The sequence below is a fragment of the Halichoerus grypus genome, chromosome 2, assembly GCF_964656455.1.
Source record: "Halichoerus grypus chromosome 2, mHalGry1.hap1.1, whole genome shotgun sequence".
NCBI lineage: Eukaryota > Metazoa > Chordata > Mammalia > Carnivora > Phocidae > Halichoerus > Halichoerus grypus.
Genome location: NC_135713.1, coordinates 6,496 through 122,645, shown reverse-complemented (window position 1 = coordinate 122,645; position 116,150 = coordinate 6,496). Strand labels below are relative to the sequence as shown.

Genomic DNA, 116,150 nt, shown 5'->3' with positions numbered 1-116,150 from the left:
GCTCTGCTCTCAGCGGAGAGTCTTCTTTCCTCTGCCTCTGCGCCTCCCTCTGCTCATGCTCACTTGCTCATTCTCGCAAATAAATAAGGAAAATCTTTAAAAAAAAAAAATCAGAGGAAAAGGCACGTGGGGGCAAGTGAGGAGCCTGTGCGGCTTCCAGAGTCTTCTCCCCGGGGAGTCATGGGAGTGCTCCCTCCCACCCACCCCCACCAGCAAGGAGCGTGAACTGTCGCCAACCTGGGACCCCCAGAGACAGCCCAGCGCTGATGTTGATGGCTGGTCACGTGGGTATCCTCTGCTTGGCACGCACCCAGATTGCAGAATCCCAGAAGGAAAGCCGGTATCCTCTCAAACTACAAAATTTAGACACAGTGGGCTGCCCTTCCTGGTCGGTGGCAGGGAGGTCCTCTCGCCATCCAGGGGCCAGCCTTGCAGCAGGCTTTTGGAAGGCCCACAGTCTCCTTGTGCAGGTGAGGCAGCTGGACCTGTCGCCAGGAGAAGCTGTCTGGGCAGTGCGGCCCCAGAAGTGCTGGAAACTTAGATGCAGTTCCTCGGTAGCAAGTGGCCCAGCAACGGCTGCACTGAGGTCCGCCTGCTTTGGAGCCCCGTTTCCACCCGGCCTGCCTGCCTGTCTGTGGCAGGGAGACAAACTTAGGAATACTAAGCTGACAAAAAACTTCACGTCTAATTATAGGGGAATGTCATTAGAGCTGGGTTTGGTCTGGGGACCAAAATGCTGAGGACTTATGGCCCAGTGGATCTGCATGGTTTATGCTCACATGTGGTTTTTAATCTTCACAGCAATTTCAGAGATGAAGCGGCTCAGACCGAAAGGTCCCCCATGGGGCTGGGGTCCTCGCCCCAGGCTCTGCTCTTTGCTGCTGTGCTCGGCACAAGATGGTTTCATGCTTTTCTTCTCCAGCGGCTCCTCCCGTCATCTTTTTCCTCAACTGTCACTGCTTGACCCAAACAAAAATAACTTAGGTAAATCTGAACTAAAAAGTTTCTATGGTTATTTGTATCACCTAGAGTGCTGTCCATTCAGTTTCTGTTACTCCACTGACTCTCCAGGTACCCTTGGATAAACCACCTAATGCTTTCCCCTTGGTTTTGTCTTTAAAAGGAGGGAAATTCACGGGGCACCTGGGTGGTGCAGTGGGTTAAGCGGCCGACTCCTGGTTTCGGCTCAGGTCAGGATCTCAGGGTCTTGGGCTTGAGCCCCGTGTCAGGGATTCTCTCTCTGTCCTCCCCCCCCGCCCCCACCGTGTCTCTCTCTCTAAAAAGTAAATAAGTAAATCTTTAAAAAAAATGAGGAAAATTCAGCCAGCCATTTAGTAGGTAAATTTCAAGGTGAATTGTTAATCCTCATCCTATTTTCTAATGTCCAGCATGCTGTGAGCCTAGTCTTCAATAGCTCGATAACTATGTTCAGATAATTCAAATCAGTTTAGACACTGGTTTGATACTGCAAAATCAGAAACTTGCTACAGAAAATTATGTTGGGCCATGTTTGTATTTGCATAGCATAGCTGCCTTCTACTAGCAAGTTTATTTGAGGGTTAATTTGATGCCATCCATTTTTTTAACATTGATTTTGTTAGGTTGGAAATTTGATGACTTCACAGGTGTATCAAAGGAGGTCTGGACTAAGTGACACTAGAGTGGAACATTATTGAACTAAAAGGGTTTAAAATTGAGAAAGAGAGTAGGAGCCAGGAGCTGTTTGATATGTGTGCAGGATTTGTGGGGACTTGGGAGTCAAACATCATTCGTCCAGGCTGCTTTCCAGAAGGTCTCAGTAACTGAAACCTTGAGCCAGCAAGGCAAGGAGGATGCTCCAGGATAAAAGGGCCAGGGTTGAGAAAGGACCTGTCTCTAGAGGGAGCCTGTCTGTGCTGTAGTCAAGAGGACGGGGCGGTGGTTGCGGTGGGGGGCTTTGTGGGGGGGTTCAACCTCTGCTTTCTAATTGTACTTACTGTGAAAGTACCTATTTCAGCGTGTTTTACTTTGGAATAAAGTTGGAAGGCTCAAGGATTGACCAGGATGTTCCAAAAATAAAAAAAGAAGCAGGCGGTGATTCTGTAAATTAATCCCACTCAATTTATTTGTTAAATATGCTTTTCCTCCTTGTAAAAGTTCATAGAGACAGATACAGAATTCTCATATGTATTTCTTGTGTGTGTGTCTATAATGCATATGTGGACTGACAGATGAAGTGGTTGATTTCATGATGACAAAGTAATCCTGCAAACATCGCACCAATGATGCGATGTTATGACAGGGAAGAGACTTCACCAAAGAGCCTGTGTGTTTTTGAAAAGGGAAGTTAGGGGCGCCTGGGTGGCTCAGTCGGTGCAGCATCTGCCTTCAGCTCAGGTCATGGTCTCAGGGTCCTGGGATCGAGCCCCGCGTCGGGCTCCTTCTCCCTCTCCCTCTGCCCCTCCCCTTGCTTGTGTGCTCTCTCTCTCTCTGTCAACAAAATAAAATCTTAAGAAAAAGTGGAAAGGGAAGTTATATCTAATTAAACTATATAACAGAGTATTTCTATATGGGATTGTTCAACAGTCTGATTGCTAAACAGTTTACCCAGATCATCTCTCAGGAGAAGGAGGAAAAGTCTTTGTCATCACTTTCACTGTCTCAGTACTCTGTGAAAGCCATCTGCAGTGAATACACAGGGGCTGGTGAAGGTTCCTGTGCTCACTCGGTATCTCGTGACAGAGCATAGGGGACCCCACCCACACAGAGGACATCCTGAGCCCTGCAGAGAGAGTGCCGGACTGTGGAGGCCAGAGGGATGCCACTGGGCCTCCTGGGGGCATCCTGAGCCATGCTCGTTGGATCTGCCCTGCCCCATGTGAGCAAGATGCTCCTCTCCTCCAGCAGTGACAGAGACAGCTGCTCGGTTTCTCTCTGCGTCAGGACTCCGGCTGTAAGCAGCAGAAAGCGATTCAAGCTACCTGAGACAGTTTTGAGGGGGCTTTATTCAAGGACATGTCATGGGACCTCAGGGCAGGAATGGAGACTGCAGGCCATTTCCTCAGAGAGGAACCAGAAATGGCCAACAGCGGTCAGGAACCTCGGAGCAGTGGTCTCCCTGCCTCGTAGCTGCTTTAATCTTTCTCCCTCTGGGTCTTCTGAATCTGCGTCTTACCTGTTTGGTTCCCACGTGTGGCAGTTTGGGGACTACTGGGTTACAGGGTGCTGTGGCCTTTGAATGGAGAGGGTGCAGGGAAATCAGGCGTGTGGCTTTTGCTAACCTCACAGGAGATCTTGAAAAAAGAAATTGCGGCTTATTGGCTGCCTCTGTGGCAGCTCTGAAGGAAGTCCGTCTCCGGCAGGCCCTGCGACAAGTCAGGGTCTTGTCAGGGAGCAGACAGACCGCAGGGGAGCGTTGAGATCTGAGGCACGGCGCCCCAGCCGCCCGCTGCGCCGGGAAGCAAGCGCAGGCCTGGCCTGCTGTGCTGCGTGGATCTAAGGGAGACGTGCAGCACCCTGCTGTGCGCGCTCACGTGTGTCCCTGCATAGTGTCCGGGCACGGACACTGGCTCTCTGTGGGTGGCCTGCAGTGGGTGGGCGCTGGGAGCCCGGCTGCCTGGAGCCAGGGCACAGAAGCTCATGGAGGGGTGGACGGGGCTGTTGGCAGGATTTGTCACATGAGGGCAGATGCTGCAGCCCCCGCCGAGGTGCTGAGATGTACCCTGCTCAAAAGGGGCTCTACCCACAGCCAGGGCTGACTGTTGTAGGGGATGCCGTGGTTTTGGGCCCCAGGCTGATGGGGCTCGGGAGTGCCAGCGGCAGGTGGGTAGAGTCCCTGCGATGGGCATCAAGACCCAGGCGAAAGCTACAGCACTTGCACCCATAGGGAGCTGCCGCAGTGGCCAGCCATAGAGCGTGGGGTCCTGCGGTCTAGTGGGTGACAGCTCATCAGGGGGTTGCTCAAGCCACATAGTGAGAAGGAAGAGGAGAGCACCAGTGATGGTAAGAGCCCCAGGCTCATGTGCCCCGCACAGAAAGTCCCCTGAGTCTGTGGATCTCTCCTAGTCTGGGGCGTAGAACTGGAAAGAACCATCTGGAACAAAAGTGGAGTAGGAGGCCCCTGAATCTGTACTCCCTCTTTGCCAGGATGGGCAACAGGAAGCAGGGCAGACTTCCTGGAGGAAGTGCCATGATGAATCCACCACAAAGGACTTGGGGAAGGTAAAGCCCATGTCCTTGATGTCCCGGAAGGTGGTTTCCCAGTGTCCATCATGATCCTCACCCTGTCCCCATTCAATTCAGCAGTCTGGCCCCTGGGAAGACAAGGTGGATTTGGGCACTGAGAGGCCTTTAAGCTTCACCAGGAGGAGCCGCAGCACAGCTGCCCCCGTGGTACCCTCCCACCCTCTTGACCCTTGGCCCTCTGCCCCTCTCTCTGCCTAGGTGGTGGGTTTTCTTGTCCCTACAGTTTGCCTTTGTGTTGGATCCATGCCTTCGCAGAATGAAAAGCACAGGGATGCGCCTGGGTCCTGGCAGATCCCTGGGACTGACGTCACATGGACATCGTCAGAGAGCCTCTGAATCCCAGGCTGTGCAGGTGCGGCGAAAACCCATCATGGCTGGAGACAGTACTTCCAGGGTTGGGGCCTAGCAGGTGCGCAGGAACAAGTAAATGACAGGCACCAGGATGGCATAAGTTATGCCCTAAGTTATGGGAGGCCTAAGTTCTGCTTGGGCTGCTCCACGTGCTTCGGAATTGCTCCAAATGTGCCTTCCCAGCCTCTTTGACTTTTATGGGGGGTTGTTCCTCAGAAGCCCCAAGGGCAGGGGCTGTTGGCAACATTCACCACCAGCAGACACCTGCGTGCCCACCTCCTGCCCCAGTCACTGCAGCATCCCTGGGCCCTTCTCCACCACGGCTGCCTGACTCAGCCACGTACTTGCTGGGGTCCTCTCCTGCTGGCCACAGACATAAACAGTTGGAATTCCTCCACTCTTTAGAGTTAGATTCAAAGCATCGCAAAATTTTGACCTGTGCCCGCCCTACTCTCTTCTCAGGGCTTCTTGCAACAGCAAACTCCATGTGCCTGAAATAGGGTTCAGAGACGTTGCCAGCAGGACAGAAGAGGGTGGGTGGCCCAGAAAGCAGATCTGAGGGGCACAAAGAGTTAGAAGTCACCTCTTCCCTCCTGCCCACTTTTTGGACATCCTCCTTTCCTGAAAGACTCAGGAGGAACATTATTGCCTTCCCCAGCAGGTAGACTCCTGAGACAGCTATCACTCCGGGGGCCTATACCTTAGGCAGCCCCACTTGGTTGTTGGGGAGAAAGGCATGAGACATACCGGGGGGGGGCAGCATGGGATTACCTGGATGGGGACTTACCCGGGGAGGGGGGAGCATGTAGGGTGTAGACATACCTGTGGGGGGCAGCATGGGATTACCTGGATGGGGACTTACCCGGGGAGGCGGGGAGCATGTAGGGTGTAGACATACCTGGGGGGGACAGCATGGGATTACCTGGATGGGGACTTAGCTGGGGGAAAGAGGAGCCCCAGAACTGGACAGAGGGTGGAGCCTGCTCACACAGTGACTCAAACCCCCAACCAGAACTTGGGTGCTCTAGTGTGAGAAGATTGGGCCCATCAAGCACTAGCCTCTATCTTGAGAAAATATTTCATTTTCATACTCTTAGATATTTTAAAAAATTCTGAATTGCATTGAAATTAAAGCCACGTCTGAGGAAGGCACACTACTGTTTTATTAGTATCTAATCATCCTAACACTTGGCCCTTTGCAGGAATCAGATCTTGGTAGAAACCAAGTCCAAGTACTTGTGGGTGAGGCGAGCAGAGCCAGATTCGAGAGCAGAGGCCAAACTCGGGATCTGACAAGATGGCCGGGCTGCCCCCCAGCATTATCAAGGTAACCCAGCGTTTGCTGGCAGAACCAGTTCCTGGCATTAAAGCAGAACCAGATGAGACCAACGCCCATTATTTTCATGTGGTCATTGCTGACCCCCAGGATTCCCCCTTCGAGAGAGGGACTTTTAAGCTTGAACTATTCCTACCAGAAGAATACCCAATGGCAGGCCCTAGAGTACGTTTCATGACCAAAATTTATCATCCGAATGTAGACAAGTTGGGAAGAATATGTTTAGATATTTTGAAAGATAAGTGGTCCCCAGCACTGCAGATCCACACAGTCCTGCTATTGATCCAGGCTTTGTTAAGTGCTTGCAATCCAGATGATCCATTAGCAAATGATGTAGCGCAGCGGTGGAAGACCAACAAAGCCCAAGCCATAGAAACAGCTGGAGCATGGACTAGGCTATATGCCCTTAAAATCGATCTGATCATCAAGTGTGCATCACTTCTCCTGTTCTGCCAAGACTTCTTCCTTTTTTGTTTGCATTTAATGGACACAGTCTTAGAAACATTACAGAATAAAAGCCCAGACATCTTCAGTCCTTTGGTGATAAAATGCACATTAGCAAATCTATGTCTTGTCCTGATTCACTGTCGTAAAGCATGAGCAGAGGCTAGAAGTACCATCTGGATTGTTGTGAAACGTTTAAAAGCAGTGGCCCTTCTCTGCTTTTATTCATTCCCCCCATCATGGTTTGAGTATAAAGCACTGTGAATGAAGGTACTTGTCAGGGTTAGCTGCAGGGCTGTGGGTGTTTTTCTTTATTTCTTTTTTTGAGGGGGAGAGGTAGTTTTATTTTAATTTTATGTGTTCCTTTCCCCCTTTTTATGGTGATCTAATTGCATTGGTTAAAAGCAGCTAACCAGTTCTTTAGAATATGCTCTCTAGCCAAGTCTAACTTTATTTAGACGCTGTAGATGGACAGGCTTGATTGTTTGAACCAAAATGGGAACATTAAATAAACATCACAGCCCTCACTAATAACATTGTGACTTTGCTGTCAAGTGTAGAATCCTTCCTTCAAGAAAAAACTTGTGACCATTTTGCATGGCTTGTCTGGAAACTTCTGTAAATCTTATGTTTTAGTAAAATATTTTTTGTTATTCCACTTTGCCTTAGTACAGTTTGTTTTACTGTGTTTATGTCATTTTCCCAATGTGACATTCGTATTTAAAAATTAAAACTGATGGAACATTCTCTTTTAGTCTTTACCACCTGACAAGGTGATCTGGCAAGAGGTAGATTTTGCCAGTTTCTTTTCACTGATGCAAACTTGTATAAAGATATCACTGAATGCAGTATTTACAAGCTGGCCCTGAGCATGCATAAAGCATCAGTATTTGATATTTTTTTACCTCCTAGAAATTTGAATACATGTGTTTGTGTTGTCTGATTAGTGAGAGGCTCACTGGTGTCTGCCGAGGTGTTTGGGACTTACTGTACGGGAGAGTCACCGCAGAGCAGAGCTGTGACTGTGTGTCGGACTCACGTGTTCTGCCACATTTGTTTGTGTCTGGCACTTGGGATATGACCTATTTCTTAGTCCTTGTCTGGAAACTTCACGTGTAACCACTGGTGTGTGCTATTAGGAAACACCAATCTGATAATCATGTGGGGTTGCTGAGGCTTTTATGAGTCTTCCTTATAGACCTGATGAGCAGATCTCAAGCAGCGAGCCTGCGTAAGTGTCTTCTGGAAGGTTTCTTCCTTTGAGAGTATCAGATCCTCAGTTAATGACTCTTTCATATTTGCTATGGGAGCTCCTATTGTTTGATATTCAGTGATTTTTTTTCTGCATTGACAGAGTTCCTCCCCTCAAAAAAACGGTTCTTTCCCACCCTTCTCCGTATCAAATTCCCTATCCTTGTTCTTTGTAAGTCATCAGGATAGCCAGTCCTAAGTACGTAAATGTTAACCCGTGGGTTGGAACCTTTAAGGTAATGGATATTGTAGCCCATCTGAATGTCCCCCACTCTTGATTCTCATAACTTCTGGAGTTTCTTCAGCATGTGGTATATTTTATTGTGCTCCTTTGTAAGATGAAGAATTATCTATTAAAATTACATTTTCAACAACAACAACAACAAAAAAGTCACCAAGTCCAAATGTTGTAATTAAACATTTACACGCCAGGACTCAACCGCACAGAGGAGCTCCCCACACAGAGGAGCTCCCCTCGGTCTGAGCAGAGGGTCCTCTGAGGTCAGCGTCCAAAGGGAGGTAGGAAACAGGGGCAGCGACGGTGCTTTCACTGGCAGGGCTTTCTTGCAGTGACAGAGGCCCTCCGGGAAGCCATTCTGCATCCTCAGGGCTGAAGCCATTAACAACAAGTCGCATGTGCCATGCTGGGCAGGAGTTTGTAAATATGAAAACCCATGTCAGCACTGCAGACGCCCCAGATGTGGCACAGGGAGTACTGAGTTCTGGGACAGTTCTCACGTTCTCTCCACCCCCGCTGGACATCTGGGCTCCCCTCCTTGCTCCTATCCAGCCCAGCACCATTCTACCATCTGCCACCGATGTGGCCTCGAGTCACCTCTCCCAAAGCAGGGCTTCCTCTCGTGCAGTGCTTAACTGATGCCATGTACGAGTCTCACTAAGAGATGCGTTAACTGGTGGTGGCTGGGGGAGTGGACGCCCAAGCCTGCTGACTCAGGATGTCCAGGCTGCTGCACAGTTGAACTGCAAGACCCCCCTTGGTCTGCTCAGGGGCCTACTCCGTCTGTTCCAGTGCTCTGGAAAAGTTTTCTAGAGCAGCTTTGAAGGCTCGCAGTAAGAAAGTTCCAAGTTCATTGCTTGTTTCTTGGATATCTGGGTCAAAACTTCCAAAGAGGGGCGTGTAGACTTGGATGTCTCCCCGGCCAGCCCGAAGCAGCACTGCACGGAGATCCTCGGCAATTACATCATATTTCTGCTGGTCGAATTTGGACATGGCCAGCTCGTCCTGGGGGTAGGCGGCGCCTTCAGGGTAGCAGTCCTTGGGCACTGGGAACTCGACATACCGCAGCTTGGGCAGCTCGCAGAGAGCCATGAAGAGGCGCCTCAGGGCCTGGGCCGGCAGCGGGTTCCCCAGGAAGCGGAGCTCAGAGAGTTCGTGGCAAGGGCTCAGGGCCAAGATCAGCATGCTCACGTGGCCATCCTCGATGCTGCACTCCTCCATGGTGAGGACCCTCAGTGTCTGGGCAGCCCGGCTCAGCAGCCTGAAGAAGGTGGAAGGAAACAGGCCGAACAGGCTGTGTCCACTGAGGTCCAGCACCTCCAGGTGTGTGGCATGGCTGCAGTCTGCCAAGAAGGCCATGTCTGCGTGGTTCAGGGAGCAGTTGGCCAGGTCCAGGGTCCTCAGTGGCGTCCGTAGGGGGCTAGGGCAGGATGGAAAACAGCACAGGTGAGGGCGGTCCCAGAGAGGACCTCTGGGAGGAATTCAGATGAATTCTATCTCATAGGTCAGCAGACTGCAGCCCGAAGGCCAAACCCACTGCTGCCTGATCTTACTCAGCCTGACAGTAAGATGGTTTGTACATCTTTAAATGGTAGAACAAATCAAAAAAGAATGATACTCTGTGACATGTGGAAATAACACAAAATTCCATTTTTAGTGTCCATAAATAAAGTGCCAATTAGAACTAGGGTCACTCATTTGTCTGTGGCTGCTTTGGGGCTGTGACGCCAGAGCTGAGTCCTTGAGCCCCGGTGTGGCCGAGTATGGTGCAGAATTAACTTTACTGAGACAGGCCTGGCCTCTGTCCTCAGCTCCTCAAATGTTAGATCTGCTTTGCCGACCACCCACCGTGTCTGCTCCTGTGCTTGCTCTAGCACCGCGGTGCACGTGAACTGGTATGAAACAATTTTACGGTGGGAAAGGGCCATGGGGCCATCCAGTCCAGTTTTCATATGACCTGGGACCTAAAGACCCTCCCGTGTTCTGCGGTGAGTGGGGTAGATGGCCCGGCATCAGCAAATGCACGGCTCTGCCGGCAGTTCTCAAAGTGAGGGACTGCACCTGCCCCCGGGACTTGTGAAAAATGCACATGCTCAGCCCACCCCGCCCTGGGGACGCTGGGCCTGGGTCTGGTGCTACCAAGCTGAGCACTCAGTGCAGGAGAGTATATGCGGTCTAGTTCTCTGCCCACCCCCTCGCCTGGGTCCCCCACGCCTATACTCCCTGCGTGCTGAGAGCCTGGTGTCTACCCACCACACTGTCCTTTTCCCGGCCCCTCCATCCAGGTCTGTTGTGTGGGCTAAAGAAGCCAGAGTGGCCCTTGTGAATAAGGAGGCGATCACGTCATCCTCCTGCTCAGAACCTCCAGGGGCTTTGCTTGCTCAAGAAAAGCTGAAGCCCTTCCCTCCTTCCTCCCGCCGCCCCCACACTGCCCTGCCTATTGACCCCACCTTCTCCCTGCTGACCCTTGACCCCTCCACATCACCAGCTTGGGCCTTTTGCTCCTCTCACCAGGCTGCTGCAGTCTGCAGGCTCAGTGCTCCGAGTCTCTGCTCACAGGTCACCTCAGGGACTCAACCTTCCCTGACCACCCACCGTTCTCCGGACCCCTGGCCCTGCTGGTGCTCCCATCCTTGTGCATCGTCCTCCCCTCACACAGGTGGACCTGCTGACTGGCTCCAAACCAACACGGTACACAGAAGCAGTGACAAGTCAGTCTCAAGAGCAGGTTGGGACTGTGGCTTCTACCTGGGTGATCTCTGGTTCTCGGATCAGCCGCCCTGTTGTGAGAACTCCCAGCAGCCAAGACTCAGAGGCTGCCCGCCAACAGCCACACGCAGAGCTTGGAAACTGATTGCCTCACCCTCCCAGCCCTCCAAGCCCTTCAGAGGAGACCACAGCCCAGTAGACCCTAGCTGAGCCGGGTTCTTGACGGAGCTTGTTGCCATATGCCCAGTGTTGGGATAATTTGTTACAAGACAGGTGAGTAATACAATATAATATAGTCACTTCTATGTTGTTTGTTTCACTAATTAGCAAATTTCCTGTCTGCTCACTGACAGAAAACAATAGTCCTCCCTGAGTTCTCTGTGCTGCCAGGCTACACACAACCCAACCCCGCTGGGTCACCCCCCTCTGTCTGTGCCCTCCTGCCACTCTGGGCCCTCCTGGAGTAAAGGCAGAGGGAGCTGGGAACCTCGTGGCCTTGTAAGCAGCCAGGTGCCATCTGGTGGTCCCTCGTACATCTTCAGCCTGGCTCCCCAGAGGGCACCCTGTCGCCAGATCTGCGCTGAGGAGCTGTGAGCAGAGACCCCGCTCACCCGGCCCGGCCCTCTGTGCTATCACCCGACTCACCCGAGCAGTTTCGGAATCTTCCCTGTCAGCGTGGAGAAGGCCACACTCAGCTCAGTGAGCTGGCTCATCTGGCTGAGCTCCCAGGCAATGGAGGTGAGGAGGGGGTCCTCGCCATCAGGGGTTGAGGCGCTGGTGGGGGGCGCATCGAAGGCCTTGGCAGGCAGGGTGAGCGAGGCCAGCTGGGGGAAGCCCACCTGGGCCAGCAGCTGCTGCACGTGGCCAGCATGCAGCCGCACATTGTGCACCACCTCCAGCCTGCGCAGCTCACCTGGCCCGGCCAGACGCAGCACCTGCAAGAGTTGGCTGGGGCCCAGACTGTCTGCCCGGAAGGAAAGGCAGTGCACACGCAGTGGGGCAGGGCCTGCCGGCCCCAGGGCCTGCACCACCACCTTGAAGTTTCCCTCTGTGACAAAGAGATCAGCGAGGACCCAGACGGGGCGCCGGGCCCCTGGGGACTCTGCCTGCAGCCGGCAGCATGTCTTGGCCAGCAGCTCGGTGCGGCCCCACCTGCCCAGCGCCCTCCCACAGGGGCACTGCTGCACCTGCACGTCTCGGACGCCTGTGAGGTCAGCCACACGCAGCCGCCGTGGGCCCCCAGCCCGGAGCACGTGGTCTGCAAGGCCCTGCACACAGGCCTCCAGGCAGGCCCTGCAGGTGCGGTCTCGCAGGTCCTCTGGGGGTTCTGAGCGCGGTCCCAGCAGCGCACTCAGCCGGAACTCCTCCAGTGGCCAGTGTTCCAACAGGACACGGATCACCTCCGCCTGCTCCAGCAAGTAGCTAGCTTTGAACAGGAGTGGGTAGAGGTTGTGGGCCACACTGTCCAGGCTCTGTTGGGCCACCTGGGGGTGAGACACCAGGGCCTCAGCAGAAATGAAGCGTAGCGATCTCATTGTGCCCGCCTGTGGTGGCCCAAAAGCAAGACCGAGCTCTCCCCTTGAGATTCTCCCAAAGATGTATGCCCTTCTTGTTTATTTTTAGCTGCAGCTGCTGTGAGCAGTTCGCCTTTGCCAGAAAGTAGTGAGCAGCCCCTTTGGTCACCTGACGGCTATTCTGGTCGTGGAGGCGTCTGGCAGTGGTCAGCCTGTCCTTGTGGTGCTCAGCTGGTGAAAGCAGAGCTGTCTGAGTGCTTGGCTCAGGGACACTAGGCCCCTGAAAAGTGCCGCTCCTGCCCACCGCAGGGGTGGCCTGTGCTTGGGAGCTGCAGTGGGCTGCATGGCCCTGGGCGTGGACCAGGGAGACCCCAGATGAAGGCCCTGCTGCCCAGGGCCACGTCCCCTCAACGTCACGGGAGCCAGCCTCCCGGGGTGAGGCCTTCAGGTGACGTCCCTGGGTACAACAGAACCAAGGAAGAGAACCGTGACCACGTCTTAGAAAAACACGTCTCATTTATTTATATTCCTAAAGTTGGGAACAAGTCAGCATCGAAACAAAGTAACAAAGAAAACAGCTTACAGCAGCTGGAAATCGCCAAGTCACTGTGCTGTGGAACCAGCCTGTGCACCTGGCTGCCACCTGGAGGATGGGGGTCTTGTGGGGAAGACACCCCACAGCAGGAAGCTCATTCAAGGTCTGGCATCTACCCAGGCTTTCCCTGCTTATTATTATTCTGCTCCTCCATTTGGTGAGGGGTGGTCCTCTCGGGACACTGTCCACACCCCAGACCTCAGGCCCAGCTGCTGTGCGCTCACCCCAACCTGGGTCCCAGGCCCATAGGTGGTGGTGGTGGTGACTGGTGGCCCCACTATCTACACATGCCTTGTTAAAAACGAAAGAAAACCGAGATTCCAAATATACTCAGAGCACCCCCTGCACCTGGGATACACCTCAGTGGGTTCTGCTCTTGGGGACCATTGCCCATGGGCCTGCGTTGCCTGGAGGGCCAGTGAAACATGGCCCCAGAGGGCTCGCCCTGCTCTGAGACACCCCAAGTCTGCCTGGACCTCCCCATGGGAACCAGGGTTCCCCGTGCTCCCACCCCAACCTCGCTGCAGCCTCCAGAGCATTGGGGGAGTTCAGAGCAGTGCGCACATGGAGGTCTGGGCCACCTGGCCCTCTGAGCCCCTGAACTGGGGTGGAGAAGCTGTGCAGGTGGGATGTAAGAAGGCCAGACGATGTCCAGGCAGGCAGGACCCATGGCGTGCTGACTGCGTGGCCGGCGCTGGAGCGAGGGTGTGTTAGGAGCCCAAGCACGAGTGCCTCATTCCCAGACCTCCAGCCCAGGTCTGGGTGGAGGCCCCTCTGCTCCCTCTGACGGGGACTCTCCCCGGAGGGGCTGAGCCTCTTGCAAATACATCACAGCTGTGAAAGAAAGGAGGTCGTTACTCGCGGCCACCGGGTGCCCAGGGCGTGCACAGCACAGAGTCCTTGTCTGGGAGGTACTGCCCAGGCCTTGCACCCTGCAAGGCCCTGTCAGACTCATGGACACACAAGCTTTGGAAGCAGCACTTGGGGCCAGCACGGACCAGGTCAGGGCAACAGAGACAAGAGCGTTCTCTGCAAGGCCGGCTGCCCTCATGGTGCGTTCCGCGCCTGGGTCTAGGCCCAGATGGAGCCTGCCGGGTGGCCACCTTGCCTGGCATCACCATGCATCTGGGGGTAAAAAGGTTCTGGCCCTGAAACATGTCAGTTCTGTGTTTGCCGTTCTGATCCCAGAACACGAGTGCATGTGTGCACCCCAGAGCATCCTCTGTCAGGGCTCCAGGGCATGGGCTATGAGTGGATGTCGGGGAGGCCCCTGTTCTCAGGACAGGGTGCTGGGTCCCCCAGGAGCCACTCCCAACAGAGGGGTGCCCTGGAGGTTGGGGCAGGTGGAGGTAGTCCCCACTGGCTTCCGTGGCTAGGCCTCTGGGGAGTGACGGCACCAGGGGCCAAGGGCCCCCTCCTGTTGCAGGAATTCCTGAGGTCTCGGAAGTAACTCCACACCACTCTCTTGGGTATGCAGTTTCCAGGGGGTTTAGACAGCAAGGTCCTGGGGAGGTTGGTCAGGGGGCAGGGGTAACGGGAACAACCTTGCTGGCCAGGGTGCCCCTCCTGGGGGGGCTGTATCACGTCTGTGACTGTGCTTGGGAGCATCTGGAACAAGGCGGAGACATGGCCAGGCAGTCTGGCTGCTGGTGGCACGCTCAGTGCCTTAGGGTGGACAAGAGCATCCTCCCGTTACCTCAGGGTAGCTGGCACAGCCTACTAGTCAAACCACTGTCCAGAAACCTTTGTTCTGGCAGAAGGAGAGGAAATCACTGATCAGAGCCCACGTCACTGGTCATCGTCAGTGATGTGGGGCGTGTGGACTAAAGACCCGTCCCCCACACCCTACGCTCAGCATACCCTCAGACTCGGCCCTTCCCTCTGATGCTGCCCAGAAGCTGGACGGGAGTGTCTCCCCAGAACTGGGGGGATGGGGGTGCCTCCGCAGAACGAGGACCGTGCTTGCCAAAGTGGATACATGTGTGACCTGAGGCTGGACGAAGGTCAGTTGAGAAGATCTCTGTGAAAGAGACTTCCTCTCTGAGTGTTCCCCTCCCCTGGTCACCCCATCCCTCCCTCTCAGGGGTGACGTGTCTGTGTGTACGTGCAGGGCTGTGTTTGGGCTCTCCCCTGCTGGCAGTGGACAGGGAACGGCCAGTTCACAGGCAGAAAGACCCACCAGGATCCCTGGGCGGGTCCCGAGCCTCTCACGCCGGGGGGGGGGGGGGGGGGGGGGGATGGTCTCAGGAGAGGGGACTCACCGTTGTGGTGTACTGGCTGGGCATCTGCAGCCGTGAGCCCCTCCTGGGGACAGCAGGGCAGGCGCTCTGGGGGCCCCCCTCAGAGAACAGCCCTGGGAGCCCAAGGCCACTGTCCCCCGATGACGTGTACTCCGTCACTGCAAAGAGGGGCTGGGTCAGGGCTGGCTGCCCCTCTCACCTCTGTGCTCAGCACTCAAGGCCCCCTGAAGCGTGTAAACAGAGAATGAGGCGTGTCCTGTGCGTGCAGACTTATCCCAGGACAACCGTGAGGCTGGGTCAGAGCAGACCGGACGGCGCTGCTGGAGGCCACACACCCCTATGAGCAAGTGTCTCCGACCCTGCTTTCCCGAAATCAGCCGACTGGGAGGGGGTGGTCAGGTGGCCTCTCCAAGCAGGGAGCCTCCGGCTCACACCAGGCAACTCAAAGGGGAAACACAGAAAATGAGACCAAAGAAAGGCCACATGGCTTAAATAAAGAGCTGGAACAGGTCGGACGAGGTCTCCGCCCCAGAGGGCCGTCGGGGCCTGTTCTATCACTGCAGATGAAGCTGCGGCCTCGGCCCTGCCCGCCGCGTAGGCACAGACTCCCGTCGGCTGGCTTCTGTGCAGGGGTCACGGTGCTGTTTCTGCCCGGAGCTGAGGGGGGCTGAGCAGGACCCTCCTGCACAGACCCTGCACGTCCACGGGAGAAGAGAAAGCCCCACCTCCAGACTCGGGCTTCAGTGGGGTGTGCCAGCCCACGGGGGAGCTGGGGAGGACGCCAGCAGGAAGGTGCCGTGGCTCTGGGCTGGCAGTGCGGGCCCGCCCAGGACACAAGCTCGACCAAGGTGGCCGCTGTTCTGAGTAGGTGTGCAGCCCCTGGAGCACCTGGGCACCCCCGCAGGTTTCAGGCCCAACGCCTCCATCTGGGCAGAGACGGGTTTGGGGTTGGTGGTGCCCTCCGAGTGCTGTCACGGTGGCAAAGTCACGCTGGGGGCTTGGAAGGACGTGTGTCCCAAGCAATGTTGCCCTGAGGAGGGGCCTCACCAGGGCTGTGGTACTGTGGGATGGATTTTTCTGGGAAACCAGATACCCGTGACCCTCCACGTCACACTTGTGGTGATTCCGCACACGCAGGAGGCTGAGGAAAGCAGCCAGGTGGGCCCTGCCAACACGTCCGCTCCCTCCACGTGGGGCTGAGGGCAGGCCGGCGCTCACAGACCACAGCGCTACTGCGTATCCGGGGCGCGGTTGAACAGGTGGATGTACGAGCCCGGCCGTGCGGCCCTACAGCACGGACACAGTCCACAAAGCACATGCGTGTCGCTCACAAAAGGGTGTCTGTGCTCCATTCCCACTCCCTGCGGTCACGGATATGCTCAGCCTTCATCTCTATTTTCCCATTAGTCCTTCTGTTCTCTGTTCTCTTCTTCTCTTTCTACTACGTTCTTTGGGATTGAGCTACTCTTACAATTCCATTTTATCTCCCTGTAGGTGTACTAGCTGTCAGTCTTTGTTTTGTTATTTTAGGGGTCATTTGGGGTTTAAAATGTCTATCTAACAAATTAGGTGCCTCCCGTGATATTGTACATCTCGGCCACGATACAGAACCGCCACATCTCCATACGTTCTGTGCACACACATCCCACCGGCCTCAAGGACAGTAATGTGGTGACCCCTTTCCACCGTGCTTGTTCAGACAGCCCACTGTCTCTTACAGAGCTTTCAACAGAAGAGTCTTCCTTTCTGCTGCCTCTGTTCCACCTACTGTCACTGTCCTTCTCCCTGGAGAACATCCTTTAACATTTCACGTGTGCTGCTGAGGAACGGTTTCAGCTTTCATGTGCATGAAAATGTCCTTGTGTCACCATTTCTGAAAGACATATTTGTCACGCTGAACTCCAGTTTGATGGTTTTTCCTTTCAGATCATTCTAACTGTCCCTCCCCCACCCCGTCATCTGCGATGAGAAATGTGCTGCCCCCCACCCTGTCCCTGTGCGCAGAACACGCCGACTCTCTCTGGCTGCTTTCAAGATGTTCTTTCTGTTTGTCACTGGGTTTCCAGTTTGTGATGTGCATTCATGTGTGCTTGGGGCTCATTGGTCTTTGGGCCTGTAGGTTTACACCCTTCACCAAATCAGGGAAATATTCAGCCACTGTTCCTTCAAAGTTTTGTTATCCCTCCATTTTGGGGCTCTATTATGTGTTTATGAAGTCACTCGGAGTTGTCCCACGGCTCACCGATCTTCTTCCTTGATTCTCGGTGTGTCACTTTGGACAATTTCTATCGATACATCTCCACTAAGTCATGCTTTATGTTAACCCTACCCAGTGACACGTTCACCTTAAGTATTGTGTCCTTTTATCGTGCTTAGTCCGTCCTATCTTCCCTGTTGTGACTGAACATTTTGGACATCAGGGACAGAGAATGATAGTGTGAATGCCAGGACTGGTAATTCTAACAACCACAACAGTTCCAGCTGGTTTTGCCTGATTATTGCTCTTGTTATGGTCCGTTTCCTACTTCCTTGCATGCCTAGCACCAGACAGTGTGTATCTACCCTGTCGGCTGCTGGATATTTTTGTAATCCTATAAATCTCCTTAGGCTCTGCTCTGGGATGCAGTTAGATTACCTGCAAACGCCCTGTATTTATGACATGGTGGCAGGTCAGCAGGAATGTTCAGTCCAACACCCCTCCTGAGCAAGCCCTCCTGAAGACTTATCACCGCCCTGGGGATGGGGCTTTTGCCTGTCTGCTACTAGGAAGAGGTGTGTGTGTGTGTGTGGGGGGGTACTCTCTAGTCCTCCACAGGTTCCGGCCTGGACAGCCTCCTCAGGTGCGGTGCTGACCAGCATTCTGCTGGACCCAGACCTTGGAGGCCTGTCACCGTGCGGGGCTCCCCCGGCCTGTCCTTCACTGAGGGTCTGCAGGCTCTCCGTACTGCACCTGGGGGCTTTCAAGGAAGAAATCAGAGCAATTACAGGGCTCACATCACAGTCCTGTCTCTCAGGTCACTACCTTTGGTGTCAGATGTCCTATGTCTTAAAATCTTGTTTCATATACTTTGTTCATGTTTTGTTTTATCTGGTTTTCGTTTGCTTGGTTGTTTTAAATCTATTCCCCGTTACCTTGTTTTAGGTGGAAGTGAAAGTTTTTGTCGTTTTTTTAATTAAAGAAAAATTATAATGTGTTTGAAGACTTTTGGAAGTATATAAGAGCAAGCGAGTTAAATGACCAGGTGAACTGCCGCCCACCCCTGGACCCAGCTGTTGGAGGCTGGGGCGTGTGCTGCTAGGCGCACTCACGCATGGAAGGCTGGCTCCCCGTCTCCTGCTCCAACTCATCCTCTTCCTCGAGGCAGGTGCGCGTGTCGTAAGGCCAGGGGCAGGAGGCGGAGCTCGGCAGGGCTGGGCTGGCAGATGCTTGCAGGCTCAGTGGCCCCAGGGCGGAGGGCGACTGGCTGCCAGAGGAGGAGTTACTGCTGTCAGAGATGGTGGAGTGTGGCCTCTTAAAGGTGGCGGCGTGGTCACAGCGGGGCACAACCATCGTTGCTCGGGTCCGTGACTCTGGAAGGGGACAGAAAGGAGGTGGTTTGGCTTTTGCTCCCCAAGTGCAGCCCAGATCCGAAAATGAAGTAGCCATCTGGGAAACTGACCAGGTCCCTCCCACTGCAGTCACGTCAGGCATGATGTGGCCACCACCCATCCAGCCTGCTCTGCTGGCTCTTGAGGCCCACAGTGAACACCAGGGCCTGAGTCTGAGTCAGTGGGACAGAGTGAGGGGGAGGGCTGAAGCCACGTTACCTGCTCCCTTCTTGACAGCCCAGTCACTTATGGCTGCCTTGCTGGGCTGGATGTCCATGAACGGTTTGTTGCCTATCCCCATTGACACCATTTCTTGCATTCTGAGTTCTAAAACAGAATAACGTAGGACAACTTTCCAAGCAACTGTCTGGCTTTAGTACCACTCCTGATGATGCTCTGTACCCAACACCATCCATCCAGACCAGGAGCATGTCAGGGCCTGGCCCAGCACCCTCCTTGAGTGTTGCTGGGGGGCCAGAGGTGCTAGGGCTTCCTGTTCCGGTACATGCATCTGGTCTGACCTCACAGTGGCCTTTCTCAGGGACCTCAAGGAGCAAACAAGGAAAAGAGGACATGGGGCTCAGGAACTGGGTGTCCAACTAGGGAGAGAAGGGAAGGGTCCCCTGTCAGCATGAAGGACAGTGAGACACTCAACAAGCCCAGCCTGCAGGGGTCACATGTCTACAAGAAAGACAAACTGACAGATATTTACATGTCTTTGAATACTGAGCACAGGGTGAGGGTCTGAGAATGCGTAACTCCTTGGTAAAACCAAGCAAAGAAAACCAAAGATGATGGTCATAGTTGGGGGGGGGCAGTTGGGAGGGAGGGGCAGGAACAGAGGAGACTGGGGAGGGCAATGGGGAACAGGCCAGGGGCACTTCCTGCTCCTTGTAAGGGCTGGGTCCACTCTAAGGGGACTGAGGAGCCAGCGAGTGTCTGAGCAAAGTTGCAGTGCACACGTATGCACACGTATGCACATGCATGTGTGCGTGCGTGCGTGCACATGTGTGCGTGGGGAGGCCTACCCTCTGAAGGAAGCTGCTGTGGGGAGGCTGTACTGCATCTCTGATGACAGGTCAAGACGCTGGCCAGGGTGGCAGCTGCAAAGGGGTCAGGTGGTCGTGTTTCGACATTTGGACATTGGAGCCCTTTGGGTTTCTCAGGCTTGGGGACTCAGAGCTGACAGAGGGTCAGCTTGGAGGGGCCGCTATGCAGACGGCATCCGTAGCAGCCAGACTGGATGAGATGCCATCCTGTGGGTGCGAACAGGGGGTGCCCCAGTGATGAAACTGGGGGGTGGAGGGGAAGAGCAACCAAGGGGGCTGGCTTCTAGGAGCAGGAAACCTAGGTGGGGTCCTGGCACATGGGGCATGGCGCCTGACAGAGGAGGGTCCTCACCTCTAGGGAGGTCACAGGCGGGCCATCAGCCCAGCGTCCAGGAGGGCAGGGAGCTTCGACAACAGGGTGATGCAGAAAGCAGTGGGCCTAAGGTGTCATGGAACGTATTATGGCAACATCTCTGGGAACAGGTGTCTTGTTTATATACAAGTAAAGGAGAAGTGTGTTTGTGTGCTGATTGACGTATCCATCCATTTCCACATGGATGGAGGGGGCTCTCCAAGGGCCACCTGCCCCAAACTGGCCCCAAACACCTACCCACGTCCAAGCCACTAACCCCTGGACTCAAACCCCTGCCTGAACCCGGTCCCCAACCCCTGACCCCACCCCCCTGCCCTGAACCCAGCCCCTAACCCCTGGCCCCAAACCTCTACCCCAAGGCCGACCCCCTAAACATAGAGTTGGCCCTGGGTGGCCCTCTTCTGCCCACCTCTGTTCCGCAGAGCCTGCCGCCACAGGATCTGCCCTATCATGTGGGTCCAGGCCGTCTTGACCTCTGCAGAGCTGGCCTGGAGAATGTAGGTGTCCTGGGACTTCCGCCGCCTGCGGAACCAGATCTCAAACCTCAAGCCGCTGTCTCCGACGTTCTCCGTCATCCCAATCTCTGCTGTCTGCACCATAAGCAAGTGGCAGCAGAGTCAGCAACCGCCGATCCTCACTTGAGCAACTGACGTCTCTCTGGCTGGCCATCTGATCCCAGCACCTCAGTGCTGGAGTTCCTTTATCCAGACACCAAATGGTGGGGAATGAACTCGGTTCCCACCCGTGTGCACTGGCTCCATCTTGGAGCCTCAGTTTCCCCACTGGAGAAAGGGAGGCTGGACTGGAAGGTTCTGTGGTGCCCTGGGGCTGTTGCCCTGGACGGGGCCACAGGACCCCTTCTGGTGTACCCCTCTGCTTTGGCAGGCAAGGGGTTCCAGGTGTGGGCTCCTCCTGGGAGCTCAGGAGCTCAGAACCTCCGTAGGGTGAGGGCCAAACTGGGAGACTGGCTCAGGGGAAGGCCACCTCCAGTGTTGGCCTTCACCAAAATCTGAGATGAAGTTACCAGTTGAGGAGACTCAATTTTCCAGCCACTGAACCAGTACACAGAACTATAAAGGACAAGTGTCTCCTTGCAGCATGTGAAGCTCAGACACAAAACCCCAGGAAACAACAAGTATCACACGCCCCTGCTCGTACCCAGCAGACCAGGACCTGACTCCCCGTGGCATCAGGTGCGAGGCAGATGTGTTACCTTGAAGGACTGTTTGTACGTGTAGGTGTCATAACCCCCGTCCACCTTCCTGGTCTTGCTAAACAGGATGAGCTCTTCAAAGAGGAACACGCGCCTCAAGTACTTTTTCCTTCCACAGCACACGATAAACTCGTCCTGGCATCTCAACTGCCCCTGCTCCTTCAGATCCACCTGCAGACGGAGCAAGCCTCCTCAGGGACCCTTGGACCTGCCCTGACCCCATCCTGACCCCTGGGGAGAGGAGAGGGGCTGGAGGTGGAACTGCTCTCCAATGGCCAGTGACTCACTCAATGACGCCTGCATAAGGAAGCCTCCGAAAAACCCAAAGGACAGGGCTCAAGAGCTTCTGGGGTGAATGTGTGTGGTGCCCCAGGGAGGGCATGCCCCTCTCCACATACCTGGCCCTGGGCCTCTCTTCCATCTGCTTGTTCCTGAGTATCACCCCTTACAATAAACTGGTGGTGTCGTAAGTGAACTTTCTCTGGGTTCTGATCGTCACGACTGACGTGTGTAGTGTGTGTCGGGGGGCCGTCTGGTAGGACAGGGAGCCCTTCACCTGTGGGATCTTACCCTATGTCCAGGCGGATGGTACAGGATTGAGTTGAGTTATAGGACACCCAGCTGGTGCCTGAGAATTGCTCAGAGGTATGGGGAAAACCCACACACTGGAACTGGTACAGAACCCTTAGGGCCAGGTAGGGCTCCTGCTCGTCTGCATGGAGGTTACAGCTCTTCAATTTTATTTAACTTTCCACTTGAAAGTCCTTGTGTTCATTTTAATGGAAGCCCCCTTGTTGATGTGGAGCTAGTCTCACTCATTACTGTATATAAACACCCAATGGGGCCAACAGGGAGTCAAGTTATGAATTCTGCAGCTGAGCTGCTCCCTTACCCCCAGAAATCCCTCCAAGCTGCAGTCTGGGCTGAGGTCTACATGGGAGGATGTGGCCTGCATGCACTGGCCAGGCTACAGCTCCCATTGTGGCGTGTACCCCAAACCACAGACACCACTGCTAAATCTCTCTCATGACCTTCCAGCCCATGGACAGCCCTGTCCTGGGGGCTGCCTGAGAATGGCTGGTTCAATCCCAAATGACTTGGCTGGGCCTGCTGAATGGAGGGCTTCTGGGGGTGACCACACTTGGGGTGCCCTGGGTCCTCTACGGCTGTCCACGGATTGCTAATACTCCACGCCAGACTCCATCTCTGGTGCTGGCCACAGCCACGGGTCTGCCTTTTCTAGCTGATGCCAGAGGTCCCACCTTCAAGCCCAGGTGGGGTCAAAGGACAGGGCGTCAGCACATCTCCAGCCGTGCCCACACATAGGCCAGTTCACCTTGCAAGGCACCCAGGGTCGGTCATGGGAGGACAATCCCTGTGGGGTGGTGGCCTGGGAGCCGTGCCGCATCATGGCGGCCAGAAGGGCTCATGCTCGGATTGCTGCTCATGAAACTCTTAACGCTGATTTTAGCAGAGCATGCACATTTCCATTTTGTACTGGGAATTCTGTGGCTGTCCCTCCAGCTGTCAGAGACAAGGGGTTCTGCTGGAGAAAGGGCTCCTCTTCTGTCTATGCTGGTCCCATCATGCCACCGTGTGGGGGGCATGCACGCCAGCAGAGAGCCAACGGTGGTCTGCCCCAAGCCTGACAGCCACGCTCAAGTTTTCATGCATCCAGTTGTTTTAAAGTAGCCCCAATAAGCAGATGGTTAGCCATTCAGAGCCTGGCGCAGTTGCCTGGACATGAAGCCCCTCTCTGCTGCCCTCACCTGCTGGCCCCTCGGGAGGTCTCAAGCTTCAGGAGACTTCCCCAAAGGAAAGCTCATGCAGTCTGACCCCAGGCCTCATCTTTCCCGAGCTCAGGAGAGCCCATCAGGGCCTCGGGGCACTTACGTCACAGCCTCGGACGGCATCCATCGCCAGCAGGTCATTGCCGTGACGCAGCTGGAAGCGGACCACGTCTTGGGCAGCCCGAAGCTCGCCCAGCTCCTGCTCCCAGGCGGGGCAGCTGCCAGCCTCCCTGACCAGGTCCTGCAGCAGCAGCGCATACTTGCCCATGCGCTGCACGGGCTTCAGCAAGTAGGAGGCCAAGTCCATCTTGTCGCCCAGCTCCCGCTGCTTGTCCTGCAAGAGCCGGGGTGAGAGGGTCAGCCCGGGCCAGGAGGGGGGCAGCGCGGCTCGCAGGGTGGGGGGGTGACCTTGAAGAAGGTGTTGCCGTGGCTGCAGAGTAGGGCGTCCGACTGGGGCTTGTTCTTGCTGTAGAGTGCATACATGCCAAACTGCTCCTCCTGCAAAAGGGGAGGGCACCGTGCACCTGAGTTGGGGGCCCAGGTCAGAGTCTCTGCCTCTGCCCCCACTCTCTCTGTGCAGTTCCCCACGGGCATGAGACAAGGAGGCTCCACGCTGCATTAAGACCATCTGGGCTTCCCAGCACGTGGGGGCAACTCGGGCCGATGCCAGAGTTCTAGAATTGATCTTTACAGTACAGGGTTTGGGGGAAGAGACAGAGGTCAGTCTGGGAACGGGCATGGGGAGTGTTTGCTCACTAACAGTCAAGAACCAAAGTTGTGTCAACATTTAAAATTCTCACCATTGTTGTCAATATAAAACAACACAGAGTTCACCTTATGGCTAAAAGCACCTTCTTAGAAATAGCTGGAAAGATGCAACATGGGATTTCTTTCCTCCTTGGGCATTTCTGTTGTGGTAATCTACATTTAATGATGCTGGGGCCAATGTCTCATCTTCCCACAGCCCAGATGCCATGCGTCCCCACTGCCTGGAACACTGCTTGGGAACTACTTGGTGAAAGCATTTTCTTTTCAGACTGAAATCAGAATTTTATTAAGACCCAGACAGGGAGATGTTCATATTCACAGCTGAGAAGACACTCATCAAGGAGAGAGCAGCCCTCCTTGAGTCAATGTGCACACTCCATGGGCCTCTGTCGAGACCCTGATGGGGCTGGCTGCAGGTGGGACTGTGAAGGGGACCAGGTGGGCTGGTGCAGGAAGCAAACTGATTTGGGGAGTTGCTTTGGGCCAATTACCCCGAGTGGTAAGGAGAGGGATGTGTGTGTGACCATGCAGGTAAACCGCCAGTGTCATGTGGCTCTGGGGAGGTGGCACTGAGCCAAACGTCCAGTGTGATCAGACCCACAGACTTCTTGTCTACTTTGGCGTCTGTTTGTTGACGGGTCTTATGTACTGTTAGGGACACGTTTCCTAGGCCTGGTCTGCGGTGATCCAAATAACCTGATACGTGGCACTGCCAGACCCAGGGCACCCTGGGCTGATGTCACCTCTGCCTACCGCACGGGGCTCTGCCATGTGGACCCAGCACCTGGGAAGGAGGGACTCACGTGTCTCAGGAACCCGCGGCCCGCCGCCAAGGGACTGTGCTGGCAGTGCTCCAGCTCTACAAGGAAATGCTGGTGGTGGAAGTCGTAGAGCTTCTCCAGGTTCCCAAAAACAATGCTGCGCTTCCCTCGAAGGTCCTGGGGCAGGTCCGTTCTTTCCATTTCTGGAAAGTAGTTGTCGATGACATACCCTAAGGACCTAACATACTCCCTCTCCGTGGAAACCATCTCGGCCATTATGTGCTGCAGTCGGCTGCTGGAAGACAGAGAGGTGGGTGGACACTCAGGCCGGTGCAGCCCATGGCCTCACTCCGGGCCTCAGGAGACCCTCGGTCAGCGTTGTTCCTGCTTCACACAGAGACAAGATGCTCTGCAAGCCCAGAGGCATACACACGATTAGACGCAGGCAGGAGATGCACAGTAAACAAGAACTTTCTGATTAAGTGTTCTGTTCAGCAACGAATCCTGTCACGTGTGCTCTGTTACCTGAAGTTGCTCCTTTGATGTAAACGAGTAAGATGAGAAATACGGGGGAGGGATGCATATTAGAAAGAAACCGGTTGCATGAAACTTCTCTATACTATTGGTCACAGCCTTTTAGGATAAAAGATGCTTCTGGAAAGTAAAAAAGAGAGACTCCCAGGACCCCTGACTTCAACCCGGAGTCCTGAGGTCTCTCATCACCAGATGGCTTGATTCTGGCACCCTCCGCAGGGAGGGTTCTGGCAGTAGGAAGATTTCAACACTGCGAAGAAGGCTGTGCTGGGGATTTACAAGGAGATGGTTTCCGATGAGCACAGACTGCTAGCCTACAGAAGGTACTTCTGAAAACTTAGCTTTACGTGGCCTAGACGTCTGACCCAGAGGAGAAGCAGCTGGAGCTGAAGAGGCAGAACAGAGATGGGCAGCAGGGGGGCAGACACCTCTTCCCTGCCAGGCAGAGGGCTCCCTGGGCTCCTGCTGGTGTGACGTCCAAGCCTGGGACGTATCTCTGCCGCACAAGGCTCCCCCAGGGGCACCAAGCAGAGCCTGACCTGCTAGTAATGAGGCACATCACCCTTCCCGTTTGCAGCACTCTGCCAGCAACGTTCCTAAATTACTCAATCCGGAGGATACTAATGGGGGCTCGTAGACTTTTTTCTGCCATTACTTGTATTTACTTGTTTGTTTGTTTTTTAAAACTGAAACACAATTAAAAGCAAGCAATGGTAGGAAATACACCTGTGGTCAGAAAGGCTGCTGAATGCATCCCATTTGCAGCTGGAGACCTTGTTCCTTTCCATACTCACATAACGGACTTTACAAATACCTATGGTTTCTGTGGAGGCAGCACCTTCTGGCTAGTCGGGAGCCTGCAGCCCTCGTGGCTGGTACAGGTGGCCTGGAGGTCCCCCCAATAAATCCGAGGCCCCAGGACACACAGCACCCCTCCTGTCAACATTTGCTGAAAACAGGCATCCTTAAATATTCAAAAACAAAACTACTGTGGTCTGGGGATTTGGAAATTGACACATGAGGACGTAATGGCTAGAAATGTCTGGGGAAATGACTGCTGGCCAAGTGACAGGGACTCCCTCTGGATAACAGGCAGAAGGCCTGGGTTTTCATGGAAGACCGGGTTAGTCTGATGCTCTCTCCTCTGGGCCCTGGCCTGAGGAGGATGTGCTCCCTCTCCGACGTGCTGTGGAGTCCTGCTACCACACCCTGGGTTGGTGGGTCCATGGCCTGTGAAAGGTGGAAGGGGGGACTTGTCTCCAGGGGCAAAGGCAGGACGGCTTCCCGAACCTTCTCCCTCCAGACCGAGGATGCCCACTGTGGAGGACTGGGGGCTCCTGGCAAGCAGAGGGCCCCCATCCCTGCAGTCTGTGTCTCTGAAACTTTTAAGATGAGCTCAGGGGAGTGGGAGAGTGGTTCTTCCTGGAGCCTTCCCAGGGATTCCAATTCCCGGGGAGACCCACACAGGTGCTCCCAAATGAAACCTTCCTGTTCCACCTAAAGTTTCGCCCTGAACAAGCTACACCGTAACCGCCTAGAACCTGAAACATAAAGGTGTGTTTCAGGAGAGTATTTGGTGACCATCTCAGTTCAGAGATGGTCTCTGTATGAGGAGGAAACGTGTCCACCAACCAAATGAGGAAAGAAAACGAGGATGACGCCCCACCTGCAGCCCACCCCAGTCACTATAAAGATGGACTAACAGCCCAAGGGGCGGGCTGTGATACCAGGTGAGTGGACTACCTGTCATTAGGGTTGGGCACCGTTCCTGCCCACTTTTTAATCCTAACAGTTAATAAAATATATCTTTTTACACATATCTTCTTTTTTTTTTTTTTTTTTTTTTTTTTTTTTTTTTTTAAGGTTTTACTTATTTGCGAGAGAGAGAATGAGAGACAGAGAGCATGAGAGGGAGGAGGGTCAGAGGGAGAAGCAGACTCCCCGCCGAGCAGGGAGCCCGATGCGGGACCCGATCCCGGGACTTCAGGATCATGACCTGAGCTGAAGGCAGTCGCCTAACCAACTGAGCCACCCAGGCGCCCTTTACACATATCTTCTTAAGGATTAAACAAATTCATAGGGACATCTCCATTCAGGCAATGGATAAACACACATACTTCTCACCTCAGTGCTGAGAGCCTTTTTTTGAAAGTAATTTTTAAGTAACTTCTTCATATTCCAGGTGTGATTTGCTTATTGTGATTTTCCATAAATGGGCCTCAAATGATGAGAGCTAGTTGTTCAACCATCAGAGCGGGTGAGCTAGGTGCCCACAAGCCACGAGAAAGGAAGCAGTTTTCAATGATCATGCTGAACACGGGGAGGAAAGTAACATCTTGTCTAAGATCAAATGCAAGTGTGTTGCCTGGACAGGACATGGTGGACCTGGAGGGGTGTTTGTGGATGTCCCACTCTGTGAAAGGCTTTGGGTCTCTGGCACCACACTGACCGCTAAGCCCAAAGGCTGGAGGGGGGGGTCCACCTCACCTTCCTGCTTGCCTCCTCCTGTCCTCCTCGGAGGGGTGGGTCCTGGAGGGAGAGGACAGACTCCGGTTCTGAGTGACCAGGGTGCTCTCAGCATGTGGCCGTGGTGGGGGCTGCTTCTCAGAGGCCACGGTGCTGGTCACCTCTAGGCCCCTGATGAAGACCCCAGTGTGGCCTGGCCAGGGGGCATCCCTGGGGCCACTGTCAAGCCGTGCAATCTCAAAGCTTCGTGTTTTCCTCATAATTTTCTTCAGGGGATGTTTCCTGGGGTGGGTGGTGGGTGTCTGGATGGGCGTGGAGGAGCAGGTGGGGCTGTCATGTGGGGAAGGCACAGCTGGGGCCAGGTGCTCACCCTCATGCCTGCTCAGAGAGGCTTGTCCAGGGAGGCCAGGCAGCAGTTGGGCCCGCTCCCCAGTGCAGCCCTCTGGGTCAGTGTGCGGGGTCCAGGATGGCTCATGGTGCCTCCTCTCGGCCGCCTGGGCAAGCTCATGCTTCAGGGCTCTCTGGTCCAGAGGTGGGGTGCCAGGGTCTGGGCTAACCCCAGACAGGGCCTCTTGGAAGCAGAGGTGGGTCTGCGGGCTCTGCAGCCCTAAGGTGTGCCTCTGATGCGGTGGCCGCTGGCTGCCCAGGCCTGCCGCCACCACACTGGCCCCCGGGAAGCCCTGCGCAGTCAGCTCTGTGGCCTCCCAGTGACAGCTCTCCAGATACTCAGTGACTGGCTCCGGGCCCAGGTACTCCAGGCACTCACTGCACTGCCGCATCCATCCATCCACCTGCGTGGCAAAGGAGGGCACTGGTAAGGGCAGTGGAGGACTGTCTCGGCCACCATAGCCTTGGCAGCCCCACCCAATCTCATGCACTTGATGAGCAGCTCAAGTAAACCTGCCCTGCAGGTACCCCAGATCAAGGACCACGGTGAGCCAGGTGGCCAGAGCAAGAGGAAGACCCCTCCACCCACAGAGGCAGCTACCAGCCAGACTCGCCCCAAGGGCAGGCAAGATGAGTTTGCACCTGAGCCCGATGAGGTCTGAATCCTCCACGGCCCCCAAGAACAGCAGGTGGGGTTGTCCCAGGGCCATGGGATGCCAGGCTGGACAGACCATGAAATCAGTTAGTCCACACTTTGGCCTGGGGTGGGAGGCCATGACAGTGGGGCAGAGAGTTCATACCCCTACGCTGGCCTTCCCTGAACCCCTGGATCCCGTCAAGAGGAGCCGTGCTGCTGGGGGCTCTGGGGTGCAGGCAACTCTGGGGTGCTGGTGAGTTTGCAGGCCTGGGCTGGGCTGCAGCGACTGTCCTGGGGTCTCTGGCAACAAGTGGACTTTAATAGCAGAGCTGGTAAACACAGAAGAGTTCACGTATAAATTCCTCATACGGTGGCTGAGAGCCTGGGACGCAGTGCCGGGGTGTGCTGGCCAGGGAGGCTGGGCTCACTCAGGCCTGCAGGGACAGCGCTCACTGGATGTCCATAGCACATGCAGATCCCCTGGAGGCGATTCCACTGGGTCTCTTAGCGCCTCGTAGAAGTCAGACAGGTGGGCCCATCAGGCCAGCGCTCCCTCCCTGCACTCAGCCTGGCTGGCCGTGGTGCTCAGGCACCTTTTGAAGGCCCAGATCGCTTCCTCTGTGCCTTGGGAGCTGTTCTCCTCCACCAGCTGCAGCCAAGACTGCTGTAGCCCAAGGAACAAACCACCAGCACAAGCCCAGCGCTTACTCTCCTTTCCTGTGTGTGTCTTCTGGTGTGGACACACCATCAGCCTGTCGTGGAAGGTCTAGAGCCCCCACCGCTGCGACATGTTCTCAAGACAGAGCAGCTCCAAGAGGCCAGGAATTTCTCTCCTCTTTCAAACCACAAATTGATCTATGTAGGAAAGGAAGGCTTTATTTTTAAATGTGTGAAGGAGTCCGGTTCTATGACCATGGGGGACAAAGGAAGCATCAGACACCACTTAGGGGCTGGCTCAACTGGTTCCCACAGCCCGCACAGCCGTCCTGATGCAAACAAACTGCGTGCTCAAATACACTGTAAGTGGCTACACAGCAATGAAAGCCCCACTGGCTGTTTTTACCTACATGCCCCTTTCAGTCTGTGGATGGTTGAAGAGGGATGACCACAAGTCTCCACGGCCCAAGTGTGCAACTGGGCAGGCTGTTCGCAGGAAATGGAAATTAAGAACTTTCTGTTTTGAAACTTGTTACTATGCTAAATATACCCCAGAAATATTCTTCGGGTGGTGGCACTAGGGTACTTGGGGGCAGTCTGGAAGAGCTGGAGGGGCTGATGGCGGCCCTGCCTGCCCCACACGGCTTCCCGCGGGGACATCACTCATTCACAGTGAGCATGTCAGGGGTTAAGACTTCATTTTCATGCAAGTTCTCATTGGATAGCAATGCCAGGGAGGCCTGGTTGTGAGGGGCCCAAGAAGAGGTTTTTAACAATGCAGTGATAGCGCTGGATCTACAGCCACAGAACTGTACTTAGTGACCCCCATGCACAGGCAGAAGACAGAGAGCAGAGCACATACTCTGTGGACAGAGTCATAGAGAAAAATGTCAAATCTGGGTTTTTACAAACACCAGCAGCCTGAGAGCCTCTGGGTAGAAGAGTAGGAAACAGTCAATGGAGTGGGGACCTCTCAGGGGTGGAGTCCCACCTCTAACCTCATGAAAAAAGTTCTAGTTGGTTTCAAGATGTAAATGGAAAAAATCAAACCATAAAGGTCTTAGAATACAGTAGTCATTCTGTGACCTTAAGATAGAAAAGGTCATTTCAATCATAAGCAAAGTTGAAGGACAATGACAAACCAAAGAAAATATTTGCCACATAACCAGACGGTCAGTGTGAGCAACATGCATAATAGTGAAACTTCTGAGCTGTGGAAGTTGGTCAGTGTGTGGAAAAGCCGTTTGTTAGAGAATAAACACAAAAAACCCACAGACAGACGAAGAAAAGGTTCAACTGTGGCATAAAAACTCCAAACGCAGTGATTCTCATGTCAGTGAGGAAGGGACGCTCTCAAGGCTGCTGCTGAGATTCTCCACTGGGCAGGCTGCTTGCAGGCCCGTTTGGCAAATGTGTAAAAACCTCAGAAACGGCGAGCCCTAACCCAGCCATCCCAAGCCTAGGAACCTGTCCAAAGCAAACAATCACAAAGTGTGAAAGATGCAGGCGCAGTGATGTGTACGAGGGTGAGAAACAGGAGAGCCGGGGACTTGAGCCAGAACCGGAGGAACACAGGGAGGTGCAGGCCTCCACACACCACCGTGCTTGCTGGCCATCCTGGGGACCCAGCCTCGGGATGCCCTGCAGTGGCCATCCCCAACCCTGCCCGCCCCAAGGGACACACAGTCCTGCAGAGAAGGCCTCCACACACTTCCGACCTTGCCCTACACTGACCGCGGCCTGTGCCTGGGCTCCTGCTTCCCAGTCACTTACATGGGAATAGCGGTTGATAAAAGCATAATGATTTAACTAGAAATATGTGCAAGCTTTTGAAAAGCTTTTATATGCATATGGAGAAAAGTCTGGATTATAATATACTGCAATAATAGTAGTTATTTCAGGAGCAGAGTTTCAAAATGTTTTTCTCCTTTGGCTTCTCTGGAATACTTACCTGGCCTTGTCCCTCCTGGAGCGTCCTCCCTTCCCGTAGCCTCTCCAGCTCCTGCAGACACCTGTTGGAGGCGAGGACAAGCCGATGGACCTCTTCGTCCACTTGGTTGTACAGCCTGGAGGCGACCTCAGTGGCATCCCTGGAAGAGAAAGTGTCAGAAAGCCCAATCCTGACCTCTAGTTGCTTAGAGGCAATCACCCGAGGAATATGCTCTCAGTGACAGTCTAGTTAAAGCAGCACAACTGCACTCTTTGCCTCCCCTCCATCTGACACGAACGGAAGGCTCCAAGGAGGACAAGCGTGGAGCCACGTGTGGGCATCTCAGAGGCGGTAGGAAAGTGAGCGTATGGGCACGGCAGCCCAGGACAGAATTAGACGGAGACGCGTTCGATCGGGACCTCTGCTGAATCCCATTAGGATGAGTTTTGCCTTCCACTTGAGCATTCCAAGGAATCTGCTACTTTTTTTTGGAAGATACAGATGTAGATAGGCTCCAGTCCAAAGTGTGCCCATCAGAAAGAACAGAGGTTTGGACCCCTGGGAGATGCTGCATGTGACAGAAATGGGCATCACCCCTGGGATGGGCAGCCCCAGCATGACACTCACCGGCAGTCCTGGCTGGTGCCAAGCTGCTCCCTCCTCAGCTGCGCCAGCACGGAACCACCCTCTAGCCGGAGGGCGACCAGCAGTGCGTCTTCCAGCACACAATTCATCGTTGCTTTATGCTTGCTGATTAAGTCTGTGACCTCCTGCGTGGAGTGGGAGAAGCATGCATAGAACCCTCCCCTCCATGGGGAGTGTTAGGTGTGACCTACATTCCTGTGTTTATCAATCCAGCTGAGAGTAGGGCGCCATGGCCGAACCCACCCTTGACACCTGACGCAGCAGGGAGGTAGTGGGGTCCTAGATGCTCTCACCCAAGAGATGGGTGAGATTAAGGAGAGGAGAAAGGAGGGAAGTTTGAAAGTTGGCAGCAGGAGGAAAGCCTGGCATTTGGACAGGGATGTGTGGACCTTGCCCGCATACCCTGTAAACCCTGAGGTGTCTCCAGTCCCAGGTCTCTAGGCTGCAGATTTTCCTCCAGCCAGTCCACCTCTGTGTCCCAGGAGTAATTACTCAGGCCTCGGTGGCACACAACAAATGTAGTGGTTGTGGTGGTATTTCTCTTCTGGGCATGGTGGGATTTTTTTTTTTTTTTTTTTTTTTTTTGGTCATGGGGAAGAAGTGGTCTTTTGGAAGTCCTTTGCTAATTGAAAGGAATTTACAAGTCAAAAAGGGTTTGAAAATTTCTGCTATGAATGATAGATTGGGCTAAACCTCTATGTTCCCACCTACCTACCTGTGAAACAAAATAAAATACAAGAGAACCTACCTGTACCGTGCTTAGAGTCCTGTGGGTATTCAGGGAGTGGACTGAATTCTGTAGGAAAACAATGGCATTCTCGCAATTTGTGGTGAAGGGCTCCAGCTTCTATCACGGTGGGAAAGGTAGGAGATGACAGATACACTGTTAGCATCCATGGAAGCGCTGGGGAGCAGCACCCTCCCTGCCCAGAGCTGGACTTCAGCAGCACTCCCAAGCCCGCCACAGTGTGGCTCTCCAACAGCCTGGGAATGGCAGCTGTGATGGGCACGACATTCGGGGCAGGGACACCTGTTTCAGGTGTGAGTAAAAACATCTGCATGAGGAGAAGTCCCAGGAGACTGGCAGGTGCAGTGGCTTTACCTTACCCTACGGAAGCAGATCCAGTCACTGTGGCTGTAAGGAAAGGAGCCATCGAGGTCTGTGGTCAGCTGCGAGCTGTCAATAAGCTTGTGCAAGGCCTTCAGGGAGCCGACCACCTCACACTGCCAAGGAGAAGCATTCACTGGTTACGGCCACAGATGCATCCATCAGGAAGACCACTGTGATGGCTCACTCCAGGGAGAACTACCACCGAGAGGGTGGAGAGAGAGGTTTAATCTAGTGACCCTGCCTTGCTGGTGGCATTAGTGGGCTGAATGTGGTTGGGTACAGAAATGAAGTTGGGGAGAAGTGAAAGGAAAAGGTAGCAAAGAGAAATTACAGAAAGGTTCCAAATAAGACCAAAAAATGGAAAAATTGAAAAGGGAGAGAAGGCAAGAAGATAGGGGAGGAAGGGAAGAAGAATAAATCAAGGATGTGCTACTCTGAGATGGCAGAGTTGGCCCTGCCCAGACAATTTGGGACGAGGTAGAACAACAAGCACCTGAAAGCTCCAGAGGGCAAACAAGGTCAGGCTCACTGAGGAGGGCCACTGGAACATGGATGAGGGGAGCAGCATGGGGTGAACTCCCCCCTTTGCTTGGCTCTGGCCTGAAGGCAGGATGCCAACATGGGAGACTGGATTGACTGAGGCTCTGGTAGAAAACAGGCGTCTTTCTGGCCTGAAGAACCAGAAAATAGAGCTGGGTTGGAATGTAGACATCGAGTCCCACAAGGGAGAAAGCCAGGGGAAAGGAGCTTCAGTGGTGTGTAAACTGTGCCCAGGACTCTGGCTGACCCTGAACCATGTATGCATGGGGAAGACTCTGGATAGCTAAAGGCAAAAAGAACTGAACTGGATGTACATAGGGGAGAGTTTTCAGTTTGAGTCCAACCAAGTTAAATGCATTTCAAAACAGTCCACTGAGAGGTTTATAATAGAATCCAGAGTCAGCATAGTCAACGTTATTCAACAGAATATTCACATGTCCAGAATACAATCCCAAATTACTTGACACATGAAGAATCAGGAAAATGTGACTCATTCTCAAGGGAAATGACAGTCAACAGAGGTCAACCCAGAAAATACCTAGATGTTGTAATCATTAGACAAGGACTTTAAAGCAGTGGTCATAACTATGTTCAATGATGTAAAGGAAAAGTGCTTGCAATTACTGAGAGAATAGGAGATCTTAACAGAGTCAGAGAAAATATATGTTTAAAACCACTGGGTGTTTTATAGTTGAAAAATATAATATCTGAAGTAAAAAATATCACTAGATAGGCTTAATAGCTGAATGGAGATGAATAGAATATGGAGTTAGTAACTTTGAAGATAGAGCAATAGAAACAATCTGATCTGAAGAAGAGAGAGAAAATAAGTGGGAGAAAAATGATTCTCCAAGATCAATGGGGCAAGATCACTTGGGGAGGAGTTAAGATGACGAAGTAGTAGGACGACCTTATGCTTGCCTCATCCCTGGAACACAGCTAGGTAATTATCAAATAATTTTGAATACCCAGGATATGAATCTGAGGACTGAGAGAACAAACTGCACAACTAGCTGGAGGCCACATTGTGAAAGGTAGGAGGTGCAGAGACACGTGATTTGGGGGAGAAAAGAATTGTGAGCACTGCAGAGGAGACAGAACTCTGATCATGGAGAGAGGAGAGAAAGAAAGAGATAAAGCAGCACACAGGGAACTGCACAAGAAAAACACTTCCCCAAAACCATTGACTGGGAAAATGAGAGGGGCTGATTATTGTAAGTTTTTATACGCAGTGGAACTGAAAGTCTGAAATTTTAGAAGTCTGCACCATTGCCAGGGTCGAGCCTGGTGGACATAGTGGTGCTCCTGTGGCGGAGGGGGGCAGAGGCCCAGGACCACAGAGCACGATCCCCTGGGTCGCACTGGGAGAGACAGTTCCCCTTCTTGGAGTGCATGTGGGAGAGGCAGCACTGCCTCTCTAGGGACAAAAGAGCCTGTGGGCGCCATAGAGCTGCCCCATTCATTAGCGTAGAGCAGAAATGTCTGCTGAGGGCAGCTAACCTGGATGCCAGCTCTTTGCTACACTTCACCATAAAATCCAAGCTCCTGTGCAGTTGTGCAGCTGCTTTTCTGGGACAAAAGGCACCAGCCACAGTGTGGCGTGACCCTCCCCCAGAGTACCCACTTGGTTCTGCACCGTGCCAGGTCCCTAAAATTTGGGATTTTGAAACCCAGCCGCAAGCCTGAGATAAAACATGGGAGCACCGCGCCGCTGAGTGGGCACACAGCTCTGACACAGACAGGGTGAAGGCTGGAATCTGATGGGAGCGTGGGACACAAGATGGGAGATTGTTTGCTCTTCTGTGCAGGTGTCCTGAACAGCAGGGGGTAGAAACTCCGCTCTCTGGAGAAGAGAGAGGGCTGACACTATTTTTCACCCCTCCCATCAGCATGGACAGACTTCAGCAAGCAGCACAGTGCACACAGTGGAGGCTTGAGCCGCTTACACCAAGCTCTGCTCCTTCGTGCTCTGCCTTTTTAACCCTGTGCAGGTGCCTTTTTAACTACAGCAAGTATAATTGAGAGCCAGAGTAGCAATGGGCCTCTCCCCTAGAAGACTAGTACAGATCCCTTGCATGCACCAGGTCTTCTGATCAAAGTGCTGCAAAGCTTCAGCTCTAACGGAAACAGGACTAGGCACAGGCTTTCCTAATTCACAAAAGACAGAGGCCTAGACAAAATGCGAGATGGAGGAATTCATCCCAAAAGGAAGAATGAGAAGAGATCACCACTAGGGAACTAATCAAAATAGATACAAGTACTACGCCTGAACCAGAATTTAAAATGTCCATACTACCCAAAGCAATCTACACATTTAATGCAATCCCTATCAAAATACCACCAGCATTCTTCATAGAACTGGAACAACCGTAAAATTTGTATGGAACCACAAAAGACCCTGAATAGCCAAAGCAACCTTGAAAAAGAGAAGCAAAGCTAGAGGCATCGTAATTCTGAACTTCAAGTTATATTACAAAGCCGTAGTAATCAAAACAGTATGGTACTGGCACAAAAATGGACACATGGGATCAATGGAACAGAACAGAAAACCCAGAAATGGACCCACAACTATAAGGTCAACTAATCTTCCAGAAAGCAGGAAAGAATATCTATTGGATAAAAGTCTCTTCAACGAATGGTGTTGGGAAAACTGGACAACAACATGCAAAAGAATGAAACCAGACCACTTCTTACACCATACACAAAAGTAAACTCAAAATGGATAAAAGACCTAAATGTGAGACCTGAAACCATAAAAATCCTAGACGAGAGCACAGGCAGTAACCTCTCTGACATCTGCCGTAACAACCTGTTTCTAGATATGTCTCCTGAAATAAGGGAAATAAAACCAAAAATAAATTTTGGGGACTTTATCAAAATAAAAAGCTTCTGCACAGTAAAGGAAACAACCAACAAAACTAAAAGGCAACTCACGGAGTAGGAAAAGATATTTGCAAATGACATCTCTGATTAAAGGGTTAGTATCCAAAATAAATAAAGAACTTAAAAAACTCAACACCCCAAAAAACAAATAATCCAATTGAAAAACAGGCAGAAGTTACAAACAGACATTTTTTCAAAGAAGATATCCAGATGGCTCACAGACATATGAAAAGATGCTCAACATTACCTATCATCAGGGAAATACAAATGAAAACCACAGTGAGGTATCACCTCACACCTATCAGAATGGCTAAAATCAACAACACAAGAAACAACAGGTGTTGGCAAGGATGTGGAGAAAGGGGAACCCTCGTGCACTGTTGGTGGGAGAGCAGCCACTCTGGAGAACAGTATGGAGGTTTTTCAAATGGTTAAAAATACAACTACCCTACCACCCAGCAATTGCAGTACTGGGTATTTACCCAAAGGATACAAAAATACTAATTCAAAGGGATATATGCAACCTGATGTTTATAGCAGTATTATCAGTAATAGCCAAACTATGGAAAGAGGCCAAACGTCCACCAACTGATAAATGGATAAAGAAGATGTGGTACATATATACAATGGAATATTACTCAACCATCAAAAAATATGAAATCTTGCCATTTGCAATGATGTGAATAGGGCTAGAGAGTTTATGCTAAGCAAAATAAATCAGTCAGAGAAAGACAAATAACACATGATTTCACTCACATGTGGAATTTAAGAAACAAAACAGATGAACATAGGGGAAGTGGGAAAAACAGAGAGAGGGAGCCAAACCATAAGAGACTCTTAACAACAGAGAACACATGGAGGGTTGATGGAGGGAGGTGGGTGGTGGATGGGCCAGATGGGGGATGGGTATTAAGAATGACACTTGTTATGATGAGCACTGGGTGTTGTATATAAGTGATGAATCACCGAATTCTACTCCTAAAACCAATATTGCACGTATGTTAACTAACTAGAATTTAAATAAAAATTTGGAAAAAATAAAATTAGATTGTGGGAACAGTTGCACAATTCCATGCATATACTAAAAATCATTGATGCGGTTTGATAAATGATTTGTACGGGACATCAATTATATCTCAGTAAAGTTGTTTTGGAAAAGAAAGAAAGAGAAAGAAAACTTCTAGACTATCACTTCCTGAAATTCCAAAAAGTAAAAGTGCAATAAAGAGTGAAAAACAAAAAAAGACCTATGGGGCAATACCAGTGTGTGTAATTGAAATCCTAGAACGAGGGACGAGAATGAGGCAGAAAAAAACACTTCAAGAAATAATGAATGAAAATTTCCTGAATTTAGTGATAGACATAACTTTAAAAATTCAAGTTCAGCCCAACCTAAAAGGATAAAGATGAAGAGAACCATGCCTAGTCACGTTATAGTCAATTTGCTGAAAAGAAAGAGAAAATTTTGGAAGTAACCAAAGGAAAATGACACATTTTCTATAGGTGAACAAGTATTTGAATTACAACAAATTTTTCATCAGAAACTATGGAGGTAGAACCACCATTTTGCAGTTAAAAAAAGGGGGGGGGAGGAAATTATGGAGGCCAGAAGACAACAGAACGACACCTTTAAAGTGCTGGAAAAACAAACAAAAACCTACTGTAAGCCAGAATTCTATATCTAGCAAAAAATCCTTCAAGAATGAAGGCAAAATAAAGAATTTTTAGATAAAAGATAAAGAAGCAAGAAGAGGATTTGAGAAAGCAAATGAAGTGGAGAAGAAAAATTAGATTTTTAAAAGTTTTCTGATATTACCCTCTTTAGGGTCCTGCAAAAACTTAAGGGATCGGTGATGGGTTTTCAGGCTCTTATATGGATGCAGCCAGAATTCACATAAAGTTTTCGCTATGTTTTATCTCATCTACGTGTCCTAACATTTAATTTTATGCATTACCCAGAGTCATATCTAACCCTGAGGGTCTACAACAATTACCTGAATTGTTCTATCCTTGTCAGGCCTAAATCCTGATTCTTTATTCACCAACAACACAATACTATGAATTATGGGAGGAGATGTGTTCTGAAATAAGAAAGAAATACCAATTAGCTTTGTAATTTTTAATTTCACCGACTCAATAGAATTGTCTAACTTTGAGGGGTGCTACTTCTGCTTTGATATTGTTCCCAAGCACCTAGAATGCATAAAATGTAACTGTCTTTGCTCTAAATGGACATTATTTCACCTTATAAATTTTAATGTAATCAAGTTTATTGGTTATAATTTACATATATTAAAATTCACCCTTTTAAATATGGAATTCTCTAAATTTTGACAGAACTTATAGTCATGGAACCACCATCACAGTCAAGATATATACAACAGTTTAGCATCCCCCAATTTCCTCATGCTCCTTTGCCAAGCCCACCAGCCTCTGGCAACTACTGATCTGTTTTCTCTGTCCATAAATTTGCCTTTTTCGGATATCATACACATGGACTTACCCAGTACTGGCTTCTTTCACTGAGCACAGTGCATTCATGATTTACCCATGCTATGGGGGTGGTTCCTAGATCATCCCTTCCTATTGCTGAGGAGAAGCATGCCGGCACTACAACTCATTCACCCACTCACCAGCTAGAGGACACCTGGGTTGTTTCCAGTTTGTGGCAACCATAAACAAAGCCACTATAAACTCTATGTAGACGTAAGTTTTCATTTCTCTTGGGTAAATATCTAGCAGTAGGATTGCTGGGTCACATGGTAAGTGCATTCTAACGTCTGAAGAAACTGGAGTGGTTGTGCCATTCTGCATTTCCATGAGCAATACCAAGCCCTTGCTATCGTCAAGTTTTGTTGTGTTATCTCATTTTGGTTACAAGTTGTATTTCTCCAATGACTACTGATGTTGAACATATGTTTATGTGCTTCTCTGCCATTCATTTATCTTTTTTTGGTCAAGTGTGTTCAAATCTTTGCTGGTATTTCATTGGGTTGTTTGTCTTATTGCTGAGTTTTGGGATTTTGTATATTCCAGATACAGGTCCTTTATCAGATCTGTGTTTTGCACACATTTTCTCCCAACTCCTGGCTTGTTTTTTCATTTTAGTGACAGTGGCTTTTGAGGGAAAGTTTTCAATTTTGATGAAGTCCACCTTGTCATGGTTTTCTTTTATAGATCATGGTGCTGGTGTCATAGCGAAGAAATCTTTGTCTGACCAAGGTCATGAAGATTTTCTCCTGTTTCCTTCTGGTGGTTTTGCAGTCTTAGTTTGTGCATGCAGGTCTGGGACCACTTGTAATTTTTGTATATAGTATGAGGTATGTGTGCCCTGTTGGGGTTCCAACCCTGTTGGTTTTGGGGGTTTTTTTTGACATGTTTTATGACTTTAAACAAGCCTCCTTGATTTCTGTTTGCTAGAATACATTGAGGCCAGATCATTCAGCAATGAAATTATTTTATTTACCTAGTGCTTGCTTCTTCACTCGTATTTTCTAAAGCTTTACTTTTTAAGTTTCTTGTAGTGATAAACAGATTTTAGGCTTTTTGTAATCCCCAATGTTGATCCCCTATTTTGACTGGATAGGCCTCAGAAATAACTGATACTTTATTTGTATTAATCGTATATATTTACATTTTTGTTATGTGGCTTCTTGTGGATGATCTTCCATAAATATTCATTTAATGAATAAGCCATAGAAAAACACAAAGAAAAAACATTCTTGCTTTTTTATTTGAGTCATTTTCTATTTCTCTCACCCAGTTTAGGTAAAATTTTCAGTTATCATGAATTAAAACTACACAGTTTTGCAATGTTTTATATTTCTCATATATTCCTACTTGAGTGGTTTTTTTACTATTAGGATTTGTTGCTATTGCTAAGAAGATGGATGTTAATTTTCAGACGAGTGAGAACACAGTTTGTACCTTAGGATGAGTGTCCACATCAGTGTGTAGAAGTTATGTGCTGTGGGTGGGGTAGGGATGAGTAATTCTTAGCATTTTCTTCCACCAAGAAATGAAAAAATAATTTCCTTTTTGAAATGGAAAGCTTCTTATCTGAACTTTAATAATTTAATAAATTTGAAGTATAGTCACTTGAGATAGTTATGAGAGTTCTACTTTTTGCCCTCTATGAAAAAATTTAACTACTTCTGCATATTCCTCAGAAATAAAACTGAAAATGGAAACATGACCCTTAAATTCAGCTTATTTCCACTCCTCTCACTGGGATTACAGACCCTGCTGTTGCCTGAGCCAAAGCCTGGTGGGAGGCCACCACCTGAAGGAGCAGCAGTGAGGCCTCATGGCAGTCTGAACGCCAACATCCAGATGACGGAACAGAGTGGATTTCCTGAAGTTCCTTCGAAGACTCACTTGTGCTAAAAACTTACGATGCAGCAGGTGTTTCTCCTGCTTCTGCTCTGGGAGAAGTGTGGGTAGAGAGGGACCATCTTACTCAGGGCTCATTCTACCGCTGCGGGACCCAAGTGGCACAGGACTTAAGGGAAGCCTCAACAAACAGAAGTGCTGGGAAGGGGTGTTCTTACAAAGAAAAAAGGTACGTGGTTCTGGTCGACGGCTGAGGGGCTCTCGGGCCATATGTGGGGCCTGCCTGGGTCTCACCCACAGTGGCCCGAGTGGTGGCTAAGCGTGTGCATCAACAAGGAGGGCTCAGTCATCTCTCTTTGAGGCCGGACACTTAATTTTCAAGTTTTTACTGGATGCCAAAGAAGCAGAAGCCACTGCAGTCCTCTGGCTTCAGGAAATTCCTGCAAAGCACGCACACATGCATCAGTGTCCTCCGGGTTGTATGAGCAAACAGGGTTATGGCAACATGCACACAGCACAGCGCAGTGAGGGAGCCCACGGGCAGCTGCATGCTCCGCCTTCTTCCTCGTGCCCAAGTAACCTCCCACGAGGCCAGTGCCACCACGCTGGGCGTGTGTCAGGGAGTGGAGGTGGTGATACCCGTCCATGCCAGCCCCACTCTGGGCACCGGGCCTCACCGTGTGCCTGCGTGGGTGTCTGCCGACGTTCCTGCCCTGCAGTCTGCACCTCGCTACTCAGTCAGGGTCCCAGAGTGACAATGCGCTCTCAGAGTTCCTCGAGCCCCTTACCGGGAAAGGTCCCCAGTGAGCCTCCATGGGACTCACAGGGCTCTGGCCACCTGCTGGCCTGGGAGGGTGTCGTCCTGGGTTCTGCAGCAAGTCACTGGGTTCCCTGCTTCCCCTGAAAACAAATTTCAAGCCCTCCTCATTCAGCAATGACAAAAGTGATTGGCATGAACACCATTTGCCAGGGGGGCAAAGGGTCTGAGGAGGGGGGAGCCCAGGGAGCCTGCAGATGGGGGTTGAGAAGCAGGACCGCTCCCCCAGAGGCCACCCCCAGGGCTGAAGGTGGAAGAAACTGGGAGGAGAGCAGAGCAGCAGGGAGGCCGAGGAGGAGGGATGCTCCTGCACGCATGCTCTGTGGTGCGCAGCGCGGGCCCAGCGCTCTGGAGCATCTGGAGGTGCGGACGGAGCGGGCGGGCCGACTGGGCCACACACCCTCCTCGTGACGGTAAGCTGTTCCCAACGGGTACATGAAGCAGGCAGAATGGTTTCTAGGAATCTGGTCACAAGTTCTGGTTGCAGCCTCAAAATCATTTCAGCAACAGCAACAATTACATTTGGTTTTGAAGGCAGATATAAAGAAAAATTGTTTTTCTCCCATGTTTTCACAAGTTGCTATTTATAGGGTGCTGAGATGACTGGTGTGAGGTGACCACATTAAACAGTTGCTCCTGAGGAATGTGCGTCTGAAACACAAACAAACCTCATCCTCCTGTCCACTGTGGATACTGGGACCAGGCCTCCACATTTAACACCTTCCTCCTGTGAATTCACAGGACTCTGAGGAAATCCTGAGGTCACCGATGCCGCTGTCCTCCTTTGAGCAGAGCTTCCTTCAAAATCTTTTTGAAAAGCAGTCATCCTCCTACTTTCCCAGAAGGCTTCCAGTAACTTCCCAGTCTTTGCTGGTCTATAAAATTGCATGTGGTTAGGAAAAACCAGAATCGCAAAGGAATTTCGAAGCCCACACAGAATATGAGCATCAAACTGGATGACATCCTGGTTGCTGATTGTTGAGCCCGACAGCTGGTTGAGAGCAGGGAAATGAGCAATAAGGGATTCATGTGCCTCCGAGGTGGTTCGTGGAATCGGAGTTTTGGCACGTCAAACCTGTCGGTCCGTGTCAGAGGCGCTAACTCGGGCTTTGAAGGTATGTACCGTGAATGCTTCTGCTGAAAGCCCATTTCTCCCTCTGAAACGCAGACTTCACCACTGAGTTCGGCTCTGAGAGCCCACTCTTGCCGGGACAGCACATCTGGGTCGGCCCTTCCCCTCGGGAATCTGCACCTTCACCTCTGTGTCGGACAGGAGCCGCACCCCCGCCAGGCACCCTGACCAGGACGCCTACTCCTGCTGACCTGGCCCACTTCTGCCTGGCCTCCCCCAGCCCCGGCCCCACTCACAGCCTGCCTGCTGGGGGCTCTTCTCTCCTTTCCCCACACACTGTTCTCCAGCTTCTTGAGTGCATCCAGATGTGCCCCAACCTCCACCACTGAGTCCTTCCTTGAAAGAACTTGCATTTGGCGTCCCTAAACTTAGGAACCGGGATACAACGGTGATTGGTGTCTGGCACCTTTAGCAGAGACCAAACAGAGGGAACAGGTTTTCACTGAGGGAGAAGGTGGGACCCCAGACTCCAGCACAGCACTTGACACATGAGGGGCCCCATATACACCTGTCTGAGGGAGCGCGAATGTTCTCAGGCTCCCACCTGGCCCTGGGTCCCTGGAGCACCCCAATGGTGACTTTCTCCCTGTTCCAGGGACTCCCCATTTCCCTCCTGATTTTACTCATGACCCAAAATCCAGGATCAGGTCTTCCTGGGGCGACTGCAAACCTGCCAGACAACCTCCCTTGACCTCGCCCCAGAGGTATGGTAGCTACCGTACCTGCCCCAAGGTACAGGCCCTCCTCCCCACAGCGTCCACACCTCCGTCCCTGACTGAGAAGGTGCGGCGTGTAGCCCTGCACGCTGATTTAGTCAGACGCTAGATAAGGACTGCTGTGGAGGGAAGGGGTCATGCCCATATGGGCTGGTCCTGGCTGACTCTGCCTTTAAGGTCTGCAGTGGCGACCCAGGAGATGGGCAGGAAGCTCTTTCCCGGTGACTGGGTCCGACCACGGGGGAGCACATTGTTGATGGACGCAGGAGCAGGCTCTTCTTCTGCTACTCTCCATGTCCACACTCAGGACCCCCACCTCATCCTGAGATTGATTCACAGTGGGGGTGAGTCCAGGCATGGCTGCCCTCAGCTGCTCCTGGGTCACGAGGGGCCCTGAGATGCTCAGTGTCCTGAGGACAGGAGTCACCCTGACTCACCTGCAGTGCTGCCAGAGCCTGGAAGAGAGCAGGGGCAGCTGGACCCTTGCGAGCATCCACCAGGATGACCAGCCCCAGCTCCCGCACCTCCTTCCTGGGGAGAGAGACCGACAGTGTTAACCACGGCAGGTAAGATCTCTTCCATGACAGGCTTCTTCGTCTCTCGGTGAGACGCACCCTTGCCCAGATGCCCTTGGCTCCACAAATTCTTGACACATATCAATCTTCTGGTTCCTGAGGGCCCGAGCTGCTTACCAGGTGCAGACAGGGCAGGTGGGTTCACTGTGGTGATCAGTCCTGTCTGATGGCGTCTCCAGGCAAAGGGAGCAGGCTGCGTGCTTGCATTTGCTGCGGCTGCTTTCTCCTACACCGCCCATCACAGAGCAGAGGCCCTGGAGCTTTCTTGTGCTAGGTCGCTTGTTCCAGCTGTAATACCATGTGGAATTCTACTCTGATGGAGTGGACAAGAGCCAGACGTGGCCGGCTGATCTCAGGACTGCAGCTCCAGGCCAGTCATTGGGTTTACCACATTTCCAGAGCTAAAGTGGGACAGCAGAACATCCTCTAAAGGTGAAAATACGGTCAGGTGCTTGTCACGCCCCTGCATAAAAGCTCTGTCCCTACTGTGATCACGACTGTAAGCTTCAGTTCTAAATAGGACAGAACAATAAGCTAAGGCAGGGTGATGCATCCAACCCCACCTTCTGGGAGTGGCTCATACTCTACCTCAGCCACATGTGTGGGTGCTGTCTTGAACAGATACGCACGCTCACCCTGGCCCGCTTGCACAAAGCGGGGAGAGCCGCATGTTGCACCAAAGCCACATCCTAGCCAAAAGGGCGAGTGTGCACCACAGTCAGGGTGTGTTCAATTTCGGGTGTGACTGCTAAGGAATGCTTCTGAAGGCGGGGGTGTGTGTCTCGGGGAAGCTAGAGTAGTAAGGGCAGAGTAGAGCGTGGTGTTCTGGTGTCAAAGCCGGACGCAGAAAAGGTGAGGCTGGGAGAATGCCCCGTCTCACTCCCTCCCTCAGCTGCCCAGCTCTGCATCCAGGCTTCCTCTGCCACGGAAGCCGCTTTGTGACCTGTGTGTCTTGAAGCGCTGGAGTCCACGTGTCTGGGAGCAGTCCCGGGCAGTGCTTCAGGAGCTGGGCATGATACTCCACTTCCTCCAAGCGTCCTGCGTCCCTCCTGGGCCCCAGTGACCTCCCTCTTCTGACACCCCCACTCCTGGTCTCTCTTCACCCCTGGTCTCCCGTGGTCTCCCTGAATTTGCGTCTCAAGGTCTGCTTCTGGCCTCAGAGGCAGGACCGGTCTCACTGCCACACTGGCTGGTTCGGCATGGGAAATAACCCCTGGCAGCTCCAGACCCACACGTCCTCCTCCACTTATCTCATCCACTTAGTGGCTTTGCTGAAGGGGATGGCCGCAGAGTGAACAACGCAGCCCCTCGCTGGGGGCTGCTTCCCAAGTTCAGAGACTGCTGGACCCTCCACTTGGGCTGGCTGAGAGGGATCCAATGACTCGAGTTCAGCTAGTATAGGATTAGATGGGAGAAAACGCCCTCAGGCCACCCAGCATGAACCACCCCCCCCACCCCCAGGCCAAACTTGCTTCTCTCCGCCTGCCTCCTGTGGTGGATGGAGTTGGCTGGCTCCCCCTGTCGGGCTCCAGTGGGGCCCCTGGCAATGTGCACATCTGCCCTAGACACCCTGCGCCTGCATTTCTGCAGAAGTCTCACACCACGTCCCTGCGTCACCCTGGCTTCACCACCGGAGGTTCACGTGGCCTTCAGGCCCGGGGCACCCACTGCCTGCACCGGGTCTTTAGTCCTCACTCCTGCCTCCTGACTCAGAAAGAGACTGGCTGCTCTGGGGCTCCATGTGTGCTCTTCCTTCTGCTCAGAATGTCCTTCCCTTCTTGTCTGCAAATACTCACCGTCCTCAAGGACACAGACCACATCCGGAGATCCACCCCCCGCCACCCCGGCCGAGGCTGCAGCTCCCTCCCAGCATTGTGGGTTTGTCTTACGCTGGAAGATGCAACAGTTTGGGTTCCCATGTGTGTCCCTTTGAGGGTGGGAGCCATCGCCTGTTCTTTTTGTACTCTCATGCAAGTGGTGGATGGATGGATGGATTCCTTCATTGCAGAGGAGGCTGGATGGATGACAGCCAAGATCCATTCTGATGTTAAGATTCTGTGTATGGGAGAGTTTGATGGGAGTCCATTTACAAGGCACACTCCCAGGAACACATGGCCCCCGTAATACAGCTGCAGTAACCGAAAACCAGACACTGCTGGGCACTCTCCCTAGTAATTAATGCTGACACCTTGGGGACTTCATTCTGATAGCTCAAGGCCTGCGTCACATCCCACAAGGTAGGGGGAGATTTCAGTTTCTCAAGGTGCAATAATCAATCAGGATGCTAACAAAATTACAATGGTTGTGAGGAAACAATCAGCTAAACCAGAAGGCTCCACCATCGGTTACCCTAAGTGCTTTAGGGGTGATTTTCTCAACAGAGGCTTTCCACTGGAGCTTCCCAAGCTGGTGAAGATGCCTGCCCTGGGAGGGGAGTGGGGCTGTCTGAATTTTCTGTGGAAAAGGCAGAAGGCTACAGATTCAGGGGCAAGTCTTGGCCCTGCCAACCCCACAGGTACCCTAACTCATACTGTTGGTGTTTCGTTGTGGAATGGAGAGGACAGCAGAAGGGTATAAACTCCAAAAACTACAGAAGGCTTTGTCCTTGTCAACCAGGATTGCTCTCCATTACTGTCCTGAGTTAATTCTGGAGGCTCCCATAAAAGAAAGCTTTTGGCAAATAGAAAATGCCATTATCTTAGTGCTTTGGTGTTTACTTGAGGCTTACAAAGTATAAGCTAATGCGAGGATGAATCTGTATTTTTTTTTTCAGGGTATTTCTTTATATTTTGAAATCTGTGCTGAAAGATAAGTTTGAAATCCCAGGCTCACCCAAAGGCAGTAAAACCAGTGCCCTCAGATAATTGGAAACCTTGCTCTGGGAAAGGGGTGTCAGGTAGCATTCTTTCTTTTCCTGCCTAATTGTTCCCACACTGAATCTCCTTCTGCTATTGCAGAAGAAATTCCAACAGAAAGTTCATGCACCATAGAGAGCATGAGGCATCACATAACATGTTGCCACGTGAGCTCATATCACATGATGTGCATCTTGTCACTGAGTGAGAGAACATCACGGGATGTACCACAAAGATGATGCTCTGGACTTCAGTCTACGGACTTTACACAGATTATTTCTAATCTCTCTGACACACCTTCCAGACGGCTGCTACAATCCCAGGTTATGGGAGGACACGGGCTTACGGAGGTACACCATCTACCCGCCAGTAAGGGTACAGCCGGGATCTGGAGCCAGGCTGTCTGACTTTGGAACTGAGCTCGGCAGCTGGGCAATGCTCCCTCCCCTAGGGGCTGTCTCCACCCAGAACCTCAGGGACTCTTGGTCTGGTGGCCATACGGGCCGTCCAAAGCATGCCTGCATCTGATGGGATCAAGCAGTATGAAATAACACTTTAACCGTCCTTGACTCCTGCTCTCCTGTTTCTGTCCTCGGTCCATGAGGAGATCTGAAGCCATGCCCTGGTGCACATCTGCTCCACACCTTGTCATCATGCAGGGTCCAGGTGGTGTGGCTTCCTGGAATTCCATGTCAGAGAGGATAGGCCTCTCTTAAGGAGCTGGCATGCTTTCTTCCTGGCACGCAGCATTGCCGAGCTGAACGTAAGGCTCACTTACGTAACGTAAGACTGAATCAGTCTTTGCTGCTTCTGGGTACCAGGTACTACTCATTTGTATGAGTTCTTGACCCACTTATTCTAAATATTCTGTTTATATCAGTTAGGTCTTTATCCAGAAAGAGGTGGAGTATAAAAGATACACATACATAACGCTTAGAGCATTAACCAATGCAAAGCAACACAAAACTCAAGGTAGAGTATGTGTCAGAGCCTTGATTCGGTGGGGAGAGGTCAGGGTGAGCAGGAGGAGAGGAATGCATGCAGGACAGCTGACGGACCTGGAAAAGACAGCAGGAGCCTGAGGGGCAGGTGGGAGCCTGCTGCCCATGCCACCGGGGGACCCCGAGGTTGCAGACAGAGACCCTCGCACAAGACACAAGCTTGTACAGGTTTATCCCCAAAGGTCTGGAAGGTAGGAACCTGGCTCTGTCCCACCTGGGAATGCCGTAGAAGTACTGCAACAGTTGGGTCAGCTCGATGCTGGAGGTGTGTTTGCTGGACCAGAGCGGGCCCCTCGTGCAGACCTGCACCACTGCTCTTCCCTGGTGGTCTCGGGTCCCTGAAGAAACAGAGGGCATCGTGAGGGGGCAGCCCCAGTGGGGACATGCATGGCTTCAAGCTTGAGAAATACTGAGCTAGGGTCTGCAAACTGTTGAGGTGTTGGCTTAGATGTGAGATCTGCCAGGAGAGGAGGGGCTGGTTCTCACCTGGGCAGGAGAGCTATGCTCAGCTAAAAGGGCGATGGCACTGCTGTGGCCTGAATGTTTGTGTTCCCCCCAAATCCTTATGTTGAAACCTAACCCCCAGTGTGGGGATACTAGGAGGTGGGCCTTTGGGAGGTGCTTACGTTATGAGGGTGGAGCCCCATGAATGGGATTCATGGTTCTTACGAAAGACCCCAGATTGTTCCCTCACTCTTTCCACCATGTGAGGACGCAGTAAAAAGGTGTCAACTATGAACCAGGAAGAGGGGCCCTCACTAGAACCTGACTGTACTGGCACTTTGATCTTGGACTACCAGCTTCCAGAACAGAGAAATACATGTCTGTTGTCTAGAAGGTATCCAGTCCCTGGTATTTTGTTATACCTGCCCAGAGTAAGACGGCCATGCTCACCTGGGAGGGTGATGACCCCGGACTGCAGGAGCTCCTGGCTGACCTCCAGCCCCTGCCTGGGCATCTGATTGGGCATGTCTCCTGTGCTGGGTGGCCGTCCTCCTCCCTCGGGGCACAGTGGCTCAGCAAGCACATCTGGAATCTGGCCAGGATCATGCCCTCGGAAGGTGCTGCTGTCTATGTCAACACCAGCTAGACAAGAGAAAGAGACCTGGTCAAAGACGAAGGGTTTCTCTGGTTTGAAGGCAGCTACTCAGCTGGCCACACACACAAGGAGAAAACCATGAGTGAAAATACTGGGTCCCATGAGAACTTGTCCCATTTCTGGTGGAAAACATCAGCGTGTCACACCTGCCCTGACAGGTGCATTCCTGAGCAGCATGAATAAACACATAAAAACTGAACATTCCAGTTGCACCAAGAGTGCTCACTTCTTAAACACCCTTCAGGGAGAAAATTTTTATACTGAATAATGTCATCCTAATTTATTTTCTCACACAGATTTCCCAAAAAGTGTCACAAAAATATATCCACAAGGGGTGAGAGCACCCTGAGGGCAGGCAGCATCATAGTTGGGCGTGCCTCCCCCTCCTGCATCACCCAGAGAAGGGGGACCAGGCTCGCCTGCATCACCCGAGACGGGGGTCCTGGACCTCCTGCATCACCCAGAGAAGGGGGACCTGGACCTCCTGCATCACCCAGAGAAGGGGGACCTGGACCTCCTGCATCACCCAGAGAAGGGGGACCTGGACCTCCTGCATCACCCAGAGAGGGGGAAGCGGGCTCTCCTGCATCACCCAGAGAAGGGGGACCTGGATCTCCTGTATCACCCTGAAGGGGAGGGCTCATGTTCATGCACCAGCTTGGAGGAGACAGCAGTGGCTGAGGCTTGTGGGCTTGCTCCTCAGCCCTTTCTTCTACACTGCACTTCACAGGGGATGAACCATACCACAGACAGAGCAAGCCGATTCAAGCCCCAGCCTTGCAACCCCCAGGGCCTGTGCTGCCCCACTGAGGGGAGAGATGGTCTTGGCCAGAGCTAGTTGGCACCTAAGACCCTGTGGGGCACCCTGAACCAATCCGGACTTTGCTTTCCTGTCCCTTAGTCTCTTCCTGAACTTCTTACAGTGCTAATGTCTTATAACTCTCTTAACAGCTCTCATTCTAGCTCTCATTCTAGCTAGACCAGAAAAACCCACAGCATTCTTTATATATATATTTAAAAAAAAACAACTTTGGGGTGCCTCAGTCAGTTAAGCATCTGATTCTTGATCTCAGCTCAGATCTTGATCTCAGGGTCATGAGTTCAAGTCCCACTTTGGGCTCCACATTGGGTGTGGAGCCTACTTTTAATTTAAAAAATAAAATAAAACAACTTTATTAGGTATATTTTATGTATAATAAAACTCACTCATTTCAAGGGTATAATTAAGAGGATTTTAGCAACTTTACCAAGCGGTACAACCATCACCATAGGTCAGTTTTAGAACATTTCTATCCCTCCAGAAAGACCCCTCCTACCCCTGGCAACCACCTGTGTGCTTTCTGTCCTGGATCATTCATACAAATGGAATCAGACTATGGGGTCTCTTGCGTCTGACTTCTTTTACTCAGCACAACTGCTTTTGAGATTCACCCCGACTTCTCCTGCGTCAGAGTGTCATTCCTTCCGTGGGTCTCACCCCACTGTGTGGTGGACCACATTTTGTCTGTCCCTTTACCAGCTGATTGGTTACAACTGCATAGTATCCTTGAGAATGAATTTTTCATGTATGTTCAAATATTTTCTAGAATACGTCAGCACCATTGGTAAAATTTTGGGGTTCCCAAGTGTTCTAATGTTTTAATTCTACACTGACCTCAAGCTTCCTCACATGTATGGGGGGAGCAAACAACACATTCATGTGCTCTTTTCTTATTAGAAGTCTTCCTAGTTGAGGAGGTCATTCATGTGGGCTTTTCCTGAATTCAGCTTGCAGACTGTGGGACAGTGAAAGGAGAGGTCTGAGGTCCTGGGGGCTACGGTATTAAAATGGCTAGGAATAAAAGCAGTACCCTCATGTGGCTAATCAAGAAACAGGTGCTCATTTGCCACTGGCTGAATATGATATTCTTGAAATAAACTGAAATGTCACATTTAGTGTTTTGAAATTAGGTTGATTTTACATTCAAAGAAGAGAAAAAACAAAGTCTCAGGAGCTGGAGCAAACTGGAACAGAGGAAAGCAAGTTCGAACAGAAAAGAAGGAGCTGGAACAGAGGAGAACCAGACGGAACAGGAGGAGTAGCTGGAACAGAGGAGAACCAGGTAGAACAGGAGGAGTAGCTGGAACAGAGGAGGAGCACCTGGAACAGAGGAGAACCAGAGGGAACAGGAGGAGTAGCTGGACCAGAGGAGGAGCACCTGGAACAGAGGAGAACCAGACAGAACAGGAGGAGTAGCTGGAACAGAGAAGGAGCACCTGGAACAGAGGAGAACCAGACAGAACAGGAGCATCTGGAACAGAGGAAGAGCAGCTGGAACAGGAGGAGTAGCTGGGCCAGAGGAGGAGCACCTGGAACAGAGGAGAACCAGGTAGAACAGGAGTGGCAGCTGGAACAGAGGAGGAGCACCTGGAACAGAGGAGAACCAGACAGAACAGGAGCATCTGGAACAGAGGAAGAGCACCTGGGACAGGAGAAGTAGCTGGAACAGAGGAGGAGCACCTGGAACAGAGGAGAACCAGACAGAACAGGAGCATCTGGAACAAAGGAAGAGCACCTGGGACAGGAGAAGTAGCTGGAACAGAGAAGGAGCACCTGGAACAGAGGAGAACCAGACAGAACAGGAGCATCTGGAACAGAGGAAGAGCACCTGGGACAGGAGAAGTAGCTGGAACAGAGGAGGAGCACCTGGAACAGAGGAGAACCAGGTAGAACAGGAAGAGTAGCTGGAACAGAGGAGCACCTGGAACAGAGGAGAACCAGACAGAACAGCAGCATCTGGAACAGAGGAAGAGTGGCTGGAATAGAGGAGCACCTGGAACAGGAGAGGAGAACCAGGTAGAACAGGAGTGGCAGCTGGAACAGAGAAACAATGTTTGTGCTGTGGACGAGTGAGTGTACTAATTGTTACTTGTTTAACTTAGGTCTCAGCAGGATGTTCCAGCTGAGGCATTTTCCTATGTTGATGAGGACATGAGTTCTAGGGCCACACCACAAACTGCACTCCAGGGACAAGTGTGTGTCCAGGCAGCAAGGATGGAGGAGAATGCCTGTACTAACAAGCCACTGGCTACTCACTGGGTGACCAATCATCGAGGCCCTTCTGCCCAGGCCTCTGGTGTCACCACCCAGCTTCTCGTGGGTGGAAGCAGTGTCTTCTTATCCACAGGCTCTGTCCTTCTTCCACGGCTCTGGACAATCCACAGGAGGGGACAGGTGGAGGAAGGGAAAGAGTGCTCTCAGGAAGGGAACTCCCCACTTCAGGCGAGGGAGACGAGCCTTCTCTCCCCACCAGCCCTCAGTGCTAACTCATGCGTAGTCTCTGGAGCTGAGTAGGCAGAGCCCACTGGGGACTGCAGAGAAAGGGCTGCTTGAGAACGCCACGTCTCTGACAAGACTGGCATCCGCAGGGGGTGCTCCGTGACACACAGGGAGCCAGCGGGCCAAACCTGGCTTCCACTTGGCAACACTGGTTTGTATGAGCCAAACCCACTGCCTTTATGACTGCCAGGGATCCTGCTTGCAGTCGAACATATGTATCCCATGCCGCCACTCTGCCCAGGGACGCTGTGCCTGAATGTCCACGGACGGCATCTGCACAGGTGGCACTTCTCTGTAGAGACACGTACTTAAGGCTGTCCCCTCGCTGAGATGAGCTGCAGACATGAGTTTTCACATCCAGCGTGTGTGTGACTGTGGTTTAGGCCCTGGAAACAATGTTCAGGGAGTTGTTGCTGTGTTTTAATTTTAAATGAACTGCAGGGAGGCAGTAGAATGTTCTTAAAAAGTGCTAACCCTAAGCCAATAATTTTATTATAAAACGTTTTGTGGTAAGTCGGTGTGTGCTCTATGCTGTACGGACCCTGTCAGAATTTCAGACAGGAGCAGGCACCCTCATTTCAGAAGCAGCAGGCCCACCCAGAGGTATGAGCAAGTCCCTCCTTGGGCCAGGTGGGCGGGCCAGATGTTGCCCAGGTGAGGAAGCCACAGTTTCTTCACTGTGTCGGATGCTGGGGCTAGCCTGCCTTCTGAGGGTTCCTGTTCTTCACTTCCTCCAAAATCACTGCCTTTGTTCTTCACAGAACATTTCTTTATTCAAAAATGGGAAATATTTGACCTAAGAAATATGCTGTCATTCCTTCCTTTTCATTCTTAATGTCCTGCAAACACTCTTCAAACAATCATGTTTTCCCTCCTGAGCAATATGGGAGACACTTCCAGTAGGCAGGACGTAGTTCAGCACATTTTGCAGGCTGCTGAGGTGTAACTCAGGCGCTGGTGTTATTAACCCTGAGCATAGCATCCAACTTACCCACAGGAAAGGAGTATTAATGCAATGTGGCGGGGTGAGTGGTGACCCCAAAAGGACAGGTCTACCCAGAACCTGTGAATATCACCTTCCTTGGAAAAGGGTCTTTGCAGATGTGAGTACTGAAGTGTACAGTGGACGCTGAATCCAAAGATAGGTGTTCTTGTAAGAGAAAGGAAGGGAAGGTTCGACACACAGAGAGACATGGGGAGGAGATGTTTGGAAGGGGGGAGCCCCGTGCAGCTGGAAGGACCCTCCCCTAGAGCTTCTGAAGCACAGCCCTGCCAATGCCTTGATGTCATACTTCTAGGTCATACTGGCCCCAGAACCAATGGGATAAATGTCTGAAGTCACCGTCTGCGGTATTTGCTGTGGCAGTCACAGAACGGAGTACGTGTGACCGTTATCTTCAACAGTCGATAGGGATGTGGACACAGGCTTCTCCTGGGTCGCCTGACCAGAGGAAAGACACAGCGTGGCAAGGAAGAAGGGAGGAGGGGAAGGAGTGGGGGAGGGGCACGGGGACAGGGTTGGGGAGCAGCAGGAAGGGTCGGGGCGGGACATTACCTGGACTCTCCGCTGTGGTGGAGGGGGGGCAGCCGGAGGCTGCACTTCTGGTCCCCTCAGCTTGTCCTCCTAAGAGGCCTCCCAGACTGGTGCTGACTGAGTGGTGGGAGGCCTGCCGGGTGTCACCTTGCCAGCTCCTGAGGGACCTGTCCCAGGACCGAGACCTCCGGGGAAGAGCGCTCCTTGTGGCTCCCGGACGTTTTTCCTGACTTGGGATCTCTACGGAGCCTACCCAGGGGCTGGGCCTTTCCTTCTGGGTTGGGCTGGCTGCTGCCCTGGCCGCCGTGGTCTGGGAGCTGCAGGCCTCGTCCCCAAGAGACTCTTCGGAACTGGAGCCCAGGGGCATGGGGTTCCGCAGGGCCTCCATGTAGGACTTCCTGAACCAACGTCTGGCCTCCATGCTGGCCGAGTCCCTGGGCAACTGCCTTCTGGAGCTTGGACTGCCCATGTCCTCACAGACAGTGAGGGCCTGGGGGCTGTCCCTTTTGTCTATGGCATCCAGGCTCCCTCTTGGTCCTTCCCGTGGGCCCAGCTCTGAGGGCCCAACCCCTACAAGGCCTCCGTCGGAGCTCCCAAATGGGCTCCTAGGGCCTTCCCACCCAGCTCTTCCTGGGGAAGGTTGGTGGCTAGGCTGGTCACTGCCAGGATGCCTATGGCAGTGGGGCAGGGTTGGGGTGTTGCTGGAAGGGGTGGTCTCCTGGGGATGGGTGTTGGCCACGGCTGGTGCTGGGGCCAGAGCTTTGGAGGTGCTTCTGGGGGGTGGCTGCTCAGGCCCAGGACAGCTGCAGTGGGGCAGGACAGTTCTGAATGTCGGTACAAAGACGGGGTCTGTGACACTGCTCCATGGGGTGCGGAAGACCGCAGAGCCTGAGGTCAGCAAGCAGTTTTGTAAGGGGACGCTGTTCCGCTCCCCGTTCAGCCATTCCAGGAACTCTCCCGTGAAGACGCAGCTGTACATGGCCTCAGGGACAGTGACTTCTTCTGAGCCTCGTCCACTCTGGGAGAGGCATTTTAAAACCAATCTGGCTGACTGCTTCCCCACCGATGTGACCTGCAGGTAGAAGTCCCCAGGCCTGAGCCTGACTCCACGGAGGGACGCCAACTGCACCACCACCTTCTCATCGATGCACAGTGGCCAACCTTCATGGAAGAAGATGAGGCCTGTGTACCTGGCCTGGGACGAGAGAAGGAGGGAAGGAGATGAGACCTCTGTGGTAGTTCCTCATGGGAGGCCTGGGGGAGGTGGGCAACAGGACAGGAGGGAGGAATCCATGGAAGGAGCTGTCCAGGCAGTCCCACCACAGGCAGCCTGGGGGCTCTGGGGAGAGTCTCTCCTAGGAACTGTCCCCACCTGGGGAAGGGGCTGGGCCTTCACACTCTCTCCACACCAGCCCTTAGTCTAAGCTCCACGGCACTTCTGGTTTTCCCAGGCGCCCACAGGCAGCCCCCCAAGAGGAGGGCTACTTCTGGAATTGCAGGGTCAGGGGGCACCATGAGAGGATGGTGGGATCTGTCTGGACGCTAACAATATCGGCTACAGGCTCCCACCCAATGCAATGGGGTCCTTCTACTAATGTGAAGGGGCCCATTAAGTCTGCAACTCAGCTGTAGATTATGTGGGGGAGTTGTGAAACACATCTTTGAAAAGAACCTGCTGTAGAAAAGGTTGAGTGCAGGACGGCTAAGACACAGGCAAACACAAGCAGCGGCTGGCATGGGTATGAGAATGTCCAGCAGTTTGAGGAACAAGAGGTGGGACCCCCGACATGTCAGAAGTGGCAGTTGCAGATCCTAACATGGGACCACGTTCTACCGTACCAGTTCAGTTACCATATACCTTGCTTCTCCCCACTCTAGTACTGACTTATTGCACAAACATTCTTATAGTGATAGAGGAAATGAAAAAGAACCTCATTCTGATACATCTCAAGAGCTGTGACTTTTCTTTCCCTTATCCATGCAAGATAGACTGCTCTAACCCACAGTAACAATGTAGACACAACTTGGGTGTTCAGCCAGCATTTCCCCAGGTTCCTCTCTCATACTTGCTGTCCTGGTGGCGACTTGCCTCTCCTCTGTGGTCAGAGATCTATCGTGCTTCTATCTCTTTCTATTATAAATAGTAGATGCAAGCAATGTTTCACTTTCTTTTGTTACCATTTCTTTTTCCTTTACATTATTGTTTTAGGAAACATTCCTGGGATTAGGGTTAAGGATAAAAGATCGTGAACGTCTTCCATGATTCTTGGCAAAATGACAAATCTGCCATCAAAAGACACACTGTCAACAGCGATGAGTCACTGTGACAGTTTTGCCAGGATTCAGTGGCATGAGGCTTTACACTGAGGAATCTTATTCTAAATTTATATATATATATATATATATATATATATATATATATATATATATATACTGTGGAACACTTGTTTTAATTTGCACCTATGTGTTCATGAAGCCAACCCCTTTTTCGATATTTGTTTCTTTTCTGTAGAATTTCTGTATTTTTGTTCCTTTTATGAACTGTGGCCTTGTTTTTGCCTTCTTAGTGCTGTGAGGTTTTTAAAAAATTGAACAAGACAATAATTTTTGCCCTCACCATTAGCAAATGTTTGTCTGTGTTATGGATCTACTAGCTGCTTATGTTTGTCCCAGTTTACTTGCTTTTTAGTTATGTTCCTTTCCTCTCTTAAATTTCAAACAAGTTGAATTTCTTGACTTTTTTGTGATATCTTTTCTCTCCTTAAAACTTAGAGTTTAAAATCTTACTGTAGGTTGTCTTTTGCGTTTATTTTATATTAGTTTTCCTCAGAGTTGAGGTCTAGAAAATACTTAATGTTTTCATACATCTGGATTTGGAAATTGTACCTTAAATACACTGGTACGTTCCTAAGAGCCAAGGCCTCATTAATGGGGTTCCCACCATGCGCTCGCCCTGGGCCACAGGAAGGGGGCACCGTCCAGCCTCCCAGGAGCCCGCGGCCTGGGTTGGGGGTAGGGTCTGGCACAAATGAAGCTAGTATTTACTGGGCACCTGCGGCCATGCTTAATTAAAAATTAAGATTTTCAGATTGGAAAAATAATACCTGTGCATTGCAAAACCTGGAGGATTCAGAAAGAAAGAAAATAATAATCCCAACACCAACCCCCAGAAGTCAGCATTGTTAACATTTATGTGTGTTTCATTTCATTATTTTTCCAGTGTATTTCTAATGGTTGAGATCCCAACACAAAAATACAACAGCATTTTCTGTGCTATGAGAAACTCTTCACACAGACCATTGTTAGAAACGCACCCCCCAATTTTGCTCTAATTAAAATACCAACCCCATCATTGGGCCTGGAGCCCCACCTGGGTGTCAGATGCTTTTGCAGAATCTGAGGCCACGGAAGTTGAAGGGTGTGGCCACGTGGGGCCCCGTGAAGCCCCATGGGGGCGCTCAGGTGTGGCCAGTGTCCTTGCTGCGTGGTCAGCGCCCGCCCCACACTGGACATAAAGATCCAGGAATCGTCCAGCCCTGTGGTCAGCAGCAGTGAGAATCCCAAGGGCCACCAGGGAGAGAAGTTCAACCTGAGCTGTGGCCTAAAGGTGTGCAGGGGGGTCAGCAGTGTGAGCCCCAGGAATGAACTTCATGACAGAAAGTTCTGGAAGCAGAGGGTCCGAGGCCAATGGTCAATGGGAGGGGCCACCTTCCTGGGGGTCTGTGCAGACTCAGGGTGGAGAGTGTGGGAGGACTGTGTAGCTCTCACACCTCAGCTCTGGCACTCCCCATCCTGGCCTGAAAACCGCTCTATCACCCAGATCCCAAAGGGCACGGTTGGGATCTGACTTTAACCAACACTTACTGGGTGCCAACAACATGCTCAGCACTTTGCATGCATCATGGCATTGAACCCTTACCCCACAAGATGATCTGCTGGTGGGACTCACAGGCCGCAGGTAACAAGATGCCTGGTGACTCTTGGCTAAGCGATGGAGAGGATGAATTCTCCCCCTGCAAAATGTGAAGGAGACAAGCCCCATGGTCTGAGCAGAGGCTCAGTGACACCTCTGAGAACCGGGTGCTCTCTAATTCAGAGCCCTTCATGTGTATGTGTTTCATCCTGATGCTGGTCATCCCATGGGCATGGGGATGGCTGCCCCAGCCTAATGATCACATCTTTATACACAGTGTCCCAAGCTGGGAAAAGTGGCTTCATGTGTCTTTCCTTTCCGAGGGGAACATGTTCTTATGAACATTTCACCCCCAGAAGACTTCTATCTCTCATTGGCAATAAGGGAGTGAGTGATCGCCCCTGGTTACAAGGCATGCTGGGAAAGTGGATGTCTCCAAGGGTCGGGAGTGACCGTACGCTACAGTTAAGTGTCTGCTGCAGGTGGGTACTATTGCTACCCTCCTCTACAGATGAACAAAATCAAGGATGAGAGCGATGGCTGGTGTAGGTCTTTATAGAGTTTGCAGTGGCAGAGCAGGGACCCCACGTCTTTCCTCCTGCAGAGCCTGTGGTCTTAACCCCTGTCCGGTACCACCTGGCAGGGACACCCAGACAGCCATACTGCAGGCTGACGAGTGGAGAGCGCCAAGTGCTGTGGGGACACAGAGGACAGAGATTCTGCTCAGGCATCGTCAGGGGGAGTGAGCTGGAGAGGAGAGCAGTGGTTATCCTGGCCTTTGAAAGGTAGTAGGACTTCAGCCAGGTGCAAGGGAAATGGAACGGGGAGGGTGAGCCCCAGGATGAATGAACATAGATGATGGGACAGTTTATGGATTAATCAAGGCTCTCTGGGTTGTAAGATGAATTTGTCTTGGGTCACTGGGAAGCCTGGAGGAGAGGAGCTTCAGACCTAGCCCAAGTAGGGGGCTCAAATGTGTCACTGGCGCCCTGTTTCTCTCCCTTGTTCCACTTGGCTTCACTATGCAGACAGGCTGGGTTAAGGTGAAAATCCTCCTGATACATAAAGCAAGTAGAAAGAGGATTTCTTGTCTGCGACATCTTTATACAAGCCCAGGTAAGACTCTAATTGGGTGTCTCAGTCCATTGAAGCTGCTGTAACAAAAATACCATAGATTGGGTAGCTTATAAACAGAAATTTCTTTCTCACTCTCTGGGGGCCTGGGGAGCCCAGGATCAAGGTGTTGGCAGGTGTGTTGTCTGGTCAGGGCCAGCTTCCTGGTTCAAAGATGACCAGCTTTTTGTGGTGTCCTCACATATGGCAGAAGGAGCAAGGGTGCCCTCTGAGACTTCCTTTATAAAGGCATGAATGGGATTGACTGAATCACTTCCCAAAGGTCCCACTTCTTAATACCATCACATTGGAAGTGAAGTTTCAATATACAAATTTTGTGGGGGACACAAACATTCAGTCTATAGCAGTAGATCATGTGCCCATCCCTGAAGGTGGTGTCTGACAGTGGGATAGAACACAGAGAGCCACAGTCTTGCCAGGATGGTGGAGCAGCATGGCAGGATGGTGGAGAGGTACCTACTGAATGATAAGGCAGAGGTGCAGGGCACACAATATATATCACTAGTACATGTACGATCTGTAATTGGTGCCTTCCACTTCTGTACTTTAGTTTCCTCATCTGAAAAATGGGACTAATATGATCATCCCTACTCATACATAAGGTCTGGGGCAGATTCCACATAAGAAGCATTTCCCTAATGATTGGTGAAGTTGAGCATCTTTTCATTTGCTTATTGGCCATTTGTATATCTGTTAGGAAGGTCATGGAAAAGACACAACCACCAGTTGACTTGTAAGCTGGACCCGGGCTCTTGGAAGCTCCTCACCTACTTCCCCTGTCCTTGGATGTGGGTTCCGCTTGCCTTTCCCACTACCAGAGGCTGCTTCAAGGACATAGACTTGAAACAGGGACATGGTGTTGAGAACACCTGCATGGTATATGTGACTGAACCTGGTTGAGGCCTCCATATAAACTTATATGATTTAGTGGGCAGAGGTGGGTTCTATCCATCTTGCTGCTTTGTATGTAAGTTCCTTTTGTTTATTAAAACCACCACCCGCCAATCTGGAGCAGCCGCCTCTTTCTTCAGTCTCTTCCTGCCCTCTGAGTACAAGGGCCAGTTTCAGATTACACCTGGAAAGCTCCCAAGAGTGCTGTGGACCAACAATATCTCCTTTGGAGAAATATCCATTCAGATCCTTTGTCCATTTCTAACTTGGGTTTGTTGTTGTTGTTATTGTTGAATTTTTGGAGTTCTTCATTTTTCTGGGTATTAATCCCTTATCAGATATGTTATTTGCAAATATTTTCTCCTATTCTGAGGGTTGCTTTTTTACTCTGTTGATAGTGCCCTTTAAGAACAAAGTTTTAAATTCTGATGAAATCCAATTTATCTCTTGTTATTTTTGTTGCCTGTGCTTTGGGTGTCATTTCCAATAAATCACTGCCAAATCCAATGTCATGAAGATCTTCCCCTATGTTTTCTTCTAAGAGTTTTATAGTTTTAGCTCTTGCTCATAGGTCTTTCATCCATTTCGACTTAATTTTTGTGTATGGTGTGAGGTAAGGCCCAACCTCATTCTTTCGCATGTGGATGTCCAGTTTTCCCACCACCATTTGTTGAAATGATGATCCTTACCTGGTTAATGGTCTTGGCACCCTTGTCACACATCATTTGACCCTATATATGAGGGTTTATTTCTGGGCTCTCTACTCTGTCCCACTGGTCTATATGTTTGTCTTACGGCAGTGCCACATTGTTTTGATTACTGTAGTTTTGTAATGAGTTTTGAAATCAGGAAATGTGAGTTTCCTGATTTCAAAACTTTGTTCTTCAAGATTCTTTTGGCTACTTGGACTCTCTTGAGATTCCACAGGAATGTAAGCATAGAGTTTTCTATTTCTGCAAAAAAACATTGCTGTGATTTTGAGAGAGATTGCACTGAATCTACAGATCACTTTGGGTAGTACCGCCATCTTAACAGTATTAAATCTTCCAGTCCATGAACACAGGTGTCTTTCCATGTCTTAGCCCTTCTTTTCTTTCTTTCAGCAACATTTTGTAGTTTTCTGTAATCAAGTCTTTCACCTCTTTGTTTAAATTTATTCCTAGATATCTTATTCCTTTGGAAGGTACTGTAAATTTATTTTATTTTATTTTTTTAAAAGAGTTTATGTATTTATGAGAGGAAGAGCACAAGCACGGAGGTAGAGGGAACAAGCAGACTGCGCTAAGGGTGGAGCCCAACCTCACGACCTTGAGCTGAAACCAAGAGTCAGAGGCTTAAACGACTGAGTCACCCAGGCACACTTTTATTTTTAAAAGATTTTATTTATTTATTTATTTATTTATTTATTTATTTACTTACTTACTTAGAGAGGGCATGCGCATGAACAGGGGGAGGGGCAGAGGGAGAGGGAGAGAGAGAATCTTCAGCGGACTCCGTGCTGAGCATGGAGCTGATGCAGGGCTTGATCTCACAACCCTGAAATCATTACCTGAGCTGAAATCAAGAGTCAGACACTTAACTGACTGAGCCACCCAGGCATCCCTGCAAGGAGTAATTCTTTATCTCATTTCAACATCTTCCCTAAATGGTGTGCTCAGAACATTTACAGTGTTTCAAGGAAGAAGTGACAGAACTCAAGGTTTTTTTTTTTATTCAAGAGGAAGTTGGTGGGCTTCACTGTTTATGAGCTGCAGTTCAGCTGCTAAAAACAAGTTCAGGGCCCTTCTTTATAATGGGCTTTCACACAGCAGTCCAAGAACCTGAATTTCTCAAGATCAGCAGCAGGTTTTCAACCATAAAAATGTATCACAGCAGTTATTATAATACTCCAAAAAGTTTAGCTTCACTCTCCTACTTAAAACAAAACAGAACTTTTATGGTCCTTTGGAAAAGTCAGAGGGAGAACTTGTGGATTGAACGTGAGAAGTGAGGCTGAGCCTCCTGGGTCCTTGATGACTCCACATCCCATTGTTCCATGGAGACCATCCACTGTCCACTTGTCCTGGGCAAGGGGACAGGCAGCCTTCCTGGGCCTGACTGGGAACAGAGGGATGAGCTTCCCTCTCTGTGTGTCCATGGAACCCTGTCCTCACTGTCTGCTCACTGTCAGGGTCCTGCACCCCCTGGTCCCGTGGCTGACCCCAGGTGGTCCACCCAGCAACCTACCACCAGGCACAACTGAACAGTGAATGTGCAGTGGTCAGGCCACTAGAGGGTCTTCAGCATGCCCTCAGGCCTAGCTCTGTACACAGTCTGGCTGCCACATGAACCCCCATGCACCCAGGCCTTGTTAATGTCTGTGTGTCTCAGCTGGGGCTGAGCATCACACCTCAGGGACCTCAGCATGAAGTTAAAGTTGCCATAGGCTAAATCATCAGTTTTCTTTTCTCTCTGGCTTTTCAAGGTTTCATTTCCGATTTTAGTAAATAGGGGATATTTCTAAAGTTAAGAAAGTAGAAAATGCAGAACCAGTCCTTTTCCATACCCACAAGCCTACCACAGCCCAAGCACCCCAACATCGCTGCATGTCCTCTTGTGATGGTTTAAAAGTGCATGTTAAAAAACTGGTATGAGACAAATTTACACCACTTATTGGCCTAATATTATCTCATAATAATTTCCTCCTCTATTTTTAAAAAAATTTCTTTAAAAATAATTTTAATTTGTGTATAATAATCCATCATATTTATATATCAGTTTAACCACTCCCCTAATATTTATTTCCATTTTTTACTATTATAAGTATTATTGTAATACATACTATTGGAATAAATCTGGTCCTGTATTTTATTTTAATTAATTTTTTTATAAGTAGGCTTGGCACCCAACATGGGGCTTGAACTCATGACCCTGAGATCAAGAGCCCCATGCTCTACCCACTGAGCCAGCTGGGTGTCCCTGGTCCTGTATTTTAAGTCATTGGCTGTAGGTTAAGATGTCTGATTCAAACTGTGCATGACAATATAAAGAGTCTCCATCCATATTAAACCACTGCTTTCCAGAGAGGTCATTCCAATTTCCACAAATATGAGAAGAGTATCAGCCTGTTTACCTTACTGAATTCTCCCTGCTCTGAATATTAATCTTCATAATCTTCTGCTCATTAGTAAACAAAAGCTTGTGTCTTGTCATCTACTTTGTGCCTCTCTGGCCACCGAAAGCCCAGCCTTCCCGGCCCTTCCATGGACAGCAGCGCCTCTTCCATATATTACCTCTTCAAGGCTCTGCCAGCTTTTATATTGGACTTAGTATTTGACTTATTTCTATGAGTTCTCTGCAAACATGACATAAGAAACAGCTTTTATTTGGCTTTTAATTTTGCTTCTGATGCTTCTGAAGCACAGATTTTCTAGATGTTTTTGCCACCAATCTATCAACTTCCTTTTTGTGATGGCTCTCATTGCTTGAGCCTGAGAAGTCAGTCCCCTCCCATCTCTCTGTGTTCGACCCTAACTCACAGACAAAAGTCTATGCTGGTGTTTTCCTGAGTGGCCTGCAGAGTGCTGGGTGGCTGCTCACCACGTTACTGAGACCCGCCCCCTCTCCCCTCGATTTCCCATGCTGACTACACTGTTCTAAATTCTCTCCGGCTCTGGGTGATCAGGACTGGTCTGTTAAAGCAAGTCATCACTATGAAAGTATGGTTGTACACACTAAAACATTTTATTTTTGCTTTAAATATAAAAATGCTCATTCCTTTACCATCACCCTGGTGCAGAAGGGACCCCCTTCTATTTTGTTACTTAAAAACAATGTAAGAACCTATAGTAGTATAATTCAATTTACTCCCTTCCACATTTTGTGCTTGTGTTGTCATATTTTTTAAAATTTATTTCAATTCCAGTTAGTTAACATATAGTGTAATATTTGTCTCAGGTGTACAATTTAGTACATATGACACCCAGTGCTCATCACCAGTGCCCTCCTTAATCCCCATCGCCTAGTTCACCCATCCTTCCACCCGTCTCCCTTCTGGTAGCCATCAGTGTATTCTCTATAGCTAAGAATCTGTTTCTTGGTCTCTTTTTTTTTCCTTTGCTCATCTGTTTTGTTTCTTAAATTACACATATGAGTAAGATCATATGGTATTTGTCTTTCTCTGACTTATTCTGCTTAGCTTTCTCCTAAGGTCAGGAACAAGACAGGGATGTCCAGTCTCACCACTTTTATTCAACACAGTACTGGAGGTCCTAGCCACAGCAGTCAGACAACAAAAAGTAATAAAAGGCATCCAAACCCATGAGGTAGAAGTAAAACTTCCACTCTGTCCAGACGACATGACACTATATATAGGAAACCTTAGAAACCCCACCAAAAAATGACTAGAACTGATAAATGAATTCAGTAAGGTTGCAGGATACGAAATCAAAGCACAGAAATCTGTTGCCTTTATAAGTACTAACAATGAAGCAGCAGAAAGTTAAGAAAACAATCCCATTTACAACTGCACCAAAAATAATAAAAATATCTAGGGATGAACTTAACCTAAGAGGTGAAAGACCTATACCCTGAAAACTATAAAACATTGATGAAAGAAACTGAAGAGGACACAAAGAAATGGAAAGATATTCCATGCTCATGGTCTGGAAGAATACTGTAAAACGTCCACACTCCCCAAAGCAACCTACACATTCAATGGAATCCCTGTCAAAATACCAGAAGCATTTTTCACAGAGCTGGAACAACCCACCCTAAAATTTGTATGGAACCAGAAAAGACCCTGAATAGCCAAAGCAACCTTGAAAAAGAAAAACAAAACTGCAGGTAATATAATTCCAGACTTCAAGTTGTATAACAAAGCTATAATAATCGAAACAGTATGGTATTGGCACAAAAATGGACACATAGATCAATGGAACAAAATAGAAAACGGGACCACTGTCTTTTACCATACACAAAAATAAACTCAAAATGGATTAAGGACCTAAATGTGAGACTAGCCCTGAGGTTTCTTATGTTCGATTTCTTCTCATCTGAGCACCAGTTGTCCCTCTCTTGTTAGGTTTTCTTCCATCTGCGCTCCCTGCCGTCTCAGTAACCGGCCCCAGGTGTTCTTGCTCACTTAGGAAGTCATTGTTTCTCCATAATTTAGTTCTCTTAGATCTTTGTGTATCCACAGCTGTTGGATGGCTTTAAAAGAAAGTAGAATTGTTTTCATTTATGTAGGGTTTTCTGGTTGTTTTAGCAGGAGTAAAAGTCTCACACACTTCTACACCCTACCTAGAAACAGGGCTCACCTGTTCATTAGTCAATTTCCTTTGTTATTCTCTGACCCTTCCTCTATTTAGGAGTACACGTACAACTTTCCAAATGTAAGGGTGTTGTTGTTATTATTGATTTGTAGTTTTATTGCACTGCACTCTTCAGATATTAATTCTTTGTATTTATTGCCACCTTATGACTAATGGTCAATTCTGGTTAATTTCAGCAAATGTACAAGTACACTAAAGAAGAGTGTATGTTCTCTAATATTCTCTAGGTGTATACACTCTTGAAGTAAATATATATCCTCTAATTGTAAAGTTTGACCAGAATTTTATCAAATTTTGGAAACTGTTCCATGTGTACTTGGGAAGGATGTGTATTCTAAGATTACTATGCATGCCCATGGGTGGAAGAGAGAAATCAGGTCTTCAGACATATACTCTAAGCAACATGTGGTCTGCTTATCTGTTTGCTTTGGAGAGAGGTGAGATCTCCCATTATGACTATGTTTACCCCTTGTAATTCCCTCAGTGTGTGCTCCAAGCCTTTCAGGCTATGTTATTTGGTGTTTACAGATTGTTTTGTACTCCTGGTTGTTACCAGCATTATTACTCAATGATCCACTTCAGCCTCCATGATGCATTTTGCCTTTTACTATGTTTAGTTTGTTATGAATAAAGCTACACCAGTTATCTCTGGTTAGAATTTTGCTGGGCTACCATTTCATAACTTTGCTTTCATCCTGTTATTGTATATGTTCCCATGCCTTTGCTTTGTTCCCTCCTTTTCTGGCTTCCATCTGATTTTATTTTCTTTATTGTAATCCCTGCCCCTGCTTCCTCCCCATCATGCAAACCTTCTATTTCTATATCTTTCTGATTACTTTTAACTTCCCCAGACATTTTTTGAGCCAAACTGTGATGAAAGGAAGTCACAGATAAGCTGATGAGTGACTCTAAGCATTTCTTGTATCTACAAAGAAATGGAAGAATGGTGGTTGTTGGAATCTTAGGTTAACATGACAACTTATCTTAAAATTGATATGATTAGTAATGCTCTTCAAGCCACATACTTTGATAATAGCAGGTAAATAAATAAAAACTGCCTTGATTTATATTAACTAAGGTATGTTTATATTCATAGTTGTTGAGATAAGTTCATTTTCTCCTATGTCATACAGATGATCAAATTTTATTTTCTTTATTAAAAAGTAAAAAGCAATATAAATGTGCAAATAGTAAGGATATCCCTAAATTTCATTTTGTGCTTATTAAATTATGTACTTGTGAATATGCATTGATATTAAACAATAGAATTATTCATATGGCATTTTTAGAAAATAAGCAATTTTTTAAGTGGGAAGGGGGATGACTTATGATTAAAATGAAAGGAAAAAGAAACTTAACAGAAGAAAGAAGGCAAAACATTAGGTCAAAATAGCTTTTTAAAACACACCTTTGAAAGGGGACAGGCATTTTTGTTCCCTGTGCTGTAGTTTATCTCTGTTTCCTATCAATCAACACCCTTTAACTGTGCAAAAGGTACATAATCACAAAGGAAAACATCCTCTGTGTAGACTACTTCACACAAAGAATCAAATCTAGGACACCCTTGGTCATTTCTCTACCATGGTCATTCTAGCTAAAGACATTCAAAGAGGGCGCCTGGGTGGCTCAGTCGGTTAAGCAACTGCCTCCGGCTCAGGTCATGAGATCAGGGTCCTGGGATCGAGCCCCGCGTCAGGCTCCCTGCTCAGTGGGAAGCCTGCTTCTCCCTCTCCCTCTGCAGCTCCCCCTGCTTGTGCTCTCTTGCTCGCTCTCTCTGTCAAATAAATAAATAAAATCTTAAAAAAAAATAAAAGACACTCAAAGAATTTAATAAATCAAAGTCGTCCAGTGGTAGTTTTTTTTAAAGCCCTACTTCAATATCAATGGAGTAATAAAAGGGACTGATTAATAAAGATCTTACCTTTTTTTTGAAATTAAATACTACTTACTTTATTTAGGGAAGCTCTTTTATCTGAATTGTACAAAGACCATACAAAATCTATGAGAAGTTCTCATACTCAGCGGCTTAACATTGTTTGTACTCTTACCATTGCTGCATATGAGGTAAAGGAAATGATTTTTTTTGAAAGCCAAGGAGGTAACTCTACATACATAAAAGCAAATAATTTTTCAAATAAGATTAATTAATAAACTGCACTCCTTTTAAAGTTGCACATATTATAATGGGGCAAATGCTGCTGTTTTACATTGCAGCTGTTACTCCAGAGCTCTGTAATAGATGAACGTTGTTTCAACTCTAGCACTCAACAGAAGGCCTCCTTAAGACTCAGTATCTGAGGAAACCCATGTTGCCGGTACCCACTGAGGCTCCTCCTGGGCCTTCTCAACTGTAGACAGTTGGGCACATGCGTCTTGCAAGTGTCATTCACAATCACATGATCAAAAAACTAGCCAAACTGTGTCTCCATTTTTTTGAGCTCTTGTAGATCTTCGTCCTTGAACTTCAGGTCCACAAAGTAGCCTATAATGATCCTGGCATTTTTCTAAGACTGCTTCCTACTACTCATGTTAGACGGCTTTATAAATATGACATAGGGCTTCAGTTTGTGGGTTTGAGCTACTTGAATACCCTGAGGCTCTAAGTCCATGACACAGATCTTTCCTTCATTAAGGACTGTTTGAACAGCATCCACCATACTCGAGCATCCTGTGATATTCATGAGGATTTCAAATATTTCCTTTGACACACAGTGATACTCATGTCCATTGCATTCCATAACTCTTTTTGGAAAAAGTAGTATGTAGCACAGAACTTTGGAAATGGTTAGGATTAAGTTCCATAAATTGTCTTCTCAGTTCATTTACTCCAACGCAGAAGGCCTCACGAGCACTATGAAGCAATGCTTGTCTGAAGGGTGCCGCGGGTACCTGACCACCTGCTCGTAGGGGGTGCCCAGGCAGCTACTGGCACTGCACACCCTGGCGCACAGCTCGAGATCTTACTTTGTAAGATCGAGGCATGAATCGTTGCAGCAGCTCACTGCAGTATCCCTACAACTTGGCTGTCATTAGTTTCAAGATTGCCTCGAAAATAACCTACAAGAAAGATACCCCAAGACCTTGTTCCTCCAAATTGATCTATGGCTTTAAAGCAATCTTAATCAAAACTCCTAGGATGCTTTGTATAAATAAACTGATTCTCAATTTTATATAGATATGCAAAGAAATTAGAATAACAGTTGGAGGCCTTACACCAGCTGATTTCAGGACACTCACTATAAAGGTTCAGTAATCAAAACCATGGTACTTGAGGAAAGAGAGACTTATAGATCAATGGAACAGAACAGAGTCTAGGAACAGAGTCACACTTGTACTGACAATTTTCCACTAAGTTGCCTGGGTGGGTCAATGGAGGAAAGACGGCCTTTTCAACACATGGTGCTAGAGCAGGTGGACAGACATATGGGAAGACAAACAAATTTGATGCTTACCTCACACCATATACAAAAATTAACTCAAAATGGATCTTAGGCCTAAAAGTAAAGTCCTTAGGACACAGAAAACAAAATAAAAAAAAATAGAGAACTTCATCAAAATTAAACACTTTGACTCTTCCTAAAACAGTATTAAGGAAATGAAAAGGTAACCCACAGATTGGGAGAAAATGTTTGCAAACCATATAGAGGATAAAGACCTTGTATCCAGGGCGCCTGGGTGGCTCAGTTGGTTAAGCGACTGCCTTCGGCTCAGGTCATGATCCTGGAGTCCCAGGATCGAGTCCCGCATCGGGCTCCCTGCTCAGCAGGGAGTCTGCTTCTCCCTCTCCCGCTCCCCCCTCTTGTGCTCTCTCTCTCTCAAATAAATAAATAAAATCTTTAAAAAAAAAAAAAAAGACCTTGTATCCAAAATACATAAAGAATTCTTAGAACTCAACAAGAAGACATTGCAGAAATCTGTCAGTGAGTGCCCTCCTTAAATTTTATGCCGTGTGCCTTACTTGCTTTACCCCAGTCCTGGCCCTTACAGACAAAAATCTGCTTTTGTAACCTTATATATTTGGAATTATGTGATTGGATATTTAAAAAAATAAATCGAAAAAAATGAATGAAATGAATGGAAAAAAAAAAAGAAAATGTCAATCAACAAAACCAAAAGACAACCAACAGAATGGGAGAAGATATTTGCAAATGACATATCAGATAAAGGGCTAGTATCCAAAATCTCTAAAGAACTTATCAAACTCAACACCCAAAGAACAAATGCATTTTTTAAGAATGGATAAAAGAGGGGTGCCTGGGTGGCTTAGTCGTTAAGCGTCTGCCTTCGGCTCAGGTCATGATCCCAGGGTCCTGGGATCGAGCCCCGCATCGGGCTCCCTGCTCAGCAGGAAGCATGCTTCTCCCCCCTCTCCCTCTCCCCCTACTTGTGTTCCCTCTCTCGCTGTGTCTCTCTCTGTCAAATAAATAAATAAAATCTTTCTAAAAAAAAAGAATGGATAAAAGATTAGAATTGACACATCACAAGGAGGGTATATAAAAGGCAAATGAGTCCAGGCAAAGATACCTCACATCTGTAGTTATTACGGAGGTGCAAACTAACACCACAACTTTACATGTGACACCACTGCACAGGTAATAGAATGGCTAGAATTAAAAAGGTTGACAATAGCAGGTTTTGGTGAGGATGCTAAGCAACTGGAGCTCTCCAAAGCTGCTGATGGGAGTGCACGATGGTGCAGCCACTTGGAAAAGAGTTTGGAAGTGGCCCAGCAATCACACTTCTAGCTATTCTAGCTATTTACCCAAGAAAACAAACCCATACAGATTCTTGTATGCAAATGTTTATAGCAGTTTTATACATAATATTCTAAAACTAGAAGCAACCCAAATGTCTATCAATCCATGAATAAGTAAACAAATTGTGGTATATTCCATACAATGGAATACCACTCAGGAAAAAGAAATCCCCAGAAACAAACTAAGCACCTAAGAAATTTATTAGGCTGGGTTTAAAGACTCTGGTGAAAGTTCACTGGGGGAACCAGAATGGATACCTGTGGACAGAGTGGGCTGTACCCCTGGGAGGCCTGAGAAGCCTGTTTTGGGAACACAGAGCCTTATTTCACTCATCATTTGGGATTAGGGAAAAAAGGAGCCAGAAGGCAGAGGAAAAGAGCTGAGGCAGTACCCTTATGGACCCCCAAACTGGAGTGGACTAGGAAGAGCTCTCCATTTATGTGATTAAACTCAATGAAAAATGGCTGGGGCTAATCTCACAGCTTCCTTTCAGAAAGAAAACAACAAATCCTCACTTGAATTATTTCTGCTTTAATTACTGGTTTAATTTCAGGTTCTCCTTTGCCTCCATCACTGGTGTATTTCCCTGGATCTAGAATTCCATGTGCTCAGCTTAAATATTTTCCAGGTACCAAGTAACACTTTGCCTGTCTCTTCCCTATAGTCAAGGGCAGGAAGGTGTCACCTGCAGGGGAGGGTCTCACAGGTTTCCTTCTGCAGGGAAAATCATCACACAGGCTCTGTCCCCGCTGAGGAGGGTCCCACACAGGTTTGGCTCCTCAGGGCAGGTACTCACACAGGCTTCCTGCTGCAGGTGCTGTAGGGCCCTCTTGGCTGGGATGAGGAAGTCAGTGAGGCAGCGCAGCCCATCCCCACCATGGAGTCTCTCCGCCACACTGAACAGCTGCCAGAGCACCGTGGCTGCCGTGGCCTCAAAAGGTGGGTAGAGGGCAGACAGTGTGTTCTGGATATAGGTGTCAAGGGATTCCAGATCCTGAAATGCAAAGAGAGGATCAGGTAATTTAAAACATCAGTTAAGATAGGTGCAGGGGCGCCTGGGTGGCCCAGTCGGTTAAGCGGCTGCCTTCGGCTCAGGTCATGATCCCAGGGTCCTGGGATTGAGCCCCACGTCAGGGACCCCGCTCAGTGGGAAGCCTGCTTCTCCCTCTCCCACTCCCCCTGCTTGTGTTCCTGCTCTCGCTGTGTCTCTCTCTGTCAAATAAGTAAGTATAATCTTTAAAAAAAAAAAAAAAAAAAAAAGGTGCAGAGGACACTTTTCACAGGCTGGCTATGTAAGAGTCCACTTTTTGGGCTCTGTCTTATATGTGGGTATCTGAGTTGTCCTTGTGGAATAGGAAGGTACGGCAAATCCTCAGCATGGTGGGGGATTCCTCTTGCAGCAATCTCCTGGTCCTTCACATTGTCACACAGCAGAAGCATACTGAGGAAGCTTCCATGACTACATTAAGTAGATCTGACCCCCATGCCTGTAAGGGGAACCCTAAATAACACTTTGTAAGTGAGGTGGTTGCTGCTGTCACATGAGGCACAATCAAGTTCCACCCCATCAAATTCTGAAATGTGCACCTGAAATGCTGTATTTTAGGATTATCCATGGAGCATGTGGAATTTCTTATGGCGCCTTCCCCTTCTCTGGTTCCCCCTTCCCTGGCAATCCTGGGTCTGCAGGGAATGGGGGAGGCCCTTGTGTCAAGGACAGAGCTGGTCCACATGGAACCTAATACTCAGAAAACTTCACCCACAGCAAATACATTTTAATTGTATTGATAATTTTTTAAAAATTTAAACAAAAACCATTAGGGCATCCTTTATCAAAACCACAGAATTGTACCCATTTGGTCATTCTGAAAACATTATCCTTGGTACCTGATTTGCTCTTTATGTTTTCATGCAACAAAAGTTTATGTAGAGACAGAATGCTTTTAGTTTAAAAGATATTTAATGCTATTTTTAGATGTAACATTTCCTGAGGAAATACCACAGGGTTCATTTGTTTGGGAAAAAAATGCAAGGCTACAATAACAGTTAAAAGTCAAAGAGGTTAAAATTGTGAAATCGATTTTTAAAGGGACAACGGTTACATCTGAGACTCCTCTGAACAGCTCATGATACAGATAATTTCCTAAAGAAATTGAAAAGAAGACAGTGAATCCCCTGGGCCTGAAGCAGATAAGGACGCAGGCCATCTGTCCTGACGGAGGGGCCAGGCTGCACAGCAACCGGGAGGTGCGTGCTGCAGTGAGTTCATCTGTGGAAGCTCCCACCGCTGTGTCAGTGTGGCGAGGCTTTGGTCAGATGCCCTCTGGAGCTCCCATGCCCACAAGGGCTTCCCCATGTCTGTCTGCTCCCCTCCCTCCATATGCCTGGGTCTCCACACCAGACAGGGCCACTCACTCATTAGAAATTATCTAAATACTGATTTTGTTTAGAAAATGCCAAGGTGGTCTGATGTCTAAACACAAATCACACCCGAGCCACCAGTGAACATCCAGCCTATGAGAAGAATGGTGTTCTCAAGCCAGGGGAAGAATCATGCTCCAAATAGGATGCTCCTCAAAGAGATCTGAAGCAAACACTTACTTGTGATACAAGAAACTGGCAAAAGTGGAAGGACATGTCTTTAATGACCTATTTCAGAGGAAGTGAAATGCAAACTGTGGATCCTCCCCGGGAGAGATGTCCTCCTGCTGTGCAGATACCCAAATCCAGACAGACTCCTCCTCCAGACCCACAGGTGGGTCCTGATTCTCATGTCCAGCTGTGGTCAGCAGCCTCCCAGTGGGTCTCCTGGCCTCCACCTCACCCGTTCATCTTCTGAAAACTGCCCAATGTGAGGAAGAGACAGGCAATACTTGCTGAGATCTCTGGGATTTCATAGCTTCCCTGGCCCTTCTCTGCCCTTTGATTCCAATTGTGACTGAGTGAGGCTCCATCACTTGGCCTGAAGGGCACCCCTCCGCCCAGATCCCGGTCCAGGCAAGAGCTGCCCAAGGGAAGCTGTCTGCGTGCCCAGATGCCACTTCCCAGGTCAAGTAAGTTGGGGAAGCCTTGGGCGAGCCAGAGGGAACATATTCTCTAGCCTCTTCTATGGAAATGTGCCCTAAGTAACTGTCTGCACAGCCCCTTCCTGGCTGTCACCTGCTTCTCTGGGTACTTCATGACCAGGAACAGCAGAGCATGATGCTGCACCCAGGGCCACTGCCTCACAAGCTCCCCAATCATTTTGCAGATGGTGCCCGTTCTTGCTCTTGGGAAGAGAGGGTCTGACGAATAAGCAGACTGCAGGACCAGGGGTGGGCACAGCCTGAGCAGCCATCCCAGGCTCAGCACGGCGGCATCTGCATGGTACAGGTCAACCATTCCCACTTGTACACAACTCTAAGAATTCAGTTTTTTCAAGAGACGCAAACTACAAGAGGGGGAGGCAGATATACACAACCCTGAGAGCAGAGAGGCAGAATTACCACATTACAACAAAATCAAGTTACCTGAATATATTCAATTTAGCTTAAAAAAACAGGTAAGAATATAATGTATCTTAGAAAGATTTCCATAAGAAATGCTTAAAAAGAGAATTATCTTGGTATCTTAAAGGGTAAAATTCAATCACCTTGAATGTTTACTCTGTATAACATTTTCTTTCCTGATGTTTCCTGGGATGAATGTGTATGTGTTACAGCTTGTGTGTGTGAAGGAAAAGGTGTGTGCAGAGCTGGGTGTGTGTGAGGGAAAGTATGCATGTGAGGGAAAGTGTGTGTGTGAGGGAAAGTGTGTGTGTGAGGGAAAGCATGCATGTGAGGGAAAGTGTGTGTGTGAGGGAAAGTGTGTGTGTGAGGGAAACCATGCATGTGAGGGAAAGTGTGTGTGTGAGGGAAAGTGTGTGTGTGAGGGAAACCATGCATGTGAGGGAAAGTTTGCGTGTGACGGAAAGTGTATGTGAGGGAAAGCGCATGTGAAAGTGTGTTTGAGGGAAAGTGTGTGAGGGAAAGTGCGTGTGAGAAACTGTGTCTAAGGGAAAGTGAGGGAAAGTGCATATGAGGGAAAGTGTGCATGTGATGGAAAGTGTGAGAGAGAAAGTGTGTTCAAGAGAGAAAGTGTGTGAGGGAAAGTGTGCATGTGTGAGAAAGTATATGTGAGGGAAAGTGTGTGTGAGAGAAAAAGTGTGTGTGAGGGAAAGTGTATGTGAGAAGAGAGTGTGTGTGTGCCAGAGAAAGTGTGTGTGTGAGGGAAAGTGTCTGTGTGAAGAAAAGTGTGTATGTGAGGGAAAATGTGTGTTGAATCCCACTGTGTGAAAGCATCTGAAGTTGTGTGCTAGAGGGTAGATTGGTGGTGAGCCAAGAGAAATATTAGGGGCAAATCCTTAAAACAGTTCCTTGGCCTTTGGTTGCCCAGGAAGAGAAGGGAGTAGCCGCAAGGTCAGGGAGAATGTCTGTGTGGGCACCTCTGGCCCATTCAGCCTGGGCCTGCTCTCTATAAGGTGTGACTCACCCATTCACCAAATCTGGCACACCATCAGGATGAGCAGAAGTAGGAGGGAAGAGAGCAGACGAAGGCAGATGTCATCACTTTGTTGATGGTTAAGGACTGATCTCTTCTCCTTATGTAATTCAGGTTTCCTGATTCAACCAAAGGCACACACACACGGATTTGGGCTGACTTCCAAACCGGGACCTTCACCCATCTACTTGATCCTGAATCTTACCGTGGCTTAGAATGCAGTTCTCTGCAGATGTACGTTAGTGGATTGGTGAAATAGTACTCGTACAAAGCACTTAATTACCATTTTGCTGAACTGTGAATCAGTGTGTCACTATTTGGCCAATTGCAAGACTGCCTTTGCGTTTTAACAATGGAAAATTTTTACGTCTGGGGAAACATTTTAGGGCTCTACTCTTCAATGAAGGATTTATTTTCCCAACTAACTTTAGGTAAAACTTTATTGAAAGAAGGGTGATTTTTGAAGTCTAGACCCTTGTCTCTCACAATGCCTGTACCCTCCATGAGTAAGCATGTTCCTCCTGGCACCTAGACCGCAGGAGATGACCCAGCCTCAGTGTAGGGGCCCTCCCTGCAGCCCTCCAGGCCTCACACATTGCTGGAGATGAGAAGACAGAGGCTAGGGGTCCACAGGCCCTTCTATGCCCATCCTGTGGTGGGACGGTCTCAGGGACACCGGAAAGACACCTGAATGCTTGGTTCTCAAACACGCATCAGCTAGAGACAGCCTGCTTCTTCCTCCCAGGGGACAGGTAACATGCTAAATGTCAAAGCAAAGGTAATTTCTTCTCGTTTCAAAGACAGGGCTGAGCTAAAGGAGAAGAGCAGCTGATGAACAGGACAAGGAAACAGCAGGCTGGAGGGACTGGGCTGAGGCTGGCCTGGCAAAGACTGACCATCAGTGCTCAGTGTCATCAAGTACAACACCCCTAAGGATGATGGAAGGCAGAGCCACAGAGCTGCTGGAGCAGCTGCTAGCAGGGTGGGTGGGCCTGGGTGTCAGCACCCTTTCACCCACCCAGAAGGTCTGCAGGGGCTTACTGCATGGACCACCCCTGTCTCCTAGGGAAGAGCACCCCAAGATGAGAGACTGCTAGATAGCTAGATCCCCGAGTGGGCAGTGCACAAACTGGGCTCCGAGACCTTCACCCCACCTTCCTTGCACAGCTGTCAGCTGCTGGCTGACCCCTGCATGTCCCAACAGGGAGAGAAGGTGCTGGAACATCCAAGGCTTCAGCACAGCCACGCCAGAGACGGCTTCCCTACAACTACTCCCAGTGATCAAAAGGAGCCCACTACCCAGTCTCGTGGGTGATCCCGCTACATTTGGGCCCCTGCACCCTGGGGAGGGTGGGGCATGTGTGGGAGGACAAGACTGCAGAGTACTTGGAGTGAGGTCTCAGTTGGGGTAGAAGACTGAGCAGCTGTGGTAAGGAGCACCGTCCTCTCTGCCCGCCATTGGCCAGGCTGGGGGCTCCTCTGGCACCCAGTCACACCATCTCATTCTGAAAACTGACAGGGCACTGACACTGGAACAAAGAGAACAAGGGCTGCAGGCATCCTCCGGGAGGCAAGGCTGGGGTGGGTGGATGGGGTGGGGGCTGTGGTCACCAAGACCCCTAATCTGGTCTGGGAGCTCATCTCATCCTGCAGCCCCATGACCAGCTCCCAGTGATACTTCAGATGCTGCAGCCTGGGATGGGACCCAGAGAGTGGGGGACACAGGGGTGCCCCCACCCAGGCACTTCCACCCACAATGTCAGGGTGGCCTTTATACTTACCACTGTGGCCTTTGCCAGATTTTATAAACGGAAGTCCGGATGTACAAGGGGCAGTGGGCACCCCCTGTGGGACACTGGAGCTGTTCCTACAGCCCCTCCAAACAGGGGCCCTGGGACAGGAGGGGCACCAACATCAGGCCTATCCCTGCCCCACTTTCCATCAGTAGCTACCTTCTCAGCCTTGTGGGGACCGGGTGTGAAACCCACACTCCCCAGGAGGCTTGCTCTCAGCAACCGACCTAGTTACAGCACTGAGGCCCTGTTAATAAGGGCCTCCTTCCCGAAGGGTGCCGATGGCTATCTCTGGTTTCCTGTGTGCACAGACCCAGGAACCACCTTTGAATCAAAGAAATCCTGTCCAGAAAGCCTAGCCCCCTCTGCTGGGCTGATGTGCCAGCCGGTCTACATCCAGCCTGTCTACACCTGGTCTGTGTATACTTCCATATGGGTCAGCATCTCCAGCTCACCCTCTGCCTGGCCCCACTGGTGACCCTAGCCACCACTCTGGGCCCTTCCTGGGCCCAGGTGGCTATGTCTGCCACCTGAGGGCTGGGACTTCTCTCCTGGACCAGCGCTCCACAGGCTCTGACCCCTGGGCCTTTACAGCTCACCTCACACCTTCCCCAGACACTCCTTGGCCTTCCTAACCCTGGTAAGCCTTCTTTCTCAAGCTCAGAACTGCTCACGTAGCACAAAGTTGCCCTCTGGTTGTGTGTCTCCAAAACTGGGGTCTGCCTCTGGCCTGTGCACCATGTGGTCCGCCCCAGTGCATTCATGGAGTTGAGTTACATCATGAAATGTCTACAGCATCTTCAGAAGAGAGAGGCAGGGAAATGTTTGGGCAAATGTTCAGCACAAATACATCTGGGCTCTAAAATCATGCTTCATTTGTGGGGAAAAGTTCCCTCTGGGGAACACTTGTTCTCCACGATGCTGGGCAGAGAAAACACCTGCCTACATCCCAGAAAGTACTGAGTAGACACAAAACAGAGCAACCCTTCTATGGTGGGCTGTTGTTCACAGACTCCTGGCCTCCCTGGGGAGGATGGCACGTCCCTGTGCATTGGCATCAGGCATGGCCGTGTGACAAAGAAATATGGTGGCAGCGGCAGATACGGGTTCTGACAGAGGCTTTGGGAGCCAGTGTGTGCTCCCACACACTACCTTTCCCTCTGCGACAAGTTGGGTAACACCCCAAAGAGGCTGTTCCACAAGCCTGGATCCCAGAGTAAAACTGACGTGATCACCACGATGGGCATATGGCACGAGCAGGTCCTCACTGTGCTGATCACTGAGATGTGGGGGCTCATTGGATATGCAGCATAACCTGCACATCCTGACTGACCCCCCCTAGGGCCTGGTACACGGACCCAGGGGATACCCCAACTCACAGTCTTTGTGCCCTGCCCGCCCCCCCCCCCCCGCCCACGGCAGCCACAGCACATGCCTTGGCACGGGTTACCACCTCTATCCAGGTACTCCCGCCCCCCGGACAGGTGTCCTGTAATGCACCTGGAGAGACTGAGCTGCACGGCCTCCAGGTTGTGCATCCTGAGCTGGAGCTGGTTCTCAGAGGCCTCCCGGGGAGACCAAGCCCCACAGGGTGGGGATGGAGCAGAACCTTGGGGCTCCATCTCTGTGGCTCCAGGGTGGGAGGTGCATTTGGTATATCTTAATCTCAGCTGTATCTCCAGGAGTGTTCCAGGCTGTTCCAAACACAACCCTGAAATGTTTGCTTTGAATTTACACACAAGTTACCCATGAAACATGAAACACATGGTCGCCTGACTTCAGCAATTCTAAAGCCGGTGTTTGCATCACAGTGTATCGTGGGTGCTGAGCATTACTGACAGTGGAAACCCCTTAACAGCGCTGAATACCCGGCACAGTGGCAGCGTCTGCTGGCAGGCATGTTGGGACGGCTCCCCTTTGGAGTTCTGTGCTCAGAACCCCACTGGATCGCTGCCAGGACAGCCTCTAAGTTATGAGTGGATTGCGGATGCTGTGCCACCTTCCTTCCTTTCCTCCCCCTCAGACGCCCGTTCCACCTGGAGCAAGAACTTCCCAGGGGGCTTATGCTCTACCAGTGTCTTTTTAAAACTGATTTTGTGTTCTTCCTGCTCGTCCCAGCTTCCCAGACTAACGTAGTGTAAGAACTTGCTGACATGGAATTGGCAGGTGCCGTCGGTGAAAGGCTGTTCTGAAGGAAGAACCCAGACCCTCCCTCCCACCCCTGCCCACCGAGCCACCAGTGGGGGCAGCCGGGCACGTCTCTAGGTCCCCGCCCGTGTCAGAGGTGGGTCAGGCCTGCGCTTCCTGATCGCGCTCTACTTTGGGCCACCATTCCCTCAACCGTTACATGGGAGGAGCTCTCAGGTGGCTGTGAGGATTGAGGGCAGAGACCCCAGGAGAGGACCTGGCCCGTGGCAGGTGTGTGTCCAATAGGGCCTGCCAGGGGCTCCCTTCCTGAGGATGAGCCGCAGGCAGCTGCACCCTCCCTGTCGAAACATGCCCTTCAGCCCTCCGGCTGGAACGTGCCCAGCTCAGAAACTAGAGTCCTTTTTTCAACATGATCCCTTTTCCGTTCCAGGAGGATCTCATTCTCCAATTTTAATCATGTTGGGAGGCACCTGCTTTCCTATCTAGGGCTTGACATTAAACAATCACAAAACCAATCCTATGTGATGAAACAAAGTATATAAACATAACTTCTCCAACATTTCTAAAACCAAGCCTCCCCAGAGCTTCAGAGACAAAAAGACTATCAGAGCACCTTCCTTCAGAGGTGAAGGAACTGAGTTAGCTGCAGGATCACGGAGGTGTCATGGCCCCCCAGCTGCTGGGGCTGAATGGGGGCTGGACCGTTTAGCCCTTGGACCCACCTCCACGGACTTGCCCCTGAACCAGGGCACGGGAATGCCATGCACCTTGGCTCCCAGGCAGCCGGGAGGGCATGAACGTAGCTGCCTGCCGTGGCCGCTGAACCTCCATACTATGAAGCCACAACCACCACAGTGGTGGTAAAGGAGACGGCACTTCACAATTTACGCCACGTTCACACGTGTGACTCCTATGACTGGCATAACCACCCAGTCCTGAAGGTCTACGTTCATTACGCACTTACGTCACCAGCCATTCTGTCCAACCTGTGGGGGCCTGATGTCAGAATTTGCCTTGAACTGATGGGGTTTTATATTCTGGTGAATTTCCCTCTATCAGACACACTCAGAATCTTCCACTGGGTGTTCTTTGGAAAAGCTGCCTCTTCAGCCTCTAAGTACCAGTAGGAGCACCCAAGGGGGCATCCTGGTTTCACCCCAGCTCCTCTGTCCCTGCTGGTCTCTATGCAATACTCAGGGGTCAGCAAACCATGACCCCAGTGTTTAGGAAAAAACACAAAAGAAGAACACTAGTTCAGACATGTGGAAATTATATGAAATTCACATTTCAGTGCCCATAAATAAAGTTTCATTGGAACACAGCCACCCTTGTTCTATGTATTGCTTATGGCTACCACAAAGGCAGGGCTGAGTATCGGACTGAGACCATACAGTCCTTCAAAGCCTCTAGGCTCACTGTCTGGCCCTTCAAGAAGGTCTGCTGACCCCACTCTCAAGGAAGGAAGTCCTCCAAGGCAGCCAAAGGGCAATGAGTGGGTGGATGCAGGGGCAGCCCCCACCCCCCTTCCCTGTGTGCTGTCCCCGAGTTGCACGGACCCCAGCTCCAGCACAGCTACATTTCTGGGTGAGGATACCAGAGGGGTGAAGGCTTTGTTGACACCACCATTTTCTGATTCCATACTCAAGTTCCAACTAACTGTCAGGGGTTTTGTTCAGGAACAGCTTTATTCCATGTGTGCTTTGAGGACCGCAGTCAAAGGCCTTAGCCTGCAACAGAGGGGGGCACCCAGCGCCTCTGTCTCTGCGGGGGTTATTAATTTCTCCTCATGGTCAAGTGCTTGGAAAATGTCTAAAAGCAGTAATTTCAAGTTCTCAGTATCCTTTTTTTGCATTTACTAGCCTAATATACAGCCAGGCAACTCCCTCACTTGGGAGCTGTGCAAGTCTTGGATGCACCTTCATGCCAGCATCTGTTAGGTGGTTATGGGTGTCCACGGAAAGCTCAAGCACAGTGCTTGCCATGGGCCATGCATTCACTTGGTCATTACCAGGACAGAAGCAGCTGCAAACACAAGGTCCCAGACCAAGGCCTGCCCTTGGTCAGGAGCCCATCATGCCAGTGACCAAGGAGTGACCCTGCTCTGCTGCTTACCTGCTGATCCCACAGTAATTGCTCAGACAGACACAGTCCTCTCCTCAGCATAGAGGGGAAGCAAACCTCCCAGAGAAGCAGAAGGAAGGATGGGCAGGAGGGCGGCAAGGCTCCAGGAAAGGGTGGAGGGGCCCGTGTGCAGGTGCCAGTGAAGAGGCAGTGTCGCTGGCCAGGCAGTGAGTTGCGTCCTGGGGCCCAAGGCGAGACCAGGGTCAGGGGGACCCCACCTGTCAAGGTCACCCGGGGTTCTACACTGGCTGTGGTATGTCACAAAGAACCCCGATTTCTGCACATCTGGTTTCTTCACTTGTAAAACAGGAATCTAATTCATCAGTTATTCCACAAGGGTAACAGCATATAACTAGAAAGCTTTTTATTTAATAGAAACTGATAGTGAAACGTTGGCTTTGAGACATTCTGGCTGAATTTAGTTCTCGGAAGGCACTTGATAAAAAGTGTACAAGAGTGGCATTGACCTCAGTCGGTGCAGACTGGTTTCCTCATGCTGACATGTGACTTCAGGCGGAAGAAGGAGTTTGTTCACTCCACACCATGGCAGGACCAGAAAAGATGATGTCAACCTGAAAGCCTCCAGCAGTCCTAATTACACCAAACCTGGCTTTTCTGCAGTGAGTTCTGTGTTGAGCCCTGGTCCACAGCAGAGCATGAGTGAACCACGAGGCACATGCAGACAGGCCTGAACACCTACTTGCAGTTCTTTAGGGGAATGATTGATAATAGCCATTTTTCCCATTTAATTTATCTGGAAAACCCTTTGGCAGGAAAGAAAAGTGCTCTTGAAATGTGTCTGCTCAACCAGATCTGTGGCTCTTCGTGTATAAAGAGAAAAACTTACCTCTTCCCTCTACGTTGTTTGTTGTCTTTTTTTGTTCACATCACTGTGAAATTGAGCCAAATCAGCCACCCGCAAAAGCACAGTAAATTCCCTTTTGTCTGAGTCCAGCTGCTTCGCCGGTCTCTTCCGGCAACACACCTGGTCTCTCCTCACCTTTCCCACGCGTGTGTCCAACAAACAACTAATACTCTTGAGGGAGGATTGGAACTAGTTTTTCTGACCAAAGACATGTGTTCTTTATACTTTTGGATACATTCCAACACGAACAAAGGAGGAGTAGGCACAAACATGCTAGGTGGGGGTGTTACATTGTGTATTTGCACCAGTAGTTGAGAAATGCTACCCTAACCTCTCTCCAAAGCATCCTGTGAGCAGAGACCCAGCCACTGCTGTGATGAAAGTCAGGAATCAGCCTAATTTGGGCTCTTCAAAACAGGAGCACAGGTATCCTAGAAAAGTCCCTCTCAGACAGTGTTTCTCAGCCTGATGGTGGCTTGAAGGTAGCTGTCACCCAGATGCTCATCTGATTTTAACCATTAAGGTGAGGGGGCTCCAATATGGTGCTCATGGAAAACCACAGATATACTTTTAAGTTACAAATGATTCTTGTACTTTTCCTGAAGGACTTTGTGATTTAAACAATCTTTAGTCTGAGTGGGACGGGTGCTGACTGCCGACACTGGGCTGAGGTTGTTGGGGAACTGGTGCTGGGTCTAGGCTGAAGCACTCTGTCTTTCCCAGGGGGAGGCTGGAGCGAAGGCTTCAAGTTTGCAGAAGTTCTGGCTAGGAAGGCTCTATAGGGACATCTGATGAGGCTGCAGGAAGGTAGATGGAACTGGCAGTTTAGTTAAGCACAATTTAAGGTATTTTAAGGGGAAATGCAAACTCTGTGTACATGATAAGAACAACAAAGAAGTTATTCTAATTTTAGTATATGTGCTGCTGAAGTGAGCACCAAAGAAGTTATTCTAATGAGAAACCTGTGACAAATCCTTTCCCAATGTCTTGGGCCCAGCAGGTGGCTTACCGACTCTTGGGAATCCAGAACGGAGGAGTCCTTGGAGCACAAAAGACAAACACAGAACAGAGGGAAGGAAGTGCTGGTGCACACTGGGAATCCACTGACAAGATCCGAGACTCCCAGTGGCGGCCCAGCTCAGTGCACAGGAGCCTGGACCTGGCAAGGCCCGAACAAGTGGGCTGGTGCATGAGGACAGGGTGCATCCACACGTGCTGCGTGGGCACTGGTGGGCTCCACGGGGCAGGGGCTCACTGGGGGCTGGGCATTCAGCACGTCTGCACAGTCTGGCTCTAAAGTGCTCACAGTGGGAGTTAGAGCACCCGCTCCACGATCATCCTCCATCCACAGTGGGGACCTACCCCTGTTGTTTAGAATACTGTTTCCAGGAGGCTGGTGACCCCGCCCAGGGCTTCCCAGACAATGGGAGTTCTCACCTGTGGTCCTGAAAACTCAAAGTGCTCCAATTTGGACAATAAGTGACAGGGCCAGTCATTGGTCCTGATGAATCAACCCCTTGTTTCTGCTGTCTCCTCCCTCCTTGTCTGTGCACTTTCTCATTAGAAGCTGCTCTGCTCACAGAGGCACCCACTGTCCTTTCCACACTGAACACCAAAGTGCATTCATTGAGTACCTACTGTGTGCTAAGCATTGTGAAGGATACAAAGATTAATGTCCTGGGCTGACAGCCTGGCAGAGGCTGTAAGACAAGAAAACCATAATGCTGAGGGGGAATAGTATTACAGGAAGGGAAGAAAGCACCTCTTGTATGCTTAATGATACACCCAACAATGACAGTGTGACGGACACTGACATGTGGGGTCTAGTGTCAGGCACCTACCGAAACATTTTATGTGGGTTAACCTCACACAGATCTTCTATTAACTATTTTTCTCTAGTCAGCTACATTTTAAAGTCTTAGAAATTAGTTTTAAAGTTCTGCTGATTTCCTAGTAATTTTGTATTTTTGCCTTTGATACAAACTTTTTTCTTAAAAAGGACATTTCTCATTTCAAGACTTACATTCTTAAAATGTATTCTTGTACAGTATAATGACATTTAAAAGCAGAGTTATAAAACTCATTCCAAATCCTAAAAAAAAAAAAAAAAAATACTAAGAAACCAAATCTAACAGCATTATTCAAAGGATTATTCACTATGACTAAGTGGAATTCATCCCAGGAATGCAAGAGTGGTTCAGCTATTAATCAAGATAAAACATCACATTAATAAAACAAAGGAAAAAGCCCATGATCATCTCAAATGATACAGAAAAAGCACCTGACAACATCCAATACACTTTCATGATCAAAACATCTAGAAAACTAGGAATAGAGAGAACCTTTCTCAACATGATAAAAGGCACTTATAAAAATCCACAGCTAACCTCATACTCAATGGTGAAAGACTAAAAACTTTTCCCTTAAGATCAAAATCAAGGCAAGGATACCCCCTTTCCCCACTGCTATGCAACACTGTCCTGGAAGTTCTAGCCAGAGCAGTTAGGCAAGAAAAAGAAATTAAAGGAATGCAAATTAGAAATAAAGAAGTAAAATGATCTCTATTTGTCAATGACATGATCTTATATACAGCAAATCCAAAAAAAGCTACCTAGAGCTAATAAATTGGTTCAGCAAAGTTGTAGGGTACAAGAGCAACAGACAAAAATCAGTTGTGTTTCTATATCTTAGCAATGAGCGATCCAAAGAGGAAATTAATAATTCCATTACATAATAACATCCAAAAGAAATAAAATACATAGGATACATTTTTTCATTATTTTTATTATTTTTCATCATGGTAAGTGTACTCTTTAATCCCTATTCCCTACTTCCCCCATCTCCCCACCCACTTCCCCTCTGGTAACCATCAGTTTGTTCTCTACAGTTAAGAGTCTGTTTGTTTGTCTTGCTTTTTTTTTTTTTTTCTCTTTGCTCATTTGTTTTGTTCCTTAAATTCCACAAGAGTGAGATCACCTGGTATTTTTCTTTCTCTAACATATTTCACTTAGCATTACTCTCTCTAGCTCCCTCCATGTCATTGCAAATGGCAAGATTTCATTCTTTTCTACAGCTGAATAATATTCCATTGTTATATATATGCCACCTCTTCTTTATTCATTCCTTAATTGATGGACACCTGGGCTGCTTCCATAGTTTGGCTATTGTAAATGATGCTGCAATAAACATTGGGGTGCATGTAACCCTTTGAATTAATGTTTTCATTTTGGGGAGGTAAATACCCAATACTGCAATTACTGGATTGTGGGGTAGTTCTATTTTTAATTTTTTGAGGAACCCCCATACTGTTTTCCACAGTGGCTGCACCAGTTTGCATTCCCTCCCAACAGTGCAAGAGGGTTCCCCTTTCTCTACATCCTTGCCAACACTTGTTGTTTCTTGTGTTATTGATCTTAGGTTCTGACAGATGTGGGGTGATGTCTCATTGTGGTTTTGATCTGCATTTCCCTGATGATGAGTGATACTGAGCATCTTCTCATGTGTCTGTTGGCCATCTGTATGTCTTCCTTGGAGAAATGTCTGTTCATGTCTTCTGCCCATCGTAATCAGATTACTTGTTTTTTTGGGTGTTGAGTTGTACAAGTTCTTTATATACTATATATACTTTGGATACTAACCCTTTCTTGAATATAACATTTTCAAGTATCTCTCCCATTCAGTTGGTTGCCTTTCAGTTTTGCTGTTTCCTTCACTGTGCAGAAACTTCATATTTTGATGTAATCCCAATAGTTTATTTTTGGGTTTATTTCTCTTGCCTCAGGAGACATATCTAGAAAAATGTTGCTAAGGCCAATGTCAGAGACTTTACTGCCTATGCTCTCTTCTAGGACTTTTACGGTTTCAGGTCTCACACGTAGGTTTCTAATCCAATTTGAGTTTATTTTTGTGTATGGTGAAAGAAAGTGGTCTAGTTCATTCTTCTGCATGTAGCTGTCCAGTTTTCCGAACACCAGTTGTTGAAGAGACTGTCTTTTTCCCACTGTATATTCATTCCTCCTTTGTTGAAGATTAATTGACCATATAATTGTGGGCTTATCTCTGGGTTTTCTGTTCCATTCTACTGACCTCTGTGTCTATTTTCATGGCAGTACTATACAGTTTTAATTACTCCTGCTTTGTAATATAACTTGAAATCTAGAATTGTGGTATCTCCAGATTTTTCTTTTTCAACATTGCTTTGGCTATTCAGGGTCTTTGTGGTTCCATACAAATTTTAGGACTGTTTGTTCTAGTTCTGTGAAAAATACTGTTTGTATTTTGATAGGGATTGCATTAAATCTGTAGATTGCTTTGGGTAGCACAGACATTTTACAATATTTGTTTTTCTAATCCATGAGCATGGGATGTCTTTCCAATTCTTTGTGTCATCTTCAATTTCTTTCATCAGTGTTTTACAGTTTTCAGAGTACGGGTCTTTCACCTCTTTGGTTAAGTTTATTCCTAGGTATTTTATTATTTTTGGTGCAACCGTAAATGGGATTAAATGAGACTGTTCTCTTATTTTCACTTTCTGCTCCTTCATTATTAGTGTATAGAAATGCAACAGATTTCTGTACATTGCTTTCGTATTCTGTGACCTTACTGAATTCATTTATCAGTTGTAGTTGTTTTTTGGTGGAGTCTTTAGGGTTTCTATATATAGTATCAGGTGTGCAAATAATAGAGTTTTACATATTCCTTACCAATTTAGATGCCTTTTATTTCTTTATGTTCTTTGATTGCTGTGGCTAGAACTTCAAGTACTATGTTGAATAACAGTGGTGAGCGTTACCTAAGATACATGTAACCAAGGGAATGAAAGACTTGAACATTGAAAACTATAAAACACTGCTGGGAGAAATTAAAGACACCTAAATAAATGGAAAAACATCCCAGGTTTACAGATTGGAAGACTTAATATTAAGATGTCAATAATATTCTAAAGCAACCTACAAACTCAATGCAATCTCTCTCAAAATTACAATGGCTCTTTTTTTTTCCCCCAGAAATGGAAAAGACAATCCTCAAATTCATATGGAATTGCAATGGACCCTGAACAGCCAAAGCAATCCTGAACAAGAAGAACAAAGTTGGAGGACTCACACTTTCTGATTTCAAAACCCACTACAAAACTACAGTAATCAAAACAGTGTGATTCTAGCATAAAGACAGACATACAGACCAACAGAAAAGGATTGAAAATCCGGAAATAAACCTATACAACTACAGCCAATTGGCTTTCAACCTGGGTTCCAAGACTATTCAATAAGGAAAAAATGATTTCTTCAACAAATGGTGCTGGGAAAAGTGGATATCCCCATACAAAAGAATAAAGTTGGCTCCCTATCTCACACCATACACAAAAATTAACTACAATGGATCAATGACATGAATATAAGCACTAAAATAATAAAACTCTTAGAAGAAAACATAAAGGTAAATCTTCACGATCTTGCAGATGGCAACGATTTCTTAGATATGATACCAAAAGCATGAACAGCAACAAAAAATATATAAATTTAACTTAATTAAAAATAAAAATTTGTGCATCAAAGGACACTATCAAGAAAGTAAAAGGAACAAAATATTTGCAAATCATGTATCTGAGGAGTCTAATATCCAGAATATATAAAGAACTCTTAGGACACAACAACAAAAATATAAACAGCCCAATTTAAAAATGGGCAAAGAACTTGAATAGACTTTTTTTTTCAACAAATATGCAAAAAGACTGTCAACATCAGTAGTCAATAGGGAAATGCAGACCAAAACTACAATGAAATATCACTTCATACTTATTAGAATGACTATAATAATTTAAAAAAAGAAAATAACAACTGTTGGTAAGGGTGTGGAAAAATTGGAACCCTCATACATTACCGGTGGGAATGTAAAATGGTTCAGCTACTGTGGAAAACAGTTTGGTGGTTCATTAAAAAGTTAAACATAGAATTACCATATGAACCTGAAATTCTACTCTTAGGTATATACTCAAAGAAATGAAAATATTGCAAACACAAAAACTTGTAAACACATGCTCATAGCAGCACTATTTGCAAAAGCCAAATGATGGAAAGAGTATAAATGTCCATCAACAGAAAAATGGATACACAAATTGTGGTATATCCATGCAATGGAATAATATTTGGCCTTAAAAAGGAAGAAATTTCTGACACATACTACAACATGGATAAAATCTTGAGGACTTTATGGTAAGTTAAATAAACCAATCACAAAAAGACAAATACTGTATGATTCTAACTATATGAGGTCCTTAGTGTAGTCACAACCATGAGGACAGGACGTAAAATGTTGGCAGTCAGGGGCTGGGGGGAGAGTAGGAGTCACTGTTTAATAGTGACAGTGTTTCAGAGTCACAGGCTGTAAGGATGGATGGTTTGAACATATAAACTGTATGTTGTATTCATTTCAGGACAATAAAAAAGTCACATACTGTATGGTTCCACTTACATGGAATATTCAGAGTACACAAATCCATAAAGACAGCAGACTAGTGGTTCCAGGGGCTGGGAGGGGGTGGAATGGGAAGAAACTGTTACATGGGTGTGGGATTTTAGTTTGGGGTACAGAGAGGTTCTGGAACTAGGCAGAGGTGGTGGTTGCACAACACTGGGAATTGTACTAAATGCCACGGAATTGTTTGCTCTGAAACGGTTTATTGTATGTCAATTTCACCTCAAAATATTATTTTAAAAAATTAGTTCCAGGGGCACCTGGGTGGCTCAGTTGGTTGAGCGTCCAACTCTTCTTTTCGGCTTAGGTCATGTTCTTGGGGTTGTGGGATGGAGCCGAGCCCCGCATGGAGCTCCGTGCCCCAGGGAGAGTCTGCTGGAGATTCTCTCCCTCTGTCCCTCCCTCTGCTTGAGCTCTTACACTTTCTCTCTCTCTCAAAAAAAAAGAATAACTCTTACAAAAAAAAAAAAAGTTCCAGAACTTTTCAGAAACTGTGCTAGTATCTGTTTTCCTTGTTCATTGCTGTTGCCCTACCCTACCAACACTTACTTAAACATTGTGCTTTGGGGAGAGGTTGTATTCTGCCCACATCGCTGGTCACCAAGATCCTCTGGGCCGGGGTCTTAGAAGATCAGAGTCTCTGGACACACGAATATCAGTCTGAGAACTAAATGCTCACTCTATTACCCAGTATGGTGCTCTAGGTGACTGAACCCCAATGACGTTTTCTGTAGTTTCTCTGAGTAACCCATAAGGAAAGCTATGGGACCCTTGAACTAAAGTGGGGTTCATGGCCTATTGACTTGGCACTTCCACAAAACATTTCTTCAAAAAAATACACAATTACACTGTTAAAATAGTATATAATTATAATTGTAATTCCTCTTCCTGGTGATATCTGTTGAGTGCCAAAGTACCCTGAAGATAACTTCACTGGATATTTTTCCTTAAATGATTTCAAAAAAATTAAAACTCAATTCTTTTTATCTCTTATTTGTAGGAAACTCTCTCTCTCTCTGTCATAGAATCACAGAATAATAGTTAACATTTATTGATCACTTCCTATATACCAGATGCTGTTTTTTTTTTTTTTTTTAGACTTCATTTACTTGAGAGAGAGTGAGCAAGTGCATGAGCGGGGGTGGGGTGAGGGGCAGAGGCAGAGGGAGAAGCAGACTGCCCGCTGAGCAGGGAGCCCAATGTGCGACTCGATTCCAGAATCCTGGGATCATGACCTGGGCCCAAGGCAGACGCTTAACCAACTGAGCCATCCATGTGCCCCTACCAGACACTGTTTAAGCACATTATAATGCTATCATCATCCCTATTCTAAAGATGGTAAGGTTGACGGGCTTGTCTGCCCAGTCACTCAGTGGGGAAACCAGGGTTAGAACTTTGGCTGCACAGCACGCATCCCCAACCACACGGTGCCACACTGCCCTATGTCTCATCCTAGCAAGGGACAGAGCTGAAGAGATCTTTTCATTCTGCAGGTGAACGCACCTTATGGTCTGCAGCCGTGCATGGCCTGGGTCAAAGCTGTCTACCAAACCACAATTCCTCTACTTGACAGTAAAGGGATGGGTCACCCTTCTTCTGACAGTCCTTTCCATTCATTTAAAATTAATTCAGGCATTTCTTCTCTTCTGCTCTGTGCACCATTGTCCACCCCAAAACACACATACACAGCACATTCATTACCTCACACGGGGTCTTATCAAGCCTTTATAGCTGTCTTGGACCTGCTTGGACTATTTCACACTGAGACAAACAAGGTTTCCCAGACTCAGCTGTAATCCAGCTGCTCCCTTCTGAGGATGTTGTTTTTATTCTTGAAAGCCACAGGCAGTGCTGTTAACTTGGGTCAGGTGGGAAGCCATAGACAGGCATCCCATAGGGCAGGTACTGCATCTGTGTGGCCCACAGAAGGTTGGGGCTGGGCAGGGGAATAAAAATGGGCTTTATAAGAAGGGGAGGGTGACCACCACGTGACAAATATTTGTTGAGCGCCTACTTTATGCCATGCATTATGATGCATGGGAAAACAGGGAAATAAAGCAAAGCCGGCGCTGCCTGGGGAGACAGGCAGTCAACAAAGATCAGGCACAAGATGATGTTAGCTCAGACTCTCCCATGGAGGCCCTCCTATGGCAAAGCCAAGCAGGAAAGGGGCTGGGGGTGTGTGGCTGTGGAGGGGGTGTAGGAGGGATGACCAGGGGAGCTTTCCGAGGGTGACGCCTACCAGGGTGGGGGGTCTCTGGGTCTGGGAGCCACAGACAGGGGATGTTTCTTTGGAGGAAGTGCACATACTTGCTACCTTGCTGACCTGAACAACTCTACTTCAGAACTTAAACTTAATTCATGTCCCACACTGCTGTAGGTATTAGATTTAATCCCTGTCTCAGGCCTTAGAAATGTAAGATGTTTTAAAGTCATGTAAAAGAAATTTACCACAAAGTAGCTTATGCACAATCTGATTTTCTCAATGTTGGGGAAAATTTTGTAAGGTCAGACAGTATCTGAGAGCTGAGAACTTGGGCCCAGGTGTGAACTGAGGTGCCTAGAAACACCTGGAAAGGTATTCCAGCTCTTAGGACAGAAGAAGCCTTCAACGTAGGAGCCTTGAACTGAATGATGACCTGGGTTACCTTTCTTTTTTTTTAAGATTTTATTTATTTATTCATGAGAGACAGAGAGAGAGAGAGAGAGGCAGAGGGAGAAGCAGGCTCCCAAGGAGCAGGGAGCCCGATGTGGGACTTGATTCCAGGACCCTGGAATCATGACCTGAGCCAAAGGCAGACGCTTAACCATCTGAGCCACCCAGGCGCCCGACCTGGGTTACCTTTCAAGAAGCATCTTCACATCAGTCTTTAAAGTGAACCCATACGGTGCTCTGAGGTAGGTGGGCCATGCATTATTCCTGTTAATGAGCAGAGAGGCTGAACTACAAAGCCAAAGGGCAACAGCTAATAGAGGGTGGATGTGGGTGCTCATCAAATCTCCAATATCCCAGGTCTGTTCTCCAGGCAGCAGGTCAGGGTCCAGAGCCTCTTCCCCACACCGCAAGCACCTGCCCTCCTTGGCCCCTTGCAGGGTAGATGGCAATGGCAGGATGCCTTCTGCTCACAAGACCACAGATTCTCAAGGTGCCCCAGGATCCACATGTGCAGGACAGGATTTGCCACCTCTCAGCCCACCCCTCTGTCCCCCCCGCCTCCCTCATCCCAGCCTCCTTCTCTTCATTCCCCACCCCCTCAGAAGTGTGCTGGGCTCTTAGGTCAGACCAACCATCCCCTGGGCTCATTCTTATCTGCTGGATCAGTGAGCACCTGTCTGTGCACACCTGCTGAGTGGCAGGCCCTGACAGGGGTGGAGGGATAGAGGAGAGGAAGAAGCCCAGAGCTGACAGAGCAGGGGGGTAAATCCTGAGCAGGGGCTCACTGCTTCAGGGCTGCCTCTTGGCTGCAGAATGGATAACTAGCAGGTTCTGAGTGATTTTTATTTTCGTTCCAACACAGAGACAGGACACATTAGCTCTGTTTGGAAGGAGGGAGGTGGTGGCGTGTGAACTGGGCTTGAATTATTCTCACCAAAAACGCTGAGATCTGGGATTCTGAGATCTGGATTTCCTGTGTTTGCTGGATGATACAACCAGTGAACACACATCTCAGAGACCCTCAGGGCAAATTCAGGGCCAACTTTATTTCCTTAGCCTGGCATTTTGGGGATGCTTCACAAGTAATAGAGTATTCATGGGAGACCACCCAAGGATGCCACAGACACAAAGGCCCACAATTCACAGAGGCCATTTCAGACCAGGCCCACAGGACTGGGATAAAACGATGAGGTCTGTCCTCCTAATCACAGGTTAGCTGGCACCCAGGCCCACCAGCCCACTGGGAAACTCAGGGCTGTCCTCTCGAGGCCCACCTGGACCACCCACTTGTCCCCCAAAGCACAGTGAGACCAAGATGTGGTGCTGCCTCAGAATCAGAAGTGGGTTTATTACCTCCGTGTCAGATGCCCAGCACAGCCAATACAGGTATGATTCCACCGGGAATGGAAACGTGTTGCTGTTAAATATCTCAGAATCTGAGTGTATTTTTACTAAGAGCAGAGAGTGACATCTCCAGATCCTCCTCACCCAGAAATCCTGTGACTCTGAAGCAGGTTCAGGGAAATGGAAAGCCCAGCGTCACTACCGCCACTTTTGAAATCTCTACGTGAAGCTGAGAAGCCAATCCTCCTCTGAGCGCCCACAGCCCTGCCTAAAGCTCAGCTAGTGTAAGCAGCAGATTCGTAAGCTATTAATTATGCAGAGTTTCAACTACATTTAACTTAATTTTTTAATTATATGTTTTAATTTTTAATTAGACCCCTGAAAGTACCAACTAAACTTTTTAAGTAAAAGTGCTGTTGGCAACAGGAGTAGAGTGTAATTCTTACGCCCAACAGTCAGTAACCCAGCTTCCCGGGAGAAAGGGGAGACAAACCCAACGCACTGCTGCCTTTCACACGAACAAATACGAGGCCGCGTCTCTCCCACTTTTGCAAACCCGCAAGGACGGCCTTGTTTCCCCAGGCTACGTGCGGTACTGAAATCAGCCGAGTTGCAGCGCGAACGTCAGGCTGGGTACGTCTTAGGCACAAGCTCTTTGTCTCTGCAGCGCCCCCGCCGATCGGCCTGCCCCCCCGGCCCCCAGCTCCTGAGTAACACGAGGAGGGAGCAGCACGCGCACAGGTGCTCTCGGCCCCGCACTCCCTCCCCCGACACCCCCTCAGACCCCGGCACCGCAGACCCGCCTGGGAGCCGCACGTCTCAGGAATGCTCAGGAAGTGAAGGCCGCAGTTCGCCGAACGGCCTCCAAGCGCCTGGCCAGTCCCGCAGCGGCGGCCCTCAGGAGCCCCTTCCCCGGCGCCCGGCCGCCGGACCCTACCTTGCTGCCGGAGCCTCTGTCGGCCGCGCGGAGAGCCATGGTGGCGCCGCCTTCGTCCGACCTCGAAGGAAAACGTCCCCATAAAGGCCACTGTCTGGCGCGCCACTCCCCCGGCGCCCCGCCCTCCCGCCCCGCCGGAGCCGGAGACGCGAGCCGGGGCCCGACCCTCCCCGCCCCGGAAAACGCCCCTCCTCTGCGGGGGGCAGGCCCCTCCCCCTGCCGACCCCTCCCCGCGGGGCGAAGTCCCTCCCCCGGCGGGTCCCTTCCTCCGCGGAGGGCTCCCCTTCCCCGCCGGACGGACACCCTTCCCCCGCAGACCCCTCCCCCTGCAGACCCTCTCCCCGAGGGGCAGGCCCCCTCTACTCGGCGGGGGGCGGAGGGGCTGGGAGGACTGCGGGGAGGGGGCGCCGCTCTCACCTCCCGCAGGCGCACCCAGCGCGCAGGTGCCCTCACCTGGGCGGTAATGGGGGCGGGGGCGCAGGGCTCCTCCCTCCGAAGCAAGCGGGGGTGGTGGCGGGGCGTTTGCTTTACTTCTGTGCTCACAAAGCCTCGGGAGCTGGGATTGTGTTCTCAGACCAGTGGCTGGGGCGCTGCATCCGATTTCCGCCAGTGTAGACAGACCAGACCCTGATTTTTGCTCGGGAAGACCATCAGACATTGGTTTCCCCCAGTGTAAACAGACTCGTACCTGATTTACACTAGTATAGACGGACTAGCTTTCACTTCCCCTCCAAGTGAGCACATTGGTGACGGGATGCCAGGAGAGCCTCCTTGGGGTGGGGGTGGGGGGGATCTCACAGAAGAACCCGCCCATCTTTAGGTCTCTCACCCAGCGCTGTCTTGACTAGAAACATGGGCACTGGTTCATCCCACCCAGTGCAGGACAAATGTGCTCATTTAGGGATAAAGTTCAATTGTACAGAGAAATAAGCAGCTTTGGAACAGGAAGGCTCCTGGCCACAGGTTACAGAATGAATAAAGTTGAGGGAGGCAGGGATGGGTTGCCCTCCTTCACCCATCTCACTGGCTTTTTTGAATTCTTCTGATTGTCCCCTGCCTCACTCATCCGCTATGCTTCCTGGAACCTCCAGCCCTGTCTCAGTACTTGGGGACCTGGGTGTTCTTGGTCCCTGAAGCCCCCAACCATCTCTGCCTTTTCCTCTTCTCACCTACTCTCCCTGTGGGAGTCCTGCCCTTGATGCTCCAGGAATAGGAACCATTCTTTATAAACCTGTGCAGTCCCAAAATCCCTGCCAGGACAGAACTTGGGAATGTTGGCACGCCTCCAGAGCAGGCGACTTTGTCCCTGGTCAGCTCCTCCAGGATCCAGAAGCTGACCTCAGGGGAGGTCAACAGTTGTTGACCTGATGCCAGGTCAGGGTGCAGCCCTGAAATCTCACTCTTACTGGAGATTTTGGGGCCTACAGGGGAAGCCCACTTGCCACATCCTTTGTGCAGAGGGAAAGCAGAGCCTGCACGGGAACAGCCGCAGTTTTTAAGAATCTGGGTCCTTCTTTGTTGTGTATCCATAGAGTCAGGAGTGTTTTCTAAGACGTTTTCCCCAAAATTTAGACTCCTAAGATGGCTTGATTTATTCCAAAAGCACTTATGAATCACCAACTTTTGGCCAGTCACTGCATGGCCCAGTCAGGGTCCTGGGGGCCTGACATTCCAATGGAGGGAGACAAACAATAACCCAGTGAACAGAGAAAAAAGAAAAAAAAAAAAAGGCACAATAAAGCAGGTGGTGCTGGCAGAGAAGACTATACAGGGACCAGAAGAGAAGTGGAAGGGATCTGCTTGTTACTTCCATGTGTGCAAAAGCCCTGGGGTGGGAATGGTTCTGGTGTGCTTGAGGAAGGCTTTGTACCTGGGAGCATGGTGAAGGAGGGCAGACGCAAAGCAACCAAAATTGGAAATGCAGCAGGGATAAGTAGGTCATGGCGATGAGCTTTGTTTTATTCTGAGTGTCGTGAGAAACCACTGTGGAGAGAGTTTGGGAAGGAAGTGACATTAGCTGATTTACATTCCAAACATGTCACCCTGGCTGCAGTGTGGAGACCACAGCTGGCTGAGGCAGGGAGACCCATCAGGAAGCAACTGCCACAGTGTCAGTGAGAATGATGGCTGGGTTGAGGTGGGAGTGACAGAGGTTATGAGAAGCGGCTACAGTAAAGTCAGAGATCTGAGAGAACCAGCTGATAGCTGGATCCCTGGAGAATCAGGGAAAGAACAGCCGAGGAGGACAGTGGCCTGTGCCAGCCCCCAACAGCATACTCCCCTGCATGTAGAAGCTGGAGACTGCAAAACTATGTGCCTCAGATCCCTTGCATCTGAGAGCCGATGTGCCTGGGTTTTGCTAATCCATGCACCACATAAAATGTGGAAGGAACCACAGGAAATAGCGACTCTTATAGCAGATTGGCGGTGGAGGTGTTGGTTCATTTGGGCAGTTTGGGTCTCATCCCTGGCAGCTGCAGTGCTGAGCAGAAGGAAACAGGGCTGTGGGGAGGTTCCCTAAAACAATTCTCCAGTACGGTTGGGTGTTTCTCTAACATTCCTGGATGTTCCTGTTTACCTGACCTTCACACAGAAGCTATAATCTATCTAATATCTTTTAATACATCCCTTACTGCTTAAATTAGCTACAGTAGATTCTGGTGTCTGCAGTTGAGAATCAGCACCAAAACAGCAATTCAAGGATTTGGGGCCTGATCAGCAGGTGAGGAGGTTGGCCCCCCTTACTGAAGTGGGAGAGACTCGGGAAGAAGCAGGCCAGGGAGGAGAAGGTATGTTGACATTGAGACATCTGTTAGATGTGTTGGGCTGAGAGCAGAGGTCAGGCTGGAAACAGAGCTGGAAATCCCCACACATGGGTGTGTTTAGAGACGAGGGACTGAATGTGCAGACAGAAGGGAAGAGGGGCCACGATTGACATGGGGAATGTGCCCACATTTAGAGGTTGCAAGAGTAGATGTGCCTCCTCAAATTCTTCCAAAAAACTGAAGAGGAGGGAATACTTTCTAACTCATTCTATGAGGTCAGCATTACTCTGATCCCAAAGCCAGAGGAAGACATCACAAGAAAACTACAGGCCAATATCCCTCATGAATATCCAAAGACGCAAACAATTTCAACAAAATTTTAGCAAATAGAATCCAACAGCAAATTAGAAGGGTTACTCACCATGAATAAGTGAGATTGATCCCAGGAATGCAAAGGTGGCTCCACATGAGAAAATTGATGGAGTACATCACCTTAACAGAACAATGGGGGAGAAAAAGCTTATCTTGATTGACACAGGAAAGGTATTTCAAAAAATCCAACACTATTTCATGATAAAAGTTCTCAGAAAACGACAATTAGAAAATTCTTCAACATGATAAACAGTATTTATGGAAAGCCCAGTTAACATCATTCACAATGGTGAAAGACTGAAAACTTTCTCCCTAAGGTCAGGAATAGGACAAGGATGTATGCTTTTGCTACTTCTACTCCACATTGTGCTGGAAGTTCTAGTCAGAGATGTTAGAGATAGCAAAGGAAATAAAAGACATTGAAATTGGAAAGGAAGTGGTAAAACAATCTCTATTCATAGTGACATGATCCTATATATAGAAAATGCCAATGAATCCACCAAAAAGTTACTAGAACTAATGAATGAACGCAGCGAAGTTGCAGAGTACAAGACCAATACACACCAATCAGCTGTGTTTCTATACACCAGCAATGAATAATTTAAAAGTGAAATTAAGAAAATAATTCCATTTATAATACTATCTAGAAGAGTTCCTTAGGACTAAATCTAATCAAGGAAGTGAAAGGCTTGTATGCTGAAAACTACCCAACATTGCTGAAAGAAATTAGAGATGAGCTAACAAATGGAAAGACATTGCCAGTCCATGGATAGGAAGAATTAACTGCGTCAAGATGTCAGTGCGACCCAAAGTCATCTAGAGATTCAACATAATTCCTATCAAGATATCAGCAGCCTTTTTTTTCAAAGATGGAAAAGCTGATCCTCAAGTGTCCCCTATAGCAAAAACAATCTCGAAACAAAACAAAACAAAACAAAACAAAGTTGGAGGACTCGCATTACCTGCAAAGCTACAGTAATTAAAACTCCCATAGTATGGCCCTGACATAAAGACAGATATATAGACAAATGGAACAGAATAGGGAGCCCAGAAATAAATATTTGCATATATGATTAAATGATTTTCGACAAAGGTGACAAGAACATTCAATGGGAAAGGACAGTGTTTTCAATAAATGGTGCTGGTAAAACTGGACATCCACATACAGAAGAATGAAACTGGACCCTTACTTCACGCCATATAAAAACTAACCAAAATGGATCAAAGACCTAAATGTAAGAGCTAAGGCTATGAAATTTTTAGAAGAAAATTGGGATAAATCTTCATGATCTTGGATTTGGCAGTGGTTTCTTAGATATGACACCAAAAGCCACAAGCTACATAAGAAAAAATACATAAATTGGACTTCATCAAAATTTGAAACTTTTGTACACCAAGAAAGTGAAGACAACCTACAGAATGGAAGAAAATATTTGGGAGTCATATATTCAATAAGGCATTAGTATCCAGAGTATATAAAGAATTCCTAAAACTCAACGACAGAGACAAACAATCCAGGTAAACAACAGAGCACTTAAATAGACATTTCTCCAAAGAAGATAAACAGAGGGTTAATAAGCACATGAAAAGATGCTCAACATCATTAATCACTAGGGATATGTAAATCAAAACCACAGTGAGATACCTCACTAGGATGGCTTTAAAAAGGGGAGGGTGAATAATAAGTGTAGGTGAGGGTATAGAGAAATTAGAACCCTTGTATATTGCTGCTCTTGGGAATGTAAAATTCTTCAGCCTCTGTGGAAAAGTTGGGCATTTACTAGAAAGTTAAACATAGAGTTGCTATGTGACCTAGGATCCATTCCTGAGTACATATCCAAGAGAAATGAAAATATAAATTAGCAGAAAAACTTGGACATAAATGTTCGTAGCAGCACTCTTCACAATTGCCAAAAGATGGAAAGAATCCAATTTCCACCCACAGATGAATGGATAAAGAAAATGTGGTATATCTATACAATGGAATACTCTTCAGTCGTAGAAAGAAATGACATTTTAATTCATGTTACAACATGGATGAGCGTTAAAAACATTTTGCTAACTGAAAGAAACCAGACACAAAGACCACATATTGTACGATTCTATGTATGTGAAATATCTGGAGTAGATAAATCCATAGAGATGGGGGTTGGGGGTGGCTAGGGAGAGGGGCTGGGGGGTGGTTAATGCTCCAGGGATACAAAGTTTCCTTTTGAGGGAAGGGCAGTGTTCTGGAGCCAGATGGTGGTGATGGTTGCATTACATGTGAATTTACTAAATACCACTGAACTGTATACTTTGAAATGGCTGAAATGGTGAATTGTATGTTATGTGAGTTTTACCTCACTAAAAATAACTTGTAAATAGAAGAACAGAATATGAAAAGCAAAACCTTAAAAAAAGAGAAGATTGTGATGAAATTGGGATAGGGAAGTATTTGATAAAGGCAATGCACAAAGCATGAACTATGAATAAAATGACTGATATATTTGACTATATTAAAATTAAATTTAATGAATTTAAATTCCTATTCAGGGACATGTGGGTGATGAATTTAAAAGATAAGCCACAAAGTGGGGGATGTTTGAATCTGTTGTAGTCAATAGTGATCAGGATCCAGAACACAGAAAGAGTTCCTAAAAACTCAGAAAGAAAAAAAAGTGAGACAGAGAGAGACAGAACTGGCATTTCAAAAGACTAAACTCTAATGATCAATAAACAAAAAATGTTCATTCTTTCTAGTAATTAGGAAAATGTAAGTGTAGACAAACTCTCATATCTGTCATTTACCGAAGTAGTTAAGGCCTAAAAATATTTAAAGTTAAAAATACTTTTTATAAAATATAATATCAAGCTAAAACATTTAATATTTTAAAATAGTGTGGCCTAAAAATCCCAAGTGTTTGGTGTTTGCTGAGTGTTGGTGGTGCGTGTCTGTGCACATGGCAACGAAACTTCATGATCAGCAAATCCCGAGAAGGCCGACACGCACCTGAGAGGAACAGGTGCAGTGTTCTAGGGGCTCAGCAAGTCCTCACTCCAGCACTGTCATGCCAGTGTCAGAGGCACCCTAAATGTCCAACAGTGGGGGGACAGAGGAGCACGTCGTGCACTTAAACAAAGGAGCAGAGCAGATAAAATGAATGAACACAGAGAAGCGTTAAGGGCGATGTTGAGTGAGAAAGACAGCAAGTTACAAAAGGATCAGAACGGAGTGGTTCATTTAGGTAAACCCCAAATGCTCCGGATGGTTTATCAGCACGTGCCCGTGCTGTTAGAGGGTAAAACCGTGCATGGGATGTCACACGGTTTACGGTCTGGTCAGACCTCCCTGTGGGTGCACAGCCTCTGCAATGCCTTCTCTCCGTGTGGAATCTTGCACTACGAACCACCACATTGCAGCAAATTGCGCTGTCTCGGGCTCTGCTGTGGAAGCTGTCAAAGGCTGGGTTCACGGCTCAAGCGGGTTTTCAACTTTCGGTTTTTATTGTATTCTACATCTGCTTCTGCCTTCAGTTTAAGTTTTAATCAGAGATTATCTTGGGAAATATGCTGGCCACACACAAGAATTACACGTGAAACCGCTGGGTGGGCGTCCCGGTGAGGCAGGATGGATGGAGCACGTATCAGGTGAGAATTCCGTAAAGGAGCAGCCCGCCCCGGCCTGCATCCGTGCCGCCGCAATGCTCCGGGAGCCCCTCGCAGCAGCACGGTACGCACCCACAGGGTATGGTGGAAAGTCTCTGCGGTGGGCGTCCCATTCACCGGCCAGAGGGAAGCCTGTGCTGGGGCCGGCTTGGGTGCTCTTTGTGGAGCATCTGTGTGCACTGGAGCAGGGCCGGGCTCTGGGAGGGTCCCATCAGACCCTTGGTGCCTTCCCCCTTGGTCTCCCTTCTTCTGCAGGCTCTCTCACACTGGCGGCCTTCCTTCTGCCCTCCCTTCCTCCCTGACCTTAGGCATCCTGCGCATTGGACCAGCTTGCCCCATCTGTCCTTTGAATTTTTCACCTTTCTCTCCCAAGATAAAGGAAATGCAGACAGCAGCAAGCACAAGGAAGTGTGTTTGGGGAGTGGGTGTGGATGCCGCTCATGCATTAACCCACACCAGGGCGGCCATGAGGTTGGCCTCCCAGGGAAGCAGTAAAGAGAGGCGGGAAGCACACTCTTCCGTGCACCTGCTGCGCTCTGGACACTGAGCCGGACGAGCACAGATAGATGCGAACCCTGCTCTCAGAGGCCTCCTGTCCCAGAGGCAGAGGAGGCCCCAGCCAAACAGAAGACAGAGTGAGTTTTTTTTTTTTTTAAAGATTTTATTTATTTATTTGAGACAGAGAGAATGAGAGAGAGAGCACATGAGAGGGGAGAGGGTCAGAGGGAGAAGCAGGCTCCTTGCTGAGCAGGGAGCCCGATGCGGGACTCGATCCAGGGACTCCAGGATCATGACCTGAGCCGAAGGCAGTCGCTTAACCAACTGAGCCACCCAGGCGCCCCAGAGTGAGTTTTGAGAAGCACTGAGAGGAGACAAGATAGAGAAGGGCAGGGCTGGGGTCCAGCTATAGACACGTCGGGCTAAAGGAAGAGAGGGCTCGCTGCCCAGAGGTTAGCAGCCAGGCCCACCCCACAGAGGGAACAGCTGGTGCAGCAGCCCTGAGGCGGGATGAGCACAGTGCATTCTGGGATTACAAAGGGGTCGTGGGGGTGCTGGGGTCACGGCCTGTGCAGCTTTGGGGTGTCCTTGGGGAGATGACATCCTGGCTATGCATTGGCTTTCTGTGGCTGGAACAGGAAGTGTCTGGTGAGTGGGCTGGGTCCCCCCTGCTGACAGCAGCATGAACCTCCACCACTAAGGGTCAGGGCCTTGGTGGGTTCTGGGCCGCCGCTGCAGTTTGGCCTTTACTTTTTGAGATTTTAGGTTCTGTCGTTTGAACATTTTCAAGTCTTAAAGAAAGAGGTATTTTTGAGCGTGTTCTAAGACCCAAATTGGTTATGAATTCTGCCCTTCTTCATCTACTTGTTTGTAGAATATTTTAACTTTTCATATTTTTTATTTTATAGACACCACTTAAATTTAACATCTGGCTAGTTCATCTCATTTTATTTCAACCCCTTATTTTTCTCATAAGTTATAGTAAAGGAATATAGTAACAGAAAATATTAACTTTGCAGGTGAATGTTTCCACAGTCCCGAAACATCAGAAAGTGGCCAAATGGCTGTGACCGCCCTCAGGACGCCCAGCACAAAGATGCAGGGTGCTCACACCCGGAGCAGGACTTCTGCTGTGAGGCTGTCCCCGTTCTTGAGGCGGTGCTGGCTGGCTGACCCCATGCACAGGTCACGGAGCTCGCTGGGCACGGGCTCTGTTAGGTGAGAGGGCTTGTCTCCCAGACAGCCCCCTTCACAGCTCACACGGAACCCTGAGCAAAAACCCTTATGTCCTGGGGTATGCTTTTCGAAAAACTCTCCAGCATTTGCTCATTGAAGACAAAGTAGGAAAACAAAGATGAGCTGCAAATACCTGTTTGAAGCAAGTAAAAGTTTTACTAAAGAGCCGTTTCTGATGAAGGTTTTGCCGTAATATTTACATGTTTTTTTCTCAATCGGCATTTCATATTTAAATAAATACCATTGAGATAAAAATCTTTAACATGTAGAAAGTATCTTACATGTTAATTTTTTCTTCTGAGAAACAAAGAGGAATCATAGCAGGACAATCATGGAGCACATGAATTAAAATTGTTTCCAGTTCAGAAATAGTGAAAACCAAAATAATAAGAGGGTTTAGAAAATCCACCTGTTCTAATCCTGCAAACCCTTTGCCCCCTCCAGGGAGCTCAGTGGGAGATGTGGGGAACTCATTCCATTGTACTCAGGATTTTACTCCAACAAAGAGAGACTCCCCTCCCTCGGAGGCAAACATCCAGTCAGTCTTGGAATGTGAGTTATTTCAGAGCAGGGCCTCCTGTGTGTTACAGCGCACTGGGGGGACCTGCCCCTGAGGACATGGAGAGCCCCTGTAAAAGCAAGCCATGGTGTGGGCTCAGACACTACTGTCCTGGGCCACCATACCTCAGCCAGGTCTGGGCTTCAGGAACATTGTGGAGGGCTGACCCATCTCCTACTCGTACAGAAGTTGTTTACTGCCCTTAAGACAGGTCGAGCCAGCTTTGGCTCCCTTTAGGGGAGTGTGGGGGCAGGAAACAAGTGGAAAAGCTCCTAGAGCCACAGATCAGTCTTACTCTGTGCCCACAGGGCCTTTGCATTGCTTCTGCCCATCCCCCACCCAACTCCTGCTCATCTGCAGATCTCAGCTGAAACCCTCCCTCTGCCAAGCACCCCCACCCCACCTCTTGAGGCAGTCTGAGGCCCTTTCAAAGGCTCTCCCTGCAGCCACAGGTAGCTTTTGACCGGTGCAACTTTGCATGTTATTCCTGTGGCTGTCACAGTAGCCTCCGCCTTCCCCGCTAAGGCTTTGGCTCCAGGAGGGCTGCACCCATCCTCTGTCCCCTACAGGCACCTACAGTGAGGGAGGCGTGGCAGAAACGGAGCTTTTGCCGTGTATTCCAAGCATCACCTCAGATGAGTGTGACCAGTATACATGGTCTGCTGAGCTCAGCCTAGCGAGGAGCCAGCTGACACCGTCTCCGACACAGGGACTTGAGCCAGTGACACGAGGTTCCGGTAGCAAGGGTGGAAGTGCCACCTCCCGGATGGACAGCTGTGGGTGGGAAGGCCTGGGGCCCTGGCCCGGGTGGACCTCCTCAGGCCCTTCGTGTTCCCCGGGCCTGACCTCTGACTGCAGGGCCAGAGGAGAATGGTGTGACAAGAGGCCTCGCAGTCAGGCCTGAGTGGGTGGTCACAGAGGAAGTGGACCCTAACCTGCAGAAGCACAAGGAGAGCTCAAGTCCCGACTATGCAGACTCAGCTCCCCGAGTCCAAGTCGAGGGTCCCGCTTTGGTTCCTCTTAGTTATTTTTTCTCTTCTATTGTGACATGTCATATGATCCAGAGAAAATATGCATCGGTGCATATCTCCTCTGTTCAGCATCACTCCCTTGAATGCACCGAGCATCTGAAATACCTCTGAAGCCCTTTTTGTCCTTCATGCCCTCCCCACTCTGAGGCCATCTTTGTCCTGATGGGGGACACTCCCGTGCCACCCACATGCACAGCTGCACCGTAGTTTAGGTCTCCTGGCGTTGAGACCTCCTACGTCGTGTATGTGAGATTCACAGATGGGTGTGGTTCTGGGTTCGTGCGGAGCTATAGCCCCTTCCTCCTGTCGTTCCGTGCAGGCCTCCATGGTACGAAACACCACACTTTGTGTGTCCACTGTCCTCCGGCACACACTTGTGTCATCTGCACTTCTTGGTCACTGAGAATAGTGCTGCCGTGAACGTTCTTGTACCCAGGAGCGTGCCCAGGAGCAGAGCTGATGGCCGTGTGCACCTCTAACTCCAGTGCAAGGCCAGAGTCTTCCCAAAGATGACCGATTTCCAAATGCTTCTTCTGTTGCCATGGAGATGATCCTAGGACTTTCTCTTCTCCTTTAATCTGTTGATACGTGGATTATATTAACTGATTTTATAATATTAAACTAGCCCTCCTTTTCTGGGATAAATCCTATTGATTGTGATATATTGCCATTGTTATACATTCCCTGTCCCAGTTTATTAAGACTTGAGAATTTCTGTGCCTGTGTTCATGCATGAGATTGACCCATACTATTCTTTTCTTGTTCCATCATTGTCAACTTGTAGTATCAAAATTTATGCTTATCTCATAAAATAAGGTAGGATATGTTCTTTCATTTTCTGTTCTTTAGAAGGGTTTATGTAACATGGGAATTGTTTGTCCCTTAGGTGTTTAATAAACTTCCCAGGGAAGCATCTGAGCCTGGAGTCTTTCTAGGCAAATGACTTTTGATGATTGATTTTGTTGTTGTTTTGTTTTTTTATGGTTATAAGACTATTTGATTTGCTACTTGTGTTTGAGTTATTTTATTTTTTCTGGGAATTTGTCTACCCCATTCAAAAGTTTTAATTTTTAGGATAGAGTTATTCAAAATATCCTCATATTTCTAAATATCTACAATATTGGTAGTTAAGTCTCTTTTTTTATTCTTTACCAAAATTGGGAAGTTTTTGACCATTATCTATTCAAGTATTTTTCCTGCCTCATTTTATCTCTCCTCTCCCTCAAGAAATCTAATTGTCCATATATAAGATCTCTTGATACTGTACCATAGATTCTTTAGGTTCTGTTATTTTTAATTTTCCCTTCAATTATCCCCTGTATTCTTAAAATTGGATATTTATATTTCTCTGTATTCCATGAATTTGGCCCTGGCCACAAGAGCCATATAGCCGACTGACCCTGTAGTCCTTTGGCCTCCTGATTGTAATAGAAACCTTTGACAGGCATATTCATTAAGAAGCAAGGATGTGGGAGCAACTGCGTCTCCCAGTGGGCAGTTTCTCTTTGAGGTTGCATGGTCTCGGAGAGTTATGAGCATGACCCACGATGGTGGCCTGCCACGTGTGGATTCTGTGTTGTGGAATAATCCTTGAGCCTCCCACTGCTTCATTGAGCAATAATTTCCTTACCAGCCTCACATTTGGTCTCTGCTCTTTGTAAAGGAGAGAGAAGAGACTGGAGAATGAGCCAGTTTGTTCTTTGGGGATGGGTGATTAATGGTGTGATTAATGTGTGACTCCTGGCCTCCCTCTTCCCAGGGGCACGAGTGAGGTCTGTGCGGCTCCCAGTCTCTGAGACACTAGGCCAATGCCCAAGGCAGGAACCTTGCATTTCCCACCAACAGCAAAGTTGCTTTTTCAGCAGTCAGAAGAGTGTCTTGCCATCGTGGGAGAACAACAAGAGCACTGGATGGGCGGCTGCAACCTCTTCCTTCCTTGGGCTTCAGATTCCCCAGCTGTGCAGTCAGTCACCGGTGATGTGGAATCTGCTGCTTTCCCAGCCCGGCATCTCTTCTCACGTCTGAGTCCAGCACCTCAGCTTGCCTTTGGGAACCCCATCTCACCTGCCTCCCATCCAAACAGTTCCAGAGGGCAGACCCCACTTTCCACCCACCTCACAGATGGACGTATGATCCAAGTCTACCCAACCCCTTGCTCTATCTTCTGGGTGCTCTGATGGCTTCAGGGATGAGAATGTGACTGAAGCTGGCCCAAAGATAATTAAAGCCATGACTTTTCATGGAACCCAAGGGAAAGAGAAACCCTTCCCAGTAGAATGGATGGTGAGTGGGTGTCATCCTGGAAGTGGTGGGAGGCCCCAGATGCAGTGAGAGAGACTGTGCCTGGTAATAGGGCCACCCCAGAGCACTTAGCAGGATGGAGCGTTGGAGAGGGTCCAGGTCACATTGTGAGAGTGTGAGCCCCTGGGACTGCCAAGTCCAAAAACACTCTTTTTTTTTTTTTTAATTTAAATTCAATTACCCAACATATAGTACATCATTAGTTTTTGATGTAGTGTTCAATGATTCATTAGTTGCGTATAACACCCAGTCTAAAAACACTCTTAACTTACCTCTTGCAAGTATTAATTTACTTCCACCATTTAAAAAATATTAATTCATTTTACTTTAGTAAGTGTGTCCACTTGCCATCCAGAAAATGCTAGCTGACACATCAGGATCGACAGTCCCTGAGACTCCCCGGCACGCCATCCTCACTGGACAGGGCATGGCGGGGGGAGATAAGACAGTGAGTGGGATCAGGTCTTAGGGAAGCTATTCCTTCTCTGTCCCAGGAGAGGAAAACCCCAGAAGTGAGAGGAGAACCAGCAGGAAGAAGAGGCCCTGGATGGCTAATTGGTCTGTTTGTATTTTTCTTATTTTAGGTTCATTTTGTTAAAGTGTATTTTTACTGGGAAATCACCCATTTCCTCGAGGTTTCCAGTCTGATGCAATAGGTTTCTCTTATTTGACCTCTAATTTCTACTCTCTTTCTGTTTTTCTACAGAGTTTTCACAAATAACGAACAAATATTAATATGTTATTATTTAGTAAAGTTCATACTTTATTCAGGTTCCCTCTGTTCTGCCTTTTCCTGCTCCAGGATCCGATGCAGGGCACCACATGACATGTGGTCATCATGTCTCTTTAGGCTCTCCTTGGCTGTGACAGTCCCTCAGACTTGTCTTATTTTGATGGCTTTGGCAGTATTGAGGAGACCTGCTCAGGTATTTGGTAGAAAGTCCTGCATTCAGATTTACTGTGTTTTCCTCATGATTAGACTGGGGTTATGGGTTTTGAGGAAGCAGATCACAAAGGTAAGGTGCTCTGTCATCACTTTATATCAAGGGAACATGCTCTGGAGGTCACTTGTCACTGTCCGTGTTAACACTGGTCACCTGGCTGAGGCATTGTTGGTCAGGCTTCCCCACCATGAGTTATTCTTTCCCATGTGCATCTTCCTCAGCAGGAAGACACTGTGTGGAGCCCACACACTTTAGCAGAGGGAAGTTAATTTCACCTCCCTGATGGGTGGCTGAGTGTTTACATGTTATTTGGAATTCTGTTAGGCGAGGTCTATTCAACCCATTTGTAAGAAAACTATGTAATCTGTTAATAAACCAAGTAATTTAAAAGATCTCAATCCCACTGGTTTCATTGAACAATTAATGAATCAGGTAGCATCCCATCTAGAAAATACAAAGGAGCTCCTTTGAGCTACAGGGAAGGAAAGGTTTTTAAAGATGTATTTATTTATTTTGAGAGAGAGAGAGAGAGAGCACGAGAGGGGGGAGGCGCAGAGGAAGAAGGAGAGACAGAATCTCAAGCAGAGAGGGGGAGGCGCAGAGGAAGAAGCAGAGACAGAATCTCAAGCAGAGAGGGGGAGGCGCACAGGAAGAAGGAGAGACAGAATCTCAAGCAGAGACGGGGGAGGCGCAGAGGAAGAAGCAGAGACAGAATCTCAAGCAGAGAGGGGGGAGGCGCAGAGGAAGAAGGAGAGACAGAATCTCAAGCAGAGAGGGGGAGGCACAGAGGAAGAAGCAGAGACAGAATCTCAAGCAGAGAGGGGGGAGGCGCAGAGGAAGAAGCAGAGACAGAATCTCAAGCAGAGAGGGGGAGGCGCAGAGGAAGCAGAGACAATCTCAAGCAGAGAGGGGGAGGCGCAGAGGAAGAAGAGACAGAATCTCAACCAGACTGCACTGAGCGTGCTGCCCACCCTGGGGCTCAATCTCATGACCCTGAGGTTTCCATTGGCTCCACTTTCTCTTTGATACAATTCTATCTTTGTGGGGTTTTTCTTGGTACTTCCGTACTTTCTGATACTTCAAGATTATCCTGGCTCCTATATTTACTTAGTCCTAGTATAAGCAATTTCTTCAACGAGCCCTGGTTCCTTTTATTAGAGAATGGTATTAAAGTCTCACCTGTGGGACCTGAATGTGCTCAGCGGACAATGCAAGGCAATATATGCCTGTATTCCCACCTATGTAAACACACCTAATTATAAGGATTTCTGTGTGGAACTGTGTCCATATTAAGCTAAAAACAAGTTTATACTGCTGTCTCCAACCTGGTCCGTCACCACATGGAGATTGTGATCTTCTCCCTTTGCTGATCTGTAACCTCCTAGTCTAACAGTGACAAACCTGGCTCTCACCACCGGCCCTTTATTTAATTCATTGCTCTGTTCCATATTACAGATGTGGTGTTTTCAGAACTGTTAGCTACCACTCTGATGGCAGAGAACTTTATCAAATAGAGTCCACTGTGTACGTACAGTACATTTTTTCTTTAATCTACAGATTCCATTCATTTCCAAAGTTACTTAGGTCAGCACCTTTTGTCATACAACCTACAGTGAGGGTTTCTCCCCCATATGTTTCTAATACAGTTAGATTATGTGTCACATTCTGTATTCCATTGAAGGGGAGGAAGAAATTTTCCTTGGTCCAAGGTTCTTACCACGGGACTAATGTTCTGTATTCCATTGAAGGGGAGGAAGAAATTTTCCTTGGTCCAAGGTTCTTACCACGGGACTAAGAATGAAATCGACATGAGACAGATTAATAGGAGAAAAAAACCCAAAGTGTAATGATGTGCACATGGAGACCCAAAAATGAAACTGAGGTGTAAAGAAATGACCAAGGAAGCCAGGTTTTGTACTTTTTGGACAAAGAGAAAATACACCTGTGATGAAATCACAGGACAAGGAAAACTTAACCTTGGGAGCTTCAATTAGTAAGCAATTCTAAACAGAATTTTGGCTGGGGTAATAAATTAGTAAAAAGTAACAAGGGTTGTTTATACAGCCTTATGGGCTCCAAATCTCCCATCTCTGGTGACGTCGAAATCTCTTTACCTCCTGGTACAGGGACATCTTCACATGGGAGATAGATTTCCTGCTTCCAGGGGGACAGAGGAGGGTCTAAGTGTCCTCATTGCATAGGCTGTCTCTTAAGTAACTTTTATTTAAAATGATCTATATGTCAAAGTGGCAGATTTGGGGCAGCCTGCCCTTGGCCCCTACACCATGCTGTGACACTCCCACATCCTAAACAACTTAATTTCAGCAGATTATGATTTACTTTTTGGGGTGTAAAAATGTTTGTTTGTGTTTTTTAAAGATTTTATTTTTAAGTAATCTTCACACCCAACATGGGGCTTGAACTCACAACCCCAGGATCAAGAGTTGCATGCTCTACCAACTGAGCCAGCCAGGTGCCCTGAAAGGTTTGGGTTTTCACAAATGCATAGTGGCAGGTATAAATCATTAAAATATCATGGAATTCACCCCCTGATCCTTTTATCATCTCTAGTTTTGCCTTTTCCAGAATCTCCTATAAATGGGGTCACTCAGTGTGTAAGCTTTTCAGATTGGATTCTTTCACTTAGAAAAATACATGTAAAGTTCATCCATGTCATTGTATGGGGTGATGGTTCATTTCTTCTTATTGCTGAATAGAGTAACAGGAAAAAAACAAGTCAAAGTTTAATAGCATGCATACGTCCTTTATTCATGGGAGATACCCAGGAAAACGGAATAATTCCTTGAAGTGGCCCAGCCCTCACCCTAAATGCCATCTTCAGCTAAAGACCAAAAGATTTTGGGTGGTGGGAAGGCCAGTTAAGGGATGTCATCAGGTGAGCACAGTAACCGAGGGTATGGTTGTTACCCAGATTTAAGTCTGTGCCTTCTCTTTTGGTAAGAGTTTCTTGAGTTTTAGTAATTCTGTTCCTACACAGAGGGAGACAGGCTTACAAATGGGGCGTTCCTTTATAAGCATATATTTCGCTCGCCAAACGGCAACTTTTACCCAGTTTTCAGAGATTCTCCCATGTCTGCTGTTTCTTAAAATTAATCAGCCCAAATAACCCTTGTGCCAAGGGGGCATATTTTGCATGGCATATTCTGCTTCCTTCACATGGATGCATTCAGTTTGCTTATGGATTCATTTACGGAAGGACATCCTGGTTTCTTTAAGTTTGTAACCATTATGAATAGAGCTACTGTGCATAACTGCATGTGAGTTTTTGTTCGGAAATAGTTTTTCAAAGCAGTTGTCTAAATACTAAAAGTGCAATAGTTGGATCTTAACATGAGACTTACATAGGTTTGGAAAAAATGGCCAAAATGTCTTCTGAAGGGACAGTTGCTGCCATTCCTCACCTTCCAGCAATTGGTATTCTTGTTTTTGGAGTTTAGTATTTGTGATAGGTGTGCAGTGCTGTCTCACTGTTGTTTAAATTTGTACTTTCCTAATGATGATGTCAAACATATTTTTGTATGCTTATTTTGTATCTGTATATCTTCTTTGTCCGGGCATCTGTTCAGATCCTTACCCATTATCAATTAGGATGTCTGTTTCCTTATTGTTAAGTTCTGACAGTCTTTTGTATTTTTTTAATACAAATCTTTTACCAGATTTGTGCTTTGCAAATATTTCCTCCCAGTTTGTGGCTTGTCTTTTAGTTTTCTGAGCAAGGTCTTTCACAGAACAAAAGTTTTTTTTTTTTTTTTTAAAGATTTTCTTTATTTATTTGACAGAGAGAGGGAACACAAGGAGGGGGAGTGGGAGAGGGAGAAGCAGGCACCCCGCGGAGCAGGGAGCCCGATGCGGGGCTTGATCCCAGGACTCTGGGATCATGATCTGAGCCGAAGGCAGACGCTTAAGGACTGAGCCACCCAGGTGCCCACAAAAGTTTTAATTTTAGGAAGTTCATGTTATCAATTTTTTCCTTTTGTGGATTGGCTTTTGGTGTTGTGTGTTAAAGCTCATCACCGAACCCAAGCCCATGTGGATTTTCTTTTGTTTTCTTTTTGTTTTTTAAAAGATTTTATTTATTGGGCGCCTGGGTGGCTCAGATGGTTAAGCATCTACCTTCGGCTCAGGTCATGATCTCAGGGTCCTGGGATCGAGTCCCGCATCGGGCTCCCTGCTCCTTGGGAGCCTGCTTCTCCCTCTGCCCCCCCCCCGTCTATAATGAATTAATAAATAAAATCTTTTTTAAAAAAGATTTTATTTATTTATTTGACAGAGGGAGAGAGAAAGAGAGAGAGCAAGCACAGGCAGGGGGAACAGCACACAGGGGAGAAGCAAGCTCCCTGCTGAGCAAGGAGCCCGAAGCGGGGCTGGATCCCAGGACCCTGGGATCACGACCTGAGCCGAAGGCAGACGCTTAACCGACTGAGCCACCCGGGGCGCCCCCTTTATTTTGATAGTTTTACATTTTAAATTTATCTACAATTTTGAATGAATTTTGGTGTAAGTTGTAAAGCCTGTGTCTGCATTTCACTTAATTCCGTATGGTTTCTAATTAATTGTTTCTATTTCTGGAGAAGTCAGGGGATAATTGGACTCCATTGCAGTTCGAATTTCCAAAATGTCATGGATTCAGCTGGACCCCAGGACAGGTGCCTCCACTGAACTGAGCGCACCGCATCCTGCACTGCCCCCACCTCCCGCAGGGGGCGCCCGAGTCCCGCTCCGCGACCCCTGCGGGGCATGCGCGCTCAGCCCTCCTCCTCCCTGCGCTGACGGGCGACCTCAGGACCTCAGGACCGACCCACTGTGCTGACGCTCAGGTTTCGGGAGGACGTGGGGCCTCATCCACAGTCAGGAGCCGGCCTCCTCAGGACCCGCTGTGGAGGATGTGGGTCCGCGTCCACGCTGACAGGAGCCGGGCCTCCTCAGGACCCGCTGTGGGGGCTTCGGAGGAGGTGGGGCCGCGTCCACGCTGACAGGAGCCGGATCTCCTCAGGACCCGCTGTGGAGACTCCGGGAGGACGCGGGGCCGCGTCCACGCTGACGGCAGCCGGGTCTCCTCAGGACCTGCTGTGGAGACTCCGGGAGGACGCGGGTCCGCGTCCACGCTGACGGGAGCCGGGCCTCCTCAGGACCCGCTGTGGAGACTCCGGGAGGACGTGGGGCCGCGTCCACGCTGACAGGAGTCCGGCCTCGTCAGGATCCCCGGGAGGAGAAGGTGAGGAGAAGCCGCCTGAGCGGGGCCTGCGGAGGGGGTGCGAGCTGCCAGGACCCCGCGGAGGAAGGGCGCGCTGTGGAGATGCCGGGCTTTGTGTGCGCCGCCGTGGGGTCCGCGCGGGGCTGGGCGCGGGGCTGTCGGCTCTCCCCGTCCTGAGCTCGGATCCGCTCCGAGGTCCCGGGGTCTGTGTCTATGCGCCACTCGGATTCGGTTCCTGGGGCCGCTCGGACCGTCTGCAGTCAGGGAGGGGACCCCCGCCGCGGAGCTCGTGCTCCCCGGGCCTCGGCCCTGCGGGCTCCTTCCCGCGTCCACACGGTCAGGATCCGGGTGGGGCTCCGGCTCCATCACGGAGGTTGGCGTCTCTGCTGCTCCGGGAGGTGCGGACGCGGTCGTTCGGAAGAGTAACCGACTCCGCGGTGAGCCTGTCCCCGCAGCACAGACACTCGGTCTCCGCGCTCAGACCCCCCGCTGTCGTTCGCTCCCCACAGTCACCACGTCACACGGGCGCGTCAGTGCGCTTGACCCCGAACAGGGACACTGTCCCGCGGACCCAGCACGTAACCCGAGGTGCGGAGATCGTCCCGGTGTCCACACTGTGACCCAGCCCGCAGGCCCACTTCCCCTGTCACCGCCGGCCCACTGTCCGAAGCGTCCTTTTCCCCTCGGATCCGGTTTTCTTCTTCTGGAACTGCTCCCCACACTTTGCCTTATGCGGGTAACCTCGGTGGATGCAAAGAGCGAGATGGTTCCAATCTGGACTTTTCTGTCTGGCTTCTGTCCCTGCGGCTGTTTTCAGTGTCCACCCACGCTGTGACCTGCATCAGTCCCTCATTCGTCTTTTCACTGCGACTGAACATAAGAATATTGACCACTTACCACATTTCAGGTGCACAGTGGCCTCAGCTGCGTCCCCGCGGTTGTACATCCTTCTCCCCGAGGGGACTCCGTGCATGAGACACCAGCTCCCCGTTCCCCTTCCCCTCGGCCCCTGCAGCCACACTCTGCTTTGTGTCTCAGGACACTTCCTGTAAGTGGAATCACACGGTATCTGTCCTTCTGTGACTGGCTGATGTCACTCAGCATAGCGACTTCCAGGGTCAATCCGTGTTGTAGCCCGTGTCAGAACTCCCTTCGTTTTTAAGGCTGAATCGAGTTCCACACTGTATATACCACCTTCTGTTTATTCATTCATCCGTCAGGGACACTTGGGTTGCTTCCACCTTTTGGCTGTTGTGAAAAATGCTGCTCTGAATAAGGGTACTTCTACTTTCAATTTTGGGGGGCATATATGCTGCAGTGGAATTCTGTGTTCGATATTTTGAGGAGCCACCATATTTTTTTCTACAGATGAACCATTTTACTTCATTCCTTCATAGGGCAGAATAAGATTGCCATTTATGGATCTACCTCATTTTGTTTATCCTTTTCCCCATTGATGGACATTTGCATAGTTTCTGGGTTTTGCCTATTGTGAACACTGCTGCTATGAATATTTCTGTACATTTTTGTTTGTTTGTATCAGTGTTTTCAATTTTGGGGGGTATACATCTAGGAGTATAATTGTTGAAGCATATGGTAATTCTACTTTGATCTATTTGAGTAAATGCCAAAATATTTTATACGTAGACTCACCATTTTTCACAAGCAAGGTGTAAGGGTTTCAGTTTCTCAACATCCTTTCCAAAATTTGTTATTTTAGTTTTCTTGATTATAGCGATTCTATCGTGTGTAAAAGGACATCTTAACTGGTTTAAATCTTCATTTCCATAAAGACTAAGGATGCTTAACATCTATTCATGTGCTATTCACCATTTGTATGATTTCTTTGGAGGAAGGTCTACCCAAGTCCTTTGTCTATTTTAAAAAATGGGTTGTCTTTTTGCTGAGGAGTTGTGAAAGCTCTTTACATATTCTGGGCAACAGACTCTTATTAGATAAATAATGTACAAATATTTTCTTCCATTCTGGGGGCAATCTTTTCACTTTCCAGATAGTATCTTATGATGTACAGATTTTTATTTTTTTTTACATTTCTTTTTTAAGAGTGAGTGAGAGAGAGTGTGCGAGTGGTCGGGGCAGAGGGAGAAGGAGAGAGAATCTTAAGCAGGCTCCAGGAGCCTGATGTGGGCTCGATCTCATGACCCTGAGATCATGATCTGAGCCAAAATTAAGAGTTGGACACTTAACCAACTGAGCCACCCAGGCACCCAGAACAGATTTTTAATTTTGAGGATATTATTTTATCTATTTTCTTCTTTCCTTTCTTATGCTTTGGTGTCAGATCTAAAAGCATTGCTAGATCCAAGCTTATGAAGATTTATCCCCATTTATTTCTTCTAGAGTTTATAGTTTTACCTCTTACATTTAAGCCTTTAATTTATTTTGAGTTTATCTTTATATGTGATGTGAGGTAAGGGTCCAGTTTCATTCCTCTGTACATGGATAGGCAATTGTCTAGCACCCTTTGTTGAAAAGACCATTCTCTCCCCCAGTGTAATGTTGCCACCCTTGTCAAAATTCAGTGGACCATAGATGAAGGGGTCTATTTCTGGGCTCTCAGTTAAATCCCACTGATCTGTATGCATATCTTTTAAAAAAAAATTATTTTATTTATTTATTTTAAAAAATGTTTTAAATTTAAATTCAACTAGGGCGCCTGGGTGGCTCAGTCGTTAAGCGTCTGCCTTCGGCTCAGGTCATGATCCCGGCGTCCTGGGATCGAGTCCCGCATCGGGCTCCCTGCTCCTTGGGAGCCTGCTTCTCCCTCTGCCTCTCTCTCTGTCTCTCATGAATAAATAAATAAAATCTTTAAAAAAAAAAAAAAAAATTTAAATTCAACTAATTAACATATAATGTATTATTTGTTTCAGGGTGAATGCATACCTTTATGACAGTATCACAATGTTTTATTTACTGTTGCTTTGTATTAATATTTGAACTTTGGAAGTACGAACTTTCACCTTTGATTTTCTTTTTCAAGATTGTTTTGGCTATTTTGTGGTCCCTTGAAATTCCATATGACTGTTAGGATTAGCTTGTGCATTTCTTTCCAAAGGCCTTTGTGAATTTTCTTGGGAACATATTGAATTTCCACATTGCATTGTGTACTATTGCCATCTTATCAATAGTATGTCTTTTCATCACCATGGGGTCCTCAGATTTATGTAGGTTTCCCTTTCTTTCAGCAATGTTTTGTAATTTTCAGTGTACAAGCCTTGCACCTTGATTACATCTATTCCTAAGTATTTTGTCAATGTTAATGTTCCCTAAAATGGAATTGTTTTCTTAAATTATTTTTTGGATGATTCATGGCTAATGTATACAAATAAGAGAGATTTTTGTGTATTGATATTAACTGGCTGTAATCATTTTTTGTTGATTGTTTAGGAAGCTCTCTATATAAGATGATGTCATCTCTGGTCTCTGAATAGACATAGTTCTACTGTTTTCTTTCACATGTAGATTTCTTGCCTTATCATTCTGGGTAGAACTTTCAGTACGATACTGAGCAATGAGTGAAAGCCAGCATGATGGACTTGTTTGTGATTTCAGAGTAGAGCTGTCAGTCCTCAAAATTGAGCATGATGTTTGATTAGAGTTAGAGTTGGGTTAGGGGTTAGGGTTAAGGGTTAGGGTTAGGGTAGGTGACCCTGTGACCCATGCAGCCCCACAGTCAGCATGCTGGAGTCAGGAACACTCCCCCTGTGCTGAGCTCCCGGGCAAACCCTGCAGGTCCCCTCCCCTGGCTGACCCCCTGAATGTTCTGTCCCCACCTGCCATGAGTTGGAAGTCCCCACAACCTCCTCTTCAGGTTTGAATAATCTGCTCCAGTGGCTCATGGAACTCAGAGAAACATGTGTGATTCTTGGGCACAGCCATGAATCTCAGCTTCTTCATGATGGGGGCAGCCCAGCAGCTGAGTGACCATGCAGGGCTGCCTCTGCAAGTAGGGCAGCAGCAGCTGGGTTCTGCACATCGCTTTTATTTCATTTTTTATCAGAAAAGCAAGGGCAGATGCCTCAAAGCGTGGGAAAGGAGACCAAAGGGATGGCAAGTATCCTGAAGCTGTAAAGCAGTCCTGCACCCTCCCCTAGGGGCAGGCACGCAGGGAGGCAGTCATGGGATAAGGGAAGAGCGGGATGTTTGTGCTAGCAAACGCCAGGTGCAGAAAGGGGGCCTGAGGGTTACATTCTTTCCTAGCTCCTGACCTGTGCCCTGCCCCTGGGGATCATGGGATCCTGCTCCTACTGGGCCATTGCGTTCAATAGTCTGAGAACAGGAACGCTGCTGACGTTTCAGCTGCTTCCACAATCACTCCTGAGGGCTTACAATATATTTTCTAAGAATAACTCCACACTTCCTCCGTGAGGTGGACTACCTGGTATGCACAGAGGTGGACATGAAGTTCAGCGACCACGTGAGTATGGAGATCCTGTCCCCCCTCTTCGGCACCCTGCACCCCGGTTTCTACCAGGCAGCCCGCAAGGACTTCAGCTACGAGCACTGGCCACAGTCCCAGGCGCACATCTCCAGGGACAAGGACGACTTTTACTACATGAGGGCCTTTTTTGGGGGGTCAGTGGTAGAGGTTCACCGACTGACCTTGGCCTGTCACCAGGCAATGGGGGTCAACCTGGCCACTGGGATTGAGGCTGTGTGGCACAATGAGAGCCACCTGAACAGGTACCTGCTGGACCATAAGCCCATTAAGGTGCTGTCCCCAGAGGACCTGTGGGACCCTCAGCTGCTGGGCTGCCCCCGGAGGACCTGTGGGACCCACAGCTCCTGGGCTGTCCCCGAGAGGATCTGTGGGACCCTCAGCTGCTGGGCTGCCCCCGGAGGACCTGTGGGACCCACAGCTCCTGGGCTGTCCCCGAGAGGATCTGTGGGACCCTCAGCTGCTGGGCTGCCCCCGGAGGACCTGTGGGATCCACAGCTGCTGGGCTGCCCTCCATCATGAAGAAGCTGAGATTCATGGCTGTGCCCAAGAATCACCAGGACATCAGCAGTGGTTATTACTTGAGGAGTCATTTTGGTTCCCACCGGGTCTTTCACTTGAGTTAACAGATGAGCCCGAAGGAAG

At 48.9% G+C, this 116,150-nt stretch overlaps 2 protein-coding genes and 2 pseudogenes across 17 annotated transcripts; 2 read left to right on the top strand and 2 right to left on the bottom strand.

The window, feature by feature from the left end:
* Nucleotides 1-5,022: 5,022 nt before the first annotated feature.
* Nucleotides 5,023-6,651, top strand: LOC118526903 (ubiquitin-conjugating enzyme E2 N pseudogene; annotated as a pseudogene). The gene is made up of 2 exons (XR_013445454.1): nucleotides 5,023-5,236; nucleotides 5,778-6,651. The product of XR_013445454.1 is annotated as a ubiquitin-conjugating enzyme E2 N pseudogene (transcript).
* An 826-nt stretch (nucleotides 6,652-7,477) lies between these two features.
* LRRC14B (leucine rich repeat containing 14B) lies at nucleotides 7,478-12,190 on the bottom strand. The gene is made up of 2 exons (XM_036078432.2): nucleotides 11,199-12,190; nucleotides 7,478-9,264 (listed from the first exon to the last, which is right to left on the bottom strand). The coding sequence occupies exons 1-2, from the start codon at nucleotides 12,086-12,088 to the stop codon at nucleotides 8,619-8,621; spliced, it is 1,536 nt and encodes a 511-aa protein (XP_035934325.2). The 5' UTR covers nucleotides 12,089-12,190; the 3' UTR covers nucleotides 7,478-8,618.
* Nucleotides 12,191-12,565: 375 nt separating this feature from the next.
* Nucleotides 12,566-92,587, bottom strand: PLEKHG4B (pleckstrin homology and RhoGEF domain containing G4B). 15 transcript variants are annotated; one of them, XM_036078428.2, is made up of 21 exons: nucleotides 92,478-92,587; nucleotides 70,418-70,615; nucleotides 53,636-54,809; nucleotides 48,557-48,748; nucleotides 47,877-48,000; nucleotides 43,669-43,762; nucleotides 38,229-38,315; nucleotides 32,808-32,924; nucleotides 32,449-32,547; nucleotides 31,683-31,825; nucleotides 31,077-31,215; nucleotides 27,466-28,235; nucleotides 24,487-24,739; nucleotides 23,324-23,413; nucleotides 23,019-23,249; nucleotides 21,126-21,296; nucleotides 20,322-20,502; nucleotides 18,710-18,817; nucleotides 18,212-18,472; nucleotides 14,924-15,060; nucleotides 12,566-13,496 (listed from the first exon to the last, which is right to left on the bottom strand). In XM_036078428.2, exons 1-21 carry the CDS (start codon nucleotides 92,514-92,516, stop codon nucleotides 13,491-13,493), a joined length of 4,614 nt encoding a protein of 1,537 aa, XP_035934321.2. In that variant the 5' UTR covers nucleotides 92,517-92,587; the 3' UTR covers nucleotides 12,566-13,490. The 15 variants fall into 15 exon arrangements, 14 of the variants coding, with proteins under 14 accessions (XP_035934321.2, XP_035934320.2, XP_035934322.2 ...); XM_078066514.1 differs by lacking the exons at nucleotides 12,566-13,496; nucleotides 14,924-15,060; nucleotides 92,478-92,587 and adding exons at nucleotides 16,815-17,859; nucleotides 57,534-57,627; nucleotides 91,550-91,926; XM_036078427.2 differs by having other exon boundaries at nucleotides 12,566-15,060.
* A 22,619-nt stretch (nucleotides 92,588-115,206) lies between these two features.
* On the top strand, nucleotides 115,207-116,131 carry LOC118518238 (histo-blood group ABO system transferase 2 pseudogene; annotated as a pseudogene).
* Nucleotides 116,132-116,150: the final 19 nt, after the last annotated feature.

What these genes read in the sequence shown, in the direction of transcription:
- LRRC14B (XM_036078432.2), bottom strand. Translation starts at nt 12,088, where the DNA reads ATGAGATCGCTACGCTTCATTTCTGCTGAGGCCCTGGTGTCTCACCCC. An exon ending in AAGATTCCGAAACTGCTCGG is followed by an intron (nt 9,265 to 11,198) that starts GTGAGTCGGGTG and finishes ATCCTGCCCTAG; the next exon opens with CCCCCTACGGACGCCACTGA.
- PLEKHG4B (XM_036078426.2), bottom strand. Translation starts at nt 92,516, where the DNA reads ATGGCTCTCCGCGCGGCCGACAGAGGCTCCGGCAGCAAG. An exon ending in GGCACCAGCCAGGACTGCCG is followed by an intron (nt 31,216 to 31,682) that starts GTGAGTGTCATG and finishes TTTCTCTTCCAG; the next exon opens with GGATGCCACTGAGGTCGCCT. An exon ending in GCAGGCTCTGCGGAACAGAG is followed by an intron (nt 18,818 to 20,321) that starts GTGGGCAGAAGA and finishes ATTCTGTTTTAG; the next exon opens with AACTCAGAATGCAAGAAATG.